This window comes from Diabrotica undecimpunctata, chromosome 3, assembly GCF_040954645.1.
Source record: "Diabrotica undecimpunctata isolate CICGRU chromosome 3, icDiaUnde3, whole genome shotgun sequence".
NCBI classification, from domain to species: domain Eukaryota; kingdom Metazoa; phylum Arthropoda; class Insecta; order Coleoptera; family Chrysomelidae; genus Diabrotica; species Diabrotica undecimpunctata.
Genome location: NC_092805.1, coordinates 159,136,116 through 159,249,764, shown reverse-complemented (window position 1 = coordinate 159,249,764; position 113,649 = coordinate 159,136,116). Strand labels below are relative to the sequence as shown.

The 113,649-nt window shown below is 33.0% G+C and overlaps 5 protein-coding genes across 5 annotated transcripts; 3 read left to right on the top strand and 2 right to left on the bottom strand.

Annotated features, from left to right (window-relative positions):
• The first annotated feature begins 23,886 nt into the window (after positions 1-23,886).
• On the top strand, positions 23,887-39,091 carry LOC140436114 (uncharacterized). The gene is made up of 2 exons (XM_072524820.1): positions 23,887-24,513; positions 39,032-39,091. The coding sequence occupies exons 1-2, from the start codon at positions 23,887-23,889 to the stop codon at positions 39,089-39,091; spliced, it is 687 nt and encodes a 228-aa protein (XP_072380921.1).
• A 5,424-nt stretch (positions 39,092-44,515) lies between these two features.
• Alg7 (Alg7 dolichyl-phosphate N-acetylglucosaminephosphotransferase) lies at positions 44,516-66,788 on the top strand. The gene is made up of 4 exons (XM_072527314.1): positions 44,516-44,731; positions 45,356-45,467; positions 47,638-48,083; positions 59,969-66,788. Exons 1-4 carry the CDS (start codon positions 44,547-44,549, stop codon positions 60,453-60,455), a joined length of 1,230 nt encoding a protein of 409 aa, XP_072383415.1. The 5' UTR covers positions 44,516-44,546; the 3' UTR covers positions 60,456-66,788.
• Positions 52,122-59,688, bottom strand: Mgat3 (beta-1,4-mannosyl-glycoprotein 4-beta-N-acetylglucosaminyltransferase). The gene is made up of 3 exons (XM_072527313.1): positions 58,959-59,688; positions 57,968-58,393; positions 52,122-57,432 (listed from the first exon to the last, which is right to left on the bottom strand). Exons 1-3 carry the CDS (start codon positions 59,455-59,457, stop codon positions 57,113-57,115), a joined length of 1,245 nt encoding a protein of 414 aa, XP_072383414.1. The 5' UTR covers positions 59,458-59,688; the 3' UTR covers positions 52,122-57,112.
• A 19,084-nt stretch (positions 66,789-85,872) lies between the features above and the next one.
• On the bottom strand, positions 85,873-104,437 carry LOC140437666 (bombyxin-related peptide B-like). The gene is made up of 2 exons (XM_072527312.1): positions 104,263-104,437; positions 85,873-100,626 (listed from the first exon to the last, which is right to left on the bottom strand). Exons 1-2 carry the CDS (start codon positions 104,435-104,437, stop codon positions 100,412-100,414), a joined length of 390 nt encoding a protein of 129 aa, XP_072383413.1. The 3' UTR covers positions 85,873-100,411.
• A 5,149-nt stretch (positions 104,438-109,586) lies between these two features.
• Positions 109,587-110,856, top strand: LOC140436265 (uncharacterized). The gene is made up of 2 exons (XM_072524966.1): positions 109,587-109,656; positions 109,784-110,856. The coding sequence occupies exon 2, from the start codon at positions 109,787-109,789 to the stop codon at positions 110,288-110,290; it is 504 nt and encodes a 167-aa protein (XP_072381067.1). The 5' UTR covers positions 109,587-109,656; positions 109,784-109,786; the 3' UTR covers positions 110,291-110,856.
• Positions 110,857-113,649: the final 2,793 nt, after the last annotated feature.

Here is a 113,649-nt window from a genome sequence, read left to right as displayed (position 1 = left end):
AGTCCGAATAGCTATGATGATGACGTAGCTATGATGACCTCCGTGGCAGAGATGGCACTTGAAGAAGAAGAATATCCTTTTAGCATATTTTATTTTGATTATTTTATCTTTTTGAGTTACTCTCTATATCGTGGTTTTTTATCTGTTCATTTTAGAGATCTCGTTTTTTGTTGACTTCATAATTTCCACGAACTATATGGAGACCAAGAGAGAACAGGCGAGGAGTAGGCAGACCACAGAAGAGGTGGACAGTGATCAAGCAAGTCGCGCGCAAGCAGTGGATGAGAATTGCCAAGAGTAGAAACCAATGAAAGCAAATGTTCAGCAGTGGACGAATACAGGCTGAAGAAGAAGAAGAAGAAGAAGATATGATGAGAAGGTTCTGAAACTGTTTTCTTGTGGGATGTTGCAAGTTAATTATTAAGTGTATATGGGATAGTAGATGTTGTGTTTAGCATGATGTTATGTTGATATGGAATAAGCAGATATATTTATAGAGTATTTCCAACAAAACTTTGTACACAAACAAGACAAACAACCTACAATATAGTGGAGATATGTATTTGCCATTTGGCCTCACGAACCAGAAGCACTGAATAAATTTCTGATAGAAGTCAACAATAAAGAAATATCAATCAAATTCACCATGGAAATAGAAAACAACAATTCATTCCCTTTTCTGGATGTGTTAATTACAAAAGAGGGCACAGGATATGCAACCAAAAATTACAGAAAACCAACCCACATAACAGATATTTAAAAAACCAGTCAAACCACAACGTAAACATCAAAAAAGGAATTATCAAATTATTATTATGATAGAACCCGAAACACCTGCTAAAATAAAAATACATTTATGGAAAAAAAACTACTAATAAAGGTTTTGACAAAAAATGACTACCCATTGTCATTTATAAACAAGGAATTTCACAAGATTAAAGAAAGGAAACAACAATGCAAGCAATATATAAACACCCACAAGAAAGGAAATGACAACAATACCATTTGTAAAGGGCTTATCAAAAAAACTGAAAAGAATAGAAAATAAATACAGGAAATAACATCATAACAACATTCAAGACAACCAACACATTAATATCTATCCTGTCCAAAACACACAACAACACGCAAGAAGGATCAAAGAACGGCATCTATAAAATACGCTGTGAATGAACAGTTCCTATGTGGGAGAAACCGCAAGACCCCTAAGAGTCAGGATAAACGAACATGAAACATACATCAAGAACAGATACTTCGACAAATCTCACATATGCACACATGCCTGGAATAACAAGCACAGTGTACAAGGCAAGACTCATCAATAATCGTAAAAGACAGATGAAAAAGAGAAAAGTCAAAAAAGTAGTTCTTAAGGGGAAAAAGACAGTTAAGATTTGATTTCACGTATAGTGCGTCTGTATATCCGCTTATACGTATTTCGGCTATTCATAGACGGTCTGAACGTGAAAATAAATCTTTCCTGTGTTGGGAAGCACTCTAACATGGCTTCGTATGGACACAAATAGCGACATCTGATAATAAATCCGTAAACTAATTTTTCGAAACCAAATTCAGATTTTTGCTTTAATTTATGCCTTCTAAGAATTGCAAGGCAAAACAGACGTTGATAAAGATGTTATTAGAGACATGGGGAATCTAAAATTGCATTCCACAACATATCTCCTCAACTAAGTAAAAATCCTTAGCGAATTGGTTTCTAGTACTCATAAAGAGTATACCGGAATAACTAGTTCTTAACTTACTTAATGAAAAAAAATGTCTAGCATCCCCAACTGCAAAATTTAGCAGGCGTTGATTACAAAAACTAAAAGAAGAAGTCAACAACAAGAACATACCAACAATAGCGAATTCAAGGAAGCCATAGACATATCATCTACAATTATACGCAATACATATGCAATACATAATACACAAACATATAATTTACGTATACACACATTAGGTTTGTGAATATATAAAATTTGGTACTTTTGCAATACTCAGGCTTGGCATCAGCTTTTAGGCTATTAAATTGCAGGTCATAAAGCCATTGTAACACTATTTAAAACTATAGTCAAATACAAAAGACTTAAATAAATATAAACAATTGCTACAAAAAAGAATATATGGCAAATTAAGATATATTTGTAAGTCGTAAGTGCCCATCAATATGAAAATAAGGGAGCTCAACCAGTGTGTCTAGCTAGTCCTTACACACGGAGATAAAAAAATTTTTTTCAAAAATTTTTGAAAAAATAACCAAGAGCAAAATGAAACGCTCAATACTTGGCCTAACACTGACAGACAGGGTTAGAAACGAAGAGATACGAAGAAGAAAGTCAAAGGGGCATGATGTCCTCGAACGCATTACAAGGTTTAAATAGAGATAGGCGGAACAAGTAGCACGATTGCGAGATAAGAGATGGACAAGGAAGATTCTGGAATGGACGCCAATGAGTGATAAACGCAGCCAAGGCACCTCCCACCCGTTGGTTAGATGACATCAAGAAAATCTCGACGAATTGGGTTGCAACAGCACAAGATAGAAATACATGGAAACATTTTAAGGAAACCTACGTCCGACTGTTAACGCAAACCGAGGCTGAACGATGGTGCAACAGTTACGAAACAATTCAGTCTAATACCAATCAACAACTTGTACAGAAGATATAGTTAGTCAAATTATTCCTTCACATGCAAGAATTTTTTTTTTAATTTTTATTAAATAAAGTCAGGAGTTACAATATTAATTCGAAGAAGAAAATTAGTATTTTTACATTAAAATTAACCAAGCAGAGAGGCAACTTATGGAAGACAACGAAATTAAAAAGCAAACAAGACAACGAAAAGAATAAAAAGAAATTAAGGCAATAGAATATATGCCAAAATCCACCGTTTTTGGCAAATTTATATGAGATTCTTCGGAAAGTGAAGATTTAAATAAATATTAAAGTTATTGTGAGTATTTCTCTTAGATTGCGAATAAGAAAATATATGAATTAGGGTATATATAAACTACTTTCGAAGATAAAAATAATCTTAAAGTTAATGCTGGTTTCTAGTTAACTTTTCCAATAAGAAATTCTTTGTGAGGAAAATTACAAATAAAAATAATGCACCAATCGTATTTTTTACTGAAAAAAAAACCACTTTGGAAGGGCTTTCAAATTTCTACAAACTCAAGATGAGTGCCCTACATCAGTTTCTGATATTATTTGTGCTTTAATGTTGCCAGAATTTAATTAAAGAGAAGAAGTCCTCACAGGATATAGTGAGGACTGTGAGGACTTCATCATCATGATGATGATGAAGTCCTCACAGGATAAAATATAAAATAAATTAGATGTATTGTGGTAATTATTTAATTATTAAAGAATTTCTTTATAGTAAAACTTAATAGTAAAATACAGCCTTAAAATAAGCAATATTTGATATATAGAATAGATAATTTGCCCCTTACCGGCAATTAAGGATACCTAATACAAAACAACAGCATATCACAGAAAATTAGCACCAGATTTAAAATAAAGTTAAACTCATACGATCCACGCTTAGCCTATTTACCTTGTACTTAAATGCAAAAGGACGAAGGAATGATGTATAGATTATTCAATCAATTAAACATTTTTGAATGACCTTGAAAGTAGATAATTTCAATAACACGACTTCAGGATTTGGTCAGAAAGGGAAACAAATAGGAGTGCCTAGAAAAATGCTTTATAAAGAAGTGGAATTTCGAGTAATGAATAATTATAATAAGTAAATAAAAATTGGAATTACTTTATCCTTTGCGAAAGAAGCTTCAAGAATTCTACAGAATTATTTATTATCTAAAATATAAGGTATAAAAAGTAAAGTTTACTTACAGTTTCCTGACAATCACTACCGGCAGAAAAACTCAATTTACTACATTGTTCCCAATTCTTTACTAATGCCATAAAATTATTATATTACAAAGCTTTATCGCACGCAGTAAAATGGAAAATAACACAATTATCAGTATAGCAACGATGAGTTGAGGTGAAAGATAGAATTATCTTATCTTTATTTAAGTTACCTGTTGAAATTGCTGTCATCAAATATCAAATACGAGAAATATGTCAGTTTATTTCATATCATAAAACAAACTAACAATATATTTTCAGGGATTTCAAGGAACTTTTTCAACGAATGCATTAAGATTTGCGTGTAAAATAGTAAAAAGGATGGGTCTCACGGACATACTCGTATATATACAAACATACTCGTATTTTTGTATAAGATAAATTTAAAAGTACAGTGGCTATGAATGCAAAATTTGACGAATATTTTGCGGATAAGTTGATTTTAGTTTAATAGATATTTAATAATAGTTTTTATGGACTAATATTGAATTTAAACATTGATTGGATATAAGCACAATACAGTATTTGCTGTAACATTTTATTCTTCGCTTTTTGCATAAAATTTAATACACAGTAAAAATCTATAGACCAAATAAAAATGACTCCGCAAGCCATGGGGCAATCTATGTTGGGATTAACATTAATATCCTCCTCTATCTTCTGTCTTTCATAAAGTAGTGGAGTTATGTAACTACACGTTAATATATAGAGTTTTACATTCATATAAATGTAATTTATGTAGAGCTTCTTTATATAGAGCCAGAAAATGACGCGACGTAGCAAAAATAACACACATGAAATGGAACTAAGTTAGACAAACTCTATTTTATGTGTGGGAGCGCAATGATCCAAATCCAATCCAATAACACACGCATATTTCTTTAACGGAAAGAATCAACCGGTATGTGATAGATGTAAGACAACTCTTTACAAATGGAAAACCCTTGAACTGTGCAAAATTTATCCAAGAAAAATCCAACAATAATAATAATTGAACAATCTTCTTCTTCCTATGCCGTCCCCATTAAAGGAGGTTGGCGACCACATTTTTAAAAGCTTCTCTGTCTTTTGCAACGTTAAATAATTCGTCTACAGTCATGTTTGTCCAGTCTCGAATATTTCGCAGCCATGACTTCCTCTTTCTACCTATTCCCTTTTTGCCATCGACTCTACCCTGCATGATGACCTGCAGAAGACTATATTTATTATTTCTTAGTATGTGTCCAAGTTATGCAGTCTTGAGTACTTTTATCGTTCTCAACAATTTTTTGTCTCGACCCATCCTTCTCAGCACTTCCTCATTGGTGACCCTGGCAGTCCATGGAATTCTCAACATTCTCCGGTATATCCAAAGTTCAAAGGCTTCAATCTTTTTAACTATTTGAGCTTTTAGTGTTCATGTTTCTACCCCGTACAATAGTTGCGACCAGACGTAACATTCAACAAACCTCAGTCTCAGCGCAGTATTCAGATTTTTGTCACAGAACAATTGTTTGAATTTTAAGAACGCTGCCCTTGCCATTTCTATTCGTACCCGGATCTCTTGGTCTGGATCTAATTCTGTGTTGATGTAAGCTCCCAGATATTTATATTTTGTCACTCTCTCTATTTTCTGTCGACCAAGAGTTAGTTGTTCATTATTTATTGGACTCCTTGATACTATCATAAATTTGGTCTTATTAATTGAACAATTAGAAAAATATTTTACAAAACACGGCATAAAAATCGGCCCTTTTACATATATATCTTTCAAATGTGCAAGATTGGCCAGAGATACCAAGCGGAGGCAGCTTCAAAGTATTTAAGAAAAAAGAAAACTCAGTTCAACAAGCATTATCCACCGAAGAACTATTAAAAATCATCCAAAGCTACGACGAGGAAACCCCGATGGAACACAAAAAAGTTTTTTTACCTTTGCTCATTTGAACTTGCAATGAGGCCATAAACTAAGATTCACCTTTTCCAGGAGGAATTTGATATTAAGGGAGAATTTACGGGCAAATCGAATAAAACAAGGGGGTTCGAAAAGTTTGGTAAGCAACAAATGGCTGGTAAGAAAATCATCAAACGAAAATTTATGCCCAGTTAGATTATCTTTGAAATATTTGGAAAAAGGGGACCAAAGATTTTATCAGACAAACTCTTTCTTACCATTCACCCCAACTGGAAGGATGGATCTTGGTTCAAAAACTGTCTACTTGGAATCAACACTGTATCTAAGTGGACAAAATGCCAGCTAAAAAAATTGAAATAGACACAAAAAAACATAAAATAACAAACCATTCTCATCGATCTTCAGCTGTGTCAGCCTTGTTCAAGCAAGGTGTTTCTGAACAGGAGTTAATTAAATTAACGGATCACTCAAACGCAGGCTCTCTGAAACCGTATCTGCAGCTGGATTCCAGTCACCACCAGAAGTTGATCGAAAATCTCTGAATAACAAATGAAGCTGAACCTTTGACTTCCCAAATGTTATCGGTCAATAATCCACAAAATCATGCTTTGGTAGAAAAGAATGGGCAAACCGGCAAAATTTTCTTCTGGTTTTATTCAAGTTGGTTGCCTTTTGGCAATTTTCACTTATAAAATTTTGACAAAATCACTCGACTGACGTCCCGTGATTTAACTGTCAACATTTAATTCGCGAAAATCTTTGAAAAAATGCGGTGGACTCACCGGTGCGCTTTACAAAAAATTAAGTTAAAATCAGTTGAACTACGTTCCTATAAGATCTTACAACTCAATAAACTAAAAATTTTAAAATTTAAATTAAAAAAAGTATTGCTGCCTAGGGCAACAAAATACTATTATACTCCGCACTGAGAGTTCGTTCAATTAGAAAGAAAAATATCAACTTTCGACTTTTTTCCTATCGCTACTAATGAAACTAAAGAAACTACTAAAAAATCGACTGAAACTTCTTGGGAAATTTTGTCCTTTTTCTAAAGTTAATCAAAGGCGAGGTAGATAATACTACCATTTATAGTAAACTACACAGAAATATTTGAATTTCTAGAAACATGCCGATATATTTTCAATTATATCGACAACTGAATTAAAGTTCTCAACTTCCATTAACGAAAGAAACAGATTTATCTCTGATAATACCAAACTCTAACCTCTAATTCTTCTATTGTATAGTAAAAATTCATATTGAACACTTGGATTTTATTAATCTAACTTTTGCCTAAAATTCTTTGTCTTTAAAAGATCCATTTTAAATATTTCCATCGACAGCAAAACGTATCCTGCCTGATTGCCTTTACTTCGAGAAAGTATGAATATCACAAGGAATTGCAGCTGATCTCAAAATAATTTTGATAAATAAAATTCCAACAGTATTAAATTACTTGAAAGAAAAACATCTGTAAAGAAACATCAAAAAAACATCAAAGAATATTATGACAGAAGAAATAAATATTTTACAATAAAGGATACAATAAAAAATTTAAAATTAGAAAAATACTATTACTCTAGGCACCGGCGAGAAAGAAAAAAAATGATAAAGCCTAGTAGTAGCTAATTTCAAAAATAAGTTAAAGTTCTCAACTTTGCAAAGAAATTCCAAATAGATTAAATTCAGTTTGATTAATGTTTTAAGTCCACAGTCAAAACACTGACACCACATTCACTAGGCTAAGAAAAAATACAAACTCTTGTTCCATTAACGAAAGAAACAGATTTATCTCTGATAATACCAAACCATAACCTCTAATTCTTCTATTGTATAGTAAAAATTCATATTGAACACTTGGATTTTATTAATCTAACTTTTGCCTAAAATTCTTTGTCTTTAAAAGATCCATTTTAAATATTTCCATCGACAGCAAAACCTATACTGCCTGATTGCCCTTACTTCGAAAAAGCATGAATATCACAAGGAATTGCAGCTGATCTCAAAATAATTTTGATAAATAAAATTCCAGTAAACAGTATTAAATTACTTAAAAGAAAAACATCTGTAAAGAAACATCAAAAAAACATCAAAGAATCTTATGACAGAAGAAATAAATATTTTACAATAAAGGATACAATAAAAAATTTAAAATTAGAAAAATACTATTACTCTAGGCACCGGCGAGAAAGAAAAAAAAATGATAAAGCTTAGTAGCAGCTATATTTCAAAAATAAATATTGGAAGTATAAAAAGGTAAAATATGTAACTTAAGCTCAATTGGTACTTACGGCATTATAATTATAATACTTAATTAATTATATTATTATAGTTATATTTCCTAGCTTGTGCCCTAACACTTATAAGTATAAGTAGCAAAAAACACTCACCTCTTGCTTAAACGTATCACCAAAATCACCGTGTCAAATGATAAAATAATTAGATCACGAGGTTTTTATAGTTGGACCGATCCCTTATTGATAAGGAAATATCGACAACCAATTGATTTTCGAGGAGTATTCCTCGATGACTTACGTAACGGTACCTAACCAAATAATTTTTTTCGCACTAAAGAAAAAACAAGACCAATCGACGAATTATGTATGTCAATACGATAGTGCCAAAGACAAGTGTTTTTTCTCATTTAGACGTAGATAAAAGTTTTATTAAAGCTTTTATCGGAATAGGTAAACAAACTTGAAGAAATTAATACATTTGTGTCACAACCACAACAAATAAGGTATATAAAGATATCGTCTTATCAGTAGGTACTTAAGGTAACATCATGTTTTTGATTAATTCGAAAAAAGATCGTGTTGACCCATAAAAATGGGCAAAGTATTATTATATTTAGTTTTTATTTATTTACTTTTCTTGTACTTGTACTTTTAGGTACCATTTCGTTTGATGGTCAACACATCAAAAAATATGCTTTATCAATGACAATCAGTGAGAGAAAAAAACAATACCATACCTGTTTGCTACAATTTTAGATATATGAATATTATATACACTTATGCACACATATAAATGCATATGTATTAATAAATAAAAAACAAAGAACAATACAAAAAAAAGTAAATGGAAACATTAAATTAACCAGTAGGTATGCTCTTCATTCAGGACCCTTTCTTCTTAGGGTGCCTGTCGTTCCGAACGTTGGCGATCATTCTGGGTATTGTGACTTTGTTGGTTGCTATACGAAATAGCTGCATTGAGGTCTTTATATACTATGCTCCTAGGTTAGCAACCCAGGATATTCTTCTTCGTCCTGGGGCCCTTTTTCCTTAAATTTTACCTTGCAAAATGCATTGGAGTACCTCATATCTGTCTTGATTTTTCATTATATGCAGCCCTTCATTATATGATTTCTTTTGCAGCCCTTCTATGGTATTGGAAAACACTATTGTATCATCTGCATACTGCAGGTTATTGAGCTTGACTCCATTTATTGAGATGGCTTTAGACTAAATATCAGTGATGAAATTATGCACCACTATCTCACTTACCTTAAATTTTGACCTGATCTTTATATTCCTTATTTATTCGGAGCACCGCTGATTGATTTCAATACAGGTTAGCTATTATTTTTAAGTTTCAGCAAATGGCTCATTAGGCTTAGTCCTATAATCTTCACAAACTTTTGCTCCTGGTTTTTTGGGCAATGGTACGAACTACGATTTGAGCCACTCTACTGCTATTTTCCTGCCTTGTATATTTCATTAAATATTTCAGTTATTATTTTTATTTGTTCTGCATCCATTAGCTTCAGCAATTTTTCAGGAATTTCATCAATTCATTTGTCTGACAACTGCAGTTATTTCTTCTGGTAGGATTTCGGGACCTGAATTTTCTCCAATGATGTGTTCTTGTATTGTTCTAAAGTCCTGAAAAAGTTTCTCCAAGTATTCTTCGCATACTTTTCTTTTATTTTCTTTGGTTATGGCAAGATTACCTTCATCATCTATTATTTTTTTTATTTCGATGGAAATTAAAGTTATCATATCGACTCTGATACTCCTCTATTTCTTGACATTGTTCTGTTTTTTTGTTTCTCTTTGGCTTCTCTTATCTTTCTTATGACGATGGTATGTATTCTCTTATATTCTTGGAGATTTTCTTGGTTTTTTTCTCTGATCCATAAATTCAAGTATTTCATAGGTCATCCACCATTTCCGTTTCTCTGAATCTTTCTTCAGTTGTTGTTCTTTTATTTCTCTCACTGTTTCTTGTATGATAGTCAGACTTTTCTCTATAGTTCCTGCATTTCTGCATTTTAGCACCTTTGTATTGAGGTTTTCACTCACCTTCATTCGAACATTGGGATCTTTCAGTTATCTAACATCATACTTTTTCATCGACTTATTTGTAACCTTCTTCATTCTGTCTTTGAAATTACCTACAACTGGTACATGATCAGAATTTATGTTTGCTCCGAGTATGTTTTGACAGATGTACAGCTGTTCCTATACCTCTTATTTACTAGCATGTAATCTATCTGATTTCTTAAAATCCTTCCACAGAATCCTATGGAGATTTTCAGGTGTACAATTTCCTTGAGTGTAGCTTAAACCAGGTGTTCATTATTACTAATTAATTTGCTTCCGCAAAAATCTCCAATGTATCTCCCCGATCGTTCCCGTTTCCTAGGCCAAATGGTCCAACTGCAGATGATGTTTTGCTGGCCCCAACTTAGGCGTTAAAGTCACCCATGACAATTGTTAGGTCTTGCTTTTTCAACCGTTTCACGACTTGATTAATGCTATGGTATAGTTCTTCTACCTCTTTTTCTGTTCCTTCTGTTGTAGGTGCATACACTTAAATTATATTTATGTCGATTGGTCCTGATTTCAGTTGTATGAGCAGCTGAGATTGGGATGAAGTTGTCAACAGACTTTGCCACTTCTTTTGTCAATATAATGTTGACACCTAATTCGTGTTTGCCGTTACAAAACGGGCAACGGTGAAGGAGGTATAATTACATAAGGATAAATATGAGGAACAAATGCTAAACACATTTAAGTAGACTCATTCAATACAAATTAAATTTTCCTCTTAGTCCTTTTTTAAAAGTCCCAGATGATTGGTCCCAGATGAGAAATGGATTAGTTCTTGCGCCAGGAGTTTACATCAAACGCTTAATCGCATCATCATTATGTTTGCATTTAAACAGCCAATGATTAATATCATCAGTATAACCATTGCAATCGCAAAATTCTGATTTGCACAGTTTTAGTCTATAGAGGTATGTCTTGACACATGCAGGATTAAAAAGATATCTAACAAACATGGAATATATTTTTATATTGGGGTAACTTCTCAGGGCAAAAGGTTCAGTAGGTAAGCCAGGATAAATTTTGGTATAGAGATATATTGCTTGTAGCTGTTAGATCGCTTTTATTTAGCCAAGTTATTTCTGATCCTTTTAAGATCGCCTCAGACGAAAGAACAAGTATATTCTTCCAGCCATTTCAGTTGATTTTCTAAAATTTTAGCTACAAAACTATTTTTATTTAAATGTTTACGTGAGTTTTCTAAAGCTAATAACGCAGACCTTGAACCTGATATAATTACAACTTGGTGGTTAGAATTTTTTTTAACAACCCTTTCTAGAGCTTGATATATTTCTGCCGAGTATATGGAGCATCGTTTATCCAACTTTACCATTAGGGATTCTTGGTGGTCCCGAATATGGCACAAGCAACGTGAAAATTCTGCATGGATTATCAAGCTTGGCTATCTAATGCTGAAAATCAATTGGATTCTCATTGTCTAAATTTGAGAAAAAATCATTGACTTTGGCATAGGAGATATTGAAATTCACCTACACTGTTTAAGTGTTGAGAAACGATAGAATATATGCTAATGCTAGAATAGAAGAATTTTTGTTATGCTGCCTTTGGTCGACTAGATTAGAAACAGAGATATCACATATGTTTTGTAGTAGTTCAGTTTAGTTATAAGATTAGTATTTGAGAGTAAATTATTTAGCCAAAAATAGTCATCTTAAATGTAAGGGAGGTTCTATAGATTCAGCTAAAAGATTGTCTGTAATTTGAGTGGATCTAGAAGCAGCTGCAGAGCCTTATACTGAATGCGGTTTAGTTTTTTAAGACGATTGTTTGTGGCAGATCCGTATAGAAAGCTTCCATTGTTGAGAATGTATAGCATAGCGATTAATTACTTTAATGATATTTAAAATTTTCTCACATTTCATTAAACACTTATTAATATGTTCATCCCATGTTAACTTGGTGTCCAATGTAATACCGAGAGAAGTATTATGAACGGGTATACTTAGGTTGCTAAACATAATGATGGACCGGTAAGCGATGTCACGCTTTTATTGAATTAATACATTGTTGGTACAAATATTGACAGAGTAAAAGGAGAAGTCGTCTGCATATTGTAATATATTACATTTAATATAATATTTCACCTATACTGTAAATATCTATTATAGTGTATAGATTAAACAACAAGGAGCTAGCGACAGAGCCTTGTTGTAAGCTCCTGAATATAAATTGTAATAAATTAAAATAAGTATAAATAAATTAGTGGAAGACTGTATATAAATTAAATAAATAAAAGGTCAATAAACTAAGTGATAGAACATGTTAATAATAAATTAAAAGACTAAAATAAAGATAGTAAATCGTTACACATTGGTGTTAAGAAGTGAGATATTTACATAATTTCGCTGAAAATGACTGGGAAATTTCGAAGTTACGTTTGCAACTAGAAGAGCAAGAACTAAGTTCTTTTGGAAAAAACGTTGTTTTAGTCCAACCACTAAAGGACGTCTTGAAAGCAAAGGGTTTCGACCCAGAAACTTATATGTTGAAGGACAAGCATGCTGCTTTGATTTTGTCAATCACATCGTTAAAAAATAAAGTTTCGGGTGATACTCATAAAGATGGACATTGTATAAAGACTTCTAACGAGATCTCTTCTCTGAAAAGCAAAGTTTCTAACGAGATCCTTTCTCTGGAAAGCAAAGTTTCTGCCAACAAAGTAAAAAGTAATGGCATGTCTCACAAAACAGAAAACCAAAAATGGTATATCGATGGAAGGCTTAATTTATGTATATATATATATATATATATATATATATATATATATATTATATATATATATATATATATATATATTATATATATATATATATATATTATATATATATATATATATATAAATTAAGGAACACTCGAGGAGTGGTGGGTTTTTCGGTCAAAGTGGAGAAATAAAAGACAAAGAAGGTGGCTACTTCATCTATTTATTGAAGATGTTTCGCTTTCTACTCAGAAAGCATCATCAGTTCATCTAGAAAGAACAATATGAAAAACCAAACATCCATAGAAAAGTTATTACATGTGTGTTACCTTAAAAAACCATGTAGCAGTCAATGATATTAAATGTGTGAAAAAGCTTACGACAATGGACATTTTGAGATCAAGTTGTATAAACAATTAATTGAAACTAGGTACAGTTTACAAATTAACAAACTTAGCACAGCAAAAGAACATGTGATAATCATACATGTATATAAAAATTTTTTGTAAAAAACTTAAGTAAAAAACATTAATATTAATATGTAGAGGACTAGAAAGATCATAAGATGCACTTCCAACAGTATATTATTAGTTAAATGTAATTTTGACTTTAGGTAACATTATTGAATAGATTAAGATTGAAATATAATATTTAAAAGTAAAATGAAGTTACCAGTCTTTAGCTTACTAGGTGCCGCAGGTAAATGAAAGCAACAGGTGTAACACCCACGCCAACAACGTAAAAATACAGTGGCCTTGAGGTCAAAATATCACAGAACAGCAAGGCGAAATACCAATCTCTAGTGCAATATCAGATCACCATTATCCCCCCAGTGATTGGTTAAGAAAACCAATGAACAAAGCAAGCGAAGTCAATCCAAAATATAATATATTATTAAATCTACGTTGTGACTGGTTAGCCAGCCAACAGGTGAAGATTGATTCAACTTCCACAGTCCAAGGTTCATAGCATTTGGAACTGTGAATGAAAAAAATTCTATGAATCAGTTTCAATTAAAAAATTTTACTAAACAAGTCAATCAAAAAACAATTACTTAATATATGTAAATGTAATATTGACAAAATAATTAATAAAATGTAAGTTGAATGAATCTAAGTTTAATAAAAAAAGAAAAAGTTATTTTATTTTATTTTTATTTGAAATTATTAAATATGAAAATATGATAAAAAAAAACACCTTAGGGGACAATTTAAATTAAACAACATATTAAGAATTCTGTAAAATTAATGCAAGATAAATTTGGCTCAAGTTACTAATGTCAGTTCTCTTATTAAGAGCATTAGGGTGTTTTAATATTGAACACATTTCAAAAAACTGTCTTTTGACGAGATGGCGTTCATTGCCAAGAATCTTAACTTCATTAAAATTCACTTTGTGCTTAGACTTAATAAAATGCTGGGCAAGAGCACAAGTATGCTTAGATAAGTTGATATCACTGCGGTGTGTCGTAAGACGCCCTCTCAGTGATCTCCCTGTCTGAACGATGTAACATGAGTCACACTCAGCACAAGGTATATGATAGATGACATTAACTTCTCCAAAACAAAATTCATGACAAACCTAGTACCTAGTGGAAATATCAATATTTGAGACGACGAAGTAGATCTGGAAGTGAAAAAATACATATACTTTGGACACGAAATAAAGATCACAAGAGAAAGCGAAACATGCGAATTACGAGGAAGAATAAACCTAGCATGGGCAGCTTATGGAAAACTCAAAGATATCTTTAAAAGAGATACACCAATTTCTTTAAAACGTAAAATATTGTGTGTTGTCTGTGATGACCGAGGCCGAAGTTAGAAAAAAAAAGTAGAGGAAGACCCCTACTCGTTGGACTGACGATCAAAAGAAAATGTCAAGAAATTGGATGGAAAGTGCTCAAGATAAAGCACAATGGACAAAAATAAGGAAGGCCTATGTCCAGCAGTGGACGCAAAGGGCTGGGTGATGATGATAATGATTGCAATTGCAATTATCTCTCTAAATTCCGGAATTTTAAAGCATACACGCTCGTCCATTATTTTGACGTTTCGGCTTTCAATCCGGAAATTCCCAATCCGTTTTCAAAAGTTTCTAAATTAATAAATTATTAGATTTAACCAGTAAATGTTTACAAATTGGCGAATTCATTCCCATATAAAATAATATTTAACTGAATGATGCCACAAGAAAACAGTTTCAGGACCACTTTTGTATATTAGAGTGTTTAATTAGTTTAATAATCATCTTTGGCTCAACAAGCCTTTGTGGATCACGGTCTGCTCAAGAATTCCGTTCTGTTTCTGGCAACGTGTTCTGATTTTTAATATCCTTAAGTCTGTCTCAACTCCATCTACCAACCACCTAATTCTGCTTCTTCTCCCTGTGGGTAGCTTTTTACCAATTATGTTGTTTGGAATTTGTATTATGTGTCCAGCCCATCTAAGTCGCTGTGTTTAAATGAACGTTACGACGTATGGTTCATTAAAGAGTTGGTATAATTCGAAGTTATATCTTTTGCGCCACTGCCCTTGGTCGTTTATAGCTCCATAGATTTTGTGGATTATTTTACGCTCGAATTAGTTTCGAAAATAGATTTATTTACAGTAGTAGCAATACCATTTCTATTATTTGTCGGTTTTAAAAATTTAAACAGCTTATATTAAATTTATTAATATTTTAAGTGTTATCTGATATAATCGTTTCCATGTCATCTGTCAAATAACTGTCAAAGTTAAACTTGATAATTAAAAGTTCTCCTATTAATTTTTAATAATTGTGTGTATATTAAACAGTATTTAATAGTTATATTACAATTAATTAGTATTCAAGATTCCCATTGATGTAGCCAACGAGTAAACATTACCTTGTGATGTGATAATTCGAATTATTTTGTGTGTTATGGAAACAGCAATCATTATTGGACTATAATATTATTATATTCAACTGAAGGAAAACTGCAGATACAGGTAACTGTTATATTCCTATTATTTTATCCACAGTGTCCAAATAGGACGACTGTTGCAATACTAAAAATTAAGTGAAGTGTTTTTGGTATCCAGGAACACTCACAAAAATGAACTCACATCAAAACCTCACAACTCCACAAGTCCTCCCCACAAAATCATATGTCGCTGCTACTTTATCCAAACCTCCACCTCCTACTTTCCCACGTAAGGAGCAAGCCATTTTAATGCACGCTATTCCAAATACTGTTTTATTTGACTATGTTAAAGCTATAGGGGATATTGTTATCCCAAAAAACATTACCTTTGCATCACGTATTCCAAATAACCGCATCTGTATTTATCTTTCCTCGCCTACAGTTGTCGATAACCTTCTAAAAACACATCAAAATATCTCTATCAACTCTACAGTAGTTCCCATCAGAAGACTTATCACCCCAGCTAAACGCCTTCTTATATCTAACGTATCTCCTTCAATTCCACATTCCATAATTGAGAAAGCCCTTAAAGATATTGGATTACAGCTGGTCTCTCCTGTGTCATTTGTGAAATGTGGTGCACTCGGAGAAGGTTATGCACACATAATGAGCTTCCGAAGAGTAACGTATATTATCCCCGATAAAGAGAACTTTTCAATAGATAGAAACTTCGTTATTACATACGAAAACACACCTTATAGAATATTTATTTCTACGGATAAATTGCATTGTTTTTTATGTAAAGAGGTCGGACATACCGCTGACTCATGTACCAATAATCCAACTACTTTTTCTCAAACTGAACTACCCCATCTAGAGCCCTCTACATCTGAAATTACTGATATAATTTCTGACGTAAACACTCCTGTTCAATCAGACCTAACTACTTTAAATTGCACAGAAACCCACACTGAAATAGATACTGAAACTATACACCCATCAATTCCACCCACACAAGGACAAAAAAGAGCTATATCAACAGACAGCAATTCTGATATTCCTTCTCTATTATCTTCAGCAAGTACACCCGAACCAGCGTCTAACCAAATGCTTCCTCCGTTATCCACAAAAACAAACACTATCTCCAAACCTCACAAGAAAAAAGCAAAAACTACAAAATCAGAGGAACATAATCTAACAGCTAGTTCACTACAATCCGTAGCGGCCATTTATAAAAATAATCCATCTGGTCTAACTTTGACCGAGACTCAGTTTATTGCTTTCCTAGAAAATACACATGGTAATCCTAGTCCACTTAATGAAGCTTTTGTTTTTACGTCAAATATTGAAGGACTATTACAAGACATAACAGTTCTCCATTCAGAAACTAAGGAAAGATCACTTAAAAATCGACTTACGAGACTTCAAAAGAAAATCAAAAGACAGCTAAACCCAGATGACTCTGATAATATCAGCGTCTCATCTGAACTCCTAACCGATGATGAAACCAAAACCCTTATCTCCCAACAGCCAGAACAACCATCTCAGTTGCCCCTTACCCCTTCAACTCAAGATTCACCTTCAATTTAATCCAATGGAACTGCGATGGGTTCTTTCCCCGTATTGAAAGAATCCAACAACTAGTGACAGAAAAACAACCCGATATCATATGTCTACAAGAAACGAACTCAAAAATATCTAAGCTTCCCACACTAAAAAAGTTCGAAGGATATCATTATATCAGAACTAATTGTGACAGAGCCAGTGGTGGGACATCTATTTTTATTTCAAGTGAAATATATTCATCCCATCTTCTCATCACCACCGAACTCGAGGCTATCGCCGTAACTACTTGGTGTCCTAATAAACTTACTATATGCAGTGTTTACATTCCTCCTAACTACCCCCTTAAAGAAATTGAAATTCTAAATCTTATATACCAGCTCCCCGTTCCATATATTCTAGTAGGTGACTTCAATGCTCATAACTTTATGTGGGGTTCAAACCATACTAATGGCAAAGGTAAAACTATAGAAAACGTTATCAATTGCACAGGCTCCTGTCTACTAAATACAGGCTCTAATACGCATCTGAACTTTTCCTCTGGCACATTTTCGGCGATAGATCTTAGTTTTAGCGACCCAAAAACATATACTTCACTAACTTGGAAAACTTCCGATGATCTATATGACAGCAACCACTTTCCAATATTTGTATCATCTGATATCTCTAACCATGAACAAACTATAACCAGAAACTTCTGGCGACTAAAAAATGCCGACTGGATAGACTATATTTCACAAACAGATAACACCTTACCTTCTCTATCCCTATCCGACAATATTAACAATAATCTATTGTTAATCACAGATTCCATACTTAAAGCTGCAAATTTGCACATAGGCAAAAATAGTATTTCCCATAAAAGAAAGGCAGTACCTTGGTGGAATACATCTTGCCAAACTGCAATAGAACAACAAAAATTAGCTCTTAAAAATTACCGTAAAAACAAAAATCTGGAGAATCTTATTGAACTAAAGAAAACCAGAGCCAAAGCCCGATTTATTATAAAACAAAGTAAAAAATCATCTTGGAGAGAATATGTATCCTCTATTAATTCAAGCACCAATCCGGCGGACCTCTGGAAAAAGATTAGGCAAATCCAAGGAAACAACACCAACCTCAAAATCTCTAGTATTGCTGTAAATAACACTACAATCACTGACAATCAAGAAATCGGTGAAACCCTAGCAACGCACTTCGACACTAAATTCAAAAGTAAAATAGATGCCTCCTTACGAAAACCATTACCTAACGCCCCACCCTGTTCCTCACCCGAAACAATAATGGACATCACACATCTTAATTCTCCCTTTCTTTTTGAAGAACTAGTATCAGTTATTCAAACTTGTAAAAACAATGCCGCTGGTCCAGACGACATTCCTTACATATTAATCAAAAAGCTCTCAAACTGTAGCCTACTCAAAATACTTGAGATGTATAATTTAATCTGGTCATCTAACCAATTTCCCAATCAATGGCAAACCTCTATCGTAATACCTATTAAAAAGCCTAATCTAGAACGTTCCTTGGCCAACTCTTATAGACCTATATCACTAACTTGTACGATGTGCAAAATATTCGAAAAAATGATTAATAAAAGACTCCTATGGTTCATTGAAAAACATAAGATATTTGCTAGTGAACAGTCAGGATTTCGTCAGAACCGTTCAACCCAAGACAACCTTGTAATCCTCCAAACTCATATATCAGAGGCCTTAAACAAAAGACAAGAAGTCGTAGCTGCCATATTTGATATTGAAGGTGCTTTTGACACTATAAGTAGGCAATGTATATTAAACAAACTTATCCTTCTTAATATTAATGGTAATATATTTAACTTCATACGAAATTTTCTATCTTCTAGATCGTTCAGAGTCTCTGTCAACGGTATTTTATCTTCTACTCATACTCAAACTGATGGCGTACCTCAGGGATCGGTACTAAGTCCTACACTTTTTAATCTAGCAATAAGTGATTTATGCTCTCACCTCATTTCCCCTATTAAACATATCATGTATGCTGATGACCTAGTAATTTACTGTCATGGATTAAACTCTTCTACCACCTCGAAGCTTATTCAAACTGCTGTTGACACACTTTTAAAAAAAACTAGTGACATGGGGTTATCTTTATCCTATGTAAAATCTAAAATTATAAACTTTAGTAGACGTCCCCCTTCTCCATCTCCACTTATTTTGATCAACAATGTCCCTCTTCCTGTTGTTAAACAATGCAAAATTCTCGGATTAACGTTTGACTCACGACTAACTTGGAAGCAACATATATTTGCAATAAAAGGAGAAACGAGCATAAGACTAAACATAATAAAAACTCTATCACATCATTATTGGGGATCTGACGAAAACTCACTTCTTAAAATATACAGATCACTAATACGCTCCAAGCTAGATTATGGTTGTCACATATATATGTCCGCCTCCAAAACATATATTAACCTTCTAAACTCAATTCACAACACAGCCCTTCGTCTATGTATTGGCGCTTTTCGATCTAGTCCTGTAGATAATCTTTATTGCGAAGCTAACGAACCTCCTCTTTGTATAAGACGAAAACAATTGCTACTCTCTTATGCAGCATCGGTATCAGCTAACCCCTCTAATCCAGTGCATCCCTTATTTGTAATGTCCACGTATAATTTACACAATACCAATTTCTTACCACCAATAAAACCTATTCCACTAATTTTAGCACAGACACTTAATGATATCTCTCTTACACATACCCTTCCTCTTTATCTCCCTCCATCTCCTCCTTGGATCATGTCCACGCCCAAATTTAACACCTCGCTCACCAACTTCGATAAAAATAAACATCCGAAAGAGATCATTATAAATGCATTTAAAGACATTATAGATACAAATAAATACGACCTAATATTATACACGGATGCCTCAAAAAATGACACAGGAGTAGGCTGCTCTGTTACAACCTCTCATTCACTAATTAAGTCATCACTTATACCAGCTATCAGCAGCGTTCATACTGGCGAATTATTTAGTATATTGCAAGCTTTTAACCATATATCTCCACCTAATAAGCAGGTTGCCATATGCACAGACTCTTTAGCATCAATCTATTCTATCAAAAATATATTTACTGATCATCCAATCGTCCAAAAGATCCTAGACTCTTACCAAATTATCTTGTCCCAAAACATAACAGTTACCATAATCTGGCTGCCATCTCATATTGGTATAGAAGGCAATGAAACTGCAGATCACTATGCTAAACTTGCTACAGCATCACCTGAAATCACCGATAAAATTCAAATTTGTAAGGACCTAAAATCATATATTAAAAGAAGAACCAGACTCCTTTGGCAGCAGCATTGGAACTCTAACTGTTCGATCTTACACGAAATACAACCGTCAATAACCAGTCAGCCTACATTTGACTATTCAGCCCTCTCAAGACGAGATCTCATTGTGATAAGACGACTTCGGATAGGACATTCAAAACTCACACACGGCTACCTAATGTCCTCTAGCATCCGTCCCTCCTGTCAAATCTGCCAATCATATTTGACAATCAAACATATTCTCACAGAATGCCATCAACATTTGGCCAGAAGATTACAATACAAACTCAAAAGTGAAGTACGAGATATCCTAAACAACCCTGACCAAATAAAAGCTGTGCTACAATTCCTTAGAGATGAACACTTATATCAAAAAATATAATTAGATTTTAATTTAGACATTGTATAACATATTATTATCATTCCGTATTATTGTAACATATTTTTAATGTAACACTTAATGTTTGTGTAATGAAAATTCATGTTATAGTACCTGTGTAAGTGGCCATAGTAGCCGAGCACGTTAAAGTTGAAATAAAAAAAAAAAAAAAAAAAAAATCGTTTCCATGTAATCTTCTTTAAAAGTAATATTACGCATTTGTGTTTATCTCAAATATGTAATCTACAGTAATTCGCTAAGTAGGTATTATCTAAATATTTCTTTCTCAGATAAACATATTTTGTTTCCAATTCATTCCTTCAAATGTTATTTCTAGCAGTCTAAAATGCATTATTAAACAATTTTGAAATTATTTTTTGAAATTTAGAGCTATTATTATATAATATACACTCTTCAATAATTGAAGTGGATATTACAAGATTTTAAATTGAAGGCGCCAGTACACTAGACATAAAAGAAAATCGAGTTTTAATCAGTGAATTGGCAAAATCACCAAATAAATTCTTTACTATTTAAATGGGAATAAGCCACAATTAAAGGTTAAAATAAGTTTATTGACGTTTCAGTTTCCACTTCGGAAATCGTTCTCAAAATACAAACATTAGTAAATTAAACAAATTTTGTTTTTTGTTACTTAGTGAAAAATTCTTCTAATAATTTAATTTTATCTGACTCAATTATATTGACAATTCAGACATATGTTATACATTTTAAAGTAGACGACTTTAAAATGATATTGCCAATATTGTTGAGTTGCGTTCCTGGGACGACTTTACTTATAAGATAGTTTATTCGATTACATGAAATCAACTTTAACTTGAGAATATCCGTCAGAAAAGATCATAAAATGTAATTCGTCTTTAAAAAGACAAATACATGCCATGATGACAGTAAAATTCTCCTGTTAGTGATTCCATAGTAAATTATGAGGGAAAAACCAGGAAAAAAACCTCATAATACTATCCCGACATGGTAAGTATTTGATCGTGCATTTAGTTTACCTTCAATAAACACCAAATTCCGATTTTATATGTTTGTTATTTAAAAAAACATAAATGATGTATTCTCTATATGTTACTGACTTACCAATACTGGTATTTTCCTTTTAATAACTTCTTCTTTCAATATGGGTAACCAGATCCAACTACATTCTGCCGAGGAATTCGCGACACAATTTGTCTCATTTAGCATAATTAGAGCCGCTTCTTTGATTTTTATCTTTTTACCTTCCGTTTCTTTTAGGGACTATATTTGAATCATTCCATTGAACCCTATGTTCATTATCCCATGCGTGTTTACATATTTGAGATCTATCAAATTCTCTATTTTTAATATAGGAATGTAGTAGAATCTGGTTACCCATATTGAAAGAGGAAGTTATTAAAAGGAAAATACCAGTATTGGTAAGTCAGTAACATATAGAGAATACATCATTTATGTTTTTTAAATAACAAACATATAAAATCGGAATTTGGTGTTTATTGAAGGTAAACTAAATGCACGATCAAATACTTACCATGTCGGGATAGTATTATGAGGTTTTTTTTCCTGGTTTTCCCTCATAATTTACTATGAAATCACTAACAGGAGAATTTTACTGTCATCATGGCATGTATTTGTCTTTTTAAAGACGAATTACATGTTATGATCTTTTCTGACGGATATTCTCAAGTTAAAGTTGATTTCATGTAATCGAATGAACTATCTTATAAGTAAAGTCGTCCCAGGAACGCAACTCAACAATATTGGCAATATCATTTTAAAGTCGTCTACTTTAAAATGTATAATGTATGTCTGAATTGTCAATATAGATGAGTCAGATAAAATTAAATTATTAGAAGAATTTTTCACTAAGTAACAAAAAACAAAATTTGTTTAATTTACTAATGTTTGTATTTTGAGAACGATTTCCAAAGTGGATTCCCATTTAAATAGTAATTAATTTAAAATGCCACAAGAAAATAGCTTCAGAACAATATCAAATAAATTCTGGCTGAAAAATAGTTAAAGAGAACGATACAAGATCATCCCGCATTAACGGAAAAACGGGAAGAAACAGGAAATAAGAAATATGGGAATTAGGTACAATTTCAATATTAGAAGTGTAAAAAATATAGAAAAAGAATTAGAGGTAGAGTTTGAAGAAGCAAATGTAAACAAACTAGCAATTAACAAAGAAAAACGAAAAAAGGACAAATAATCCAAACAACAGAGAATTGACAATTAATTATATATAGCCGAGTAAAATAAAATCAGAAAGATAGGATATCTGATAATAATAATATGTATAACCTAGAATTTTATATTGTGTTTTGTGAAAAAACGTTTTTTAAAACAATTTTTTGGATAGTTTTCGCCATTATTTGAAGGAGTTAGATGAGTTGTTTATTCTATTTTCTAAACACCATGACAACTAACCTCAATTAGTGTAAGATACAAAATAATTTTTATTCTGTAATTTGTACTAATGTTGTTTATTGTAGCACCCTGATGATGCAAATAAAGATTTGCGAAAGCTTGGTAAACTAAAAAGAGTACTTCTGTGTCTTGTCTTCCACTGCATACCCCAAATAATTGCGTTTGTAGTCTAACTGATCGGCGTTGATTAAAAGCGTTTATCGCTTTTCCAGTATAGGTATATATATTATGATATATATATATATATATATATATATATATATATATATATGCTGTCACTATTTTTCCGGGATTGACTCCGCGTTGTAAAATGCTAGAATGCAAATAGTTGTATCTAGAAAAAAACAACGAAGGCCAAGATCAAAGTTTCAAACATAAAAAAGGAGGATCAGCCCAAGCTGATTCCACGCGAAAAAATCAACTAGGTGCCCTAAGCTCTACGGTTTACCAAAAGTTCATAAAGTTGGGATGCCACTACGACCAATAGTTAGTTCAATCGGATCACCCACACAGCCGCTCGCAAAGTTCTTAGCCAATCAGTTACAACCGTACGCAGAGGAAGCGGATTCTTACGTCAAGAACGCAGGCCACTTCATCGAGCGTATAAAGGACGTGACTCTTGACCCGGGACATTTGCTAGTGAGTTTTGACGTGGTGTCACTTTTTACTAACGTCCCAGTAGAAGAATCGTTAGAGATTATAGGAAAAAAATACCCAATACCACCGGATACACTAAACCTAACGAGACACTGCCTCAACAACACATATTTCATATACAAAGACCAAAGGTACAAACAAGTCGAGGGAGCACCCATGGGTTCACCACTGTCACCGGTGATAGCAAATCTGTTTATGCAAGAAATAGAAATACGAGCAATAACAACGGCAGAGTATAAACCGAAACTATGGTTGAGATACGTGGACGACACCTTCATTATCTGGACACATGGGGAAGAAAAACTAAATACATTCCTAAATCACATTAACACCATCCACCCCAAAATTCAGTTTACTATGGAACTAGAGAAAGACCAACAGCTACCGTTTTTGGATGTTTTAATAATCAAGAAAACAGATGGAACTTTAGGATACACGGTATACAGAAAACCAACACACACCGACAGATATCTACACGCTGACTCACACCACCATCCTGCACAACTGCAGTCAGTCATCAAAACCCTGACTATAAGATCAGAAAGATTAACAGATGAAGAACACAGGAACAAAGAAATGAAAACGGTCAAAACAGCATTAAGAAAAAATGGCTTCACCACGTACACAATTGAAAAGGCACAAAAATCACAAGGAGGAAAAAGCAAAGAATCAACAGAAGAAAAAGAAAAACCTATTGCTAAGACGATTTTACCGTACGTGAAGGGCACTACGGAAAAAATCAGTAGAGTCCTAAGAAAACATAAAATAGAGACAATATTCAACACGGATAAGAAAATTTCTAATATGCTTAACTCCGCAAAAACCAAAATCCCACTAGAAAACCAAGGAGTGTACAAGATTCCCTGTGGAGACTGCGACAAATCCTACATCGGACAGACTAATCGAAGAATTCAAGTAAGACGAGAAGAACATCGAAACGCTATTGCAAAGCAAGAAAAGACATCTTCCCTTGCACAACATGCCCTAACAACAGGACACACAATCGATCTAGAACAGACAACAATGCTAGCGAACATCGAACACAAAACCAAGCGAATAATCAGGGAAGCCATAGAAATAGAAAAATATCCAAATAACCTAAACACTCGAGATGATGCCCAGAGACTACCAACAACATGGAAACCAGCTCTGCAAAGAACCGTCCAAAAAAATTCAGCTTCAGTTAACGCACAGAAAAAACAAACAGCGAGACCGCCAGACAAGGCCCCGCCCACTCGCACACAGGCAGGACCAATCACAAGAGCCCGCGCGCCGCCGAGAGAGTATTTAAACGAGCGCCGAAATGCCCAGTCGACCAGTACTAATCGAGTAACGACGAGAAGTAGATCCACCAGGCTTGAGAATGGCAAGTGAGACCTTGCCGAAACGTCGCCAAAACAATGGTTTTCAAGAAAACCAGCATTTTACAACGCGGAGTCAATCCCGGAAAAATAGTGACAGCACATATAGCTCCCGCGGAAACCTCAAAACAAACATATATATATATATATATATATATATATATATATATATATATATATATATATATATATATATATATATCTTCTTGTTCTTCTTAGCCTTCTGTCGTCTATGTTTGGACATAGGCCTCTCCCAACTCCTTCCATCGGTCTCTATCCTGAGCAATATATTTCCAATTTGTTCCGGCTATTCTTTTAATATCATCAACCCATCTCATCTGTGGTCTTCCTCTTGGTCGTTTACTTTCGTTAGGTCTCCAATGTTGTATTGTAGTATTCCAACGTTGGTCTTATTGTCTAGCAGTCAAAAAAGTCTGCCAGACAATTATATATATATATATATATATATATATATATATATATATATATATATATCTACGGCATAAAGTGGACTCTGCCCATGTTAAAATTCAGGTTCAAGTGAGCTCCGTGGTCAAGTCGACACCGATATACGGAGCTCACTTGACCATTCTATAATATTGGCTCTGTCGATTCGTCAACATGTATAGTTTCATAATTTTTAAAAATTTTGTGGAGCCCTTAAGTACCCCTGTATCATGAATGTATATTGCTTAGTTCACGTGTATATCTTATAGGGGTCGTTCAGATCTTTTTCATTGTATATTGGAACCATAGGTATATCGGTTTAAGTAAGCTCTGATAGTTTGGCAACTCTGCCATTAAGCTGTATACTTCTCGCGTATAGTCTGAACGGTTTATATGGACTCCTTATTTTTGTTATCATTGAAACGTATTACATTGTGTAACAGATATGAATACTATTAACTACCTGTTTTTGGTAGGTACGTGCTTTTCTAAAAATAGCTTTATAGATACAAAAGGATTTTGTTACCAAATTGGATTTTTTTCACATGCGGAAATTTCCTAATGTATTTTGTTAACGTGAGTATGTCTTCATACGTTTTATTTAAGAATTCGATAGATAAGAACTTCTTTTATTTTATCCATGGTTTTATATCTTTTATACAGATTTTTTATTATTTTATTTCTTGTTTTATCTGTGTACTACAGATAATTCTGGATGGAAAGTTATCTCAAAATAAATATTGAAGTGCTAAAATAAATATTTTTGTGTAAAAATGGATAGTAGTGCACAAAAAAAAGAAGAATGCTTAATTTATCTAACAACAATTATACCACTTCACCCATATTACATACTTACACCCATATTACATACTGAATGTTTTATCTCCTATTTAGGGGTAATATGTAGTCAATATAAGTGTACTTAGTGTCAAATTTGCAATGATCAATATAAGTAATAGCTTACTGACTGTACTTTACATGTTTAGTTCAAATAAATAAACCTTGTCCCTTCAAAAAAGAGCGATTGGAATGGCAAAGTCAACTAAGAAAGTGTAATGAATCTTGTATCACCCCAGATTCACACAGGTTAACCGGTGTTTGAAGGCAAGAGTCCTCATTGCAGATTTAAGGAAGATAACTACCATAAGGAAGTTCCTTTCGAGGGTTCAGATGGCGAGAAGCAGCTTATTTTTTTTTGTATGTCTTGCAGATGTGTTGGTCTAGCTAGTTTTTCCTCGATTCTAGTCATAAAATGGGTTGTTATTCGTGGAGTGGATGTTACGAATCTAGACTTTGTTTCTTTTGTTCTCTAGCTACTTATCTTCGGATATTATGTGGATTGATAACTACGATATTGTAGAGCTTATGTATGGATGTGAGTCTTAATATCCGCTGAATTTGGCTGACTAATTTATAGTTAAATCTACGTGTTAAGTATGTATTGATATCACCCATACAAGTAAGGTATATTCGGCAGCAGAAGCATAGAGTTCAAGCGTCTACGTTTTAAGAGTGGAAGGATGTGCTTCCCATTTTTAGCTGACAAGTTCGCGAAGAATATTATTTTTCTGGTTCTAGTTTTCCATTTAGTTTTAAACAAAGTTCTGTGAAGTACAAAGTGTGTTTAAGGATTTCATGACACTATTGGTTCAGGTATATGTTCAAATTTGTGAAAGCGTCTCTGTTAGGGACATTGAAGGAGCCCGCCTGACTTTTTCCAGGGTTTGGCTTAAAATTAATTTATAATCTATTTTTATTGTGTTTAAGATATGATATTTAGATTTTTCTCCACTTCAGCAACAAAATTTTTTGGTTGTGCAACAATAGATGGATCGTCTACAAAATAAAAGTCCTAGTATTTACTGGTATGGGTTGTGTAAATATTATACAGTGTAGGTGCCATTACGGTACCCCAAAGGAGACCGTTCTACTACGTTCTCCATCTTCATCTTCTATTCTTATCATTGAGTGATACGGAAAATTTTCTGTTGTGTAGGCATACGCGGATAATACAAGTGAGTTTATTACCTAAGGGGATATCACATAGATTTTGGAGAAATGTGCTTTAATTTAAGGTGTCGTAAGCAGAATTTAGATTGACAAATACCACTCCTCATGTTTGATATTTTTCATATGCGTCTTCGCTGTGTTGGGCAAGATTTAGTATGTGTAACGAACATGATCATCATCATCATTTTGGCTTTACAACCCTGTGTGGGTCCTAGCCTCCCCAAGAATTTTTCTCCAGTCGTCCCTATCCATCGCCTTCCTCCGCCAAGCAAGTATTTCCATATTTCTCATGTCTTCATCGATGTTATCTAGGAATCTTGTTCTGGGTCTTCCTCTTCTTCTTTGACCAATAGGTCTATCAAGCAGCGTTTTTCTAGCTGGGTCAGTTTGCTCCATCCGCATTACATGGCCTACCCACCTCAGACGTCCTATCTTTATGTGTTTTACGATATCTGGTTCCTGGTATATCCTATAGAGTTCGAAGTTGTATCGTCTTCTCCAGACACCGTTTTCATTTACCGCTCCATAGATGCGCCTTAGTATTTTTCTTTCGAAACATCCTAACATGATCTATCCTGTCATATATAGCCACTTTTATCTTTAAATTGAAATTTTTCTTCTAATATCGGTTTATATTAAGGATCATATGCAGAAGTATTTTGTATAGCTGAAAAAATAAATAGATATATTGGCCGATAGCTTTTGTGGTCGTTGGGGTTTTTGTCAGGTTTAAGCAAGGCTACAACTTTGTCTTTGCTTTGTTTGTCTGAAGACTTTGGATATCAGTAACTGTTGTATTTTTGGTCCAAATTTTATAATAAGCTTTGTGCTCAGATCTTCAGTCAGTGCCGTACTATTCTTCATTATATACGTAGATAGTGGATCCAAGCTCAACATCGTTAAAAGGTTCCTTCAGCTGACTGGTTTTGTCCTCTCTCATTTTAAGTTTTTCTTTGCTTCTTTGCCGGCAGAGATAGCACTTTTACATTTATTATGTGATTTTCAGCGATCAGCTTAATACCAAATACACTATTTTTTGCCCTCTATGTATTTTCTGCACTAGAAATACGTCACATTTGTGCTAAGCGCATATGTCTGATAAGGTTAAGTAAAGTAAATTGTCTTTATCTCTAGATATGCCCTTAATATTTGTAGACATTATTAGAATAATTGATCCTAAAAAGGACCGATTTGACAAAAATCATATTAACTGGGTGATTCTGATTAGCCGATTAATTAATTATTCATTACCCAGGGTACAACTGATTACGGTGGTCTTATTTGTACTCAAATTTTCGTAAAGTCTTTTCTTTTGAACCCCATAAGAAATGGCTAATTAACTTTTCATTAAAAATAATTTTACACACTGTTACTTTTCGACGATATTTCGAATCAGATTTGTATAGTAATAAGTATAGTTAATATGGAGTCTCTTTGTGAAAAGTAAATGAGTTTGTAATATCGGTCACAACTCATATATGAATGATAAGGACATAAACGGTTAAAATAAGTGCACAGAATTTTAACTAAATATATATCGGCGCCATTGTTTAGGAGATGGATTTATCCCAGAGATTAAAGGTTAAATGTATATTCCAGGTTCTATCTACGTATTTTCATTACTAAAAAAGTATAATTAAAATAAAGGCCTTAAGATATATTTAGATTCTATGGAAATTAGCAAATTAAAAAATAAAGACATAATTATTCTGAATGACAAAATTGAGACAAACAGTTGCCTCAAGTATTGTTTATATTGTAATTTTCGAACGTTGGTTATGGAAACATCATGTACATACCACCGGATTCCCTAGATCGACATTCAGCAAAATTCTTTTAATAATGATGCGGGAGTAAAAATATAAATATCTGGGAGCTTACATCAACAAAGAATTAGATTCAGACTAAGAAATCAGGGTACGAATAGAAATGGCAAGGGCAGCGTTCTTAAAATTCAAGCAATTGTTCTGTGACAAAAATCTTAATACTGCGCTGAGACTGAGGTTTGTTGAATGTTACGTCTGGTCTCAACTATTGTACGGAGTAGAAATATGGACGGTAAAAGCGCAAATAGTTAGGAAGCTTCAAGCCTTTGAATTTTAGATATACCGGAGAATGTTGAGAATGGACTGCCAGGGTCACCAATGAGGAAGTGCTGAGAAGGATGGGTCGAGACAAAAAATTGTTGAGAACAATAAAAGTACGCAGGACTGCATACCTGGAACACATACTAAGGAATATAAAGTCTTCTGCAGGCCATCATGCAGGGTAGAGTCGATGGCAAAAAGGGAATAGGTAGAAAGAGGAAGTCATGGCTGCGAAATATTCGTGACTGGACAAAGATGACTGTAGACGAATTATTCCACGTTGGAAAAGACAGAGATACTTTTAGAAATGTGGTCGCCAACCTCCGTTAATGGGGACGGCATAGGTAGAAAAATAGTGATACGCTAAACAAAAAAAAAACAGAGATGAAGATAGGCGCCAAGAAACTCTGTATTATAAAACAGTTGAATAAAATACAGATTCTCGATTCAAATATTCAAAAATTTAATGAACAGCTTACTAAAATAGAAATAACGTCTATTTAAAATGCAATTCATTAATGGCTCAAGGTACAAAGCAGTCCTAGCATCTGCTAATGATATTGATCTTATAAGAAACTCTTTCCGCAAACGACATCTTCAACAAAGTGAAGAGAGCACGAAAAATGTTTTACTTAAAATCAACAAAATAAAAACCAAATACAAGCGAATCAACAGAAGAAAGCAATTCAATACAGAGCATAATTCACTTAAGACCTATTTTAATACATGAATGCGAATCATGGACAATGACTAAAACAAATAAGGAAGAACTCCGAATATTTGAAAGAAAAATAATAAGAAAACTTTTTTAACCTCATTATCATATTGCTACAAATCCGTGTAGAATAAGAACACATACTAAATAAAGAAAGCTCTTATAAATATATTGTTTAGGAAAATAAATCGCTTAAGGTAGATCGGACACATGCATAGACGCCAAGATGTCAAACTTGGTTAAAAAACGTAAACTAATTTTTGAAACCAAATTCAGTATTTTGCTTTAATCTGTGCCTTCTAAGAATTGCAAGGAAAAACAGACGTTGATAAAACTGTTATTAGAGACATGGGGAATCTAAAAATTGCATTGAACAACATATCGCCTCAACTAAGCAAAAATCTTAAAGAATTGGTTTCTAGTACTCGTACAGAGTATATCGAAATAAAAGGAAAAAGACAGTTAAGCAAGAAGAAAAGTGCAAGCATTTACGTTTTAAGGGTGAAAGGATGTGCGCCCCATTTTTAGCTGACAAGCTTGCGGAGCATACTATTTCTGGTCCTTAGTTTGCCTTTTAGTTTTAAACAAGATTCTGTGATTGACAACGTGCGATATAAACTATCTACAAGGTATTTATAGGAAATTCAGAGTTCAAGGATTTCATCACACTATTGGATGTTCAGTTTTGTGAAAGCGCCTGTGTTGGGAAAATTGAAGGAGCGTTCCTAAGATTTTCGGGGTTTGGCTTAAAATTAAATCGTAGTTCATTTTTATTATATTTAAGGCATCTATTAGATTTTTTTCCACTCCAGCAACAAAAGTTTTTGGTTGTGCAATGTATGGTCTACATGAAAATCCTAGTATCTACTGGTATCTGTTGATCATTTGTGTAAATGTAATACAGTGTAGGTGCCATTACGGTACCCCAAGCGAGACCGTTTGTCTGCGTTCACCATATTACCATTGAATGATACGAAAAATCTTCTGTTCTGTAGATATACGCAGATAAAACGATGTTTACAGTTTGTCATACAGTTTTTGGAGAAATGTCCTCTAATTTAATGTGTCGTAGGCGGCATTTAGATTGACAAATACCACCCCTGATACCTGATATCTTTCCTACCCGTTGTTGCTTTTTGCAACAACGGGTACGTTATTACGTACGTTATAAGTATTACGAATAAAAATAAATAAGCAAGAAGAATATAAGTGAACCATATTTAAAATAAGTGACAGAAAAAAGAATATTATATATACATTTACTTCTAAATTAAAAATAAAATACTCGTATGTCTGATAATGCAAGATACAAAATTTACAAGCGACAAAGTATTTTTTAAAACAACCGAACATATTATATGTAATAATTGTAATAGATATGTTGGCTATAATCAAATTACCATAAAGCCACCGAAATATTTTATCTGAGTAATGACTCACTACTGATTGCTACGTTACGTTATACGATACATTTATAGTTAAAGCGAAATTAGGTGTTATGCCTACTTATTATTTTAGTATCTGTTACAAGTTAGATACTAAAGTATTATAGTAAGATATTGAATTCCCTACATTTAAAAATTGAAATATTGAAATTAGACAGTAAAAAATTATAATTTTAAGATTGATTTACAAATTATTATAATTTAAATTTTACTACTTTATGAAACAAATATTGTACATCATAAAACGTAGCAATCGAAACATCGGAACGTACATTTATATAATAAATTTTTCAGTGTCAATGCATTAAAAAAATACTAATACATAAAAATTGCCCTTTCCAAGCTTATAACAGACACTAACTTAAGTTTAAAAATAATTAAAGCAAGTAATATAAATTACCACCATAAAATATTTAACTACATTAACCAAGTATTTGTGAAATTTCGGGATGAATAAATTGATTGATATTTAAATAAATTTCAAGTTCCAAAACGTACCTGCTGTAAAATTTAAAAATCTACGACTAATCAAATTATTGGCAACATCGGAGGAGTTTAGTTGTGTACGGGGAAGAATACATACGGATCCCAAAAGTGTTTTACCCTATTACGGAGTTCATTTAATCCTACGTGTTGCTCGGAGTCTACATAAAGCGCTACCCAGATAATAATATAGACGGTGTATATTCTCCTGGAGTTAGTATAATACCGTTTTAGTACGGGGCCCACATTAACCGCTAGATCTATATATATATATATATATATATATATATATATATATATATATATATATATATATATATATATATATATATATATATATATATATATATATCGAAAAAGAAGTTTTCTATTTCTTGGGGTTACTATAAAGAATCAAATAATTTATAACAATTCATAAACAACATGTCCAGTTCCAAATAATACACTAAATGCCTCTACCAGAACAATATTTTTTCACCGGTGTCGACTACTATTAATTTTATTAATTATAGTAGATGAAATTTATGCAGTTATGAATAACTCTATTTTTGCTACTATTTTTGATGATATGATGATAATATTGATTATAATATAGGATATATATTCATTAGATTTATAGAAAAACGGAAGATCTGACAGTAATTCAAATACAATACACCCTGTATGTATCGCCAATCATTTCATCTGCATAAAAACCGCTAAACTGTAAAAACAACTCTTTTTCGTAAGAAACCTCGTAAGAAACGAGGTCTATCTTGGACACCAGGTACTTTGTTGACCCTCACTGTCTCGAAAGCATAATAATGTCTTCAAACTGATTTTGAATTAAATTAAAATAAAACTTCAGAACAGCATATCCACACTGGGCACCAAGTACCTAGGGGGCCGTCGCTGTCATGATTTTCGTATTTTAGTGCTTTTGTACGCTTAGTGACCTTTAGTGCTTCATTGCCTAGCCTATATATTGGCGTGCTTTTAACAATTATTATAGATTCAAAACATATTTTTATAATATTTTAGCAGTTTCACCAATGTTTGATAATAAATGAATCATATACACAATTATTTATAAGTGAGGAGTTGCTTATTTTAGGTAAATAAGTAATGATTGATTTTCTATGAAACACCTAGAATATTAAGCAATATTCGTACTCGTATATGGAAATGTTTGTCATGCAGGTGCTGCTGCTGATAAACTTGTATGATTAGCTCTTGAGAAACGCAAATATACGTATTTTCGATTTTCTTATCAATATTATAAGAATTTACTTTAGGCTCGATATGATCGTTTTACGAGTTCAAAATACACAAAATTTAATTGTAGATTACATTTTAAGAAAAATGTATCACGATATGTGTGTTAATCAATGCACTCGTCGACAGGTAGATTGCGAAACACTAATACGTGGTGCTTCGAAAATAAAGTCAATATAAAGCTAACAAGGTTCTTTACAGGTTATTTATATTTTTGTAATTAATATATAAAGAAATTAATCACAACTATTAAATTGAAAGTAGTTCATTTGACGTTTGAGTCCACAGACCGAAACCTGTTCTCCAAAATTCTAAAAAATTTTATAATTATTTTTCTCTTTCTTCGCGCATTCCTTATGCTCTATAAAAGGGTCGGATCTTGTTGGCATCTATCCATTTTACCCATTTTTCTACGCTTTCAGATGTTCTACCATTTCCTTCAACTGTTGCACTGTTTTCTCTCTCTTGGTCCCGATTTCCTGGATTTGCTCCATCTACACTTTTTTAGGTCTACTTTTTTATTCTCCTTCCCTGTATTTTGGCATCTGTCATTTCACCACACTTCTTATGTAGTCTGTTCTCATCCATTCTAATTATTTTTAGTTCCTATTTTAGCTCATTTCTGATGTTTTCGTTTCTTTCTCTGTGCAGCTTCGTCTTTTCAGCTATCTTTCTCGGTTGTTTAACTTCTGCCGTATTTATGGTACTTTCATGTCTTTTATTTGTAACTCATCGCTTGCATGTAGGAGTGTGTTAGTACTGTAATTGCGTTATAGACATGCAATTTAGTTTCCTGGTTAATTTCCTTTTTTCACAATATCGTATAATTTTTTGCATAGTATATTCTCGATGCTTTTTTATTTGTCCTCTCTGTGTCAGGTAGTGTTTCTGCCGCGTATGTTATTATTGGTCTGAGACTGTTTTGTAAATTCTGCCTCTCATTTCTTTCCCGATATTTTTATTTCTGCATATTGGAATATTCAGGTAGCCTGCTATATGCTGTATTCACTTGATCTTTTACTTCAGTTTGGAGCTTTCTGTAGCTAGATAATGTGATGCCTAGATATTTAAACTCCATCACTTGTTCTATTATCTGAGCTCCAATTTACATCTTAGTAACTTTGTTGTTGTTGCCATCCATTTTGTCTCTTTTGGGGAAATTAACATGTTAAATTTTCTGGCAGTTATATTGAATTGGTGCAGCATACGTTGTAAATCGTCTTCACTTTGAGAGAGTAGTATTGCTTCGTCTGCATAGCAGATTATTTTAAGTTGTTTTTCTCCCTTTTGGTATACTTTTTTAGTTCTTACTTGTTTTATTAATTCATCCATAATTAGGTTGAACAATAGAAGACTCAAGGAATTTCCCTGTCTTATCCCATCGTCAGCTTCAATAGAGTCGGTTAGTTCTTCTTCTACTTTTACTTTTATTGTTGTTTTGGTAGATATTTTTGATCGTTTTAATTATTCCTAGAGGTATCTCTCTTGCGTACAATAAGTGAATTCTTCTTCTTCTTCTTGTAGTGTCTATCCGTTTCGGATGTTGGCGACATTCATGGCAATCTATATTTTGCAAACTGCGGCTCTGAAAAGATTTGTGGTTGTTGTGTTGAACCACGTACGTAGATATTTCAGCCAGGAAATACTTCGCCTTCCTGGTCTTCGTTTTCCTTCTACTTTTTCTTGAAGAATTAATTGCAGCAACTCTTATCTTCCGCTGTTCCTATGATGTGACCAAGGTATTCAATTTTGGCTGTTTTTATTGTGGTTACCAACTCTTTTTCTTTTTGCATTCTTAATAAAATGTCCTGGTTACAATAGTGTAGGAAAGATATAACATCGTAGTAATCTGATTTTTATGGGTACTGATAAATCGTGACATTTGAATAGCGCTTAGCCATTTTTTGAAATGCAGATCTTGCTTTCTCTATCTTACATTTTATTTATTGGGAATAGTCCCAATTTTCATTGACGATCGTACCAAAGTAGGTGTATTCACACTGATTCTTACAATTTGCTGTTCCTTCTTAGAGATCATCATACATTTTGTTTTCTTAATGTTCAGTGAAAGTCTATATCTCTGAGTCACTTCTGTGATTCTATTCATTAATTCCTGAAGGGCTTCATATCTGTCAGCGAATACCACCGTGTCATGGATGTATCTGATGTTATTGATACATTCTCCGTTAATTCGAATTCCGGCTTCAACATCTTTTACTGCTTCTTGAAAGATTTCCTCAGAGTATATGTTAAACATCAAGGGTGATAGTATACATCCCTGTCGGACCCCACGTTTGATTTTGATATCATCGGATTCTCCTGCCTCTCTACGGATAGACGATGTAGTACGGAGCAAGGAGCAGCAAGGAGTGGCGTTAGGAGCAAACATAATAATTTATTGAATTTGTTTAAAATATAAAAAATAAATAAATAATACAATTATTTGATTTAAGTTTAAATATATTATTTAAATTTAAAAAATACAAAAAAGATAGTATGAAGCTCCACGCTAGTCTACGGTACTGCTTACTATTTCACTTTTTTTGCTTTTTTTGTTTTTTACCAAGTGTTGAGAGATTTAGTAATATCTAGATAAAGTAAATTTATGTGAAATAATATTAAAAAGTAAGTTTTGTCAACAATTTTGCTATAGTCCTTTTCCATCATATTGATAGCACATTATGTATGCAAATCCTCAACAGGCCAAAAAACCATAGGCGTCACCCTATACTTGTTTTGAAATAAATAAAAAAAATTAATATTTTAAAAATCTTCTGTAAAATAAGTGTCTCTTATTTTACACTCACTATACCTTTTTTGTGCGTAAAAAACGTCGGTATATATGCCACACGATTATTGTTAATTATACACGGGTGATTAACGAGAGAATTCAATGTTTCACGAAATAAATTAATGTAAACAGTAATTTAAAGGTGATTATTGTTTTCTATACAAGTTATCTCCTGACACAACAAGAATACCTTCTTTGAACGATTACCTGGAATTACTGATAAGGCTTCACTAATGATAGTTTAAGTAGTTTTTATGCCACATTACAGCTTATGCCAATAATATAAATTAGAAATTGTGTGCATCTTCCATTTAGTTTGTAGATGTACATTGTTCATGTCTTACCTACCTACGTTTTTAGTGTCGATATTTTGTTATTTGTTTTTAAAAATGACGTCGACAACAGGTTTTATCCCGGTTAAGTGTAGTTTTAAAGGTGCCTTCAGTCTAAGAGAGAAAAATTAAATGTACACGATGCACTTGTACATCAACGCCATTTAAGTAATGTTCGTGAAATCGTAAACATGTGTTCAAATATGACAGAGGTTGGAGAAGCAACAATTTATAGATTCCTAAAAGAAAGAAAAGGAGGAACTGTTTCATCTCCCAAGAAGAGTGGAGGGAGTAAACCCTTGGAAATTGAAGAAATACATAAAAACATGATAACATAACATGATAACAAAGAATTTCCAACATTGGACAAAATTCAAACATTAATTAGAGAAAACGAAGAGTTACCAATCATAAGCAACAAGAAATTATGGGGACTATTGAGAGAGATGGGATTTCGTTGGCAAAAGAATAGAAGAAAATCCGTTTTAATTGAAAAATATTACATTGTATGTTGGAGACGAGATTATCTAAGAACTATTGAAAAGTACCGAGAAGAAGGGAAAACAATTTTTTATTTGGACGAGACTTGGCTAAATGAAGGTCATACTGTACCATATCTATGGGTTGATACAAATGTGAAAAGTTCCCGTTAGGCATTCATCGAAGGTGTATCTACTGGAATAAACAATATTCCCGTTGGAAAAGGACGCAGACTCATAATAACCCATATTGGAAACGAATACGGTTTTGTCAATGGTGGATTATTAAGTTTTGCCTCAAAATCAACCAAAGATTATCACGAGGAAATGACTGCTGACGTTTTTGAAGAATATTTTGAGCAAATGTTGGATTTAATTCCAAAAAATTCTGTCATAGTCATGGATAATGCTAGTTACCATTCAAGACTAGCAGAAAAATTGCCAACAACGGCATGTAAAAAAGGAGAGATAATCGAATGGTTGGATAAACACGCAATTGAGTACAAGGAGAATTCGACAAAAAAGGAATTATTACCTATTGTAAGGCAACATAAAGCAGCTTATAAAAAATATATAATTGATGAAATGGCATTAAACCGTGATGTAATTATTTTACGTTTACCCCCATACCACTGTGATCTGAATCCGATAGAAAATATATGGTCTCAAGTAAAGGGTGAAGTCGGACGCAACAACAAAACTTTTAAATTAGAAGACTTACAACAATTATTAGAACATTTCTTATCAAAAGTAACTCCAGAAAATTGGAAAAATGCTGTTAGTCATGCTCACAAGGAAGAAAATAAAATGTGGAATTTGGATAATATGACTGATGCAATGCTGGAACCGGTAATAATTAACATTGAAGTTGGAGTTGAAGATTCCTTAGATTCTGAAGAAAGCAGTGAATCTGAAATGGAATTTGATTAAAATAATATTCATTTTTTTACAAATCAGCCCCTGTTACGGCCACAAATTATTTTATATATAACCAATAAAATAAACATCTTACATTTCTTGCAAATTCATTAGTACCTGTTAATCTCCATCACTCCGACACTGGCAACTTTATTTAGGGATTAGTAACCCTCAAAACTATTGTATTCTATTCTGCTTCAACCTTTATACCTGGTGGTCATACTCAATTTAAAATTGTTTTCCTATATACTTCTGTAAACTTGTTGACAAATATATATTTTTCATTGAGTCACTCGTATCAACAGTTTAGGGATTTGCATACATAATGTGCTATTAATATGATGGAAATGGACTATAAATAGTTGATATTTTACATAAAAATCAGTTGGGGTTACTTAGGTACCCCGTTTAGGCATTTCCGATACTTTTATTTGTTTGAATGATATACACACTTTTTATTGTAGTTAATGTTCTCTAATACGTTTATAAGGTCTATGAAAATGTGATAATTGTGGTATATGTTTATTTGGCAAAAGAACAAATAATGTCGAATTATTATTTAACATAAAATCTAAAATTGTACTTCAAACAGATAATTTATAGACGTATTATCTTATTTAACCTTTGTCAACAGGTATTTTTATATGATTACAAAATTGTTAACGTCTGTAACGCAATCCTGATAAAAGTCTAACTTCACTATACCAAGAAAATGTCTTTAATAAATAATAAGACTTTGTCAAATATCTAGTCCAAATAGGCCAAGACTATTTTTTATTAATTGTATTTTGGGCCAAATAAATAAATTATTTTTTACGTCCTATCGTTAAAGTTCTTCATATTACACCGATTTGTTGCTCTTAAAACGGTTATTTATAGTTAGAGCGAAAAAAAGTCATAACGTGTCAACACGTTGCCTGTATTTCACGTTTTCTATAAGATAATAGAGTTGATTAGTGCAATTAGTCCACACCTTTACCGAAAATAAAATATCAAGTCACCTTTGACTTTAACAGTACACGGACATTAATGTATTTCTTAAGAGTGCAAATAATTCGATTTGATTTAATTTAGTAGGTGTTTCTAGTATTATTATTATCCGGATTTGGCCATACGGCTCACACTCCCTCACTCTCAAGGGGAAAATTCACTTATCCCAATTCGCAAATACCTATGGTATCAAAAATTATGGAGTACCGTAGAGTTGGGTAACTTGACTATAATTTGGACATTAATTCAGTAATACCTGCCATACTGATAAATCTATCACAAGACAAAAAATATGGTGTTATGCCACTTTGGCAAAGAATAGAACCTATATAAATTTTTTTTGAAAAAACGGAACAAAAGTACAAAAAAATAAAAACCATGTTTCTCAAGTCACCCTGCCTGTTGGCTGACTTGAAAATGTAAGCAAAAACCAGTGTAAATGACAAGTAAAGCTGTTCTATAGGTGACTTGACGTCAAATTTAACTTTTAAAAAATCTGTTATTATTGTACAGGGCGAAATAAATTTTTGAGACCACTTACTTCAAAGTTTTTATTCTGACAAAATATAAAAACAACAAATTAAAATATTCTCAAAAAGTTTACATTGTATTAGACTTGAATCTTAGTTAACAATAATTTTGTTAATGTAGTTATCTAACCTATTTGTTTATAAAACATTCTCAGCTTCAACCAAATCTGTCAAAAATTTGAAACGTTCTCGGAAAAGAAGGTGTGGAACTGGAAGAGGAACGGCTTCATTTTTGTTCACCATGCATCGATTCGTCTATTACGTCAGGATATGAAAAAAATGTTTCTTTTTTACCCACATTTTTTTGTAAGAATTTAACTTGATGGTGCTCTTCATTTATGGCTTGGCAGAATTCTCCAAAATATTTTACAAGCCGTTTCTCTGTATTAAAGTTCACGAGCGTAAACTCTCCATATTAAAATGAATGTGATTCCACATGTTCTTTATTTTGCTTGTCTTCTTTATTTTGCTCTTGATTTCGCATCTGTAAATTATTATCCTCGGACTCAGTATCGCCCAACTCTTCTTGACTAATAGGCCTATCTTGAGAAGGGATTCGTTTTAAAACAGCTTCTCGGTCGAGAGGAATGTCCTGTCGCTTTGAACCCGGCTTTTATGTTGTCAGCATTTTTTGCAACTAGTTCTACTAACGTTGCTTTCAGTAGATCTGGGAATCGATGTTTCCTTATAGGGCCAGGTTGTGTTTGCTTCCATTTAGTCAAAACAGATCTCTATTTACCCTTCAGTGGTTTAAGAGAGAGACTCTCTCCTGTTGCCGACCAGAATGTAGCTTCGACTTTTTTTAAATAATTTTAAACTGTTTGTCCTTGTTTAGTGTAGTGGTATGTTCAACTTTATCTTTAATTTTATGTTTATGACATTCTGGGATTGTTGGATAGCCCAAAAATTGACGAAATGCCCCTGAAGATGTTTTAGTGAGCGAAAGTACTTGGGCAATATTTAATTAATAAAACTGTGCTCGATATCTGCCTTTATTTTCAAAATTCTTATATTTCAACAACTTTGATATTTCATGTTATAAAATTATCTACATATCATTGGAACCCAATCAATCAATCAATTCACATAGAAATATATCAAACTATTATTATTACGAACGGATATAACCAAAAATGTCTAGAAACCAAATAGACCACATCCTAAACGAATCGGAACATGTTTCTTATATCATGAATGTTCGTACATATTGCGGAGCCTACAAAGAGTTAAATCAATTCTTAAATCAATTCTTGGTGGGTGTAAGAATAAAAGCAAAAATTTCAAATGCAAAACATGAAAAAGGTTACCAGATGTACTCGCTACAATACACAACTTTTAGAAGATCCGCACACATAAGAAAAATATCAGGAATATTTCGAGGGCCAAAACAACCAGACAATAGATGGATCCAGTGACCAATGGTACATACAAAAAGAACAACTAAGTTGGGGAAAACATAAAAAAAGAGAATATTGCATATAAACTAATGCAAGAAAAAAGATTTCAAGACAAGTGGTAAACCTATAAGGAACTAAGAACAGAAAAAACACGTACACAGAAAGAAAACCAACTTATGGAAGAACTTCAGCTATTAAAGAAACGAAACGAAACTTAAAACTTGAAATCTACAGAAATCTTGTCAAATTCTGAAATAAACAACAAGTGAGATGAAAAATAAAACAAAACACGATGCAATCTGTTTCGATGTCAACCCTGAAATGAAGAAGAAAAAGAAAACAAAATTACAGATTTTCTCCTATATCTTTTAAAGTCGCCCAAGTGTATACGTGGCAGGAGTGAAAAGTGGTTTTCAAATGGGTATAACTACCATAAACCAAATTTTGCTGAGAGTGAACTTTAGCTGAACGTCTGTTACAAAAAAGAAGAAATATATTAGATAAAACTCCTACAATTTTGCAATTAAAATAAAATGGAAATAAATCGAGTACTAGTGAATACTTACCCATTAACTGTTTTCGTAATGCCAATATTTCTTAACTAAAGTAGTTTATTATGAAGATCAAACATTGTTAACACTAATGTGTGTCTTAAAACTTAATCTCTACATAAATATTCATGTTACCTTCATCAAAATTAGGCACATAATATGTTGCATTTTTGTATCTACCTAGAATAGTCATGTAGTTTATTTTTAAAACGAGAGTAATAAAGATAAGAATTTGACAAAGAATTAAAAGTTTTATCATATTTTATTGTTTTTCGAGATAAGTTTTAAACGATAGATTTTTAAATTTTAGGTAGAAAATAATTTTTCAACTTTGTAAATAATGTAGAAAAATTTATTGACAAAATTAAAAATTCACAAAAATGAGTAGGAAGGATGGCAGTTGGCTGTCTCGAAACTGATCAAAAGCAATATAACAAAGAAGAGAAAGAAAAGACTGTGAATGTATGAATGTGAGTCAGAATGTGCAAAAATTTATTTACTTGTAATTAAATTATATAAATAATAAAAGATTATTACAAACAGATTAACAATTAAATTTGACGAAAATCAACCAGTAGAACCAGTCGGATTTAGAAAAGGGTACAACAGCTGTAACCATCTATCTTCTTCTTCATGTGCCTTGTCCGTTCCGAACGTTGGCAATCAACATGGCTATTCTGACTTTGTTTACGGCAGATCTGAATAGTTCAGCAGATGACAATCCGAACCATTGCCGCAAGTTTTGGAGCCACGAGTGTCTTCTCCTCCCTGGACCTCTTCTGCTGTCTATTTTCCCTTGAACGATCAGCTGTAGTACTCTATATTTATTATGTCTCATAACGTGACCCAAGTATTCCAACTTTCTTTTCTTTATACTTATTCCTACCTCTCTCTCTTTACCTATCCGGCGTAGTACCTCTTCGTTGGTCAAGTGCTCAGTCCAGGATATACGTAATATACGTCGGTAAGCCCACATTTCGAAGACCTCTACTTTTTTCATCAATGTTGCGGTCATTGTCCACACCTCCATTCCATATAACAAAACCGAGAATACATAACATTTCAGAAGTCGAATTTTGAGAGGTAGGGTGAGGCTTTTAGAGGTGAAAATTTGCTTCATGCTAGTGAACGATGCTCTTGCCTTTTCTACTCTTATACGTATTTCCTTCGCTTGATCCCAATTTGAGTTAACTGTTGTTCCCAAGTAGATGTACGAATAATAACTGTAACCATCTATATACTTTGAAACTCATAATAGAAAAGAATAACGAATACAATCTCCCATTATGTCTTGTTTTTATATATTATGAAAACGCTTTTGATAGCGTAGAACTGTGGGCAATAGACGAAGCATTAGTCAACAACCGGATCGACTCCAAGTACAGAATATTAATACATAATATTTACGAACAAGCTGAAATGATAGTGACGTTGGGTAATGTAATCGAAACAATACCAGTAAAAATCAATCGGGGCGTAAGACCAGGAGACACAATATCTCCAAAATTATTTACAGCTGCCCTAGAAGATAAATATCTTCGTAGATATTCATATTGTCACATAAGACCTGTCATATCAAGTAGTCTCTATTAAAATCCGAAGCATTGGAGCGACATGCTGAAAGATCAATTTTTGATGGTCAGTATAAATAAGTCGTACTGTTAAGTAATAAATATATAATAAATTATTGTGCTTTTAGTGTTAGAGTAAATAAATTAAAATACTGTTAAAAATAACTGTAAAATAAAGACTAAATAAAATATGTAGGTAGAAATTATTAATAAATAACTAAAAACAGAGCAATAAGAAATATTATACATAGCTTACACGTATTTTAATCCAAATATTTAAATTTGCAATACTTTAAAAATCAGATAATCAGGCGCCAGAATGACATCTGTATCTATACTACTGTATGGAATGGAAGCGTGGACTCCAAGTGAGGCGATGCTTAAACGCTAGGAAGCCTTTGAGATGTGGTTATAAAGACGACTACTACGAATAAGCTGAGTCGACAGGAGGAGGTCCTTAGACGCCTGAACGACAGAATAAATAACAAAAAGAATGCCCACTCTCAGATGCCGCCTTTGAAGTTAGTCAGCACGCGATCGCCATATTTTAAACAGAAACATAGATTCGAATTGAGAAATTTGTGACAAACTACGACAGAAGTGTAATTTAAATTTTTAGAGATAATTAATTTAGTAAATTTGAAATAATTTAATCTATTATTCAACTAAAAGTACGAATAAAATAGTGCATATAATGTCTATGGTTGCCGTAAATAAATTAAACTGGATTAATTTTTGTATGCACAACAGATAAAATGTCACTGAACAGCACTGGTTCCGTTTAAAACATGGCTGATTCCGTCTGTGCGAACGAGATGCGCGTACTTACCTTGACAAGTAGAGTGGACATTCTGATTGTTAATTATTCTGTGCCTGAACCAAACAACACAACTGTTTAATAATAATAAAGAAACGCAAGCTGGAATAATTAGGTCACATTATGAGACACATTGAAAAATATGAACTTTTACATCTGATCATTCAGGGAAAGATCCAAGCTAAACATGGTCCTGGTAGAAGAAGAACATTCCGAACATACCGTGATTGTCTTCTTATCTTGACAGTGACGGATCATGACGTGTGCGTACTTATGAGGTAGCAGTTTAAATTATGGCGGCAGACGTAAACACAGAGTTAAATAATTCATGGAAAATGTATTTTCCAATAATGATAAATTTCCTGATGTCTATCGGGACTTACTGTTTTACAGTCAGATTGATTCCAGGAATAAAAGATAAATTTATCAAAGCAAATTTGTTTGGAATTGATATGAGCAAAACAACCAGTGATAAAGTGTAAGGTTATGAAATATTAATTTTATTCTATATACTATACGTATATGTTAATACAAATTTACTACACAAAAGGAAGATACCTCTTCATTTTCAGTACTATTTAATAAAAATGATTCTGCAAAAATAAATTTAATAAAACATTTTCTAGTTTGAATATTACCTTTTTTTATCTCTAAAGGTAAACTAAACTGAATTTTTGCACTAGAAAATATTGACTTATTGCGTCTGGTTACAAAGAAAATATCTTCCTAAATTTTTATAATTTAGATGACCAGATTTCAAGGATCAGTGTCTTATCTCTTGCAAGTATTATTCCTCATGAAGTTAGTTCTCAAGTTCCTTATAGTTCTCAAGAAGGCACAGAGGGAAATGTGAATGGGAAAACAGTCCCTTATTTTCTTGTAGCTTTTATTATCAGTCTGATATTTTTTGGTTTCTCATATAAAATTATGAATTTAAATTTTGATTCCATCTTTTTCTGGAGGCCTTTATGTTAAGACAACATTATCATTACAGATATAATGTCCTAAAGTTATACCGTATTGATCACATTGTTACATTATTAGTAAAATACCAAACATACAATGAATATTATTTGTTATTCTATTAAAATATGTTTTTTAGGCCAGAATCATTAGGTGTAGTTACAGGATGTGCATTCCTTATTACCATGTTTTTATTTATACCTGTTCCCTTTGGAACCAGCTTGCTACATGGTGATTTCCCCCATGATGAGGTTTGTATAATTTTATATAGATGCTGAAATTTATAGAATATTAAATTCTAATAAACTTAGGTGACCTCATTAGAGGATTATATATTCATTTGATTACATTAACTCAACAAGTTAAGTAAGTAAAGAGTCTTTGTTGGACAATGAGGATATGTGATTAGTTGTTATTACTTATAAACATGTGCAACTGTGTTACTTCCCTTTACTAAGTACCAACTTTTAAAAATATCACTAGTTTGTTAGTAAATTCTTTGTAAACCATGAGGAAATTCAGGAAACATTATTATACTATGTGATAATATAACGGTCATAGTAAAATGATATTGCATCAACTAAATATCATGGTAAACAATCTTAAGGTATCTTAAGGCTATATCTAGGAGTTTTAAGATACTCCAATTGAATGCCTATATTCAGATAAACCCAGTAAACCCACCTAATTTTCAAAGATTAATTCTGGCTTCAAAATTTTTAAGTAAAATATTGGGAAAAACAATAATCTATTAGGAAAAATGCAAATGTTACTTGTAGTGGATTTTGCTCGAGAGTACTATAAGCACAAAAAATCACATCAGTGATCTTAATTGAAGCATATTCAATCATCCAGCCGATATATGAAACATTTACAAGTAATTTCCAAAGAGAGTGTCATTTTTTAAGAAATTACTCATTCATTTGTAGTTGTCAAGTCAGACAGAAAGTATTTGATGACGATATAGACAATTATTTTATTCCCACACTACCCTTACATTTTCACAGAATCCTCCTAAAACCACAGATGTCATTGTTTCTGCGTTTTGTTCACCTTAAGACAACATTTATAATACTGTTTGTTAAATAACAAGTTGTCTCTTTACACTGCAGAACTTATAACAAAATTGGAGGCTCTTAAATATATTTTAAATTGTCAAAATAACAAAAACAAATATATAATTTTCTCATATAGTACAAGCTCCACAGAAAAAAGTTCCAATTTGAACATAAAAACAACATTAGTCTGGGTAACAGCACATTATGTATAAAACAAAATGAAAAAGCAGATATACCAGCAGAGCAAGGAATACTGAAAGAGAAAATAGCACATTATAAATGTATCAAAGAAGTTATATTATCGTAATATGAAAAAAATAATAGTTAAAAAAGGGCAAAGGACATTTAAATCCATTAATAAAGGACTCTAATATAAAACATCCAAAGCAAAATTAGTGAGAAACCATGGTTACGAATTATGAGGTAAAAAAATTGTATCAACAATAATTGACTAAGATTTCACTATACCTTAAACCTGCCAAAAAAGTTTAAATTAAACTTGATAGAAATCCCCAATTGTTCATGCCAAGAAATTGGGAGTATAAAACATATATGATATTAGGTTGTAAAATTATAGCTACTGATTTAATATAGATCTAAACAATGCATTGACCAGATATAAAAATTTAAAGAAACCTTATAACCTACTACAAATTTTAATACCTTAAGATATCTCACTTTAATATACATTGTTTGAGCATATGTTGAGAATAACAGTAAATGTATACATTAAGTATTCCTTTGTGTCTATCCTCATGTTTCCCTTATTTTACCTGTGGTCAGGTTTGTGCTATGTCTAAATAACTCTGAAAGTCTGCACTTATTTTTGTGAAATTTTGTCCTTATGTAAGTGCTGACTTTGGCTTGTCTTTCATGCTTACATAAGGTATTTATTTATAACTAATTAAAAAATTTCACTCCAGTTGTATTGGTCATAGAAAGTTCTTATTTTTTAAAAGTGTGTTTTTTTAAGCTTTCAAATGACGACGCATTTCTTTTGTAGCAATTGTTACTATAAAATAAGAGTAATTGATAATTGAATTTAAAAAAATTATTAATTTTTTTAAACTATAAGATAATTAGATGCCATTCGAATATGAATGGATTTTTTAATTATTACTCAGCTCTGAAGATTGCCATTTGAAAATAGCCTGTAGATTGATGTTTTTTTGTTAGTTTTAGATACCATTTAACCTAACTTCTGAATTATAGTGAATTCCGCACAATAACCACACTCAAGCTTCTCAATTGTAGTCAATTTATAATTTAGCGTAATGGTTGTATGCTTAAGCCTGTTTGAAGTTCGCTGTTGAACTGGGCAGACTATTACGATAACAAGTACATTATATTTTTTTATTTCTAGTTTGTGGAACTAATAGCAGCACTCTTATCAATCTGCTGCATGCTGCTACTGGGATTTGCAGATGATGTGTTGGATCTGAAATGGAGACATAAACTTCTACTGCCAACAATAGCCTCTCTACCTCTACTAATGGTTTATTACGTGAATTTTAATTCCACAACGATTGTAATTCCTAAACCTTTCAGAGATTTATTGGGATTTTCAGTAAATATTGGAATTTTGTATTATATCTACATGGGAATGTTAGCTGTGTTCTGTACAAATGCAATAAACATTCTAGCCGGAGTTAATGGCTTAGAAACTGGACAAAGTGTTGTTATAGCACTGTCAATTATTATATTTAATGTTATCGAACTGTTTGGGCCTCTCCCAAAGCCACATCAATTTAGTCTCTATTTCATGCTGCCATACACTGCTTCTACGCTTGCCCTTTTAAAACATAATTGGTAAGTATTTTTATGTTTCATGTGCGCTAGTATTTAGAAAATAGATTTATTTTGACCTTTCGATTTCCACTCTGGAAATCATTCCAGATGAACATATTTTCAATTAAAAATGTGATTATTTCTCATTAACAGTACTTAGTTGATAAGAAATAAAAATTCACATGAATTTTTGTAATCGAAAATACGAATTTGCTTGATATTTTTATAATTTTCTGAAAGTTCACTTAACAAAAGGTTTTTTTCAAAGTTTATATTTATATTTTATTTTCATACAAACAAATTTTATGTGCTATTTTTTGTAAGTTGTGAATCATATACGATTCACGCTTATTTTACTTACAATGCTGCGCGAGTCACAATTGCTTCACATTGATTATTATACTGTGGGACCGCCACTCAGTATTGGTTCGCGCTGCAATGATAAGTATATGGAAGTTTGAAGTTAGTGACCAATGACGTTTGACATATAATAAATAGACCCAGCAGTCGGCTATGCTTGATATATAATCGGGTGTCATAAAGACATATCGCTTGGAGGTTGTGGTATGGCTATAACAATGGTGTGCTCGTTTATTTTATAATGAGTTTATTTTTCTTCGTCAAAAGGAAATCTATAAAAAAAATTAGAAGAATTTTATATAAATGATTTTAATAACAAAAAATGGATTTGAAATTGGTAACCTCAATTGGTAATTGGTGGTAACCTCAAGCTTCCTGTCCAGTGGCGTCTCATAGAGGGTACAGCTTGAACTGGTTCATTACGATTTTGTACCCCTGACCCCAAACGTCCTCATGCAACTTGTCACACAGTTCTCTCTAGTGCCTCTTCTTATCGGCTCGGATCTTCCTGTTCAGTTCCTTCTTTCGCGCATTATATACCATATCCATTCTGCTAGCTTCGGTTACTTCTCCTCTACCTCTTGCCCTCGTAGCCTGTCTTCTGATGGCAATGCATTCCTTCTTCTTATTGGCGATCTCTTCCCACCACCAATAAAGCATTTTTCTTTTTTCATCTACCCCGTTTATGCAATTTCTCATAGTCTCTCTTATTATTGACTCAAGTCCTACTACCGATGGAGGTTGGCATCTTCTCCTCTCTATCAACCATCTAGAATTCTCATCAAACGCTAGCCAATCCGTTTTATCTCCACCTCTGCTTCCTGTTTGGTTCGCTGATGATTCAACGTTGGTAGTCTCCACTAAACCCTATTCATTCTACAAATTCCCAATCGTCAATAGAACCACGTGTAAGCCAAACAGGGTCGTACTGATGTACGACCTATTTATCATATGATTTTTAAAAATATTTACTTTTGAAACTGTTAGTGTAAGAATTTCTTGAAATTTAATCATTATATCACAATTAAACTAAACTATAAAAAATAACACGACCAGTAAATAACTTAACAATAACTATAACATAAATATAACACAATATATTAACTTAAAAATCAACACGATACAATTAGAATTTAAAATAATCACAAGTTGGGATCTGTAACATGAGAATCTGTCTCGCTTACGGTAATAAATTATATTTTATAGCCTCTTGACGAATGAGACGGCGAATATCAACACGTGCTCATGTTTACTGATGAGAATTTGGTAAACGAATAAACTATACGACGATCGAAAAGCCAATGTAGCGATGTTCTGTAGCAGTTTCATCCGGCAGCACGGTCCAGTCTCTAATTTTTCTTGCCGTATTCTATGTGGCACAGGTAACATCGATATATGAATGCGAATTTCCCCTCACGAACGTTGGTTCCCGACCATTATTTAAGACAACTAAGTCCAGAGTTCTTATCCATTCCATAAGCATTTGTCCACGAGCGTTCGTTCTGGGAGAACTCCACTCCGCTGCTTTGGCGTTGAAGTCCCCCAGCACTACACACTCTCTTCCCAATAATCTTACCTCATTCATAATCTCATCAAATCTACTTTCATAATTCACCCCTGTACAATTCGGTGAAATGTAGCAACATACCACGTTTACTCCCTCCACACGTATACAAATCCCTCATGCGTATCAATACCATATACTCTCAGTCTTCTATTAATTATCCGTACTCCTACCACGCCCGACGTATCCACGAACCATTCCCTACTGCGCACTAACGTGGGGTTTGGCTCCGATGCTATCAGGATGTCAATTTCTTTTTTGATTGCGGAGACCACAGCAAGGTCGTGAGCTAGCCTAGCCGTCCCAACATTTGTTTGGTAACACACGTTGTCTTTCACGCTCATTCCCTGTTTTGTCGCTCAGTCAATAACCTCCTACCTTTCTTCCAACTTCACCTTTTGCGCTTCTGATAATTCCTCTGAATTTGGGACACCAAGTGGACGTAGATATATGACCTTCCTCGTCACAATTGAAGCACTTTACAGTGTTACTTTGACACTGGGATTGCACATGGCCCTCCATCCCACACTTCCTTTTGTTTCTCCCTCGCAGTGTCTTGCTATGTGGCAATGTGCTTGGCATCTATAGCACCGTGTCACCTTCACCATCTTCTTTACCGTGGCGTGTACCATCCCGATCTTTATTCTTTGTGCCACTAAAAGTCTTCTGGCTATCTCCTCATCTACCTCCACGTAACAAATTCAACTTTCTCCCCTGTTTGTTTTTATTTTTCCAACAACTTCACATGCTTCCTGCCTACCAGCAAATTTCTCCACCGATTCGACGATGTCTTTTTCTGTGGTTAGGCCATCCATGTCCGCCAGCATCAAACCCTTCTTTACTCTTCCACCTTTTGCCACTACTCTTGTTGCGCATCCTTGTCTTGATGCTACTAAATTCCTGACTTCCGCCATTTTCCTGCCTCCATCTAATTCCAGGACCACACCTTCTTGTCTGGTTTGTCTAACCTTGTTTATGAAACAATATACATTTCAAAGATGAATAACCTAAAAAGTGATAACGTTTCGCTTTTCGAACTTCCGCGACCATAAAAAAAAACTGAAATGGCATTTTACTAAAATATTAAGTAAATGACCCTTAAAGATTTAAAATAAAATTCGCTTTTCAAATAAAATATGCAAAACACACAAATGAAGATAAACAAAACATCAATTTCCTTAAAAAACAATAAACAACAAAGGGAATCATTTTTGTGACACTCTATACACTAGTGGCTGAGTCTATATATTATACGTTGTAACCATTGAACGTTTTCATATTGTTATTCACTTGTTATTCCTTGTATATCTTTCGTTTTTGGTGTTGAGTCTCAATTTACAAAGAAAAGAGATCAACCCGTTGTTATTTATCGATGTAGTACCTTTTTGATTATGTTTTAACGTCACTTCACGACTATTTTTCGTTATTTCTTATGTATATTCTTGATCTTACCAAATTTTGGTCTGATCCAAAGGTGAATTCTCACTATCACTATATTCTCCTGTCTTCGACGTTAATTATTGACACTTGTCTAACAGTTACATAGTCTATGATTAATTGAGAACTGATTTTGTATATGCATATTTATATATCCTTATGTCTAAAGAAACGAATACTGGTTATTGGGAATTTGTCTTTATTGTACAGCAGCCAGCAATTGACGGATTTGTAGTTTACTGTTTTTATTTGCGAAAAAACAACTCAAATTCCTACAATATATAAAACTAACAATATAAAAAACTAATTAATTCCCATTACTTACTGTTCTCTTGCTGTCTGCTAAATTATTTAAATTTTTCCCTAATCGGTGACAGTTTGTTTTCTGACGTTTTGATATTATATTTGACATAGTCTATAGAACAGTAGCAACAGGAAATTTTGGCTAACATGATAGAACTAAAAATTAACCAAATACATTGTATACAAATAATAAATATTCGTAACACTGGTCACAGTCTTAACGAATACTGGTCACGGTTCCATTCTCTTTTAAGACATTTTCCATATGTACCTACTATTTTGCTACTATTCTTTCTTCTAGTTCTTGCATTGATTCCATCAATCTAATTTCTTTCCAATGTTTACGTTTTCTAATGTATTAAATAATAATAAACAAGGCAAATGAAACAAGAATCCAGATTGTATATATATATTTTTCATTTTGTTCACATTGGCATTGAGTTACGAATGAATTAAAATTAACAGTTAGTAAATATTTGGCTAGTATAACAATATAATAGACACACAAGAATTGTTAGTTTGTAAATATCACAAAAATAACCACTTCATCTGCAATTGGGATTATAATAAGCAACAAGAAAGCGCATAGGAACACAACATAAACTAAAAATGAGCAGTTGATGGACATTTAAATTCTCGTATCACACCGAGTATAAGAATATTCTTTATCTTAAAGATATTGACGCTACGCAAATGTCAGATAAAATATGCTGTAATTATTATTCATTTTAAGTAGATTTACTGGATGGAAACTTAAACAATAACCAGTTATCGTGACGAATATATGTTGGCACTAAAAAAGTAATAACCAATCTGATATATGTATTATTGATTAAGAGAATCATACATAACTTCCTGTTCTAACATGGTTAGGCAATAAAGGAGTGTGTAGGCTTTTTTTGTAATGGTGTATTGTATTCGAGGATTAAAGGCAGTAGTCTGACGCGTCTATTTTTGATAAGACGCCTTTACAGAGATGATATACCAAGATAAGTTTGATCACCTACGGGAAATTTGTAAGAGCAAAGCACATTTATTGTGCTCTCTTACATCGTGTTTTCATATTAGATGAGTGAGCTCGGTACTAGAAGTCTTTTCTAAGAGAAATTATTATGTTTTCAAAATGTGGATTAAGTAAGGCTAGGAAGCGTACAGCTGTATGGCTCGTTGCGCCATTATGTTAAAATCATTTCCTGTGTAAAAATCTCCTAAATCTCCAACAAAAGGTGTAATAATGTTCTCCTTGTAACGCTCTAGGTTAACAGTAACTGGATGCTCGTTCTCATCCTCAAACATACTTAAATACTCAACAAAGTAAGGACCAATAATCCCATACCCAGACATCAAGCACATCAAATGTTACTCGTTCACTGTCAAGTGGTTTCTCTACTATGACATTCTTATTCTTTTGGCATCATAACCCTGGATGGGTCGTTGCCTGTCTGGCTATGTCCTTCCATTCAGATCTCTCTTGGGCCCTTCTCCTCTGAAGGAGAAACTGAAAGATCTAAGAACTGTTTTTAGACGACAGGAAGAGCCCTTGCGCTGACACAATACACTAACAGTGTGACAAAATTTCTGAAATATTGCTACCATTACACTTTTACTAGGAGCCATCTTGTTAAAAATTTTCGTTATTTTTCAGACACTTATTTAAGACAGATCATTATTCCATTCATTTCCGTATGAGCGGAAATAATTGCTCTACTATAAGCACTTTTTCCTCAGTTGTGAGAACCATTTTCACGGCGAGAACGGTTTTAATAGGGCACTGTTAATTTGACAGTTAATGACAAATAAGCCCAATCAAATAAATATGTACTGCGTATGCCATTTCAGAGCCGTCTAAATTTCGCTTCTGTTAATTTTGATGAATATCGTATTTCCAGAATTTATATTTTTCAAAAACTATGTAATAGCGTTTTTTAATGACATCTATAGCATATAAAACAGAGATACAATTTAAAATCCATCAGCTTTCACAAACTCAAATAAGGGTATGCTACCATTAGATACATACATGTTACTTTACCACACAACCTAAGAATTTATAGCAAAACCAACAACAGTTCCTAAATATACTAATTAAAAAGCAATAAAACGTAAAAAATTAACATAACTTAAAACTAAAATGTAAAAAAGCTGCAACATACCTCTAAAATTAAATCTGTTTTCATGATGATTACATATAATCAAATTTAACATTTATTTTTTATTGGTATTCTTAAGATTATACTGATAGCACCAATATAATGCATTAAATTATGAAAACTAAAATAGTTTTACCAGTATCATCATTACATGTATGAATTGTAATGAAAATACATTTTTATAAACATTGTTATTTTGAGGTTTCAATTTCCACTTCGGAAAATCTTCAAAAAAGATTATTTTAAATTAGGGAGTTGTTCATATAACCAAAGTTGTTTAACGGTTATATTTTTAAATCCATAATATATATTATTATTAATATACAGCAATAAAAAAACTAATTTTAGTGGTCGGTGCTATAAAAATAACGCAGGCTGAGATTTTAGCCACTTGCATAGATCATAGACATATAATACAAATGTATGTCTGTATCTCTTTCCAATGGGACGCATTTTTTGCCCACGTGACCTAAATGACCAATGGGAAGGTCACGTGGTCGATAAACCCGGCCCATTAGAAAAAGATGCAGTGACTGCTTTGCGTCTATTGTTTTGGTAACTAAAGCGATCAGTATCTTTATATTATATGTCTATGGCATAGACTGATATATACATAACCTAAATTACTGTTTACATTAATGTTTTTATTGACAATGATAATTTACTAATTTTATTGGGGATAAGCCACAATTGGGTAAATTGTATTAAGATGGCACAAGAAAATAGCTTCACAATAATGACAATCATAATATAAATGTCACACACTGACGTTTATGATTTGAACAATGATATTTAAGTGTAAAATCCACAGCTTTAATTGCCAAAGGTGTTTGTAGATCTGTCAATTGGTAGTACCAGCGTTAAATATGATAATTCATTAGATTATTTTAATATATTTTTAATAAACCATTATCTTCTTCTTTTTGACGCTTTTTTTGCCTGAAAGAAAAGTTATAAAAGCTTGAAACTTGGTTCATACCCTTGGTGTACACAACCATTGAATTTTGATCCACAGGTCTTCTTATTTTTTCTTATAGTACCGCCTTTTCTGCTTCTGAAGAACGAAAAGATTCCTATTGCTGTAAAGAATATCCCTATGTAATTTGTGTTCAACAAGTTTCCAGTTTCCATTGGTCTAGGTTATTCAGAAGGTACTCTTCTATTCGTCTCGCTTTTATATCCTTGTCGACTCCTTCTCTTCAGCTTAATCTCAGTCTGCCCTTCTTTCGTCTTCCGTGTAGTGTCTAAGTTAATACTTTTTTTGAGATTCTGCTGTCATCCATTCTTTGTAACATAGCTTCCATATTTAACATTGCTCTTGACAATTCTATTATAGATTTTGTGTTTATTTTCTCTTGAAATTGTTTTATCCCCATAGTAACCTATTCAATTTCTGAATGACTTGTCTTCCCTCGTTATTTCTGTGTTTAATCTGTTCATCCAAATTGTCGTCATTGGTTATTTGTATGCCTAGATATTAAAAATTTTACAGTGATTTATTTGTTAGTGTCACTTCCAAAATTTGGATTTTGTTCTCGTCTACAAATGTAATCTGATTTTTTTGAACTGCAGCAGATAGCAATGCGATTTCTTCTAAGGTTCTTTGTGCCATCATTAATGCGCCGTGATTCATTCCAAATGCAAACATTTACAGGGACTTAAAGATCGAAACCGTGAAGCAAATGATTGTTAAAAACAGTGATAAATATTTTACACAACTGGAATAACACCCTAACAAAATAGCAGTAAATTTATTGGACAACTTCACACAACTAGATAGATTGAACAGTAGAACTCCTCTTGACTTACCATTTAGAAAATAGGTGTCTAGATTTAGTTTTAGTTATTAGTAATAAACTCACAAGGAGTTAATTGTCAATTGGACTAAAACCCTTGGTTTCATATGTTTGTTCAACAAAAATGATTACTGTTACTTGTTATGTGACAGATTGTATTTTAAAACAAATAAAAAATGCCAATAACGAAGTTTAGATACTGTAGAACACATAGAAGTCCAAAACTTAAGAGCAATGGATAATGGATAACAGTAGATGCAAAAGGAAGACCCAAAAAAAGTTCATCTATATCATATACAGAGAAAGAGTGATTAACCTCTATGGAAGGTTAATTAATATTGTTCTGAAGCTATTTTCTTGTGGCATTTTAAAGTAATTACTACTTTACTGGGAGCAAGACACAATTGAAGGTTAAAACAAGTTTACCAATGTTTCAATCTCCACTTCGGAAATTGTTCTCAAAATACAAACATAAATAATGTTAAAACTTGTTTTAACCTTCAATAGCGGCTTGTTCCCAGTAAAGTAGTAATTACTTTATGAGAGGTGCACAGAGATATAAGTAATTTCAGTGTATTGAAAATTTTAAACTCAATAAAGCAATATTCATACTGAGTTGATACATGATTTTAAACAAATCAAAACCATAAATTTTTTATTGGCAAGAAAAACTATTCAATGTTAATTAGACATCTCATTAGGTTCTATATATAAGTAATAATGATCATTTTGATAGGTACTTAAAGCAAAGTTGTTTAATATAATCGTATATAATACCCTTTAAAGAAATATATTAAAATTCACAATAATCCAGTTAAAGGTTATGCCATTTTTTATTTATTTTACTATTCAAGAAAGACAAGCTTATCCTAATATATTTATTGCCTAATAATACTGTATGTGTTACATTATGTTAATACTATAAGTAATCTTAGGAATACCAAGTGGTACAAAATATAATTGTGGTAATTCTTAAACTAGAAACAAAACAATCAACCTCAAAATATAGGAATTAGTAAATAATACTTTGGAAAAATTGTCATCGTTACGATTGTCAATTCAAGACAACACACACAGTCACATTTATAATTTTACATAATACTATTTAACTGAAATAATTCAGAAATTTTTTAATAATAATTCTTTTATACTAAATCCAGTCTTTTTGGAAGATATATGGAAATCAAAATACAAGGTTACTGGTTTCCTTAACATTTTTTTACTTTTTAAACCAGTGTTCTTTCAAATACTAACTAAAAGATCTATCTTAGAATAATTAAGAAAAAGCAATGTTCAGAAGCTAAGCATACTATACTGATAAATGCCAAGGCATTTGAAAAGCACCAATAGGTTTATGCAATGTGACTGTAAGTGAATAAAAGTCATAAAAAGCTTATCAAGTTGCTCTCAAACCTACACAAACAGAAAACAAAAGAATAATTAAATATCATAATAATCTGCCTTTGAATAAAAATTAATAAGTAGAAAATCATACTTCCAGTCATGTTCCAGTACAAATTTTGGTGCAAAATAATTATCCTGGTACTTGTGTGCTCTCGTAAGCTCGGTTTTCCCATCTATATACACTCCGTTCTCAATAAGATCTTCTATATAACTATTATCTACTTTTTGGTGATCTATTTTATCCCAGTTTATCACATTTTTCGGCTTAGTCGCTAAAAACTCTACAATTTTGGCAGGATCATTGCAGTATTCACAGTACCATCCCCCAAAGTGGTTTAGATCTCCCAAGGTCAGACCTAAAATAAAAAATCATTTACTCGACCATGATAAGACATTCAAATTTACCAAAGATAAGTCATGGGTTGAAAAAACTTGATTGAAAGATCATGAAAAGCATTATTTAAGTGATTTTTTAAAAGACCGGTGTACAAGATACTGAATCTTGCTCTAATAAAAAAAGATCCTGCCCTTTAAAACTGTAGATTGGTACATTTTACAATGGTGGACAGGAATTGCCACTAACAACAATAGTCAATAAATTATCATCAGTATTAGTGACGATAGTGCTAGACTTTAGAAAATTCTCAACTGCCAGTGTAAACAGTAATTATCCCAATGATTGGACTGGCAGAAATCTTTTTTTTTTGTTACATAAATCATTGATTTTTGTTACATATATGAATAAGCTTTTAAGTCTCTTTTGAAAAATTAAAACTGACTAATAAGTTAGGAATTTTTTAATTTTAAAATGGATTCAGAATACAGAAGCACATCAGCAATAATATCAAAAGAATAATGGCTTTATAATTTTAATATCAAATTTTTACTAACCTTTATATGCTGGACTAGAAAGTGTTTTGTTATCTATAAGTAGCTTAACTTTATTATTAAAGGATTCCTTGAGAAACGAGACAGTTGACGCACCTCCTCCTGTGATAGTTTTACCAGGATGTTTCCAGAAAAATCCAAAAACAGACCATCTATATCTAAATTTTATAGGCTGTGGCCAATGATCGTGGAATTTTAAGAAAACTAGGGCATCTTTGTTAGGCAGTTCGTTTATATCACTAGAAAGAATTATGTCATCATTTCTTATGTTCTTTAAATAATTTTTCACCTTTTTCCATAAATTCTCACCATCATCTTGGATGTAGAGGATTTTGTTTTGGTACTCCTTACAAAAATTGCTGTCTAATTTGTTTTGAAGAAAATTTGAGTCTTCGTCTTCGTATAGAATAAAAAGGTCTACTACTGTACCTATAAATAACAGTTAAATTATATATAGGTAACAAAAAGTACAATGGGTGAGTTATTTCTGTGACATAATAATGTTCAGAGGAAAACTAAAAGGTTTAAGTACTAAAAAAGAAAGAGGAACTTATTGTATGAAAATTAATTTTTTATTCAAATGAGAATTAAAAATTCTAAAAAGCAGTAAATTCATAGAATATGGTATTAAAAACATTAAACTGATATATCGCTGGAAGTTTTGACATTTACCCAACACAGTATCAGATAAACACATAGAAAAATGTATAAATGAAGAAACAGAAGAGAAAAAATCATATCGTGAAAAAAATCAATTTTAGTATTTTTTCAAGTAGAAAAGATTAAAAAAAATGAATATACAAGTTATTTAAAAGAATCATATCCAAAGAAATAAGACAATATCTTACCATTAGTGACCAATGCACAAAATAGAATGATAATGAAGAATTGTATAAACTGTATAGACTAATTTGTTTTATTATAAATTAGGTGAATGCAATTATTTTCAAATTTTTGACATTTAAAGTTTACATATAAACAACCAATATCATACCTAAATCATTAATTCTCATATCTGCCAAATATTCTGAAAATTTATTGACTTTGAACAGATATATCAATCTCCTTTCAAATGTTCTAGGTCCTTTAATTTTATAAGGCTTTTTACTTGCTATAACGGCTCTCCACATTACCTCAGGTATACCACAATCATTTCCATGCCAACCGGGAAGACAAGTGCATTTCCAATTTACCCCCTGGGATATTTTCATAGATTCTAAGTCTGTACCATTTTTAAAACATAAACTAGAGTTAAAATCAATATAACTTTGTCTGGTATTAACGGTTTTTAATATGATATTGCTTTTCAGTACATGATATGTCATTTGAGTGTCTCCTAAATCCTCCTCACTTTTTAAAAATCTTACGCCATTTTCGGGGATTTTCGAGTTAGGTCTCAATTGTGAATATAAGTAAATTATTATTAGGAACAATTGGCATAATATTAGTATCCATACGGATATTCTCTTAAGGTTAAAACGAAAGATATACATTTATTTTCTTAGCAGCTACATAACCTTAAATTTAGTCCTAAAAACTAAGACGAAAACTGAATGTGATGTTAGAAATGGGCCTATAGGATTATTTTGCGACCTCTTTGCTATTAATTTCATAATTACATTGGAACACTTAATACAAGTAGGGAAACACCCCTATTTTAATTTTGAATTAAGTTCGCATTTTCGGTAGGAGGCAAAGCAGCTGTAAATTGACAGCAATGACAGTTAACGTTGACAGAAATTCAGTATTTGCTATGTTCAGAATGTTTTAGATAACTGTAGAGGGATCAGTTATTTTTTACAGAACCGTATTGAGGATAGAAATATTAAAGATTTTAGTTTAACATAATAATATATATATAACTAAATAAGATTTAAACTATAATGTGTGGTGCAAGGTTCAATCATATTGTTTACTATGCTATCTATTATAGCTGTGCTATATGCTATTTTATATATTAGGTATGCTTATTTTTTTATGAAGTCATATTTATGTTTGTTGCAGGTATCCGTCGAAAGTCTTCGTAGGAGACACATTCTGTTACTTCTCGGGAATGACGTTCGCTGTTGTCGGCATCTTAGGTCACTTCAGTAAAACGACGTTATTATTCTTTATACCTCAGGTATTTAATTTCCTTTATTCCTTTCCACAACTTTTCCGATTTATACCTTGTCCTAGACACAGATTACCGAAATTCAATTCGAAAATAGATCGCATGGAGATTAGCACCACCGTATTCAAATACTCAGATTTAAATATTTTAGGAAAAATAGTTATAACCATATTTCGGATATTTAAACTTATCAAATGGCAAGAGAAAGATGGGTATGTGGTGACAAATAATTTAACTCTCATTAATTTGGTTCTTTTGTACTGCGGGCCATTACATGAGGCTAAGTTGGTGACAATTTTGATATGTATACAAATTTTCTGCACGGGTGTTGCATTTGTGATAAGGTATCCTTTGGCATCTATATTTTACGATATATAGATAATATTGTGATAAAACTTTGTTCATAATTTGAGAATAAAGAATAAAAGAAATATAAGATAATGATTAAATTACATAAAGTTCAGAATAGAGAGTAGAAATTTTACGTGATTACTTTGGAATGAATGACAACTCATGATGTTGTTTGATTACACTTTGATTAATTAATGTTTTCATTCAAAACTTCTCGAACCTGAACAGCAAAATGAGGCGGTGCACCATTTTTCTGAAACATCTGATTCTCTAACAGGTTATCGTCGTTTTCTAAAATTTCTGTGGTCTGAGTCAGTTAATGGTATTTGGTAGTTAATAATTCCAGATGAGCCGCTCCATTCAGATTTCCTTCAATGAAAAGTCCAATAATATGGTCCCCCAAAATTTAGGCAGATACATTGATTTTTTGACAAACAAATTTGGATCATCTATCAGTTGTGTTGATGAAAAGGTTCGAAAAACTACAGGCGTTTATCAGGATCATTTTTTTAACTCCTGAATTTGTGCCGTTTTGTATCGACGGAACATTCACATGACCCAAAATGTTTCAACTTCAATTTCTTCATTTCGTCCTGGACGATTTACTTCTCGTTTGGATTACATCGGTTTTGGTATAATCATTCTTACGAAAGTAAATGGTAACTATTTCAATTCTTCTTTTGGTATGAACCATTTTGATAGTAGGCGACAACAATCTTTTAATTTTGAGATGAATAAGTTTATTTTTACGTTCGTTCCGGTAAGCCAGAAAACAAATATTTGATGATAATTGATGATGTCATCACACGTTGATGACATATGGAACATGGACCACCTCCAAGACAGATGAAAACCTTTTGCTCATATTTGAACGGTATTTAGAGTAGGAGGTACAACTATGAGATATACCACAAATTTAAATAGATATCTGGTGGTAAAAACGTGATATCTCTCATAAAAATAGGAAGACTAAGATGGGCAAAGCATCTAACAAGATCACAGAAGAACAACCCTTCTATACGAATCCTTATGATAGAGCCGGTAGGAAGTAGGCCAAAACTTAGTTTGTGTTCCAGCAATAATACATGTTTCGCCGTGTTGGTGTTTATTGAATATTTGTATAACGCAGTTTGATTCATAGTATGTCTCCTGGATGCGCAATTCTCTGCCCTGTATGATGCGAATTGCAGAAGTTTGTCTCTTGTTCAATCACAAATTAATTCCCTTAAGTGTTAACCTTTTATAGTTTCACCTTATATAATTGAAACATTGTGAAATATATCGAGTACTATTTTAATAATTAGAGTCCATTCAACCTGCAAATCTGCACTTAATAAATTGCCAAATAATATATTTTCTAATTGAACTTCCTAAGTGTTGTAATAACGGCCTAGATTGAATTGTATTGTAAGCTCATAGTTCAAAGTTTGGTAGTATGATAGAAGCATTAACCTGTGTGCTGAGGTATACATTATTTGTGAAATTATAAATTGGGGATTTCAGCTTATTTGAGCGCAGTCTATTATAGATAGTTACCTAGCCAATAACTAGAATGTAATTATTAGTAGCTGTCAATAAAACTATAATTTTTACCCCACACTTCAACCATTTATTTACCATCGTCGATCGAGAAGAATCGGACAAAGGGGCATTAGAAAACAATACGATCCTGATATTTACATCGAATCTGTCCACTGTTAAATAGAGGAATTTTAAATTTTAGTGGTCGGTTCGTGCGGTTTCTATGTGTTGAAGGTAGACTGAAAATATTTATATTTTAGTAATTATTTATATATCTATTCATTGAGTTGTCATGAAATACCAAAAAGTAACACTGTATCATTAGAAGTCGTTTAACGGTTCAGTTAGGGAATCGGCACTAGACTGTTTAACATTGTGCCTACTTAGATCTTACAAGTTTTCTTGTTCTTTAAAAAAAAGCGTCGACTATAAACTGAAGTAATACGTTGGAAATTTATATTTTAGTATATATAAATAATTTAGTATCAAATAAAGAGCAAATAACAGGAATTCAAAACAAGAATCAAACAAGATTGCTCAAGGGCATAGGTGGATACATTCTTCTTATTTTTATGCCGTTCCCATCAACGGATATTGGCGACCATATTTCTAAAAACTTCTTTGTCCTTAGCAGCGTGCAATAATTCTTTTACATCCATGTTTGCCCAAACCAGAATATTTCGCAGCCGTGATTTTTTTCTACGTATTCCCCTTTTACCATCTACTCTACCGTGCAACATGACCTGCAATAGATTGTATTTTTGATTCTGCAGTATATGTCCAAAGTATGCGATCTTGCGTACTTGTCTTGTTATTTTTTTTGTATCGACCTAACCTTCTCAGTACTTCCTCGTTGGTGATTCTGGCCGTCCATGGAATTCTAAGTATTCTCCGATACTTGCTTAGTTTCTACGCCGTACAGTAATTTGGACCAGACGTAAGATTCAACAAACCTCAGTCTCAGCGCAATATTTAGATTCCCGTCATTTAATAATATCCTGAATTTTAAGAAAGCTGCCCTTTGCAAAATTCATAAAAACAGTACAAGGGTTTGGTCGAATCAGAAGCATATGCCAGAATTTTCAAAATTTACTAGCTTTAGTATCTAGTTGTGAAAATATAGAAAAATGTCTTGTTTAGTGACTTAATTTTTTGGTTAGTCAAAATGGTCATTATTACAATATCTCTCTTAGAATTAAATTTGATACCATGATTGGTATGGCCAAATCGAAAATATTTTTGGAAACCAATAACTCATAATAATGTTGGATACTGTTCAACTCAAGCACTTGCAGTCCGCTTATTCATGTCGATTGACCATGGTTCTTATAAGGTATGCAATGGTACTCTAGAGTGTAATCGCTGATTATCAATTTAGTAAATAAATTTTAGTTTATGGTCAGTGCACTAATTTTTTATTAGTATAATTTAATCAATAGGTAGAATAGGAATTTACAGGGGTATTACTTTTGTCTAACTATTATTGATAGAGATTACGTTACGCGCCAGCTAAGAAAAATCAGTAGATTCAGAATTAAATTTCTTCATGTTTTGATCTTAGATCTTATCAATATGTATTTCTTTCACAGACTGCCTAGTCGTCCCACTAGGTCTTATCATTTAGACAGTGAATATACGTCCTAGATTTCCTCCTAATATTTCCATTCTTAATTGTATCCTCTATTGTCTTTCCATCTATCCATTTAATCAGTCTCATTTCAGCCACATACATTTTGTTATTCTTCTTTCTGTTTAACTGCCCAAGAATCAGAGTTGTAAATCGTAGTTGGTGTGATGACAATTTTTAGTTTCATCTTTCTGCCACACAACACATCACTCATTAGTATCCTTACATTTCATCCAACCCGCTCTAATTCAACTGCATGCTGTCTATCTATTATTGATGTGAAAATGTTACTTTTCACAATCAGTTCACTATCCACAGTTACCTACCATTTAATTTGTAGCAGTAACTATGTACTAAGCACCAGCCAATGTTATCCTCTAGTTTCAGATCCCTGATGAACTGAGCACTGATGCAATCCTACTTTCACTTGCTTGTTCTAACACTTGTTCCCTTATACGTATATTTACAATCTTCATATACTCATCTGGGACTTCTTTCTTATTGAGTACTTACCACAGAACCTCTCGAGGAACTTTATCATAAGCTTTCTCAGTATCCATTAATACCATATGAGCGTTTGTTTCGTTATTAATATATTTTTCCATCAATTACCATAATGAAACTTGCATCTGTTGTTGATGTGCTTTACATAAATCCAAAGTGATTTACGGATTTTTCGGTTTCTTCACGTATCCGTCTATCAATTACTCTTTTTTTTTTCATATTTTCATGATGTGACTGTAGTATACCCCTGTAGGTTGTACTTTGTCTAAAATCTCCTTTGTGTTTGTAAACGTGTACTAGTATACTGCTCCTTAATTCGTCCGGCATTTGCTACACTTCCATAATTCGATGAAACAAACCCGTATTCATTTTGTTTGCCCTTAAAGCTATCCATACTTTCTCAGAGATATCATCTTGTCCAACTGAATTATCCTTCTTTATTTTTTGAAGTGCTTGAGCCACTTCCTCTTTTCCTATTTTGGTGATTATTGCTATTACTATCTCTTTTAAGTCAAATGTCAAATTCCATCAAACTTTCTGCCAAATCCTACGCTACGTTTACGAGGTTTGTATTTTTTAGTTTTGCTTATAGCCGCTTAGAGGGCGCCAACAATAAAACCTTAGTGTGATAGTAGTGTAGATACAGTGAATTTTTGAAATTAGCAGGTCAGTCTAAAAATGGATCTTAGCTGAGAACATTTTCGAGCAATAATTTTCGGAGAGGATTGTCCCAATAGCAATGTCTCGCTGAAATGCTTTCTGTGTTTGGAAATAAAGCATCACATCAGTCAACTATTTCCCGCTGGTGTTGCGAATGTCAACGTTTGCTCATTTGCTCACAGAAGAGCAAAAAGCGGTTCGTGCCAATCGGAGTCGAAAAACATGAATCTTGGATTTACTTATACGAATCGGAAAATTAACGCCAATCCGCTGTATGGTTGTTTCACGATGAGGAAAAACCAACAAAAGTGATCCGTTCTCGAAGTGTGTCAAAGAAAATGGTCGCAACTTTTGTGTCAAAATCTGGTCATGTGGCAACAATTGCTTTAGAAGATCGAAGGACGGTTACTTCTGATTGGTTATAACCGTTTGTTTACCAGAAGTTATCGCGAAACTCCGACAAAGCAACACACAACGGCGAATCATCCTACTCCTACAATAGAGTTTTTAAAGATACAAAACATTGAATTGTTAAACCATCCACCTTGTGGTCCCGACCTAAGTACCAACGACTTCTTCAAGTCCTCAAAGATCAAGAATTCAATGCGTGGGCAGTGATTCCAGTCGCCAGAAGAAGCGATGGATGCCTTTAATGCAACGTTTTTGCAGGTGTCAACTGAGGACTGGAATAACTGTTTTACCAATTGGTTTGAACGTATGCAAAAATGTATCGATCTTGGTGGGACATATTTTGAAAAGCAATAAAAAGACAACCCTCGTAATAAGCTGTCGAAAGCATTTTTACATCGTTCTTTGACATCCTTTTGTTATTATTTCTTATCCCCAAAAAATATTTTTTTTCTAATTTTTAATCTTATGACATTATGGTTTCAGATAACTTACTCTTTTTTTCTTAACGAAATTTGACATTTCTGACCATTGACATTTTCCTTTTTTTTTTAACCGACATTGCTGCTGTATAATTATCATTGATTTATGGAAAATTACGGAAAAACATTTTTGATTGTTAATTTTTAATATGAATAAACAAAACTTTAGGATTTTCCTAAGTAGAAAGGTCTCATTAGCTGATGTTTAATTTAGCACAGGCACAATTCAAAAACTTGCCAGCACTGATTAACGTATAGGATATTCTGCATCGTTTTAGCAGCAGTTATAAATGTACAGGATGATTAGTAAGTGTGATAGAGCTCAGATACCAAGAAAGTTATTTATCAAAATTGTAGGCAGCTTAAGCCTTATATTTTAAAATTATTTACAATAGGAAAAATCTATTGTTACCCTAAGACATGTTACATATGCCCTTCTAAGAAAGCTTTCTGAAGTTGGAACAAAACAAAGCCCCAATGTAACAAGGGAAGAAGAAAGAAGAAGGAAAACAATGCCGAAATTGAAGAAGAATTAAAGAGGGAAGTTAGCCATAGTCCCCAGTATTTTTCAAGCCTTCTTATTACTTTTTTTTTATAACAAATAATACCCGTCTATCAAATTTAATTATATATAATTGAAATAGATAACTGAGGCGGTTTTTAAATTAGGGATTTTTATTTAAAAAATATGTAGTTTGTGAAACTTAAACGTTCCTACAATTGTTGTAAGTAACTTATCAAACTTGGTAATTTTCGTAACTAATTTTAAGGGATGTATGTCCTGATCTTTATCACGCTAATAAATTGCTCTGTACATTAAATGATCTAGTCGGTACGTCACGTTATATTACAATTTTTTGCAAATATATTTTCTAATTATTTATTTGTATGCCTTATTTATATAATTTACTAATATCGGATGCTAATACTTTGTACTATATCCTATTTTTTAAAATTGTTACCAAAGAAAACACAATCTTATCGTAAATTAGATAAAAAATTCTAAAGTAATAACCTAAGTTCATGCATTATATGCCGTAGTGTTCTAAGTGTACATAATAGAAAATATTTTTATAGTTGCTTATAATTGTGACAGATTTTTAAATAATTGTTAAAAATTGTAATAGAAATAAACAAATTATTCCTTGTGTTATACAACTAGTTGCCTACCTTCCCCATTAAAAAAATAATAACATTCTCCTGTTGTCCTGTGATAAGTATGTAAACAGGATACAAACTGTAGGAAGTCAAAGAAATACCATATAAGCTTTAACGTGGTATTTAATGCTACCATTATATTTTTACACACCAGATAATATCAAAAGAAAGCTTTTAAGCCACAAGCAAACCATAATAAGGCTCATAATAGAGCTAAATAGGTTAGATGAACACAGAGTGCTTTGTGCAAGTTGTTAAGCATACTGGTAGTACCAGAGAAAACCCTTCTTTATTGCTAACGGATAATCATCAAAAGTAATTTATCGATTTATGTAAAAATAATGGAGTTACAATCCTAAGCATACGGCCACACTGTACGAACAGATTACAGCCGTTGGACGTAGGCTTATTAAAACCATTTCAAACTTTCTATAATGCTGCAGTATATGCATGGATGATAAACCATCCCGGTCAGACATTTACAATTTATAACTTAGCAGCCTGTGTGGGCACAGCATATCTACGAGCAATGACGCCAGTTAACATCACAAGCGCTTTTCGAAAAACCGGAATATTTTCATTTGATCGGCATGTCTTCACTGAAGATTTTTTGTCAAGTTTTATGAGAGATAGGCCACTTGTTGCAGTTGAAGCTGCTGCTGAAAATATAAATGAATTTCTAGATGCAGAAAATCCAGGTCCAAGTCGTACTGATACCACGAAAACCTTTGTTTTTACCAACAGTTTTTAAGAGTTATCCTAAAGCTCCGACAAGAAAATCTGGGGAGTGCAACAAAAAACGCAAAGGAAAGACGATGATGGCTACAGATACCCCGGAAAAAATGGATCTGATTAAACCTAAAGAAAAACACCAAAACAGAAAAAAGTAACTAGGCGCGTATTAGATAGTGATTCTGATAAACAAGTTGAAAATGAGATGGAATTGCAAGATTCCACCGAAGGAGAGGATTTTATTGGTGAAGTTATTAGTGAACAGTGAGACATTTAGTAATTTTTAGTTTTAATATTTTCGAGGTGTTAACTTTAGTTTTTATCAAAAAACGACATGATTTTTCAGTTCTTGTTTATATACCAAATATAGAGGTAGGGGAAATAGGGGGAATTCTGCGCACCTAAGGTAAAATACTTACAAAAAGTTTAATATGTGCAAACAAACTTCCATAATTTAATTACTGAAACTTGTATCTATTGGGAACGTTATTCCCATAAAAAATAGGAATAAAGATTAATAGGATTTTGAAGAAAAAAATTTACTTTAAAAAACTGTCACGCGTTATTCCCCCAAGTACGTAGTAATTCTGTGCAGAATTAAATAAATCTTTATTCGAAAAAAAATTTATTGTAATAAAGCAAATATTGTAACCAAAACAGATTTCTTAAAGACAGAATTAAAAAAAAAACATTAAAGAGATAATTAATTTTACTTTCTGACTGTCTTTCTTTCGACCTTGGCACACATATCGCATGTATAATTAACTGCTGAGTCCCAACCACTACATTCTGAATTAGCCCAACTCGAACACATTACACACCGGTACCAAATTTCTTTGTCTCGTCCGAATTTACCGCACACCAAACACTCCTCATTTTATAATGTTAGATCCACATCATCTAATTCATCATCATCACAAAGCTTACTCTCATCATAACTTTTAGACTCAGAATCATCAAAATGTAAGTTTCTAACTCCAGCTTTCTTGCGTACAGGTCGTTTCTTTGCTTTAGTAGCCAATTTTCCTACGGTTCCTGTCGTTTTTTTTTCTTTTTTGGCCTCTTCAGCTTTTTTTCTAAATATTTCTCTTATCTTGTTTTATTTCTAATTGCGTTTTTAGTGGCATGGAAGTGAAAATTTCTGATTGTTATTTTGCACGTGATATGGAACTTTTCTTTATAAATTTGGAAGGAAGAGGAGCTAGCTTTTCAATGGGTATACTAGACTGAGTTTTAATATTTCCTGACGTTCCAGGCTGGGGTGCAGCTTGATGGTTTGATTTCAATTTGGCATTATAAGATGGAGTCTTATGCATAGTTTCATCACATCTCGATGGTCCCGGTTGGGGTTTGGTATTTTTAGGTGAAGTTCTCTGTATAGTTTCATCACATCTCGATGGTCCCGGTTGGGGTTTGGTATTTTTAGGTGGAGTTCTCTGTATAGTTTCATCACATCTCGATGGTCCCGGTTGGGGTTCGGTATTTCTCGGTGGAGTTCTCTGTATAGTTTCATCACATCTCGATGGTCCCGGTTGGGGTTTGGTATTTTTAGGTGGAGTTCTCTGTATAGTTTCATCACATCTCGATGGTCCCGGTTGGGGTTCGGTATTTCTCGGTGGAGTTCTCTGCAGAGTTTCGTCACATCTCGACTGAACAAGGGCCCTGTCATCATTGGTAACGTTGGTTTTTAAGTCCATTACAACGTACATATCTGAAAGTTCAGTGTGATCTATTAAGCTGAAATCATCTTCAGAGAATTTATTAGGATATATGGGCCATATTCCAGCTGCACGGAACCCGGATATTCCTTTGTCCATCGTGGCAACTCTCAGGTATGCTCTGTTAAAAATGGAAACAATATCAAAATGCGTGATCTTTTCATGAGTATGAGTTCTGGGATACAAGTCGCACTCACGATTGAAAGCATTCTTTTGAAGCCAGATTTTGAAGCCTGTGTGAACAATTCCGTGTGATCTGCAGTAAGTATAAATCTCCAAAGAAATGTGACTCCCATGGTTATCCAATATGAGAAGCACTGGATCTTCTTTCGAGGCCTTTATATGCTGACAAAAATGTTTTATCCAGTCGAAAAATAACTCTTCATTTATCCAACCGTTTTTTGAACATCTGTAGATTGCTCCAATTGGGCCTCTTCTCATTAATTGTGGATTTATACGTATTCGAGGGAATATGAACATAGGAGGGACAAACTGTCCTGAAACATTTACAGCGCATACTATGGTAACATTTTCCCCCTTTCCCAAGATATTACGGATCCTACTTGCGTTTGACCTTTTGGTGCCAAAATTTTTGATGGTTTCTGGACCGTAGAAATGGCCGTTTCATCTACATTAAAAATTCGACTCTCAGGAAATTTAAACTTTTCCATAACTTGAGCAGATTGTTAAAAAAATCGTTTAACCTCATCTTTATTGAATGCAGAAATGCGGTTTTGACTGATACCTTCGGGTTTTCTAAAACTAATGTCAGGATGACGCTTTAAAAACAGTTCTAACCAATCTTCACCATCGATCTTCTTTATCGAGTCGAATGGGTGTTTTATTTTATTCTCTTCAGCAAACTGGTATGCTAAACGCCTTAGTTCTGATGGTGTGACTCCAAAAAACATATTCGCCAACTTTTTAACATGGTTGGCTATGGTGGATTCCTGTTCATCATTAAAAATTGGTTTCCTGTCAAGTTTTTTTTTATGGCTATTGGATTTTAGTTTGTCACGTAGAGTGAATTCTGGAATATTGAATGATCGACCTACTTCTCGTATTTTTCGCCCAGATCGTATAGCAGTGATCGCAGCTTTTAGTTCATCTTCTGTCCATTTTGATATTTCAGTTTTCCGAACGTAAGCACGGGGCATTTTGGAATCTAAAATGAAATAAAAACACTATATCAGCAAAAATTCTTACACGGGGTAATACCGCGTAGCACGAAATTACCCCGACACAGCTGCGCGGTATTGTCATTGAAAGTTTTGCGTCTCAGTGTTGCTACTACTCCCCTAATGTATTGTAGTGTAGTCGCAGTATATTGCCAAAGAATTATAAAGCAGTATACTGTGGTTTAGTCCTGATATTAAATACCTAAAACGGTATAAACTAATATATAAATTTCAGGCCGTTTACAACTGCATATTTTTAAATTGTCTTGATATTCGGGTTTTTTTCATATCCGGATCGTGGCAAATTATACTGTAGTTCTTGTATAATTTAGGAAAAACTGATTTAAGTTCCTATAGAAATTATCAAGTTCAAAGGCAAAATTCTCTTGAATATATTTTCTCATTTTAAATTATTTTAGATCTAAAAATAGTTATCTAAATTAGAATATCTAGTTATTAAAATAGCAAACATTGATAGATATAATTAAACATAATTTTTTCGGATTTAATTTTAAAATATTTCAGTCACGCGAAGTTTCACATATGGAATATTTCTGATTTCTTATTGTTGGTTTAATGTAAACTTCACCAGACTTGTTAGAATGCAGATAACCCCGCATTGCGAAATTTTAAATTTTAGAGAACCCATAGAAAATGATTATTTTGTGTTTAATTCGACTTTGATAAATCAGTGTTATTAACGAGAATTACTTTTAAAAATGTTTATCATGTTTTGTCAAAAAAGTTATTTCCATTTTTTAAAGATTACGTATTAACATTTCAAAATATTTTCGTGTTCATATCTGGCTCATATTTCCTGATTATGGCTTTTTATAGTAAATTTAAAAAAATATGATTGATCTGACAAGTCAAATTATGTACAAATATCGATTACCTCAAGTATGCTGCTCTGATGGTCTAAAACATGAATATCTTTATATGTCTAATTTTACTGCTAATTGTCGTTACCAAATTCTTTGGAGCTCATTACTTTCTTACTCACTCCATCCATATTTTTTTGGTCTCTCTTTTTGTACTTTCTGCAGGTATCCCTGTTTTCTATTTATTGTAAATGTTTGTATTATAAGAGTTGTTTTCGTTATACGTCGTTCGTTATTAGGCTTTCTATTCCCATGTGTATCCTGATCTCTCCAATTCTGGTCTTTACATAGATTTTCATAGCTTCTATCTTTCCTTTGATTCTCTTTGTTAGTGGTCACGTTTCACAACTGTATAGCATTGTTTTTACCATTCCTCATTAGTAAAAACCATTTTTTTAATTGAAATTGTTGTGTTTTGAATGCTACAAAGTAAAAAACTAGAAGATAAACTTCGCGAACAGACACGTAGGTTATATTTCGATTGACAGTTCAAAGCCAACTAGTGCAAACAATATTAATTTAACTTTCATGATGAAAAAACCAATAATTTTCAAATCTGTTTTTCTAGAAAACGGTATATAAAGTAAAAGTACATCTTAGTACTAGAACACCTGAAAATTTAATAATCTATTATTGCGATTGTTTAAAAGTTAAAGACAAAAAAAGTTGTTAAAATAAAGTGTGTTAAAATAACCGTTAACCCACCCAAAACGGACGCCTATGACCGATTCAATTCTCGAGGATGAATAATCGTACCAGTTTTCCTTTTTTCTAATTAGAAGTGTCCTGGAGCTATTTAAGAGCTCTATCTCCCTTAGGAAGTAATACCAAATGAGGAAACCTCAAATTGTAATAGAAGAAATACCAAAGCCGACAAGAGAAGAAATTGAAGATATAATAAAAGATATGAAAAATCAAAAAAGCCCCGGGGGGAACTTCTAGCGAAAGCTGCTATTGCTTTGTTGAATTAAATGGCCAAATATATGAACTAGGAGGACAAATTCGTTAAACTTCCTGTGCTCGAATCGGTATCAATAAAGTGTTATGAATCATTTCGGCCTATCCCAGCCTCATCAGACACTTGGGCTGATACAAATTCAAACTCGGAAAGTCCAACGAATGTCTCCTAAAACTTCACAATTACAGTGGATAACGTACAGAAGCGCCACCTGCTTTGGCGGCCGTGAACGAAAACGGTATAATAATATCGTTTTCTGTCCTCTGGGCTATGCGAAATGTGTAAAAGATTAAATCTTCTAGCAAAAACTGCTATCGCTTTGTTGAATTAAATGGCCAAATATATGACCTAGGAGGACAAATTCGTTAAACTTCCCGTAGGGAATGTCAGTGTTCCAGTTGAGAGTTCTGCTAAAATGGATTCCCAAATAAGAAACCGAGTTTCTGAGAATCAGTTCTTCTCCTAACAAGGTTATCCGGCCATGAACATCACGACAATTGGAAGATTTAAATAATATAAGTTGTGTTTTGGAGACGTTTATGGTCACTCTCCATTTATTGCACCACCTAATGACTCGATCTAGATAGTTTTGTGCTCTTTCGAATACAGACATTTGTCCACGCTCTCTATGTGGCCCTGACGTGAGGAGTGCAGTGTCAACTGCATACAGAAGAAGGGTTTCCCATCTATACTGCGGGCGGAGGATGTCACTATTGTAGACTATGTATAATATTGGAGCAAGAATTGAGCCCTGGGGTACTCCAGCTTGTGGAGTAAAGGGTGTGGATAAAATATCGCCAACTTTGATTCTGATCGTCCGATTGGAAAGATAGGAATTTATTAGTTTAACGAAAGGAGTGGTCAATCAAGCATGGAGGAGTTTTTCGATTAGGCCTGTATGCCAAACCTGATCGAATGCCTTCTGAACGGCCAGGAATATGCCTATGGCTTGTTTCCTGTCGTTAATTGATTGTGAAATAAAAGTTATTGCTTCAACCAATGCATTTTGCGTGGAATGTCCAGCCTTGAATCCGAATTGGTAATTAGGAATGGCGAGGTGAGCGTCTAGGAATTCTATGAGTCGTTCCTTAAGGATCCTCCCGTAGGCTTTACCTAGGGTGCTCAGTAGAGAAACTGTTTAAAGCCGAGGACGGTTAATTTATACCGCCGATGGTGACGTGGCTTGGATGTAGGTTTGCGTGGGAATTAGCCTAGGATTTTGATTTGCGGGTGGAGTGGACGATATTTTCTTTATGAGAGGTCTCCATGTCGAAGGTAACTGTATGCCATTAGCTCTTTTATTGAGACAATTTGGCCTTTTTTCAATTTCTATGGCTTGAAGATATGATGGCTAGATATGATTTCTATGGCTCTATTAGCATCTGTATGAAGATGATGTTGACCTAGAGCTGAAATTGAATCGGAATTGCGAACAGAAATGATATGTTTATAAATCCTATTTTGGATTCTACGATTTGTTTGGCGTATATAGGGTCGGGAGCAGTCTGCACAAGAAATTTCATAAACTCCGTGTTGTTCATTTTTAATGTTGTCTTTGATTGATCTGACCAGAGATGAAAGTTTTTATTGGGGCGTAAATATTGCCTTTATTCCTCTTGATTTTAGAATTTTGTCAGTGACACCTTTGATGTAAGGAAGACAAGCTTTCATATGATGAGGGTCTGAGTCTTTGGGTTGAGATTGAGTGGGAGATTGATGTCTGTGGATGCTCCTTTTGATGTGATTTTAGCGGTAACCGTTTTGGATGAGGCCCAATGTCACTAATAACCCCACAGTTTAATGCTACTGTTTTTGTAAATTAAAAAAAATCCAAAATTTAAACATTTGAATATAGCACGTAGAATTATTTAAGTTTAGCCATTTAAACGATCAATAGTGAATAAGGTAAATATATTTAAATGAAAATATATTTAAAATATTACAAAATAGACTAGTAAAGATAAATGGAGTCAATTAACAATTTAATTAGTTACTTTTTAGCAGATATTTCGATGACTTTCCCAAAATAAACATGTTATCAAATCAACAATAACTTAAGATGTCATTAGAATAATTTGTCATTAGAATTAATTTTTGTTTTTGAAATTCAATGCTGTTTTTTATCAGTGTCATTGACCCATTCGATCCCTATTTTTTTTAACAGAGTTTGTTCACCGTTCTAAATTTTGTGATAAATACGGATTATTTTATCTAAAAAAATTGGAGACATGTGCGATCTAATTTAATTTCTCCATTAACATATTATTTCGTCTCTTGTGACTTCTACGTCACAAGTTGGACGTCAGAAGTTACAGAGGTGCAAATATTGACTCAGACCACTTCATGGTAGGGGCCAAGTTACGACAAAGAATTTCCAATGCCAAGAAAGAAAAGGGCACTAGACAAGTAAAATATAATTTACATATGCTAAAAAATAAAAACAAAGAGAAACAGTTCCAGTCACATATAAAAGAAACCCTAGAACACACCTAGGCAGTCGACCAGTCAAGCACGGAAATGTGAAACAACTGCAAGGAGGCTGTGAAATTAGCAGCCGAAAGCACATTGGGAATATCCCGAATCCAAGAAAGAAACGACTGCAGAAAAATAACAGATGAGAAGAACGAGGCATTTAGGACCATGCAACAACGGAAAACTAGGACAACAATAGATAGATACAAAAACTTAAGGAGAGAGGAAAAACGCATACACCGAAAAAAGAAATGAGACTCGGAAAATGACCTATTAGAACGGCTCGAAAGCCATATGGGTGACGGAGAAACAAGATAGTTATATCATCAAATAAATATTATTAGAAAATAATTCAAACCGAGAATCAAATGATAAGGAAGGTAACTTACTTACCAACAAAGAGGATATCCTGTTACGATGGGTAGAGCACTCTCGAGAGTTGCTGGAAGGGGAACCTACTAACAATATAGAACTGGAATACCGAAATGAGGAACTCGTGGAACCCCCCTCGGTAGATGAAGTGAAAATATCTATAGAAAAACTAAGCAACCACAAATTCCCAGGCAGCGATGGCATCCCAGCAGAGTTATTTAAGCACGGTGGAGAGCAGCTCTCCAAGGTGATGCGAGAAATTGTTTGTAAAATTTGGTCTGAGGAGCAAATGCCTGAAGAATGGAGCTTAGGCTTAATTTGCCTGAGAGATTGAAGCCTTGTAACGAAACGTTTCTAGGAGATCAGGCAGGATTCAGGCGTGGACGTTCAACCATTAACCAGATCTTTACACTACGACAGATCCTCGAAAAAGCGCAAGAGTTTAACATAGATATGTATCATATTTTTGTCGATTTTAAAGCGGCATTTGACAGTGTCTTAAGACCAAGTCTTTACAACGCTATGAATGAGTTAGGAATCCAAAAAAAAACTCATATGTTTGATAAAAGTGACAATGGCGAAGATGCTATCAGCAGTAAAAATTCAAAACGACTCGTCAACCCCATTTGAAATACATAGGGGGTTAAGGCAAGGAGATGCGCTGGCGTGTCAGCTTTTTAATGTCGCCTTAGAAAAAGTTGTACGAGACGCTAACTTAGATAGCAGGGAACAATATTTAATAGATCAGTACAAATTCTAGCATATGAACACGACGTGGACATTCTAACAAGAACCAGGGCGAGAACTGCGGAAATTCTAACCGAGCTAGCAGCAGCAGCAGAACGAATGGGGTTACATATAAATCATAATAAAACCAAATTCATGTCGACTAACACAAACACAAGAGCTGGAAATGTTGACGCAGATTTAATCATCAATGACCAAAACTTCGAAGCAGTCAAAGAGTTCATATATCTAGGGACATCGGTTAGCCCCAATAATAACACATCTGAGGAAATAAAAAGACGAATAATAATTGCAAGCAGGTGTTATCATGGTCTATCAAAGTACTTAGCTAACAAACGTCTGTCTTAAAAAACTCGTATAAGGCTGTATAGAACACTGATAGTCCCCGTTCTCACATATGGATCAGCTCTATCGATTTTTGAAAGAAAGGTGCTACGCAAGATATTCGGAGCAGTCTGTGAGAACGGAATATGGAGGCGTAGATATAACTTTGAACTGCAGAATATCTACAAGTATACATTTGGTGGTAAAAATATTACCACTATAATTAAGCGAAACCGCCAGCAGTGGGCAGCACATGTAGCACGGGCCCCTAAATCGAACACGATAAACAAGATTCTAGCAGCGCAACCCGTGGGAATGAGAAGAAGGGGTAGACCAAAGCTGAGGTGGATGGACGGGGTAACACAAGATACCGAGAAGATCGGAGTTCGCAACTGGAAAATGCAAGCAAGGACAGAACAGAATGGCGTAGAAAGCTTGAGAAGGTCGAGGCCCTCTAAGGGCTGTAGCACCAAGATGATGATTGTGACTTCTACATCAAAGAAATTGAGTTATTATTTTTAGCAAAATGAGATAATTGTTCACATCTATGTTTTGAGTCGCGATTTGCCTTAAGAATTTTAACAATTCTAACACAAATCGTTCAGTTTATATTATGGCGTGTTTTTCTCTAAAGCGTCCATTCAACAATATGTTGCCAGCATTATAAGCGCACCTTGTCAAGGTCTGGTGACTTCTGGCCATCTCTTTCTTTATTACGAAGTATTTTTTTGTCGATGTCATTCGTGTTTTTATAAAAATAAAAGTCCTTTCCAAAAGTTATTTCATCTAGTTTTGTTTAGGACAGTGTTTTTTAATCTTTTTGATTTATGGTAACATGTATTACAATTTTCTAGACAATATTTTACATGATATTTTGGAAGATATTGTTTCGAAGAAACATGTTTTTCATGCATGATGGTGCTACACCACATTACACAAGAATTTGTAGGTGGTTACATGAACATTTCCCTGATAGGTGGATAGGCCGGGGTGCGGATGCACCGATTCATTGGCCTGCTCGTAGTTGTGATCTTAATCCAATGGACTTTACAGTATGGAGTTATTTGAAATCAAAAGTGTATAACACTCCAATTAATACAGTAAATGAGTTACGAGACAAAATTGAACAAGTATTTACCGATTTACAAAACGATCCAGTAACATTAAATGGATTAATGCGTTCGCTAAATAAAAGAATTAGATTATGTATTCAACAAAATGGAGGACATTTTGAACAGTTGTTGTGAAATATTATTTTCGCCATTAATTAAATGTTAAGTATTAATTAAGTTTTCCATTAATTTGTAATATTATTGCTAACACAAGTGTCAATTCCAAAGCATACTTGATGAATATTAAGAAATGTAACGATTACAATAAAATACATGTATATCTTCGAGTTTAAATAAATCGAAAACGGTGATATATATCGAAATATTATAAGAGCACATTTTTTGCGTAGAAAAGTCTAAGGAAACAATTTTTAAAATATTTTTTTAAAATATGTAAAAATTAAAAAACATGTGACGCAATAACCCCCACTTACCCTCCAAAACTACCCTGTATTAATATAGGATGTGGTAGGTGGTGACATAAAATTAATTATCCTAATGTCTTATAATCACTCCCAAAATATGAACTCCCTATTCAAAACCGTTTGGAAGATATTTGAAAAAATAAGAATTTCAATTCACCCCTTTAAAGGGTTGTATCTCCCTTATTATTCATTTTTATAAAAAAGTGTACATAAAGAAGTACCCTTATTTTTGGACGTACTATAAGCTCTAGAAATTAATGTACATAATTCTGGACCACCTTGTATATATATAGGTATATATATATATATATATATATATATATATATATATATATATATATATATATATATATATATATATATATATATATATATATAATATAAAATTAGTATGTCTTGGGATTAGGTTCAATAAGTAATATTAAATTTGGAACTAGATTTTATTCTGCCATAGAAATCAACGTTTCGGCAGGTAACCCTTGCCTTTGTCAAGATTCTAAAATGTACAAGATTAGGAACAAAAAGTTATCGTAAAATATATAAAAAATTTACCAAAACGTAAAACGGAACACTGACATTAATGAATTGACAGAAGTAAAAATTTATATCTGATATCTCATGTTTTTTTGTCATTAATATATAATTATTTTTATATGGACGTATCGTTGGTTTATATAGTTTTATATGATGTTTTATTTATTCTTATTTAAATCAGATTGCAATATATTTTATTTAGGTTCTGTGTATCTTTTTTGTCATTGATTGCGTTAGTATTTCTTTTTTGACGTGACAACGTCTTAAATTAGGTTGTGGCTCGGAGTCACTCATGAAAAAGTGTAACGCCCGCTCACGTCTGTTACGATGAGTCACCGAACGAGAGAGAGGCCCGCCGGACCGGCGAATGTCTTGCGTCTCTCTCCCACTCAAACATGATGGGTCCGCTGCGCGCACAGCACTAGAGAATTAGGCGCGTTGAATCGGTGCGTGCTTGTGTCTCTGTCTTTCTCGAGCGTTCTTGGCGTTGGAAAACCGAGAAAGCGTCATAATACAAGTTCACACGTGTGGTTAAAGTATCGTCAGCTGTGTCTGTAGTGAAAATGTGGAGTGCTTAGATTCGTCATTTACAACAACTACAACAATAAAGGTAAATAATTGTACACTAATATTTCATTATCGTAAACTATGATTGATTGATTAATTGTTAGATTGACACAAAAGTTGAGAAACTGAGTTTATAGGTTATGTCATACTATTGACAAATGTTGATAGTGTTAAGTAAATTATTAGTTTAAATCACTCTGCAATCAATCGTAATTCAGTCGATTGAGAAGAAACAGCGCGTTTCAACTGCAAACAACTATTGTGCAATTTAATAATATTCATATCAATAAATATTCTACCGAGAAAAAGACGTTGTCACGTAAAATCTTCGCCCGTAAAACCGACTTTACAGGCAACCGATTTTTTTTTATTGATTCGTATATCACCCTCTTCTTTTTGTTTTGTTCGGTTTTTAAAATTTTGATGTTTTCGAAGTCAAATTTATGCTTCTTATCATTCTCATGTTTTGTGAGCGCAGTGATGTTGTTCTTGTTATATTTGTGAGAACGAATTCTGGATTGAAGCAGTTGACTGGTTTGTCCAGTATAGAAAAACTCAAAAAGTCACAGGTTGTTTACGAGATACCATGTATTAACTACTGTGAAGGTGTCTAATTCATACCTTGCAATCGTAATTCATACCTTGCAATTTAAAGTCAAGATAGTACATAATATGTATTATAAAGTGTATCAGGTAAAAGCCCCCTGTACTGGTGACATCTTCTAAGTATCTGGTAATAATTTAATGTCAATTTTATGTTGAGAAGTTATTTTTTAATTGGACAACAAATAACGGCGCCCAAACAACCCATAATTAAATTAGAATGCGATTAAAATTCTGCAAATATTTTAAGGGACCACTAAACAAATATCTATAATGACTAGAAATAAATATTTTTTGTGATATGTACGAGACCAAGTCCAATAAAACACTTTGTTTAGCTATAGATAGCATAGTTTACAATTAATATAGCAAACAAGGTATTTAAATATTTACTTTAAGATATATCGTTGAATATAGTTATTTTTAGAATAAAAGGCCCATTGTCTTAAGAAGAAAGCAAGTAAATAGTGGTTTATTTGATAATTTATTGTTATATCATACTCTTTTTTTATAAAAGACGTATTAACAACAGAAGGAGGATATTTAAAGTTGGGTTGGGTTATTTTTGAAGTATCAAAATAACACACTTTAGCTGTTGTAGCAGTTCGTAAGTAGCTTATGCTGGGATATTTTATCCAATTTGTTAAAATAGGTTAATACATTTTAAAATACTGATTTATCAAAGAATTTGAACAGTGGCGGCTGGTGATAATTTTATTCAAGAGGGCGCTGATTTAGGAATAAAAAAAATTTAGGTACCGTAAAATGGGGAGAAATTGATCCAAAGGGGTGAAATTGATAATTGCGAATGATTCTGAATATTTTTTTAGATTTCCCTGAAATTTAAGAAACTTAACAAACAATTGATAACGTCGCTTTAGTTAGTATTTTAAACAATAGTGTGAAACCTGTGATTGTTTGGTTGAAGTAGGTATATTTTTTTAAGGAAAAAAGTTTGTTTTAATTTTGGTTATATTTTTAATGTTTCTTTAGCTTCCTAACTTTCCGATACCCGAGAAAAACTACAAAAAAATATGTGATTTTAACCAATTTCCTTAATAGTTACATGTTCTCTGTCAGCACATGTAAACACGCTATATTTCAGAGTATCATAATTTATGCGGGAAATTTAAAAATTCACAATGGGGCTAATTTGATCAGGTCTGTGGGGCGAAAACGATCTCCATCGGGGGCGAATTTGATAACATTTTTTCTAAATAAATCTTAAATTAGTGTTTTCTTTTCAGAAAAATTGGTTCGAAATTATATAAGAAAACTTGGTGCTCGTCCATATAAGGACTATGATGCAGTAAGGGTGGAAAATGCCGTCCAGAAAGTTCTTGAGGAAGGATGGTCTTTACGTCGCGCTGCCGAAGAATATAAAATTCCCTATGGAACCCCTTCTTCTTCTTCTTCTGGTTCCTATCCGTTTCGGATGTTGGAAATCATATTGGCAATCATGACCTTGCTCACTGCGGCTCGAAACAGCTCCGTTGAGGTTTTTTTAAACCATGTTCTTAAATTCCGCAGCTATGATATTCTCCTTCTACCGGGTCCTCGCTTACCTTTGACTTTACCTTGCAATATAGACTGCAGCAGGGAGTAACGGTGCTGATTTCTCATAACGTGTCCCAGATATTGCAATTTTATGCGTTTGATCGTAAACACAATCTTTGGTTCCTTCTTCATTTTTTCTAGAACTTCCTTGTTCGTGATCCTTGCTGTCCATGATATTCTCAGCATTCTTCTATAAAGCCACATCTTAAATGCTTCAAGTTTTTTAATAGTGGTGTCTGTAAGCGTCCATGCCTCCGCCCCGTACAACAACACAGAGAAAACATAGCATCTCAAATGTCTCATTTTTGTATCCAGGGATATGTTGTGACTTTTGAAGATGGCGCTCATTTTGTTAAAGACCGTTCTTGCCTTTCCTATGCGGCACTTTATTTCCTGTACATTGCTCCACTGTTCGTTTATAATAGTTCCCAGGTAGCAATACTGTTTTACTCGCTCTATCTGCGTCCCATTAATGTATAGATGAGCCCCATTTATATTCTCCTTGCTCAACAAAACCAATCATTTGTTTGGTTTTGTGGGTATTAATGTTTAGTCCGTACTGTTGATAGCTCTGAATACAGTATAGTTCTGAAATTATTCTGAGGTCTTTGTCATCCAGGTCTGCTTCTTTTAAAATGTTTATCATCTTTTGATGTTGAACTCTGTCAAATGCCTTTTCATAGTCGATCAAGCACGCGTATACGTCGCAGTTAACGTCCCTGCATCTTTGAATCAGTACCTGTACTCCGAAAAGTGCCTCTCTGGTACCCACTGCGTTAATGAAGCCGAACTGTCTGTCTGATATTTGTTCCTCGCACTTCTTATAAATTCTTCCATGGATGACTCTAAGAAACAGTTTCAACATGTGGCTCATTAGGCTGATTGTTCGATATTCTTCGCACTTTTTAGCCCCCTGTTTTTTAGGTATCGCTATGAATTCTGATTCTAGCCATTTATCAGGGATGATTCCTGTATTGTATATTTTATTGAAGACAGCCGTGATCCAATTTATTCCTTCATCCTCCAAGAGTTTTAAAAATTCAGCTTCGATATTATCAGGCCCTACAGCTTTTCTGCTTTTCATCCATTTTATTGCTTCTTCTACCTCGGATTTAAGTATGTCCGGGCCCTCATCCTCTCTGAAAATGGATGCCTATAATCCGTTTTTTGATCTTGAAAAAGTGTCTCCAAATATATTCTCCATTTGTCCTTCATCTCTTGGGTGTCAATGGAACCCCTAATAACCGCTATAATGGCAGAAAAAATGGTGGTCAGACTGTATTTTCCGCGAACGAAGAAAAAACCATTATACAGCGTGCTGCAATATGCGGCGAGTGGGGATTTCCCCTTGACTTGCGAGATATAAAATATTTAGCCAAAAGTGTTTTGGATGCCCAGAGTTGACTAGTGCCTTTTTTCAAAAACAATTTACCTTTAACTGACTGGGTATATTCATTACTGAGACGGCATAAAGGAGAAATTACCCAAAAAGTGGCAACCAATATTAAAAGACCTAGAGCTAATATTTCAAAAGAAACTTTAGTTGTCTACTTCGAGAATAAGCGTAGAAAATTAGAAAATATTCCACCTAATAACATATTCAATTACGACGTGACCAATGTACAAAATAACCCTGAAATTAGAAAATGATATTTCAACGCGGCACTAAATATCCCGAACTGGTTTTTAATTTTACTAAAGCAGCAACGACTATAATGATATGTGCTTCGGTTTCAGGATTGCTGTTACCACCATATATAATTTATAAAGCAGAAAAAATGTGGTTACAATGGACTGAAAATGGTCCAAAAGGATCACCTTGCTGTACTGGCAGATGCTGCTCTGTAGGTTCTCGATATGATCGCACCCATCATGGATGGATAGATTCACAGACAATTACGGATTGATTTATTTTGAGCTTTTTACCACATGCAAAACGTCTTGGAGTACGAAAAATCATCATAGGAGATAACCTTTCCTTACATTTTACCGATGAGGTGATATATTTATGCGAACAAAAAATGTGGGCTTTATTTGTTTGGTCAAAAACTCAACACATTTGACTCAACCACTTGATGTCGGTTTTTCTGTCCCTTTCAGATGGCTTGAAGGGAAACTCTTAGTGATTGGAAAAACTGTTACCGCAATAGATAAGAAAGATTGTTCAAACTTTTTAAACACTACCCTTTAGCACAAAGACGAAAAACAAAAACAGCGGACGAAAACAGCGTTATAAAACGAGTTATTGTTTTCTCCTTTGCAGCCACGTGAATTTACTCTTTCTTCCCCGAAAAAGTTTTAAATAAGTATCTACAGAAGATGAAGAAATAGAGCGCCAAATCGACAACCTTTTGGTACATTATCTTATGAAGAAAAGATGTAGCTCAGAAACCTGATGAAACTGAAAGCGACAGTGAAGAAGAGCCACCAAATAATAACAAAACAGAAAGTGAAACGTCTAACTTGGATGAGTTTGACAATAATGACGGGAATGGATATTTTACTATCGCTATATCCAGTATCGGTCCATACTGGGATATGATAACACAATGCGGTCTATGCTGAAATATACTAAAACATGCTAAACATTTTCATTCTTTGCAGAATTGAATATGCCAAGACATCCAAGATCCCAACTGTCAGCAGTTTTCGAAAAAAGCCTAGAGAATCATGAAGTATTTGCAAGGTCTGTGCATTCTGCAGTAGAAGATGTTGTAAAAAATCAAATGTCATTGATGAGTGCGTCCAAAAAGCATGGTGTAAGCTAGTCGGCTCTACAGCGCAAAGTGAAGAAGTTCAAATTAGCTAATGAAGCTAATGGAGACAACACAAATGATTTTGAATGTGGACGAACACATGGTTTCAAAACAATATTTACAAGTAGAGAGGAACAGCTACTGTACGAGTACATAATTCAGGCTTGTGAAATGTGCTACAGCTTAACATTAATACATACTCGTGAGTTGGCTTATAAGTATGCCATTACTAACAATAAAATGGTGCCTCGAAATTGACACGAGAAAAAACGAGCTGAAGTCGAATGGTTGAATAATTTTAGGAAACGTTAACCTATGTTATCGCTTCGAAAACCAGAAGCAACTAGCCTTGGCAGGGCCACCAGCTTCAACAAGCATAATGTGGCTACATTTTTCACAAACTTGAGAAGTGTGATAACGAAACATAATATCCAGTCGAACCAGATATACAATTGTTATGAAACTGGTATCACCAATGTGAGTAAACCCGGGAAGGTACTTGCTAGCATTAAACAAAAACAAATTAGAAAAGTGACAAGCGCTAAAAGAGGCACATTAATAACAATGTGCACTACAATATGCGCTAATGGGACTTTTGTGCCTCCGAGGAAAATATTTAAGCATGTCATGCTTACTGGGGCTCCTCTAGGATCAGCCGGTGTAGCGTTTCCCTCTGGTTGGATGACGAGAGATAAATTTTTGAAGTATATAGAGCACTTTATCAAACATGTGCGATGCAGTATAGAATTCCCAGTTCTATTAATTATTGACAACCACCAGAGCCGTTACAATGTTCGTGTGCTGAATCTGTGTAAAGATAATGGGATTATTATATTGACATTGCCGCCCCATTGCAGTCATAAATTACAACCAATCGACGTGAGCTGCTTCTTTCCATTTAAAAGCTATTATAACAAAGGAGTTGATGACTGGATACTAAATCATCCTGCCATACCTATGAGCATGTATGATGTTTGTAATGTTGTTGGTACCGCCTACCCTAAGGCATTCACTTCTGTCAACATTCTCAACAGGCATAGCACCTCTGAATTCCCAAATTTTTTCAGAGAGTAATTTTATGTCATCTTATGTCACTAATAGGCCCGAAAAAATGAAAATGGAAATGGTAACGAATATAAGCTGATCCTAGGAAAAACCTTAGGAGAAGCAGAAAGAAGCAATAATAACAGACACCCCCATAAAACATGCCATAGAGGAACAGCATAAAGAAAGATTGGCTAAAAAACATTGTTAGAAGAAAAAAATCAGAAGGCTAAAAAAGTTAAACATCAAGTTTTTAATGACGACATTAATTCGAACAGTGATGTTAGTGAAGAGATCTGCAACGATTCTAGCGATTTAGAAAGCTTCAAATCTGAAAATCAAGGTTTGTCTATTCAAAGTCATGACTATGTTATAGTAAGATACATGACAAAAAAACTGTTAAACATTATGTCGGTCAGGTTATTAAGATAAGTGGAGATGAATATAGTATCTCTTTCATGAAGACAATTGTGGCCGGCAAATTTGTTTCCCCGACAAACCCGATGTAGATACCGTAGAAGCAGAAGATATTTTACTAAAGCTGCCCTCTCCTGCCATTAGTGGAAGTACAGCTAGGGCTGCTCGCCAGTTTATGTTCCCTGTGAATTTTTTCCAATTTAAAATAGAGTAAAAGAGTTTTTTTACTAAAAATCCCACTATGGACCACCATGATTCCCACAAAGGACCATATAGTGGTTCATAGTGGGACGAGTGGTTCATAGTGGGACTTGTTGAATAACATTTATTATAAATAAAGGATTATTTGAAATTATTATTAGTTTGCTTCCTTACATCCATACCCATGCTTAGGTACCCTTACTGTAATTTACAAACGCTTAATCAACGTGCTATACAATTTTGAAAAAAAAAACGTCCCACTATGGACCAGTTTACCCTACCTACTTACCAAATGCTTACTTCTTAAAATAAAATCCAATCCTTTTGATTTTATCGGATGAACCTTTGCATCACCTTTTCGTGTTGAAATCAGAAATTTCTGTAGTCGTAGCAAGCATAAACTACCGAGGCAATATAGGTACGAGTATCCATATTATTAGTTCTATAAAAATGAGGTTTCAAAAATAAAAGATAATGTAATTGTCTTAGGTGTTTTATTTTCAATTTTTTCTTGTAAATAAATTTTCAAAATAATTAACAAAAAGTCGATTTTTAACAACACAATTGCTTCTTTAAAAACTCTCCATAGGCTAAAAGGCAGTTCAGAACATCACAAAAGTCACTAAAAAATAAGTTCTCTACCATTTGTCTTTATTTAAAAAAAATATCTACAATTTAATAAACCGCCTTTTTACTAGGAAGGTGAAAGATGAGGTTATTTTTTTAACATAATAATCTTATCTATCCAAAATTATAATATATTCACTGGGCATAGCGTATATTACTGATAACCGTTAAGTAGAAATTAAAAAGTACGCTATCTATAGATATTAAAATGATAGATTTGAATAAAAATAAATAAAAAATCGTTACATAATATTATTTTAATTTTCATTTGGCCGTAGTTTAGTTTATCACAACTAACCCTTGATAATTAAAATGAAATTTAAAATAGTTAAAATACCCAAATGCCTAGAAATATACTAGAATTAGCGAAATTAATAACAAAAAATAACCTCATAATCTTTACTAGCTATATTATCAATCTACCTAATCTAATACAATATCACAAAAATTTACTTAATTTATGTGGACATTTTGGACAACACACTGAGAGCTGAGAAAAGAGTTAATTAATATCGGTATCATTATTTATATAGTTATACAGAAATATTATTTTTGTTGGCTCACCGATTGCTTATTCGGTATCATACTTCTTTAAACAAACACTGTTTAGTAATAATAGTTTCCTTTAAAGGAGCCATTAAAAGAAATAAAACACATTTGTCCTTTTGGTCCATGTGTTTATCATTAGTGAAAATACATCAAAAGAAATCGAAATTAAAAAAAGCTGTGTGCTGTCACCACTATTCTTCGATGCATACTTTAAAGAAATTTTTAGAAGGACGTCTCAGGGAGAAACTGTTGAAATAAAGTTCAATGAAATATCAATTAACAAAATTAGGTACTCGGATAATACTGTTATGTGGCAGAAAATGTCGAAGATTTGCAGAATGGTCTTTCAATAAATATCAACAAAAAATTTTTTATGAAGATTTCAAAATCATCAAAAATTTTAATGAAAGGTTAACAGTTAATGGAAAAGCTCTTAAATCAGTAGAGAATTATAACTATATTGGCGCCATAATCAATCAAATGAATCATTATTACAAAAAAATTAGAGCTGGTATAGAAAAGCCCGTACATATTTTAACAAACTTAATAGAGTGCTTTATAGAAGAGATCTGAAGCTGGATTTAAGGGTTAGGTTGGTAAGGTGTTATATTTTCTCTACTATATGGAATTTCGGCGTAGATTCTGATTGTGGCGACAATTGAGAAACATACAGGAGAGACCTGTACCTGTAAACGAATGAAAATGGGAGCTCCTAACTATTATTAAAATACAATTAGATTTTTAAGAAATCTAAACATCATTAAAATAATTTTTGCTACTAATTCTTTATGATTATTGGAAGCCAATAAACAGAAAATTTTAACAGTATTTCAATAAAGAAGATTATCAAAAGAAACAGAATTAGTTAACGAAATAAAAATACCAAACCCTCAACCTCTTAATGACAGGACCACAATATATTATAACAATATCGTATGGAATTTTTGATGAGAAGATCCTTTTTGGCAGGTTTCACTCGATGCGCAATAGCCCAGGGAAACCGACGGCTTTACGTGTCTTCCGAGATTTTTAGAAATAGAAAATTTCGTTGTCTGTTTAGAGAATTGAACTTCCATGTGTTCCGGATTATATGCCATTATCTTAGCCGCTGAGCTACAGCCGATACTAAGAGTACAATATCAGTTATTATTATATAGTTATTATAGAAGGAAAAATCATAAAAGAATCAGACATAATTATGTCTTTAGGTCAATAATCTCAGAGAATGATTTAACTTCCCATTTAACCACAGAGCAGCAGCAAGAAAAGAAGAAGCTCTTTACTATGTTCCTTCTAAACATAAGATTGAGGTCACACTGCTCGGTGGGTGTGTGATCTCATCTCAGCTTGTCAGTGGTTAGAAATTAATTTCTAACCAACGACAAGCTGAGACAACACGACACATTCACCGATCAGTGTGACTACGAGCTTATGTTGGTAATGCCTGTAGTATAATTTATTTTAATATTTTGTGGTTCCATCTGAAGTGTTGATTATAAGATAATATTTGCTTTCCTTATATAAAGTAAATAGTAAACAATGTTTACATAACTGAGTTTAATTATTTAGATATCAGAGAACCAATTATACTATTTCTGAAATCCGTTATATAGAACATCAGTGTACGTATCCAGCTGTATGTTTACATTTAAAACAAATTATTAAATTATGAAGTGATTTGTTTTGTATTTATCTCTTGCCCTTGTATCTAAACTGTCCACATTATTCCGTTTAATTCAAATAAATTGGTGATGTAGCAAAATCAAAAATTAAGAGATCACTAAGGTCTAACGGTCAATTCGTCCACATTATAAACACGAACAAATACTATATCTCTATTTTTTTAACGTTTGTCTAATTGGGTATTTGTTAGATAATTTTAAAAACATCGAGCCAAATAAACAATAAGGATCAAAAATGTAAAGGTTATCAGTTTAAACCTTGGATAATTCGTTTAATTGAAAAAGTGTGTGTGGTTCCTTGTATCACGTGCCTGCTATATGACTGCATATTTGAAATAACATGTACTATTTTTTATACATCGTACAAAAACAACCAGGTCTGTAAAAAATCGAATTTCTGGATGTAAAATATTAAAATCGGTAATAAAGTTTTAAATTTTTGATTTTATCTGCAATATTGTTTATCGCATTTCAAATGAGTGGCCTCGAATGTAGACAAAATGATTGATAATGAATCATGTTTTGGCGAAAGATTTGGAGCTCTTGCTGTCTAAAGATCCATAGTTTTTAACTCGATTACTTTAATGTGACGTAATGAAATATGTTGCAGAGGAAAATTAAAACCATAGATTTATTTCTTGTTCAGAAAATAAATACAGATACCTAAACCATTAAAAATTGAAAGTAGAAAACCACCCAAATTTGATACTGTTCACTTACGAATGGAAAATAATTGAACAACAAAGTGAGTAAGTAATGCAACGGGGATTGCTCTTTTCAGAGTTTATAATTATTTTTATCGTATGCTAAGTGTAATTATCTAAATCATATACTATAGACAAAATATTTATAAATGCTCGAGTTTGATCGAAAAAAGCTCAAAATCAAAAAGCGACGATGGAGGTGAATTAGGATATTGATGTCATTTTTTATACTATTAAAGCAGCATTCACATATCTCCAAGCTAGTAACTCAGTTGTTTCTGTGGAAGGGTATTAAGTCACTTAAGAGAATAAAAATACAGCAACTACCAGGAGGAAGAGCAAACTGGTTCAGGCTGGCATAAATACGATAGAAAATTCTTGGAGCCTTTGAATAACGAATAGAAGTACTAAACATTACAAAAAAAGATAAAGAAAGTCTTGATATGATGTTGAGTTGGCTAAGAGAAGAAAAATACAGCAACTACCACGAGGAAGAACAAACTCGTTTCAGGACTAGCAGAAATACAATAGAAAATTTGTGGAGCCTTTAAATAAAGAATAGATGCACAAAACATTACAAAACAAAATAAAGAAAGCCATGATAAAATTGCAAGGATTTTTAGACAGCTAAGAGAAGAAAAATACAGCAACTGCCAAAAGGAAGAATAAACTAGATTCAGGACTGACAGAAATACAATAGAAAATTCTTGGAGCATTTGAATAAAGAATAGATGCACTAAACATTTCAAAATAAGATAAAGAAAGCTTTGATAAAATTGGCAAAAAACACACAAAGGTGTTCAAAATAAAATAATCATATTTGGCAATATAGATGTTCAAACAAGCAAATAAAGATGGAAAAATATTAGAATTATGCATTCAATAAATATAGGAGATTGTTTTATAGTTTTTAGTCCACTTAACAACATGTAGATGGAAATTTAAAAAGTTTTCAATTCTATAGAGATAGTCTATAGAGATAGTCTATTTGAACTATTTTACACCAACTAGAATCCGGTGAGAGATTTAAAATTTAAATGTCCAGAAATTTGTGTTAAATAAAACTGTTAAAATGAAATAAAATGTTTATCTAAAATTAGATAGACATTACGACATTTTTCCTTGAAATTTCAAAATTTTTTGCATCATTTTTTTATCTTGTGTCGAGACGAATATACGTGTATGTTTTAGTTATAAAATATTTTTGCGATTAATATTATAATTATTCTAAAAAATTGTACACGTGTATAATTGCAAAATTAAATCAAAGCAGTATATAGTAATATGTTTAATTAGAAACATAAAAAAGTTTAAGACAGTTGAAAAATCGTAAACTTCAAGTAAATTTTAAGATTCAAAAAAGACTTTAGTAGACACTCTTTGAAGTTATTGTTAAATATACATATCATGTTTATACGATTACTATAAGTAGAGAGATTTAGTGAATACTATATACAATAATAAAGGTAGGTATTTTGTAAATAGTCAAACAAGGAAATAAATCTATAGTGCCCTTAATATCTCTAAAATATCTAACTTAACATCTCTATAGGTAAGCTTGAGGAAACCTGAGAAAAATACAATTTGTAGACCATGTGTTAATATCAATACCAATTGTATTATGAAATTAGTAACATAAAAAATAGTAAAATAATTGTCTAATATCAATGTAATATCAACTCTGCCGTTAATTTTATTAAATTTGAATACCTAAATGAAACAAGAATTCAAATTTTATTTTTCTACATTCATACTAACAAAACTCAAAAAAACGGGCAAGAGGGGCCCACATCCTCGAGCGCGATGTTACCGAACAGGGCTTAGCCCAGAGCGGAGACTCGAAGCTTGAGCAAGCAATACCTATTGATGATAAGTCGAAGGAAAGATTTCGTGTGTGGTCTTTGTACCCAGGACTTCCACACGACAGGGAACCTTTATAGAACATCAGAGTGCTACTCCACCAGGGTGGAGTGATTCCTGTTAATACAGGTTAATCCTTCTCGTCTCAATAAATTGCATCACCAGAATGTCATTTTTAAGGGGTGTACAAGTTTCTCAGATTGGATTACATACTATTACTTGCTTGCAAAAAATAAAACTTATGGTAAATATCTTATGACAAGTAATACGTCATTTAAAAGTACCTCTAATAATTTGGTAGTCGGTAGGTATTATGCGAATGCGTTAACAGCCTTACTTCATATTTTACTGGATTTTTTACGATTATGTCTAACACTTTCAAAACGGCGACCATTAAATTTCGAAAATTGTGAAGGAGTTTCGAAAAAAGTGAAGGAATAATTTTTTCTTGCTGATAGTAACATATTGAGCAGCACAAGAGCTTTAAAATGACGTAACATGTGCAGAATCATCTCGAGTTTTCAAGCAGTGGTGTTGTTATTTTGCAACGTTGGGGGAGCCCGATTTAATCGCTTATTCGTATCGTATGTTTTATAGATATTTTTTCTCACAAAATAGGACAATTAGCAAGATCAATCTTTATGATTGCTTGGTGACCTCGGTGATTGTTGGTAACATTGACTATATGATTCAATTATAATAAATTATAAAATAGGGATCAACCCTACAAAAATCATGCTTAAGAAAAAGTGGAGCAGATATCTCTAAAATTTTCAAAATTACTGAAAGAGGATGTGGTTCCCGCTATTTTTCCCAATGTGTTTTCATACTTAACCCGCCGCTGAAAACTAAAGAAGAGGTAAAATACAGACTCCAGAAGATAAGCAACATTTAAACTTCATGCAGAAAAAATGATATTGAAAAATTATATTGGCCTCAAACAGAGACCATTCGTATTAATGAGAAGTCGATTGAAGCGTGAGTAGAAGGGCAGCCACTTGAAGACACTTTGACCTCTGACGTCACAAGCCCCGTCTACATTCATCCCCACTTCACGCTCAAGCCGCTCCGGTCATGCCAAATGTTTAAAATTTGTTAAAGCTGTTCAAGACCTGTTCAAGACCTGTTCGAGACCTGATCAAAACCTGTTCGAGACCTAATCAAAACCTGTTCGAGACCTAATCAAAAACTAATCAAAACCTGTTCGAGAGACCAAGACCTGATCAAGACCTGATCTAAAGCTGTTCAAAGATTGATTGTATATCTACATTTTAAGGTGAATAAATCTTCTTGAATTATTGGTCCTTGTTTAAGTTATCTCAATTTACTTTGGATGTTTCTTCCTTATGTTATAAGTTGTCTTTTCAAATCTTTATTTATCGTAAAATGTAGGTATACGATCAATCTTTGAACAGCTTTAGATCAGGTCTTTATCAGGTCTTGATTAGGTGTCGAACAGGTCTTGATCAGGTTTTGATCAGGTCTCGAACAGGTTTTGATCAGGTCTTGATCAGTTCTCGAACAGGTTTTAATCAGTTCTCGAACAGGTTTTGATCAGGTCTCGAACAGGTCTTGAGCAGATTTTGAACAGTTTTAACAAATTTTAAGCATTTGGCATGACCGGAGCGGCATGAGCGTGAAGTGGGGATGAATGCAGACGGGGCTTGTGACGTCAGAGCTCAAAGGTCAAAGTGTCTTCAAGTGGCTACCCTTCTACTAGCCTATTCTAAAGACAGTCAGACAGACTTGTGTGCTGTCCCCACTGTTGTTTAATTTATATTCAAATAGAATTTTCACTTCAATTTGGAATATGGTGTAAAAATTAATAGAAAACTGACAAATACCATCAAATGATAAGGCAGATGACGCAGTTATCTTGACAGATGACTTAAATGGATTGCAATGTTTTTTAAAATCCATTAACACGGTGGGACTAGAGATGGGACTAAAATTAATTGTTCTAAAACAAAATACATAGTATTTAGTCACTTATTTTATCACAATACATAATTACAAATAGATGGACAGCCAATATAAAGAGTATACAATTTTAAATATTTAGGTTGTTATATTACCAAATACTTAGAGCCAGATAAAGAGATAAAATGTAAAACGGAGATGGCTCGTGCAGTTTTTTTAAAAATGGGGTCACTCTTCGGTAAAAACAACTTAAAATTTCAACTTCGGAAACGCACGATTAAATGTTACACATGGTGTCGAAGCATGGACCTTAAAATTATCTACTATTAACCGCTTAGAGGTTTTTGAAATGAGATTGTATAGACGAACACTAATACCGTGGACGGTTAAGCAGACAAGTGAAGCATTTCTCAACAGAACAGACACTACTCGGCAGCTGATTGTTAGCAAATCAAGAAAAATGGCATATGTTGGACAGATAACGAAGGGGGAAACAGTATAATATTTTCTATTAACCTATTTTCTTTAAACTTTATTAATATTTTTTAAAACCCCAAAAAATTAATAATGGAATCAAGTACCAGTTAATCTGACTAAGACAGTAGAGCTGTAATATTTAGCGGCAATGAAAATTTATTATGAATTAGTTCTTCGTCAAAAGGCTTGAAGAGAACTTACAGTTCTGAGAATATTGGAGGCATATATGGTTTAGATCCCCAATGGATACGTTATCACAAATACAGATAGGAGAGTTAAGTATTTTAATTTTATATAAGTGGGATGGAAAACGACCATGGTTTAGATGAAAGATAGTTATTTACAATAAATAGTAATAATAATTGTATTGTTGAAATTTTTGACGTTTCTTATGTATGTTTATATGTTTTGGAACAAAATACAACGAAACTGTTTTAAAAATCGAAGGTAAATGCCAAGTTATATATTACATTATTAATTTTGTTATTGGGATTATCGTTTTTATATATTTTTTTGTTTATTGCTTTTTTTATAGGTATTATTTATAATTATTGATTATTTTTCCAATGCTGATACAGATACACATCAGCGTACTTATATTTATATGTGGTAAATATGTTTACATATAAATATAAGAATAATCACTGAAATTATGTGCAAGTGACGCTGAAAAAACGAAAATTTTCCCCGGTGTATGGTAATCGGCCCACGACAGATAGGCGCTAATCTGTTCTGTGCTTTAACCCACTATTGCAATGTTGTCAATTCTAATCGCACGGCTTGTGAAGTAAAGTTGTCTTTGACCATGTGACATATATTGTCATTTACAAAGAATGTCAATAAGGTCATATTTTGACATATAATAAAAACAACTTGAATTTTATCAGAATGTGGAAAACTGGAAAAATAAATAGACATTTTAACAAAGCGTTTTCAGAAAAGTTTAAAATTTCTAAATTATCAATAATCCTTACTCTTTTCTATACAGTCGTTATTCAATATTGGACAGTTCCTATTTTGGAAAGGCACCACAAGACCTTACAAATGTCATGTCACATGTCATTTGAAGTCTTGTCATTTACAGTGACAGATGTCAGCTGTCATTTTAAATAATTACGATACCAAAACAACATAAAACGAATTTAAAAATATCGTTTAGTAAGTCAAAAATTTGTTAATTAAATTTTAGCTTTTAGTTTTAGTTTTTAACCCATTAGCATTAGGTAATTTAATCTAAAATAAACTTAAAATTATCCAAAGTAACCTATTTTTACCAAAGATATAGTATCTGTCGCAATAAATAATAAATACCGTGTTGTTTACAAATTACATTCTAGTTTCCAAATAAACTTTACCATAGCGCTTTTTTACTTTAGAAACACTAATGTTGACATTCGATCAATTTACTTTAGATAAAGAGCGCAAATAGAAACCAGACAAATAATTTCATGTAACTAGACTTTGCTACAACACTTATATCACAAAAGAAGATTAGCAGTGTCTTGCTGTATAAAAATAAAAAACTTCCTAATTTTGTCAATAGTAGTAACACAGACTAGAAATGTTTAGTATAATCAAGCTGTTGAATGCTATTTACAACTACAGAAAACACCTTCTATATGCAGTTTTAAAATATAGTTAACTAACAAAATTCTAGCCCTTTAATTGTAGAAGACATTGTATACTCGTCAAAATATTTTCTTGCTCTATTTCAGATAAAACAAATCTTGCACAGCTAAAACTTACTGAGAGAAACATAAAAATAAGTGGGTTTTTAAAAAGTCACGACGTCTGATATATTTCAGCTGTACTATTTAGTTATAACCAAATAAAAATAAACCAGAATAATATTCTGAAAGTATTCTGAAATATTTTTGTGGGCAATTCGTCCTTCAACTTTAAGATCCAAAGTCCAGAAAGAGAAAAGTTTAATATAGGCTCAAGCAAGTTTATTTAGATTTCTCACAGATCATGTGAATCCGCATCTTCAATTGCCATACAAATAATCATGATCATTCCAACTTTTAAAGCTACTTGTTGTTTTGAATTGCAAGCATACTATTCTCTTAAGTTTTTCAGTCAAGATATTTCTATCTTTCCACATTCCCCATGACATTTATTTGCTTTCAATAATGAGCATTAAAATTGCACGGTTAAATTTTAACATAATGAAAAAACTTTTCTGTAATCGCAATATCAATATAACGTTCCGGATATAAATGATTCGATGTTATATTTTCTCCACCCTTTGTATGGGATTGAGGCTTGAACGCTGAAACAATCCAACATTAAAAACCTGGAAGCATCCGAAATGTGGTGTTACCGACGTATTCTGAAGATATCATGGATAGATCGCAAAACAAACGCATAATTTCTAGAACAACTAGGAAAACAATGCGAAGCTTTAAATTCCATAAAAAAACAGGAAAAACATCAAAGGCAGAAGAGGCGAAGGAAGTTGTAAAATCTCGTGGCTATCCAATCTCAGTGAATGTAGTGAAGTTTTAATGCAGTTCAACTGAACTATTCAGGCGCTTAACCAACAAAATTATTATTGTTAGAATGTATGTTTCTCAATACTTCGCTTCTTTTTGTTCTCTATTTTCTTTTTATTATACTTTTTAACTATAGGTATCAGATCTTCTTGTTCTTATGTAATCCAGCCTTTTCCCTTGTTTTTTGTTGTTGTAAACGATTTTTTACTTTGCTTTATAAACGCTGTTTTAAAAATCTGCCAGCATTGCTCTATATTTTCATCCTTTAATCTAAATGGTGATTGTAAAATGTCTAGTCTAGCTTTAACTGCTTTACCAGATTTTCCGATTTCGATAGCTTGTTTAATCGCTGTGTCTGTTATTTCTGGGAACTCCTCATTACTGGTTATGCTTTTTTCATAACAGAAAAAACTATAGATAAAAGTAAACAGGGTATGATTATCTGTATAGTCTTGGAGCCAGGGGGGGGGGGGAGGTGAGTATGCACTTTTATGCCTTCTCGGTCCTTTGACAGTTTTTTATGTTTTTTTGTTGGGTAGATTCGATTTTTTAAGGGAACCAGGGCTGAAAAACCGTTAGATAATTTATTATTAACAATTTATTTGTTTAAATAATTGTATCTCCTAAACTATTACAGATATTTAATTTTAACACAATATAAAAATTTTTCCTTCCCAGAAAAATGAACAAAATGCCGTTTAGTAAACTTTGGTCAGATTGTTAGAACCGGAGTTCTATTTTGGGAAAACAATTTAAAAATGTACATTAGATGGGGCCTTTCCAAGTATAACTGAGCTTTCATACGTGCGATTAACTCTTAACTAATCGTTTTAAAGTAATTGTTTTAACTTAAACTTTGCAAAATCACTTTATCTTTATTAATAAAAAAGTTACAAAAAAGTACAATTAAACAATAAAAATTTCACTAAAAGAAGACTAAGAAATTTCGTCTAAAACAAATGAAAAAAAAAGGCATTCGTTGGGGCTTTTCCAAGTATAACTCACCTTTCATACGTGCGATTATCTTTCAAAATCACTTAATTTCAAAGGTTAGTGTTTCAGCTTTAAAAATAAAACTTTGCAAAATTATTTTATCTTTGTTAATAAAAAAAAAGACGATTCAACATTAAAAATGTTTCTAAAAAGTTGCGAATTAATTTGTTTATAAGAGATTTAAACAAAATTAAGCTATAAACTTTAAAAATTTGCCTAATGGAAGTTATAGGACAACTCAAAATGAATATTTTAAGCTTTGGTAAATGTGTCTATGTTAACTTTTGATCAAGATATGGAACGTTTAATAACGCGCTCTGAGGTTTGCTCGCAGCGCGTTATTAAACGATTAGACGGATTTTTAAAGTTTATAGCTTAATTTTGTTTAAATCACTTACAAACAAATGAATTTGCAACTTTTTAGAAAAAATTTTAATGTTGAATTGTCACTTTTTTATTAACAAAGATAAAATAATTTTGCAAAGTTTTTTTTTAAAGCTGAAATACTAACCTTTGAAATTAAGTGATTTTGAAAGATAATCGCACGTATGAAAGGTGAGTTATACTTGGAAAAGCCCCAACGAATGCCTTTTTTTTCAATTGTTTTAGACAAAATTTCTTATAATTCCGATTCTAATAATCTGATCAGTTTACTAAACGTAAAATTAAATATCACTAATCGTTTAAAACGTAAAATTAAATATTTCTAATAGTTTATGAGATACAATCATTTAAACAATTAAATTATTAAAAAAAAATTATCTGATGGGTTTTCAGCTAGGCACCCTCGAAAAATCGAATCTACAAACCAAAAAGTGCATAGTCAACCTTCCCCCTGGCTCCTAGACTAGTATGGGACATAGTAGAATAAAAATAATCAGGGGGTAATTATAACCGATTGTTTTTTAATAATAATATAAAAATCTGTGATCATTGTTTACTGAAAACATTAGAATAATAAAATAAATGAAAATATAGATATCCGTTCAAGTAAAGATAGATACCACTTCCATATTTAAACGAAATGAATTATTAATATGTAACTCTTAACTACACAACTCGGTTACACTTTTAATCGTATATTTATACAGTCCATCTAATTTACAAACCGTTGCAGATCATTATCTACGTCAGAGATCGAAGTTGACATAGTTGCCAAAGTATAAAAAAATCCTGAATCCATTTTAAATCAAATAGGTCACATAATTATTATTATACTCTTTACAACGACTATTTAAATTCGTACGTGACATTTTTGAAATAAAACACACTAATTTTGTTCTAAAAAGAACAGATTTTATTAAATAGGTAAAAATATAAAACAAGAGGTATTCACTTTAAAATTTAAAATAATAAAGTACAAAAAGTGTCAACACCGCAACTGTCAAATAAGTGTTACCAATTTATGCCAAAATTTCACCTTCGTTCGTTTACAGTTACAGTGTGTTCCGAACAAATGTTCTTCATAAAAACGCTTTATAATGCATTTATACAAATTAAATGAAACATATTCTTGTCTATTTCTTTGAGTGAACATTAATAGAAATCTTTAAATATTAGTTCTACGCGTATATAATAAAATATGTCTAGTGGCTGTAATGCCAGTGTACTCGGCAAAGTGATTCTAAAAACGAACACACCTACCGCCTAAATATTTCGTGTTGGTATCGTGTGTCGTCACGGGCTATAATGCTAATGACGTGCAACGGTTTGTAAATTAGATGGACTGTATGTAAATATTCAATGACGAGTATACTTGTCCTGATAATTGTTCTATTGCTAAATTAGTGTATGTATACTTGATAGGAACAGAAAGCATTATAGTACAGAATATTTTTTAGAAAATTTGTTAGTGCTGTGAATAAAAGTTTGATGAAACCTTAAAAATCTTAAAGAATATCCGTGAAGTTTTGGAAGCGATAATACGCTCTAATTATTATCGTTCATAGGATCCATATATAACACTAATAAAAACTTTCTAATTTTTTTAGAACACATCCACTTACGCAGAGGTTTTAACTCTGTAGATTATAAGCTAGGCCATATAAAAATATAAATTTCATGAAATATAAAATAGTCTTTTTTTATAGTTTTCACTAATAAAGTTTCTATTGGGGCTTTATTTCACAATGCCAACAAATTTATTCTTGATTTGACAGAAACAATGATGCGTTAAAGATGGTACATTAGACATTTTGTGGACTGTACCAAAGTATTTGTTGAAGGCGTATAAATTTTCATGTCCGATATTTTGTAATGATACATTATTTGCCGAGGTATGCAAATATTTCTTCTTGATGTTTCGTCTACAACTACGGCACAAATTATTATCAAAGGTTCTGCAACACAGCTGTAACTCTCTATAAATGTATACTGGCTCATACTATAAAGAATGCGCATCGGTTTTCTTGGATATTTGGCCGGTTTCTTAAACGATCTTAGATTTTCCCGTCTAGTGTGAACCCCGAAAATAATGTATCATTACAAAGTATTTGTTCATTGGATGAAACTGTCAAAACCTTTGACAATGAGGTAGTTAAACTTTTAGTTCAACTATTTATGAATTTGTGGGAAGAAGTTAGGATTCAAACAATTTTGTCAAAAACATTCCAAAGGAGTTTTATCTTCACAGTATGCAAAATGGAATGGTAAATATTGGAATTATCTCTAAGAGAGCGAATGCAGAGTACAAGATTCTGTAGAAAGAATAACTACCAATTCAACTAGACACGCCATGTCGCAAGCATGGACGATAATAGGTGGTTTAAAATAATTATCGAGAGCAGATCCAGAAACAATGTCTTTTGAAATAGAAGGCGTCTTTTATAAAAATGGATCAATGATTTCTGGCGCATACACACACTGAATACAAATTGAAAGATAGGTATTTTCAGGTCGCAATCAAATGAAAGGTGTGTGAAGCCAAACTAGGCTTCAATCTATAATAGATACAGAAACGAGACAATTAATATGCTCATGTACAAAGGATTAACAAAGTTACTGATGAAGATCATAGAATTTATATCGGTAAAACTCATGAAATGAATACGGCAAAGGAAAACTACGCAAAAGGGAATATCAAAAGCGATGAGTTGTAAGAATCTTGGAAAAGACCAATGGAATAACCAAGAATGCTGTAAAAAAGAGACATTGAATAATGTCGAATGATGTTTTATATCTATTATATATTTAAATTTTCTAATTATATGGTAATATTTAAAAATGTGATGCCACAGATAAACAACTTTTTAAACATACAAAATATGTAGCTGCATTGTAGACATAGAAACGAAAAATACATCTAATAATATAAAAAATGGTTATCTTACCAAAAATAAATATATCTTTGATTTGAAGAAATTTGAAGCAACGATAGAAACCGAAAAATAAAATAAAAGAGTATGGCCTATGCAATGCTAATTATTATCACAAGAACCTTTTTTCAAAAAGACAAAATTCTCAATAAATGAGAACTTTATCCAGTATCTTACAATTAAAAATAAATCTTTTAACACTTTTCTTCAAAAAATCCTCTGCTTTAATTTATAGGAACGTAAACGTTACTTGGACGGTAGCTTTCTAACATTTTTCATAGAAAAAAACTTACAATCTTGCCGATTCCTTCACAATTCAAGAACCAGTAACCGGTTTTTATATTAAGTTTTCAACTTAATACTAAATTTTAATGTATTATCACAATGTTTGCATTTCTCAAGTTTTATCTCTTGCCTTCGGCACAATAGGACGACAGTTCTTCTTGGGTACAGGACTTCTCGCAACATTCGTTGTATACTCCCCATCGCCTTTTCCTCCTCTTTCCTCCCATAAGTGTTGACGCTTGTTCTTTACTTTGGTAGGGGAAGCCCAAATCGCTTTTGTCGGGCATGGGCATGTCCCCGTACATACCATCCCATTGTGCAGGACGTGGAAACCCTAAAACAAATGAATACAAGGTTAAATATATTTTGGTTGAGTGGAAAATAACTTAGTATCTAAATTTTAAATTTTAATTGTTGCTCCAGTGGCCAGAGACAAAAGTCATGTCTGGCCTTATGGCTTTACCAGTGCCATTAACTGGACGAAAATGCCACTGAACCTCTAAAAATCATATAAACAAGCTGAATTTTGCTTTTATAACCCCATTTAAAATGCAAAAAAGTTTGCCACTCCTACCCCCGGGAATTTCCCCTAAAAATCCCTCGTAGGTGTGAAAACAGAAAACATCCATTTACCAAGAATCTGTATGCCGTAGAAAAAAATGTTTTAAACAAGAAATGTTACTGAAATAATTTTTAAACAAAAATGTTAACTAGCACTTTTTGTGTAGAATAAACAACGCCTGAAGCGACCGGCGATTTTAAATGTAAGTTACGCGCACGAAATCAATTTTTTCAATAAAATTTGTATCAACTCGACGGTAAAAATTCGATATCTTTTAAACAGAGTGTCCTATCGAAAAAAATGAAAAATTTAAATGAGTTTTACAGCTGAAGAGTACAGCTTTCGTATACAATTTCTGAATTTTGCCGCAAATAAAGCTGTTAAATAAATAAACGTTGCGCGATTTTGCCATTTTTTACGATTCTCATAAGATCCATAAAATTTATTACTTTCATTGGCCGGTCGCTATAGAATTTCCATTGTTGAAGCGTAATCTTCAAAACCTATAACATAAAGTTTCTATTTTGAGTTTTGACAACAAATATGAGGCATCTGAAATGTGCCTAAAAAGCGCCAAATTTAAACTTTCATATTACAATCTCACGTCACGGGAAATGCTTCTAGAAAGACGGCATTAGGTGAAATTTGTAGCTGAACTTATGTAGTTTTAAAAAATAGTGCAATCGAAAAGAAGGAGTTTTAAACGTTTTATAAAAAAATAGATCGTTTGTAATGTGAAAGTTTAAAATTTGGCTCTTCTTATGCCAATTTTAAATGTCTCATATTTGTTGCTAAAATTCAAAATCGAAAATATTGCTTTCGCGCGTGACTGACATTCAAAATCTCTGGTCGCTTCAAACATTATTTCTGAGAGAACAGTATATATAACGAGTTTATTACAGCTGCCGCCGTTTCTCGCAACCTAGCTTCCAACGCTTGCGATCGTTCCAGTCATCTACTTGTAGACCCCTATCTTCCATTGCACCTTTTACTTCTTGTCTCCACGATCTTCTTGGTCTTCCCTTTTTCCTGCGGTTGGATGCGTCATTTTTATTTATTACCCAAAGCTCTGAACCATATGTAGCAATGCTTTCTATGATACTTTTGTATATCCTAATTTTTGTGTTTCGGGTGATGTGGTTATTCCAAAGTATACTATTCAGTTGACGTATTGCTGAATTCTCTTGACCAATTTTAGTAGCTATTTCTTTTGTATTCCGACCATTGTTTGCAATGTTTACACCGAGATATTTATAGCTATCAGTATTTTGAATTTGTTTGCTTCCTAGTTCTAAGTGCTTTCCTTCACCTCCCACTACTACGTACTCTGTTTTTGATGAATTAATTGATAAGCCCCACTTAGTATATTCTTCATCTATTTTTTGTAACATGTAGTGGATATCACTGCAAGTATTACTTGGTCATCAGCAAAATGCAAGCTGTACAGTGTATGGTCTCCAATTTTAACACCCATAGGTTCACATTTTCTTTTCCAAATATCCAAAACCCCCTCCAAATAAATCTTAAAGAGTGTAGGTGCAATGCAGCAGCCTTGGCGAAGTCCTTTGGACATTTTTATCTTTTTTGTCACTTTTTGTCCAATCTTTATTACACTCGTCATATCATCGTACAACTCCCTTACAGCATTAATGTAAATCGGTGGAATATTCTTGTCTTCTAGCACCTGCCATAGCTTGGCTAATGGGACACTGTCATAGGCTTTTTGAAGATCAATAAATACCATGTGTGTCTCCATATTATGTTCCAAACGCTTTTCTATTGTTTGTTTTAGGCAGAACACATTGTCTATACAAGAACGACTAGTACGAAAGCCACTCTGATCTTCAGCGTCTTCCCAGCAATCTTCAATTCGGCTTTTAATTATCTTCCCGTAGACTCTACAGATTGAGTTAGTTACACTAAGCCCTCGGTAGTTCTTACAATCTTTTCTGTCGCCTTTATTTTTGTATAGATTGCTGATATATGCAGTTTTCCATTCTGGGGGTAGCTCTTCTCCTCTCAAGAATAAATTAAAAGAATAAGCCAAAAGCTGAAATAGTTTGTCAGGGCCATATTTAATCAGTTCAATGGGTACTCCCCCCGGTCCTGGAGCCTTTCCATTTTTCATAGCGTTGGCGTGTTTTTTAATTTCTTCTGGTGTTATTTCAGTTTCTTCGCGGTAGGAAATATCATATTTTTGGTAGCCAATATCTTGGAATTCTGTTCGATCTTCTGTCAGCATTTGTTCATAATATTCGACCCATAATTCTGGGGCTATTAGAGTTAACCTACTGCATTCTTTTCTATCTGTTCTACAACCTCTAATTGTTTTCCAGGCTTCTTTACTTCTTGCTGTACCCATAAAATTTTCTACGTTATCGCAGGCTTTATTCCACATCTCACTTTTGGCTTTATTTACCTCTTTCAACAGAGAACGGTTCAAGCTACAAAAAAGTGTAAATATTAGTAAATCGATATTTTCTGTCCCCCCTTCGATTGGGTGTTTTAGGTGGTATAAGTGGCTACCTTTGCATCTGTCTTGGGGCCTCAAAATTCACATTCTCAGCAAAATTCAGCTTGTTGGTATGATTTTTACAGGTTTAGTAATATTTTGATTACTTATGACTAGAGTAATATTAAAAGGCTCAAATAGTATTATGTAACTAAACAAATTACAGATTTTTACATCTCGAGTTGTTCTTGTTTCACTAATTAGCTAATTAGAAGTGGAATTAAACAAAATGGTCCAGGAGAACCTGATCCAAATCTCTGCAGTAGAGTTTTCCATAATGGGATCTCTGTTTGTCCCTGCCGATTATAAAAAATGATGCCGGTGTTAAAATTTGTGGTGATTTCAGAATTAGAAATCTTTTTATGGAAGCCGATAAAAATCCTTCATTGCACACCCATCGCATATCAACGGGTAAAAAGGATAATTAATTGTATTGTGGCTTCATAGTAATAAAACGTTTATTTGGATTCCAAGTGTGTTTTTTTCAGAAATTAACACATTCACTGCCAGCTATATTTTCATATGTATGCCTCTACGCGCCAACGTTATGCTTTATAATTCCCTATCAAATAACTGGAACTTCAAGTTAGAATTTTCTAATAATTTAATAAACCATTCTTACAGCACATGCCTTCTAGGCTACGTTGGTCTTTTAGTGTGAGATATTGCACATTAATATGAACCAGCAGCTTAACAAGCATTAAGCGTTTAAAAATGTGTATCCATGGGACCAACGCGGGCCATAAAGACAATACTAGTGTTGGTCCCTTTGGACCAACGTGGCAGGGAACGTGTTAAATAACACAAGTTAAATATTAATGAATTAGAATAACAAAACGACCTCTAATTTCTAAAAATTTGACAAATTTTCTATATAATAAAAATATGATACTTACTGTCCATTCGTTTGAGGGTGTTGTAGTTTCCCTTACATATTGTGGATAACGCCTTTCCAATCTGACTGCCGCAATACTTTTGGCCCTGTATATTATCACGTTGCAAATGAGCGATTTGAAAATGCATTGCGCTTATAATTATTGCTATGACCAAGAGTCTATAATTGAGTTCCATCTGTAACAAACAAAAATAAGCGAATTAGTAATCCAGAATAAAAAATATATAAAAAAATCAAAGTATTTTAGTTTACCATGAAAATATGGACGGAAAAGCAGTTGGTGGACAATAAGTACTTCCAACATATTGTTGCTTTTCACTTTAGGTTTTTTTCTTCTAGATTGATCTTTAAAGGTAACAAGCAACAGAAAAGCATTCTCACATAAAAATGATTTATTCTAACAAGCAAAATGATCCCATGCAATGGGGCATATTATACTGATTAATGTAATGTTATTCTGTCATCGTAAGGTGATAATCAATTCTGTCACTATATGGGTTAAAGATCACATAGGACTAACGCATAATGAATACGTTGAAGGTTTGTCTAAAAAAGCCCATTAAGCATAGTGTTAAAAATCAATGGAGTCAATTATGGTAAGATCTTTGCAATCAACCCAAATCTCAGTATTCACTTATTCAACCTTCAGTTCCAAATACACTCTGGGCCAAAATTAACCGGCCACCTTAAAAATGGGTAATATTTGATGTCTTATATCTCCTAAACCTGTTGTCTGATTTAAGTGATTTTTTTAATATGTTATAGCCTTATTCCTTGACAATACCGTGATAATAATAATATCGAATTAAACTGTGTTTTTTCTTAAAGTTTACATCACCCTGTGGAATATTCTAGCATTTATAAAATATTGAAATTAAAACCTAACTATAGTTTCATATTTTTTTAACATTTTGTTTTTTGATTCATTCGCTTATGTTGGATAATACAAAAGTTAGGTAGTTTACCAACTAGCCATGTTTTTCATCAATACAGACGATTTAACCAGCAAAATTAACCCCACCACCTTTATTATTGTTTTGTTTACATTACCTATGACAGTTTGTTTCCTTAATTTGTGTCACCGAAGGATTTTTGACAAATAGTCGTTGTACGACATTGTTGCAAATCTGTTTCCGTGTTAATAACAATTCTTGAACAATTTGTAATTAAAATTAAATTTGTAATTAAAATTAACAATTAAAATTGTAATTTTATATCATTGTGAGCGAATATTGTTTAAGTTGAAATTTTAGTGCTTATTTATTGTTTGTGATTTTAAAAATGCCACTCGTTCCAACTGATGCTGCTAAGGCAGTGGTTTTAGTTGATGCTGGACTGGTTACAGTCAACGTCATATCGCTGGTATACTCGATGTACCCAGAACTAAGGTACAAGATGCCATCAGACGATTTTCGGAGACAGGATGGTACAACCGCAGGCCAGGTCAAGGCCGAAAACGATGCACTTCAGTTCGAGATGACCGCTTCATTGTCACCAAAGTATTGAGAAATCGCTTTTGCACCGCTCCTGAAGCTCGTAGGTCTCTTCTTGATGTGAGAAACGTTAGTGTGAGTAGACAAACGATTAGAAGAAGACTGTCAGAAATAAACTTGAGGGCTTTTCGTCCAGCTTGCGCACCACAACTGCTCCCACAACACCTTAGGGCTAGACTTCATTTTGCGCGAGAATATGCTAACTGGACTATGGCGGAATGGAGGAATATACTGTTCTCAGATGAAAGCAGAATAGACCTAAAAGGTCCAGATGGACGCCAACGTGTCAAAATGAAAGGTTTGTTGCATGCGTTATAACCGAAACAGTGGCTTACCGAAGAGGGTCAATAATGATTTGGGGAGGTATTTCTTACGAAGCGCGTACTGATCTTGTTGTGTTCGGTAGAGGCAGTGTGAATGCCCAAGTATACGTGCAAGAAGTTCTCCAAGACCATGTCATGCCTTTTGCACCATTCATTGGTGATAAATTCAGACTAATGCATGACAATGCACGTTGCCATAAAGCAAGATCTACCCGTGAGTATCTTAATGAGGTCGGGATTCAAGTTCTACCATGGCCAGCACATAGTCCCAATCTTAACTCAATTGAGCATATCTGGGAAAACCTCAAAAGACGGGTAAGAGCAAGAGTACCACCTCCTGCGCCCTTTAAAGAGCTGAAGATAGCTGCGGTAGAGGAGTGGCACAATATCTCCCAATCTGATATCCAGGATATCATGAATGGATTGCCAAACCGGCTCCAAGAAGTCCTAAGGGCTAGAGGTGGCAACACCCATTATTGATACTCATTTTTTTTTTTCAATTTGACTTTGATTTCCAAAATATTGTTAATTTGAATTTTCTTCGAAGATTTTATTCATTGGATTTTTACTGTAACAAATGACTTTTTTCAAAAAGATTCTTTTTTCTCTTCCGCGGAGATAAAAATTGATAAAAAACATGCATAGTTGTTAAAGCACCTAACTTTTGTATTATCTAACATAAGCGAATCAATTAAAAAACAAAATGTTGACAAAGCATGAGGCTATAGTTACGATTTAATTTCAGTATTCTACAAATGCAAGAATATTCCACAGGGTGATGCAAACTTTAAAAAAAAAAACACAGTTTGATTCGTACACCCGGTATACAATGAAAATTTACGTGTTTAGCAACAATATTATTATAAAGATATTGTCAAAGAATAAGGCTATAACATATTAAAAAAATCACTTAAATCGGACAACAGGTTTAAGAGATATAAAAAATCAAAAATTACCCATTTTTAAGGTGGCCGGTTAATTTTAGCCCAGAGTGTATATATTGGTTTGAAAATTACAAAGTACTTCAAAGATATATATCAACTTTAATCAGAATGAAGTTTGGGTATGCATGTTTCCCTTTACATTCAGCAAGGATTAAAGTTTCTGATTTAAACCTATGTACCGAATGTCAGAAAGTAGGTACTAAAGTAGTAGACTTGAATCAAATTTTCTTTGAATGCACAAAATACATTCCACATACTTTATTAATAATCGGTCAAATAGTTTCGAAACAAATTCAGATTTCTGCTTTAATCTGGAGCCTTCTAAAAATTGCAAGACATGACCAGACGATGATAAAGGTGTTAAAGAAGACATGGGGAATCTAAAATTTGCATTCCACGACATGTCTATTCATCTAGGCAGAAATCCTAACGAATTTGTTTCTCGTACTCATACAGAGTAGATCCGAAGAAAATGAAAAAGACAGAAAAGATTTTATTTCACGTTCAAAGCGTCTATGTATCTATTGATACGTATTTCGCTTTAATAAAGCTCATCAGAATAGTTATTCATAGCCGTTCTTAACGTGAAAAATAAAATTCTCTGTCTTATTAGAAGTAACAATAACATGACTTCGTTATGGACGCAATAGCGACATCTGATAGAAAAATCCGATTTTTCTATCAGATGTCGCTATTGCGTCCATAACGAAGTCATGTTATTGTTACTTCTAATAAGACAGAGAATTTTATTTTTCACGTTAAGAACGGCTATGAATAACTATTCTGATGAGCTTTATTAAAGCGAAATACGTATCAATAGATACATAGACGCTTTGAACGTGAAATAAAATCTTTTCTGTCTTTTTCATTTTCTTCGGATCTACTCTGTATGAGTACGAGAAACAAATTCGTTAGGATTTCTGCCTAGATGAATAGACATGTCGTGGAATGCAAATTTTAGATTCCCCATGTCTTCTTTAACACCTTTATCATCGTCTGGTCATGTCTTGCAATTTTTAGAAGGCTCCAGATTAAAGCAGAAATCTGAATTTGTTTCGAAACTATTTGACCGATTTTTCTATCAGATGTCGCTATTGCGTCCATAACGAAGTCATGTTATTGTTACTTCTAATAAGACAGAGAATTTTATTTTTCACGTTAAGAACGGCTATGAATAACTATTCTGATGAGCTTTATTAAAGCGAAATACGTATCAATAGATACATAGACGCTTTGAACGTGAAATAAAATCTTTTCTGTCTTTTTCACTTTATTAATACTTTATTTAATCCTTATTGAAATTCTTCCCTCTGTTTTATCCCATTTGTTTTTGCCTCCTAACCGTGACATAGTCTGTTTATCTAGTTTGTCTAAATATAATGTCTTCATGGGTTTCTAATCAAGAAACGAGTGAACACGTATACATCTTACCTGTAACGATATTTAATTACTATTTAAATGGGAATAAGCCACAATTAAAGGTTAAAATACGTTTGTTGACGTTTCAATTTCCACTTTGGAAATCGTTCTCAAAATACAAATATTAGTGTATTGTGAGAACGATTTCCGAAGTGGAAATTGAAACGTCAATAAACGTATTTTAACCTTTAATTGTGGCTTATTCCCATTTAAATAGTAATTAATTTAAAATACCACAAGAAAATAGCTTCAGAACAATGTAACGATATTTATTTAAATTTTTTTTTTTAATAATACTGTTTTTATTCTTTCCTTTAATAAAATTGCTGAGACAGACAGAGTGGCTAACGTCTAGGCCAAGAAAAGAAAACTCAGTGGAGAAACTACTGGATACTCTTATGTGGTGTAATGAAGTTGCTCTGATGAACCTCTGAGCGTGAAAACTGTCCTCTCCGTACAATCCTGAATGAACAATTACTAATATTTGTATGTAATTACGTGGCTAAAGGTTTGTAAACCAAGGCTAAAACACAAAAAAAAACACTACTGAATACAAACTTCGCGATTACAGTACGAGCAACTCGGAATAGAGAAAGCTGAAGAGTTAGCGCCAAAAGTGCAATCTCTGGATGAATATCAGCATTCATATCTACTACGTATTTGCCAGATATACAGAACAGAAAAAGAAGAACAAATTTATAATTGACTTTGTTCCTCGTAAATATTTTTAATTGTGGCGTATTTTCAAGGAATGTAGTTGTTTATATGTAAATTTTCAAAATATTTTCATACAAAATATGCCTTCCCAAAATAGTTTAGAAAAAAAAGCGAAAGATACATCATCTATTGATTAAGAGTTTGAAATTTATTATTTAAGAAAAATAAACTGTTTATTTCCTTATTGTTGGTATTAGCGAAAATAAACGAAAATGTATTTATTAAGAAAGCATCAGTTTTAATGCAGTATTACACTAAACAAAAGTTTACTTTGTAAGATTATTAACCCGGCGCCAGTGTGGTGGGGTATGACATACCCCAGTGAGTTTAAAATTAGCGCTAATATTTTTATCGGTAAATTAGCGCGACAGGCAGTTCAGTACCTTTCGTTTAGAACCTTGAAGGAGGTCTCGCAGTTGTTGATTTACTGTAGAAGTGAACGCACGCATCGCTGTTTTGATCCAAACGTCCTTGGGGTATCATATACCCCACCACACAGGTAAGTTAATATATTTATGGTAGTATTGTTTGAGTTGGGCATTCACACTTTAATATAATTTCCGTTTTATTTATTTTTAATGAAAATGTGAAATTTTATACATAAATTATATATGTTTTTGTTCTAGATTATGGCTTATCGATATAAACGGGATCAGGCGAGGCTTCAAGCTTTATGGGACGATTCTCAAGACGATGATGTAGGAATTGGATCTGCAAGCGAGAACAAATCCGACAATGAAGACAACGGTAGCCACAACTCTTACAGCGAGGAAGATACTATTGATTTAGAACAGTCGGTGGCTGATATAGAAATCGAAAATGAACTTTTGGGGCAAGGACAGGAGAATCAAAAGAAACATGACGTCGGTAAGGACGGCACTAAATGGTCTTCAACATGCTTTCCTATAAATGTAAGAACAGGCTCAGTAAATATCATTACGCATTTACCAGGTGTAAAACGAAATGCAAAAATGGCGAAAACTCCCATGGAATGTTTTAATTTACTTTTTACACCTAGTATGATGGATGATGTCGTAACTTGGACTAATATGAAAATAAGAAGGAAGTCCACTTGCTACGATGAAAACCATCAGTATGCAAACCGATTCGCGAAACCAATGCTACTGAAATAAGAGCATTGTTTGGACTATTGTACTTGACTGGGGTGTTCAAGTCTGCTCGGCTTAATTTAGAAGATCTTTGGTCTACCGATGGAACCGGAATAAGTTTATTTAGAGAGACGATGTCTTTACAACGATTAATTTTTTTACAATCTTGTCTACGTTTTGACAATATAGAAAATCGAGAAGAAAGAAAAAAACTCGATAAATGACTGCAGTTAGAGCAATTTTCGAAAAATTTGTGCAAAATAGCCAAGACGCCAAGCGAATACCTTACTATTGATGAAAAGCATTTAGAGGCCGGTGTGGTTTTCGCCAGTATATGCCGAAAAAGCCTGCACGATACAGATTAAAGTTATTCTCTCTCGTTGATGCAAAATCATATTATGTTTTGAATGTAGAACTATACGTGGGATTGCAACCAGAGGGACCCCTCCAATTGAGCAATAAACCTAGCGACGTAGTTCTCCGACTTGTAACTCTTATATCTGGAACCAAACGAAATGTAACATTCGATAATTGGTTCACAATTTTTGAGCTGATGTTGAAGCTTTTAAAAGATCATCAACTGACGTCTACTGGAATTGTAAGAAAAAACAAAAGGCAAATACCTGAAAATTTTTGTAACATCTAGGAACAGGCCAGTATATTCGTCAAAATTCGGATTTCAAGAAAGTATAACGTTAGTTTCACATGTACCAAAAAAAGGAAAAGTAGTTCTTCTATTGTCAACTTAACACCATACTCCTGATATTGACGATTATACTGGCGAAAGTAAGAAATCAGAAATAATTTCTTTTTATAACGCTACAAAATGTGGGGTAGATGTGGTAGATGAGTAGTAGTGGTAGTGGTAGTGGTGGCTTCATACGATGTTTCACATATTAGCAAAAGGTGGCCCATTACAATTTTTTATACGATACTCAACTGTGCAGTTATAAATGCTAGAGTAATTTATCAACAAAATACTGGCGATTTTCAGTCAAAACAAAGGGAATTTTTGAAATTATTGGTAATACAGTTACTAACAGAATACAAACAAATTCGGTCTACCAACTTAAGGCTTCCGCGAAATTTACAGGTCCATCCTGAAGGAACTGTAACAAATGATGAAGTGCAATCAGGTAAACGAATCTTCTTCTTCAAGTGCCATCTCCGCGGCGGAGGTCGACAATCATCATAGCTATTCGAACTTTTGAGACGGCTGCTCTGAAAAGTTCATTTGATGTACATCCGTACCACTCTCTCAGGTTGCGCAGCCATAACATTCTACGCCTCCCTATGCTTCTCTTTCCTTGGATCTTTCCCTGCATGATCAGTTGGAGCAAGGTGTATTTCTCTCCACGTGTAATATGTCCGAGATATTCCAATTTTTTTTGTTTTTATTGAATTTAAAATTTCCATTTCTTTGTTCATCCTTCTCAGAACCTCTTTGTTTGTGACGTGTTCTGTCCATGATATTTAAAGTAAGGTAAACGTGGTAAACGTGGTAAACGAATGAAAGTAGCCAAAAGATGTAATGTTTTCCCGAAAAAAAAAATGACAGAAAGACCTTTTATAATTGTGTGATTTGTGAAAAAGCTATATGTTTAGAGCATTCAGTGGTGCATTGTGATTCTTACTATTTAGTCAAAAACAATTAAAATGTATTCTGTATGTTATGGTTTTTCCAAACATTCATTTATTTTTACTAGTTCTCTGATCTTGCCACACAGGTTTTTACATTTTAGTCTACCACACTGGCGCCGGGTTAATCAGAATGTTTAGCCAGTGTGTATTTACCAGAAATAAATAAAAATGCATAATAATTAAGTAGTTAAACAAATTATTGGTTACTTAAGATTGGTACTGTTATAGCCTAAATGTAATTTTTATATTTATACGATTCTTATTTTATCTTTAATTAATTTAAAACATTTTTATACATTCACTATATACCTACAAGACACTTCTTTAAGTTCCAGCATTCACATGGCCGTGATTTATCATTATGAATGGTGCTGCGGTCTATTCATAAAGATGAATCCATTTCTACATTTCATTCTTTTCTTTACAGCTTAATGTTAGTTGACAATACTGATCTTCCTGACATCCTTATATACACCATTTTTTCATCTCACCTTGATTTACTTTTCGTCTAATTCCCTCGGGTTTCGCATATACTACACCGTGCAGGTTGGCCAATTGTCCTAACCACCGCAGGTGTTTATTTGCAGTGATTGTATCTTTGGCTTCAATTAACTGTTTGTATTTATTGCATATATCAAACTTATATCGAAAATGCTATTCTGGAAGGTTTCATGTGTTCCAAGTATTTTAAGGGGGTAGTCAGTCTCGCCCATATAATAACAACTATGTTCTTGCGAAGGAATGGTTTTAATCTTGGCAAATAGGTTTCAAACATGTTATTAAGGAATGAGAAGTACAAAGACAAAGAAGATAATTATAATAATAAATTACCCTTTCTAAAGGGGGTCTCTCATACAAGTGGAATCAATTTTTACATCTTGATTTCAAAACGGGAAATGGGTAGAATTGAAAATGTGGGTTATTTCGTCCCTAGGTAAACAAAACAAACAGAACTCTGTTTACCCTAACAATTTTTCTGGAACGCTTTTGCTTATGGCGTGTTTGAAGGGATTACTTAAAATTTTTGCAAACAAATTGCCATAACTGGATTTTAAAATAATACGGAATCGGTACCTTTTAAGAGAATTATCGCAAGTAGTTGAAAATAAATATCTGTCTTGTTTTTTTCGACTCTGTGTAGCCAGATCCACTGTATTCTTCTTTGAGAAATATTTACGTCATTTTTTTATTAACAAGGCATATTATAATTTCTTGAGAATACTTAGAAAAAATAAAGTAATATACTGAGTGGGGAAGGGCTTGGATTAAGTTGTATTTGTACTTTTCGTGTGGTAAGAATGGAAATCAAGGAAACGTTTAAAAGCAGCTATTAGTTTGCTATATCAAGTTGTTCCCAACTTATTATGCAAGAAGGTAATGCTATTGTTAGTCTCAAGTTCATCAGTCCAATTAAGATCATAAGATCTTAAAAACGGAATGCTGAACAAATTCATAACTCAACCTTAGAGGACCATTTCAAATATCTCTAAATTTTTTAAATAGAAATTTGTGAAGATTATTCTTAGAAAAATAAAATATTTTCGAAAACTAGGTCACAATTATCAATGCGATTAAAAATAACAACATAATAATTCAAATTGATAAGACGATTGCACAACTTTTTAAGTACAGATACATATTTAACGTGTCTAAATATAGAAACTAGACATGAAGTATTTATTGTTTTTAATAAATAGTCAATACATTTAAAATATATATTATTTAATCGGATCAAACGGTAA

Excerpts from the sequence above, each read along its gene's own strand:
- LOC140436114 (XM_072524820.1), top strand. The coding sequence starts at position 23,887 with ATGCCACTACGACCAATAGTTAGTTCAATCGGATCACCCACACAGCCG. Across the intron at positions 24,514-39,031 it reads ATGGAACTTTAGGATACACG|GTATTTTTATATGATTACAA; the intron begins GTATACAGAAAA and ends CTTTGTCAACAG.
- Alg7 (XM_072527314.1), top strand. The coding sequence starts at position 44,547 with ATGGCGGCAGACGTAAACACAGAGTTAAATAATTCATGGAAAATGTAT. Across the intron at positions 44,732-45,355 it reads AAAACAACCAGTGATAAAGT|GCCAGAATCATTAGGTGTAG; the intron begins GTAAGGTTATGA and ends TATGTTTTTTAG. Across the intron at positions 45,468-47,637 it reads GTGATTTCCCCCATGATGAG|TTTGTGGAACTAATAGCAGC; the intron begins GTTTGTATAATT and ends TTTTATTTCTAG.
- Mgat3 (XM_072527313.1), bottom strand. The coding sequence starts at position 59,457 with ATGTATATCTTTCGTTTTAACCTTAAGAGAATATCCGTATGGATACTA. Across the intron at positions 58,394-58,958 it reads TATGAGAATTAATGATTTAG|GTACAGTAGTAGACCTTTTT; the intron begins GTATGATATTGG and ends TGTTATTTATAG. Across the intron at positions 57,433-57,967 it reads TTCTAGTCCAGCATATAAAG|GTCTGACCTTGGGAGATCTA; the intron begins GTTAGTAAAAAT and ends TTTTTATTTTAG.
- LOC140437666 (XM_072527312.1), bottom strand. The coding sequence starts at position 104,437 with ATGGAACTCAATTATAGACTCTTGGTCATAGCAATAATTATAAGCGCA. Across the intron at positions 100,627-104,262 it reads CACCCTCAAACGAATGGACA|GGTTTCCACGTCCTGCACAA; the intron begins GTAAGTATCATA and ends CATTTGTTTTAG.
- LOC140436265 (XM_072524966.1), top strand. The coding sequence starts at position 109,787 with ATGGCTTATCGATATAAACGGGATCAGGCGAGGCTTCAAGCTTTATGG.